Source organism: Cupressus sempervirens, chromosome 6 (assembly GCF_028749045.1).
Source record: "Cupressus sempervirens isolate cs-2001-9-10 chromosome 6, ASM2874904v1, whole genome shotgun sequence".
In the NCBI taxonomy this organism is placed as follows: domain Eukaryota; kingdom Viridiplantae; phylum Streptophyta; class Pinopsida; order Cupressales; family Cupressaceae; genus Cupressus; species Cupressus sempervirens.
The window spans coordinates 384,321,517-384,465,695 of NC_143123.1; the positions used below are offsets into that span (position 1 = coordinate 384,321,517).

Below are 144,179 nucleotides of genomic sequence, written 5' to 3' on the forward strand. Positions count from 1 at the left end.
GAATAGTAGGGGCCTTACTCTCTTTAAACCTACCACCTTCACCTTACCTATCGAAAAAAAACTCCATCCATCTAATTCATTCTCTTGGGAGATAAGATGTCTACACAATTGAATCCTAATACCAATATCATAATTTGATTTGTGAAAATATTTCTTACTTGCAAATTGATAATATAAAGTAGCTCTATAATGCATGGTGCATAATACACAACCTTTTTAGAGGTTTTGGAAATGGGTAGCAAGTTAAGTGGAATTAACCTTGGCAGAGACTCTATGATTAAGAACATTTGAATTATAATGTTGGGATGGGTGACCTCTCCATTAGGCCTAGCCTTTCACCTTTGTGAACATCACCTAGAAGAAATGAGTCCCAAGTATACCATTCATTCTTATGAAAGAAAGATAGATTCTTATAAGCTACTAATAAATTATTGAACAATGGGCTGAGCTCAAATTTAAATGGTAAAGTTCCAAGAAAAATATCACAAAGATGCTACGAGAAATGAAAAATGAGAAGAAAAGAGCATACTACTCATCTCTACACCCACACCAATAGCAAGTTCAATAGCTTGAAATAATTGCATGTTGATGGACAAACTTAGAAGTATACCCAATCGCTATGAACTCAGGTGCACAATCAATTCTCACATAAATAGAAGCTAAATGTATTGTCATTGTAAAATTATGGTGTACTACAAAGTTATAAGCACACTTTCATTCTTGGGTATTGCATAAAATGAAGTGCCAATTAAAAAGTGTGCATGAAAAAAGTTCAATATAACCATAAATTATGAATTGTTGCTAGTGCATAGCAATTCGACATAACCAAACTTAAAAGTTGCAGCTACGTTCCATTGAGCCTAACAAGTAAAGGAGTATCTCAACTAGAATGCTTAAATTAAACCTTGCATACTATGAACTCCAAATATTTTCACTCCAAAGAGAAAATATCGAACAGTAATCCACTATCAAAGGGTGCATTTCTATAAACAAGAGCTCTAAAAAGAGCGCTAGTCCCTACCTTATGAAAAAAGAGAAAATTGATTTTTATTTGTCTAGTTAAAACATAGTGATTGAATATTGTCAATAGATTGTTTAATAAATATATAACATTTTATTATAAACATTGACTTATTGTAAATATTATTTAATTATTTTTTAATATTGTAAAAAAATTAAATCCAACATCTACTTATATGCTTACAACATGGACATCTACTTATATGTTTACAACATGGACTTTGTCTTGAACCCAAATTCACTTCCCAATATTATATGGTCGAGAATTGCTAGAATGAAGGAGATAGTTTCATTAAAAGGATTAAAACAAATTAATTTGATACCTAGTATGACTAAAGGAAACTTTTATGATGACATAAATAATAGTGTGACAGGTAAAATATGGGATCCCAAAAACAATATCAATATCAACCTTTTGCAAATGTCTTTGAAACCGAAAGAACAAAAGTCACAAAAACTTCATCAATGTGTTGCTTCGCTTTTGTTGTGACACTATCGATGAATTTCATAGTGATACATTGAGATGTACAAAATAGAGAAGAGAATGGTCTCCTTTGCATGTTAAATAAGGAGTTTGTACTTGTGATCAAAAAGGGAGAAATTAATTGGGAAATCTAAAGAAAATTAATAGTTCTGCCAATTGCAACTATAATTTGGCTAGTTTCAGTAGTAAATGTATCAACAGAAAGTCGAATCTACATTTATTGTTTCTATGATGCCCTCACTTGATGCTTAAATTTACCAGAACATAATTTAGATTTGGGGTGTCAAGCAAATATCCATTTTCCAATGGATGCTGCTAAATTGTAAGATATGCAAGGTGTCACTACCCACTGCTTATACAGGATTTGGCAGAATAGCCAGGCACCACCAAGTCTAATCAAGATCACCACCATGGGTTGCCGACAAAAAGAATGAAAATATTGGAGTTTCTTCTGGAGAACTTTCCAGAACTTCTTTTTTCTAATTTTTTGTGATAAAATATTATTTTTACCCCTAGCAAAATAGGCACCAGCCAATCAGAAAATAGCAATTTCTGATTCAAAATTAATGAAAAAATAAACAGATTTTTCAACATTAGAAAGTTACTAATTGTAGTTATAAAAAGTAATTGTGACCACAACTGAAAACATTAGTTTCCTGCAAGGACTAATAATAATTACTAGCAGTTAAAAATTCACCTCTTGATACCTTACATTTTCAGTGACGTTGGCCCAAGTTAGTAATTGATTAAACAACATGGATGAGGTGAGGCAAAAAAATGAGCAATTAAATAAATGGGACATTGACATGCAAATATGTCTCTGACACCAACATCCTAACACCTATGAAGAGATAAAAAGGCTTGTGTTGTAAATATTCAAGAGTGCCATATGGGCAAGCAAATGGTTAGGAAAAAGAACATATTATGTGAAAGAGTTTAATCCCACTATTTAGAGGTACATACAACCAAATATAAAACTAGATTGCTAGTGGCAGAATTGAGAATTGGGTGCCATCTGTGTCGTGAGACGGGTAGATGGACAGTTTCCAAGGAGATTTGGGAAGAAAGAACATGCATTTTCTGTTGTAAAAGGTGTGTTGAAACATATTGGCACTTTATTTTTAAGTGTGATAGATTGTGTTGTGAGGTTTTCACACCATCGCCCCAAAAAAAAAATTGGGGACCCCCTTTACGGTTAGGCCTTGGCAAATTTCACTGTTTTAAATTTTTCATTTGCCTTAGCAAAATTTTGGAGTTGTCCTAAGGTTATTGAATTGGTAATTTTACACTTTGCACATCTTGGTCTCTAGAAGGGATTCAATTTATTTTCATATGGTGCTAAACTTGATTTTTTGGAATGTGTAATTTTGTCCTTAAGCCTAACAGAATTCAAAAACAATATTTTTTCGATAGTTAAAATAATATCTGGCAGGATAAATTTGCAAATTTTGGACTTGGATGGATTTTTGAAAATTTGATATAATTGTTTGAGCTTGAGCATTTCCAAAATGAATTTGTGGACTTCGTTGTTTTGGAAATCTTAAAAATTTTCGATGAAAAAGAAATTTTGATAGTGAAATTGAATTTAGAGTTTGAGTTTTGATGGCCAAGAAAAGGATTTGTTTTGTTAAAAAATTGAAAGTGTCTTGCAAAACTAAAATTGGATTAAATTGCAAAATCTCATTAACTTGGTTGAAATTTTGCCTATAGGATTTTAGAAATGTTAAAGGAAATCGGTAATTTAGAATTAAAAATTGATTTTGGCTTGCTAGATTCGGTTTTAATGATATTTTAATTGTCAAAATGTTGTTAAATGAAAATTTTGACATCTCCTAGGCTTACCTTATCTCTATTTTGCAATTTTGGACCAAACTGGCAATAATTTTGCTATAGGGCTTAGTTATTTTTATGTTTCACTTAAATCTAGGCCATCTTTGGTGGGTTAACTTAAATTTTGTTTCCCTCTAGGTAGGTCGGCCCACTCTAGAGATCAACAAGAGGATATAAGAAGGGGCTACCTCCCTCTTATTTCCTCATTCTTTCCCACCTCCTCTTCCTTGGCTAAGTGATTTTTTCCTCTAGCTGGGTGAATTTTTCCTTGGCAATGATTTATGGATATCTAATTTTTTCTCCTTACCAGTGATTTTCTCCTCCTTGGTTGGGTGATTTTTGCCCTAGGGCGAATTGGTCTGGAGAGGATCTGATTTTTGCATGATTGGCAGTGATTTTGGGGTCTGATTTTTTCCTCCAAGGGCTACGATTTTATTCCTCCAACTATGGCGATTTTATATGGAGAAGGGGCAAGCTGATTTGAGATTTGATTTTTGGCAATTGTGGGTGAATTTGGAAGGTCAAAATTCTTTTGGAGCAGACAATTCTACCCTAGGGCTGAGATTTTCCTTCAAGTTGGGCGATTTTAGCAAGAAGGTCAAAATTTGAAGAAAAGGGCAAATTTTTGCAAGCTAGGGCATCAGATTTTGAAAGAGGATTGAAATTTTTGAGATCAGATCTGAACTTGAAGAGGCCTGATTGTTGGTAGAAGACATATTTAAGGTAAGATTCTCATTTATTTTTTAGAGGTGAAGATTGGTTTTAAAGACAAATTTTATTCCTTGCTCTTGCTTGGTTTGTTTCCTTTATCTTCTCATTGTACTTCTCATCTGCCACTTCATCATTTCCACTGATAGGCTGAAGTTAGGAGATATAAGTGTAGATTTTATGATAGGGCATTTAGAGAGGTAGAAATAAGCTAGCCCACCTTAGGATTGAAGTTGAAAGATATAAGCGTAATCCATCCTAAGGTGATGAAGAGACAGAAATAAGTGGTAGTCTCACCCCTAGGATTGAAGTTTGGAGATTGATAAGTGTAGAGATAGGATTTGGAGAGATAGAAATAAGCTAAATTCCATTGATAAAAAGAAGTTTGGAGATTGATAAGTGTAGTCCATATCATTTAGAATGAATGGGGCAAAAATAAGTATTTAGGATGGTAAATGTTAGTACAAGCAAAAACCCAAAGGGAACAAATACCAAAAAAAACAAGGAAGACATGATGCCTAAGGCCACCTTCTTCTCGAAAGTGAGGCAAATAAGTGATAACAATATCAACATAGAGAACATGGTACAGTTGAAGAATGGATTGAAGGAAGGACAATCTTCCATGGCAAAGAAGATCTACAAGAGTGGAATTGTACACGTGGTGGCTTTTCTTCCTACCTTGCCTTGTCTAGAATTGGTAATGGAGTGTGCCTCTCGATTTGATATTGTTACCAAGTCCATTTTTATGAAAGGAAGAGAATGTTGGCTAACATCAGCCGACAAGTGGTCAAAGTAAGTATTTAATATTCCCCAATACAAAGGCATGACAGTGGTAGTGATGGATCAATCGGCCAAGTTATTTCAAGATAATCAAGATGCCTACTTCATTCATTTAAAGAAAAATTGGTTACACGAAGGCGAGAAGGGAGTTACCAAGTCATCAAAGCTCACTAAGTCAGATTTTAAATCAAAGTATGGCAACCTTGTTGTGCTCCTCACTCGAATCATGGGTATGGCTCAAAGTATGCAATTCAAAAACTGGATGTACTATTTTATGAATGAAATTGAAAATGGAAAGAGAAAATTTGATTAGGCTAGAATTAAAAGTGAAATTTTAGAGTTGCAACTTAGGACAGTGCAAAATCAAAAGCGATTCTGCATGGGGTCCTACCTTTTCTATCTAATTGTGAGACTATATAAAAATCTTGGACTTAAGGCCTTAGTAGTGATTGGCAATGGGTCGGGGTAATGTTTGGTACATGAGTGAATGTTATCCACAGCTTCATTAAAACAACACCAAAGATTATAAGATGTTTTATGACGCCTTTGCCATGAAGACAGTAAGGATATTACAAGGGACACCTGCTAAGAGGCTCTCATTGGAAGCGGAAGCAAAAGTTAATAAGTATGGGAGATGGTTCATCCAATTTTCACAATTTACATATATCAGAGTAGCAGGAAGTATAGTTTATCCCAAGAGACTTCCAAAGTACCCACCCGACAAGATAGTTTTGATAGAGTTGGCTAGGCAACTTGAGCATTATGACAAGATGATGAGAATTAAAGGTGAGGCAAGGATTACCTTCTCATTTGAAATAAGCAATGATACTTGCCCCAATCCTATCACCTTTACAGCTACGGTGGAGTTAGAGTTATATCATCTAGGATGGTATAGAGCAAGACAGGGATTCGATCCTAGTGGAAACACATTCAAACATATTCCTACTATAGACGGTTTTTGGGCCAATGCACAAGATGACTTTCATGTGAGGAAGCTAGCCTTCTCAAGATTGTCAGTGGGCATGATGAGGACAATCGAATGTAGAGGCCTTGATATTCCTGATCAACTAGAAGATGATGAGAATGTGCCAAGAGAAGATTATGATACAGTGGATGGAACAGAATTGGGTCCAATGGATTGTAGTGATCATCAGGATCCTTCCCTAGAGGCAGTTACAAGGATAGTTGATCTACACACTGAGTCATAGTAAAATGAGAAGTTAAGGCAATTACAAAGTTGGAAGGTATGCCTTACTTATGAGAAGATGAAACCGGAGAAAGAAGGTCCAACGGAGTTAGTCAGACAGAAAGGTGGGGGCATTAGCCAGCAACAAAGAGCAATTAAGAGCAAGAAGAGAAATTTGGAGGTTGAGAAAAGTAAAGAACATCAGGAGCCTCCAACAAAGAGACAGAATGCAGGATCGTCAAAGGAGAGCATAATTGAGGCTAGGAGCCAAGAGATTAATATAAGTGGACAAAGGGCCGCAGTAGAGGTGAGCTCTGATTCGGAATCAAGTGGTTACACTGACAGTATGGAATACTCTTCTCTCTCGGAGAACCAACACGGAGATGGTGTGACAAACACTAGTGAAGAAGAGGATAGCCCAATTGATATTGTGGAAAATAAGCCAGGCGCCTAATGCCATTAGCGATGCTTTGCTAGTCAAACCAAATTCAAATTTGGGGAGATGCACTACATCACTATGATTAAGGCAAATTATTATGCCGAGAGGCGAGGTGGTGATTGTCCGAACAGTTGAAGATATTCAAGGGTTAGTGGAAAAGGAAGATAATGAGAAACATAAACAAATTGCAAAAATGGTGGCAAAGGTAATCAGGAGCAATGATGAGGGTCACCGAAAAAATCAGATTGTTATACCAAAGGTTAGCAAGGCAATGGATGAGATTGTAGCCCAGGAGTATGAGATAGTAAAGCATAACTTGGAAAGAATCACGAACGACATGGAATGTGAGGAGATCCAAGAAGGCAGGGTTTCAATTAGAGAAAGGTTGAGGAAAGCAAACGAGAGGATTGTAAAATTGGAGGCTAAAAACAAGTGTTGGAGAGATCCCTAGCCTATCCAACTGTTGCATCAAGTGGCCCTTTCGCCCGACAGTGGGAGCAACATAGAAGAGATATCGGCTCAACTGCACGAAATCAAAGATTGGATCAGTGATATAATTCAAAATGAGCGAAACTTCTTGTCTTCTTTTATCTTGACAATCAGGTCATTGGTGGCTATTAGAGACCAATTCAAAACATTTGAAGGGGAGTGGAAGGATTTCCTTCCAGTCAAGGACTTAGCCATTCCTAGGCTACGAGCATTTATGAGCTACCGGAGAGATATTTGGAGAGAACCAAGTTGGTGGATGGAGGAGGAATGAGTACAGTGGAGTCTTGGTATGTTTTCTTGACCATCAGATTGAAGATACTTGAAGAGATACAAAATGAGATTGCACAACACAACCTAGGCGTTGATACTTTCATTTCAGCTATGATTAGCAATGTTGAGGTTGCACTTGATTTTGAAGATATCAAAGAGGAGAAAATCAGTGAGATAGAGTTTGGGTTGAGATTGGATTAGTTGGGGAAGGTTGTCATCAAGAAGAAGCATTTGGGCACCCTTGCCTCCCTCAATGCCTTTATCGGATATGCAAAAGAATATGAAAAGAATCATGAGAAAACACTGCAAGCAGCAAGCAATATGATGAATTCAACTGAGCTCAAGATGAAGCACACGTCTTTCCCTCCCATGAAGAAAGCCAACGAAAAGCTAGCCAAGTTCATTGTCTTGGCTAAGAAGATGAAAGAAAAGGGTAGAATTATATTAGAGAATCATTTGATGTAAGCCCAAGTGGCGAATTCTCCTTTCTTCTTGAGTAGGATAGGTGTCTGATTCTGATTGGCTACCATTTTGGTGCCTTCTCATTATTTGCCATTTTTCCTTTTTTTTCATTGATCCATTGATGAGGTGGCATCTTTTCATTTGTTGATGGGGTGGCAACCCTAATTAGAGTTTTTGGAATTTGATCTAAATCATTGATTTTGCCTTTTAATCTCTACCGTTGGTTGTATTTTTGGCCCCGATAAGGGCATTTGCTTTGCCTCTTAATCTCTACCGTTGATTGTATTTTTGGTCCCTATAAGGCCATTTACTCTCATTTGTAAAAAGTTGAAGAAAATTGTTACTTAGATAATACCAAAATTGCTTCTCTATGATTGTTGTGTCTTGCATGGTTATTAAGAACACTTGGTATTATTGCATGGTTGCTACTTCCAAGGGTTGAAGAAAATTGTTGCTTAAGATAATACCAAAATTGTTTCTGTATCATTATTGTGTCTTGCATGGTGATTAAGAGCACTTGGTGTTATTGCATGGTTTTCCATTGAAGTTGTTAAAGTGGATTTTATTTCAAAAAAGTGTTGAGTACGAATAGATGGATAGTTGTATGGTGATGTTAGTGGATGTTTGATAGAGATCTATAAACTAGGCCACTAGCATCCTAGCGGCTTGTTAAAAAGCCTTACATGGTAATATAATCTGTTGTCCCTTGAATCATTGCATCTATGGAGGTAAAGCCACTGGTAAGCATTCATCAAATTTTATCCCCATCCATTTGCTAATTTTTCCATTCATAGGAGAAGTAAAACAATGAATAGTGTAGTAGTTGGAATTCATTCTTGGAGAAAGTTAAAAAATTAGGAGCGTTATTGGTGGATGTACTCTCCATTATCACCATCAACATCATTTGGCGTTAGCATACATTGCAACACTAGATTTCATCACCATCATAGCAAAAATCCAACAACCTTGAAAAAACAATGTAAGCCCGACTATGTGATTAAATAGCAAATCACATTAATATAACTGAGTTAGTATCCACGTGTAAAGAACCTTAGATTTTTTCTCATGTTCTCTATGACTATTTACTTTTCAAAAGAGGGATTGAGTGTTTTATATTCCATATCAAGTATTCAATTACTATGTATTATGTAGTGGTTCAAAACTGACATCAACATATTGGCACTTTATTTTCAAATGTGATCAATTGCACGTAGCATTCCATAATCAGCAGCTCACTCATCTTATGTGGTGCATTGACAGATGTCATTAAGATACAACTATGGTACACATTGTATGACGTGCATGTTAATGCAACTCGTACTTTCTGTCCATATAGCAACATTTGGTTGTCTAATTTTACCTTGGAGAGACGATGTATTTTTCATTGCAAATAAAAGTTCACAACATGAATTGTAATTTGTCAACAAAGAAAGCATCTGTATATCAAATGCAGTAACCATGCTTAAGGCTTTGTGACGCATTCAGAGCAAATGTTTAAAATAAGGGGGCAGTTGACTGAAGTCTTAAAAGTTCAAAATTAGAAAAGGATCTAACCAAATATTGAAGAGTGGCTAGCAAATAATACTAGAAAGCTCATCGTGTGTAACATACATACAACATCCAGATGGATTTAGCAATGACCTTGGAGATGATCTATATTTAGCCTCAAGGTCTTCACATGGAACTGACTAGGTATAAATCTGTTTAGCCAGAGAATAAGTGACATCAAGACATCACGTAAGCTTTCACAAGCACATCTAAAAGATGGATCTTTGGACAACATGACATATGGCATTGATCTCAGATGGCCTATCTGCTTTATAAAGCATTAACCATTTATATTTCAACTAAATTACAAGAACAAACATAAAAGATTGATTTCTGCCAAAAGATTGAATAAATTTACATCCAAAACTTCGACATTGAACACCTGCATGTCAATTCAAGTATACGTTTCTTTTCTTTTTTCTAGTGGCAATGAAACACCCAAACAGGGATTCACATCTGTACCCTCTAAATTTGACCTATCTGGGCAAACTTGTTTATCCACCAATTTCAATTTAGTTTTCACAATACCCCTTCCAAGACGCAAGTCCAGGTTGATGTCCTCCAATTCCTTCACAATATTTTTTGTTACCCCAAGATTCTCCTCCTCAAGCGGAAAAAGTTTAAGGCATTCCACAGGTTCTTGATCAACTTCGCTTGGACTTGAGGCAGCATACCAGTTGCCATGGCTTAATAAGGGCTTCTGATCCAATGCAAATTGAGTCATATGTTCAGTCCTTGAGTTTACTTTTCCCGGTAAATCAGCTTCCAAAAGTCGAGGACCAATCTCCTCAGCATAAATCTGTCCAGGAGATTCTAGACTACTTGCAGCATTTGAAATCTCAGAAACCGTGTTGTTTTCCACTGTTTCATCAGTTCCAGTGCGCAATGGAGTGAATGACTGCTCATCTTTGAGCACTTGGTACTGATCTGCGGCTTCTTCTAGTTCAGTAACACTACAATCCATTTTGACAGAGCTAAAATTATCAACCATATAAACTTTGTCCTTGTCCACACAATTTTTGACTTGATTTTGATGGTTGTTTGAGGACCATCTATGGTTGGACGTTTTTTCATGTGAGGAGCTTGAGAAGTCTTTGTGCACTGATGTTTCTTCAAGCATGTCACCTTTATTGGAACAGGAATCGGAGGAGTTGACTGTATGACAAGAAAACAAACATCAGAATGAGTAAGAGAGAGAACTGGAATTTAAATAAGAACAGAAATTGAGAATCACCTCTATTATTTATAACAGGACTTCTCCTGTTTTCCATTTGTTTGTGTCGTCTTCCATCTTCTGTTCGCTGATGCTCAAGGATTATCTCTTTGCAACCTCTATGATTTTCTGCTAGTGCATGTGTTCTTACATCCATAGGTTGCCAATGCCTGTGGCTTCTCTCTCTGTATCCTTCCACTACCACTTTGGTATCCTCCTTGCATCTGTCATCTCCATTACAACTCTGAGTTTGAGTGCCAATGTGATCTCTAAAACTATGACTCCTACTAAATCTATTTATATCCTCATGCTTGTAAATTTTCCTCTGAGAAGTAGGTTGAGAGAGGGAGCGACCTTTGTTTCCATTAGAACAGTCACTATCACCAGCTGATAAAGATAATTGATGAGAATTATGATGCCCATCTCTTGGATCATTTTGTTTTTTAGCACCAGCATTTGCATTAGATTGTACCTGTCCATCAAAAACACCAACATTTTATACTCTGTAGAAATGTCTATTTCATTTAGATATACATTCTGCAAATTACTGAGAATTTCAATTCCTAGAATTTAAGTTTCAAAGAAATATGAATTATAATTACCTGAGAGTGCATGAATCCTTGCTTTTCATGTAGATTATTGGACGAGGATGGCTGAGACTTATGATCTGTTGGACATGCAGTAGGGACAAACCCAGGTTTTATATTTGTGGACTGCGGCTGTAATGTAAGTAGTTCATTTTCATCCTTTTCTTCCAGAATATGGATTCTATTTGATGCTCCAATTCTAGGGGTTGATTCTCCAATATTCGATTCTTCGTGGCTTTTATGATCATCATTTCTCGCATGCATGGACTCTGGCGACTTTCCAGGATGATGCCCAGGTAAAATATGGTGATCCAATAAATTAAACTCAGATTGACCATCTATCTTTTCAATGCCACTACAATGATACCACTGGTGAGACTGATGAATAAGTTTCCCAGAATATCTTCTAGATGCCTCTTCACTAAAATTTTCTGAATTCACTTTGGATCTTATCCTTGGTAATGACAGATCTTGCCCATATAATGCACACCCACTAGTCTTAGCATCATATCCTTTTATCCCTGAAGCCTGAAAATGGTCTGAACCTAATGGCAAAGACAGTGGAGAGATGCACACAGACGGAAATCCTGCAGACTGAGAATCCATACTTCTTAATGGCCTCTCACAAACAGCAGCATCTTTTCCACCTTCCATATCAAAATCCATTTCCTCTTTCACACCATTTTTGTGCACATTTTGAAAACCTTCCACACAAATAACTGAATCACTGTTGTTGCTTCTTGAAAGAGCAACTAAATCGGCCATACCACCCCTGACATGATCATGTTGTATAGATGCCTCACATAGTTTATGACCTGTTGTGGATTTCTCAGCACGACGAAACACCCCCCAGAGATAAAACTTGCCAAATATTCCTAGAGACACAAATGACAATTTATTAGAGATCATAATTCATTCATCAAATAAGATGATTTTTTTCAAAGATAGCAAAATTTTATCTTCAAGAGAAATACCATGTACGGTAACCATGCAGAAATATTTTGTTCTTATGATGAAAGAGTAATAAATATGAAGTTCATAACATATCAGAAAATGAGATCAAGAAAATAGCCATTTTCGTTTTCAAATACATTCAAAATACATGCTTTTAAAAGCGGACAAATTTCTATTCTGGCATCCAACAGAAGGGTTCTCCAAATCCATAAATGGCTGCTAGAGCTGAATTTCATATATAAAATTAGCGGAAATTTTCTAGAGTCAAAAACAACAATTTATAGTTTGCCAATTTGAAAGACCATAATTAATTCATGGAATAAGACAAATCATTTTTTCACATGTGACCAAACTACAACTTAAAGAGCACAACATAGGGGAACCATGCAACCAAGCCCAAAGCATTCAAACAAAACCATTTTGGGTTTATCATGAAATAAGTAATGCGATATCAAATAAACAATTTTCTAGAAGATGCGGGAATCAAGAAACTGCCTTTCTTTATTTTGTTTAAAATGCGTACTTAAAAAGAAAACAGATTTCCAGTCTTCCAATCCAACAAAAGAATCTTCGAAGTCCATGAATGCAAATCCAAGTATTGGAAGAATTTCACATCACTCTACATGATCATATTTCATAAATGCCCTCTGTGCTCTACAATCAATGCTAGATTTTCTAGCTTCGAAAAACAGCCCACTACAATTTGACAAACTGAAAAATTATAATTACAAAAGAGATATATGATTAAATTTATGTACATATATGTATATATGTACGTACAAATAGAGGTGTCACAAATACCATGTTGTCAATACATTTTTAAAATCTTTTGGAGGGAGAACCTTTATTATTATCTTTAATATTTGCTCCTTAATTTTCTGAGCAATTTCCCATCTTTAACGGGCTTTTATTTTTTTTTCCAAATATTTCAATCGAGGGAGTTACTATTTTGAATCGATTGGAATATAATTTCTTTTTGAACCGATATCTTGGCCCTGCATATGCCATCTTGGCCTTTTCTTGTAACTGAGTGTGTGCTTGCAGGATTGTTTATTTATATTCTCACCAAGACTATGCGAGCATTCTTTTTACCAAGCATTCCTTTATGCTCTGCGATTTTATTATATCTCACAGCAATAAGCCAGGACTGTGGCAACAACATAATTCACTGGGAGCAAGCTCTGTATCTCTTCAAGAGCCTAGTGTATAGTCTAAGACCTGTCAAAACTTCCTGCCATCATTATTACACCATTTTCATTTCCGCCTACCAGACGAGAACAGCGTTCTCAAATCTGCACAAGGCAGCACATCTCTTATAGCTGGTTATGCATTCATTATTCCTTGTTATGTTGCAAGGATTGTATGCAGATAATATTGTTGTGAAAGTCATAAGTTGTCACTGTGATCACTGCAAGAAATCCATATTCATATTCCATTTTCAGCTTTTGTGTATGATATGTTTTATGCAAGCACCAAAATACTTCTTGTGCATATTATTATTCATGATGGCTTATAGAGAGGTGTTAGCAATATGTATCTGAGATAAGATCAGCATGTGGTGCCATGAAAGGAATTTTGTGCAATGACACTGAATATAGAATACACAAATTGATACCAGCATTGAATATGATCTCTAGATCTCCTAGGAAGCAACCATAAAGACCGGAATGGTCAAGCCAAAAGGGTGAGAGGAGTTAATATCCCTGCAAGAACAAATGAGATAAGAAATCAAAGTCTCTAATTATAAAATTACATAAAGAAAAATGAGTCAGCTCATTGTTGTCCAATATATAACTCTTGTTGTCAAGTAGAGCGATGGGTGGTCGGGCATAATTAGTAGCCCGCTGAAATCCTTGGCCAAGGTAGGTAAGTGGTATGCTTGTCACAGCGATCACTAGAGGTTAGAGTGCTAGCTGACAAAGGGGAGGTTGATGGAGGATATCCACAACCTTGCCTGCTGCTTAGCTGACACTCTAACATCAAGATGCTCAAGTGGCAGGACTATGGTGCTCCAAGCCTAACCCCAAGGTGGGGAGGGCCTTTCTCGAAAGAGATTGTGTGAAAATAAGTAAAGGTCCGTGGTTAGGAGGTTATGCCCATGGCAATGCTTCTTCTCTCCACCAATTGTTGAGGCTTGCTCGACACAATAACAGTCATATGCTACATGTATGGTGCTTGATTCTTTTATACATTTCATTTATCATTGTCACAAATATATAGCTTGTTATTTAATTTGATATTTCACTATGTTATCTCTGAAAGTTTATAATAGAAGTGGAAAGCTAATAGGTTGGAAATCATAACTGTATTTCATGTGAACTGGATTAATTCGTTATTAGCTTTCTTAATGAAGAATTTTAAAATCTCAACAACTTCATTAAAATTCTCTTTCATGTGAAACAACTGTTATAACTGTCACTTTGTCATCCTGTTATGAATATGGTTTACTTTTAAATATAATTCTTAATTGGCTACAGGAAAATAGCATGTTACAGCATGCCTCTTGACCTTTCATTAAAATTAATTAAATTGTGATTATATCATCTAATATTTAATTACTTATTTATCATTATTATTTTTTATTTTTAGAATTATTATTTATGTTACTAGGTTTGCACCCTGAGCTCTCAAACAGGGCTTGGGTACGAACCCGATACGGGTTCACTTGTAGGTTCATGTTGTGTGCGCAAATGGTGTGCGCTCTGTTGGAAAAATGTTCAGCACTCCCCTCAAGATTCGTAACAAAGGCTTAACCACCCCCCTGTGTACTATAAGTTGAGTTGAGTGGTTGTATTGGGCACTAACAGATCAGTCTTTTGGTGCAATGGCAACCCTACTTTAACAAGTGGTATTAGAACTTGGTCATGTTGATGTTTGGTAGCTTCAGTTGGATAAGCCTGACTACATATAATTATATATGAGATATAATTACATATGAAAATATAAGTTTATTATATGAAAGAAAGCAGTATAATAGTGATATGTGTGTGTGTGTGTGTGTGTGTGTGTGTAATTATGACTATATTTATTATTATATTAATTGTCAAATTAATGAATAGCCATGTCCCTTATAGACATGTCCCGCAAAGGGACATGTCTCTTCTTATCCTTCTCTCATTATAAATAAGAGGTCGCTGTCATTTGGAAAATACAGACCAAATATCATGACAGTGCTTAGTACATTTTCAGCGATCCCAGAAAATCAACATGATATCAGGGCAAGCTGCAAATGCATCAATAAACCATGGAGAAAACCAGAGAATATACCACTGTAAAACATATGAGAAAGACAATATATTATGCTAATCTGATGTTACTTTGACATCTACAGGTCTGTCGTAATAAGTGCACCACAGAAGCCAATTTTAACAGCATTCAGCAATGCAGCACTCTCAAGTTTCAAACAATAATACTGTGCGCAGTTGGAAATTTTGAGTCTCTCTGATTGCATTCAATCGATTATTTTGTCTCTGTGGCAGTCAGACGCACTAATTATACACACCCTTTCTATGCTCCCATATTCTGCATATGAAATTTTATCACTCACAGATATGCTATGAACAAAAATATAACTCCAGTAGAAGAAAAACATCTGAATTTATACATAACATAAACACAGATGTCTAATAGCCAATGTGCAAACCTATATTCACCTCAAGAACTAATAAATCATGGATCATTTCTTATTACCTATTTATCCTAGTTGGAATGTCTAAAGGATGGAATATTTTTTATCAGATGTCACAAATGTCTTAGTTGATGAATATGGATGCATACACAAAGCTCAGATGGTTTTTGAAAAAGTAGCAAAATCATCTGACAGAGGAAGCAAAGAAGTATGGCCATGTCAAACAAAACAATGACCTTAACCAGCGGACATGGAGAACAAAAAAATTAATTAATTATCTACCAATGACTAATGATGTTGATAAATATTGATATCTGCTAAAGCCCGCTACAATTTATCAAGCATCCAGTGTTGTATTCTCCAAAGCTCAATAGTAATGTCCAGTGCGACAATCCCCACATGTGAGTCTGATTTTAATGATGTATTGATGCAATGACTGCAATCTTGCACTCATCTTGCACTCAATACTGAATGGATATGCTCAACAATGTAGTTGTGATAAGTAATGTTGTGTTGTGATGCTGTGAACAAGTTATGACGCCACCAATTTGCAGCATGCACAGCAATGAAGAGCACAAGTAGTGGGAATGCTTTTGCCTAGATATGCTCAAGTGACATCTCATTCCACTATTTCGCAGCTAAAGAATGACTATATCCTTTGCCTGAATATTGCGTGGAAAATGTTCCGAGTTCGACTTAGATATTGAAGGTTCTTGACGTGATCGGTGGAACATTAATATCATTGTGATGATAGATAATAATATTTGTCAATACTAACACGAAGAGCATTGCCAATGTTACTGGAGAATAACCACATTATTTTATTTGTGTGATGATGTTTATTCCTTCTTCATCATAATCATGAAGATGTAGTTTCCGTAAACAAACATATGTTGAAGGGGGAAATAATAGTCGAGTTCTTAAGAAGTATTGGGGTGAGAAACAAATTCAACCATCAATACAACTATTGAGGTTTGTGTGTGATGATTCACGAAGTCTTGAATTCCTCCAGCTGTTGTGGAATTAAAGGAGTCAAGACATCATTAATATTGAGGTACCTAGCATCTATTAATGCCATGGGGACAGTGCAAAGAAATCGCATGGGAATATTAGAAAGGAACATTCATTTAAGGAGTCATAACACTCCTGCATAAATTAAGGTAAATAAAATATGGTGAAGAAGGGGAAGTCAATAAAGTATTAAGGGCAGGATAAAACGGACCTATACACATCAATAAAGGTAAGAGATAAGGTATGTTTTAATGCCAATGCTTATTTTATATTCTTTTGTATGTTGGAATAAACATTATATGAGTTTAAAGAGTTGAGAATATATGTGGCAATAAAATGTATTTATGTATAATTGTATTTGAATTATATATCTTCATTCAAAATGACATTTAATAATGTAATATAATGATTGTGAGATTCATTATGGGAGTATGAGGGGTAAAAGATATTGTGTTATCTTACCTCTATTATTGAAAATATAAAATAAATGTTAAAATCATTTATGTTATTGTTAGTAATAGGCATGAGTTAAATTACTAACAACCTAATTGACATTCTTACTTGCATTTCACATGTACAATAGAAAATTATTTGCCTAGATCTTTTCTGAGAATGTTCTTGCAAGGAAAAGAGGATTGATATCATATCCAAAGGGAGTATGACACTTCTTCAGAGGTAAAGGAGGTTCGAAGATTGATGTTCAGAGGAAGCTTGCATTTCATTAGTGGCAACCTTGAACGAGAGGGAGCAAATAGTGGATATGATTCAATCAACCTTCTGTGATCTCGATCATACTAATGCAGATGGAGTAAACAATGTTGACATGGATTCTCCAATGATCAATAAATTGTAGCAGTCAAAAGGATTGTGATCGTGAATATACCTTGTGACTATGTGATTTTAATGGGCCTAACCGTTGTGTACATGAGGAAGTGGCGACTGTCACTTTTATTTGCAGAAGTTATTGAAAGGTAACGATCTTACAATAACTTGTTCTTCTATTATGATGGATATCTTACGATGTCTATTCAGATCATGATAAATTATACTTTGCATGGTGGATGTTTATAGGTAAGCAACATTATTTTGAGTACATGGTGAATGTTATGCTCATTGATATTTTGGAACACCATTAAAAAGAGTACTTGAATATCATGTGTCTTGATGTTTTTGAAGGCCATTCCTCACAGAGTACTTGGTGAATATCATGTGTCTTGATGCTTTCAAAGGGTATTCCTCACAGAGTACTTGGTGAATATCACGTGTCTTGAAGTTTTGGAAGGCCATTCCTCACAAAGTACTTGGTGATGTTATGGAAGGCCATTACTCATAGTGTTTGGTGAATATCTTGCATCTCAACATTTTGGAAAGCCATTACTCAAAGTATTTGGTGAATATCATTGATATTCTAGGAGGCCAGTACTCATGATATCAAATGTAATATCATAACTTTTGAGTGCTTGGTTGATATCAAATGTCGATATTCTGGGAGACCAAGACTCATGATATAAGATGTGATATCAAACCGTTCAAGTACTTGGTGAATATCATGTGTTGATATTCTGGGAGACCAGTACTCTTGATACCAAATGTGATATCAAAATGATGGATATCTTCTGATCAACGATATCCTCAATCTCGCTAACTTGATATTACTTTGAGGTAATACATGTGTTTATCCTCCCTAGCTAAGAGGGAGTGTTAATGTTTGGTAGCTTCCGATGGATAAACCTATGACTATATATAATTATATATGAGATATAATTACATATGATAGATAAGTTTATTATATGAGAGAATTCAGTATATATATATATATATATATATATATATATATATATATATATATATATATATATATATATATATATATATATATATATATATATATATATATATATATATATATATATATATATAATTGTTGTCAAATTAACCAAGCACGAGACATGTCTCTTCTTACCCTTCTCTCATTATAAATAAGAGGTCGCTACCATTTGGAAAATACAAACCAAATATCATGGCAGTGCTTAGTACGTTTGTAGGGATCCCAAAAAATCAACAGGTTGTAGGTTTGAATCCTCAGACCCTTGGGTAATGCTTAGGGGGAGATTGTTGGCACAATGTTCAACGCTCCCCTTGGGATTCATGACAAGGGCTTAACCACATCTTGTTTACTATAAGTTGAGTGGTTGTACTAGGCACAATAAGTATTTAAATTTTTAAGGTATATCTTTGGCATTTGTCATTGATCAATTATCAAGCATCACACTATGAAATGATTTACTTATACAATTTTGTATATTTCTTATTTTTGTATATATATAATGATTTTATATATATATATATATATATATATATATATATATATATATATATATATATATATATATATATATATATATATATATACACGTGCCCATATATACATAATTGCAAAAAACAAAATTCACATACCCATGTACCAGGTTCTCATATCTGAACATGTCCCCGAACCTGAACTAGTAACTTAGTATTTATTACGAACTTGTAATACCTCCTCTAACAATGAAATTCAATATTAGATCATAATAGTTTAAAAATAAAACACACGGCAATCTAGTCATGAATATATTGCATAATAGAATTTATAATATATAAGATTTATTATAATAAGTATTTTTAATAAATAAATCGAGTATGAATGATATTATATATTTAAATAATATATTAGATAAGTACTATAACTACATAACCAAAATGTTATTCATGGAAAGTATATGTCGACTAAATAAACTAAAATCTATTTACCAAAACTAATCAATAAAACAAATAATTTAAATAATAATAAATAATAGCTTTGGCATGATACGAATCCACAAGCCATGACCCTTAAGAAAGAAGGGCAAATAAAACAAGCATCAAATTATATTACATGGCATTGAATAGGAAATGAGTAATATAAAAGATAGTAACAAACTATAGCGAGATTTTTATAAACACATTTTTTGTCTAAGCTTTGTATTAGCACCAGACTTCCTCTGATAAGTTTTAAAGTCCTTGATATATTTTCATTCTTGTACTTGAAATGTGATCACTTACCCTCTATATTTATTGCATGCCATTATGTGTAGACCAATGACACCAAATCATAGGTATCTTCAACACATTGTGGATGATCCCACACACCAACAAGAATGGGTTAAGTTCCTTAACAAGAAAATCTCAAGCATGTGAAAATACAAAGATCATTTGATCACCCTCTCAATGCAATCTACTAAGATAGAGAAAGGCAGTTTGTCGACAATCTTTTAGACTACATAAAAGAACGGGAGATAAAAAGACGGTTGACCACTACATATACATCTCAACTGAGTGACATTGCACAAAGGAACAAGTTTACCATCGTGGAAATTGTGGGATGACAAAGAAGTAAGAAGGGAGGAAGGATCCCCAATCGTGTCCAAAGCCATGAAAATGGATGCAAAGAAATCACAATCAAGGAACAAACAAAAATGTAGAACCGAAAATTGCATACTCCCATTTAGAATTCAGGCCACACTTTTGTAATCACTTTAGTGTCCATTCCCTTAGCATTTGTGTAGGTCCATTTCATCTTTTGCATTAGCAATTTTCCTCCCAAGATGCTCAAGGTCCTTGTCAGCAACCATACTCCAGCATCAACTTTGCATTTATCTTAAATGTTTCCTCTTCCACATCTTGTTTATAGCATGGTTCGCTTGGACACTAGCGCAGTGCTCTAACATCTAAGCACTACACACTCATTCATCGGCATTCCCAATGTTCAAATATCAATCCATTGCATGTTTTTTCTCTTGTCAATTGCTTTTACCGATGGAACAATTGGCAATTTTCTTGAACAATCCAAAAGCCTTTTTCCCTCCTATTCTCAAATTAAATTGAGATATTTTCTTTATTTAGACTCTCAAAAAAATTATTTATATCGCAACTCTCTTGCTCTCTCACTTGTTAGGGGGTTTCATCCACTACCAAGATTTAATTTTATTTGCACATCTCATGTGATAGGGATTTTCATCCATCAAGCGAGGTTTGTTTTTATTACGTTATTAATTGCTTTACATTTTTCTCTATCTATCTATCAAGTGGTTGTGGAGCTAGAAACACCAAAGCAAGGACTCAACTAAGGCAAGTCTCCAAACTAACCCAATCAATTTTCCCTTTCTTGCATGTGTGCAAGTTTATTGGAAACATCCAACCGCAAGGATTTTATCGAAAGGGTGGACTTGAGTTCTTGCCATATTTTAAGGATTTTTTGCTTCAATTCATATAGGACTACAGTGTGTCGTGCACACGTTTGTGCACTGTACCAGCATATGTGGTCGAGACACAAATTGGTGCAAAGGCTCCCTATTTTGTGCACTGCACCAGCATCTATTGTTGAGATACAGATTGGTGCAAAGGCTCCCTATTTCTTAGTCTTCACATTTCTACAAATAAATATATTCCTTCTCTTTATCTATAAAAAGATATTTCCACATTGTGATCTTGGCTCTCAAGGGAAGATAATATTCCTTTGGCGGGGTCAAATTTACATCATTAAAGGAACAAGCAATGTGCACAACACAAGGAGACCCTAGGGGTGTGAAAGGAAACTTGATGGCAAGCAGTGGAGGAAAACGCAGAGGAAGCCCCACGCATGAGCAACAACAGCAAGAAGCCCATAGAGAGACACACACAAGCAACAAAACACCTTGGCAATGAAACACATGAAGAAGAAAGGAGGAATGTCCAAGTAATAAAGAAATCAAATCAATTCCATAATTAGTTCATTTAATTTTTCTTTTCACAATGTCCACAATTATTGAAGAAGTAGAGAAGTTAATCACAACAAATAGGAAAACCATCACAAACTTGTAATATCTAGAGAAACTCTAGGTTACAAACCTATGATAAAGTAATAATAGTAAAGCAACAACCCTTGTTGTTGCATCACAAGAAGATCTATGGGACCCAATTTTGAATTGTAAAGTGGTGAGAGTGTGACATGCGGGACTCAGATGCAAGGTAGAAGAAAAATATGGAACTTTTTACTGCATCACCGCAAGGTTAACCATTGTGTAAGTTTGAATATGCAGACTTGTGAGATTCAAGATAGGCATTAGTGATCATTGACCTCGCATCCTTGTAGGCCTAAACTATATTTAGAAAAGTGAATTTTGAGATTTTTATGGAGTAAATATGTAACTACATATGGTTTTTTGCAGCTCCAAAACCCTTTATAAAGGCAACTCAAAAGGATAGTTGTGCGAGAAGGTGATACACAGCCATGTAAAATTCGTAAGGAATGTTGAGAAGACTTGCAACTAGATAGTAACATTGGTACAAGAACACCAAGCACCAAGAAGCTATAGGAGGTCAAAGATCATGAAATGAATCATTTGTGTCATATTTGAGTTTGTATGATGACTTTGAGTCCAATTAAATCATAATGTAATGTCTATGTGAAGCCAATTATAAAAGTTGGACTTGTTGGAAGTCTTACTGTAAAACTAAAATAGATCTAACTATGAATCACATCCATCAACATGAAAATAAATGTTAACACATAACACAAAATATTTTGGTTTCCCAAAAACCCTCCAAGGTGAAGGTAAAACAGGGTGGGGAAGACACCCACAAATTTTCACTACTACAGCAATAAAGTGTGTCTGTTAAGGCTACAATGTTTGATCACTTCTAGTGATCTACCTTGTGAAAGGTCTACCCTATTAGGAGCTTACAAGACTAATTCAATCTACCTTGATTAAAGGATTTAAACTTACAGCTAACTAAGCACTTTGTTAGGAGTTTTAAATAGGTCTATTAAAACCACTATGTCAAGAGATTTACCCTGATCCACTTGTTAGAATATCTCAGTACCTGATCCTTCGGTTGGCACGTTATGCTAAATTATTGATATTCTCTATCCTAGACTGATTTGATCTCCTTATCTAATATACTATGTTCTTTCCTTCACTGCTAGGTTGCTATATCTGATCTCTTCTTCTAATCATCAAACATAGCCTTTCTTTGCTCTCTCCTTGACCTTCTCACACATACATGATCATCCTTTCAATTTAGGGCTTGAACCCTTCTTAAACAAATAACTTGAGAAGGTTTTAGATCATATGATCAACGATCCAAAGTTCGCCCTTTTTCCGCTTAGTCCTTCTAATTTTTTGATTGGTTACTCTACTTCCTAGGGATTGATGTCCTCTAACAAAATGCGTAATTGCCTCCTTAGCTATCTCCACAATCTAAAAATCTCGCATAGAAGTTGGCCAAAAATGATTTACATAAGTGTTTGTGCCATCACAAACACATGTCAAAACTGGTTTACTCAGCCCTTGAATATCCTAATGCTCAGTTATAAATAATATTCATGTTGTCCCTCGGCTTCTACATGCTCGACAGTAATTGACTCACTCAACATATAATGTCTTTGCTTTATTGGCATTCACTATCTTTACTCAATATATGATATGGCTCGGTCCATACTAGGGTGTTCAGAAACCTTAGACTTGCTTGGCTTGTACTGAATATAATCAAGTCCATAAATACCCAGCCTTCATTGGGTGGCTCGGTCACAGTGATGACTGAACAACTTTGCCTAAAAAATGACCAAGTGTTGGACACTAATAGGCAACATGGCTTGGAGATCAACAATCTCCCCCTTTGACATTAGTGGCAAAAAGACTTTGTCATCACTTAGCATTCCATTCAAAATTACAAAAATAACACTCTCCATTAGACTATGATTTAGTCTCCAAAAAGAGATTCACTATATACATCATATGTACATGTCTCTCCAAAAATAAATAATCTTACCATTGATCTTTCATCGGTGCCACTGTTTGATCTGTCATCATATTTTCCTTTGCATAGCTCATATTCCCCCCTTGTGTGTGCTCTGTTTAGACTTTGTACATCATGATTATTATTTCCCCCTTGTGTGTGCTCTGTTTAGACTTTGTATGTCACGATTATTATTTCCCCCTTGTTTTTGACACTCATGACTTTGGGATTGTAGGGGTCAAATTGTACTTATCCAAAAATGCTTTATGATAAGGAACCATGCTTAAGGATGCAAACCTGGTTCCTGTGTTTTGGGCAGCAATAGTTTGTATAATAGTGTCATTGTTGAAGAGGGCACTAACAAAGGTATTTGGGTGTCTAGCTTTCATGCACATTCCAAAGATACAAAAGAAAAAGTTGACTGATAAGTCCTTGAAATGTATCCTCCTTAGATAGAGTTGAAGCAACAGGTTCTCCTACACCCAACTACAAGGAAGTTGCACTTCAAGAGAGGTGTCTTAACCCAAGAGAGTATTTGCAGTGCACTACCTAAAGATATTTGAGAGTAGAGATGATTAAAATGAAGATGTCAAACACGAAGAAGGTGGTGCTGCCCATTTGTTTTCAAATTAAAAGATCCATTGTCATCATTATCTGTTGTGCAAAAAACTCTTGTTTCACACCACCATGAAGGATGTGAAATCAGATGCAATTTCTAATCTTTCCACTTTAGGGCAATGTCATTGCAATGTCCCCAAAAGAGGTGATGCTTTTGAAGGCAACAAATTGTGAGGGAAAATTGAAGTATTGTAACCTTCATTGCCTGATTCTTATGCAATCCATTCAGATGGACCTTATCCAAGTCATAACAAACAACACTAAAAATTGCTGGGCAACTACTTCAGTAATGGAGGATATGAACACCATGTGCCATCCACATAACTTGATATTGCAAAATATTAACAAAAAAATCAATGAGTCAAAGAAATCTACATGGTCGAGGAAATTCAAATGTTTGTGACAAATCATAATATGTACAAGTCATCTTCGAGACCTTTTTCAACATGCAGCAGTTGAAGTTAATTTTATTTTTAAATATATTTTTAGAAATATAAAGTTTTAGTTTTTCTGGCATCTATATGTTTTTTCACCATGTTAAGTTGCTAATCTGTATCACAAAATCATCTTCAAAAGATGTGAAGATGCAAGAGGCATTGTGATTCATGGTCATCAACACTCTTTCAAATGTAGGGAAGCAATCAAACACTTAAAAAACACACACAAAAAATAAAGCATTGACCTTATAGATGATGTAGAATGGGCACATATTGAATACGCTGAGATTTACTTAGCCCACCCTAAGAATGATTAGATATACTCATAAAAATAGACTATATTAGGGTGAGATATGCTTCTAAAATAAGACCATCTTTGGGTGAGAAATGCTAATAAAACTAGACCATGTTTGGGAGAAATTTATGATGGCAGGGACTCAATGATTGAAAAAATAAGAAGCATAATAGAAGCGAAGGTGCACAACAACATAGAATTTTTCAAGAAGAGTGCAAAAATAGATTGTCGATTATTGTAACAAAATGACCACCTCTTGCTCCCTCTAACAATTTGCTCTACCCGAAAAATATTATAAATAAAAAATGCTTTACTTGCAAAAGTCACACCATATAAAGATACAAAGGTTGCTACCAGAGACAAGACTTGTGAAGGTGAAAGAGGCAAGCTCATCAAAACTCTTTGAGTTCAGTACCTGCAGGAGATATCTGCCTACCTACGATGGTTGTTTCAGTATAAAGATTGTGATCTCTGCTATGCATATAAAATATCTTTATCTCTGTGGTTGTCTACATTAATCTTTTACTGAGATGTGGCAACTTAAGGACTGGAAGAGTCTCCTAATTTATCAGGTCATATATATGAAGAGTCTTCAATATTTGCATACAAAAGGTCATATGCGTATGTGGCAGATGTGTATCAAAGAGTTCATTCTTGTTTAGGTGTTGGTAATCAAAGAGTTTCACTGTTACATGTCTTCTATTCATCTAAGAGTCACTGAATTGGAGCGACATGGCTGTTGAAGGCTATGTAATGGTTTCTGGTCTTACAACACTTGGCTTGGATTGTCTTCACTTTGTATTCTATTGCTATGTTGGAGGAGGTCTGTGGAAAACAGTAGACAATGAAGAGTCTACTCATTCATATCCAAAAGATTGATTCTGTTCCCAGGGCATTCTACATATTTTTCTGTAATAACATCTTGTGTGCTGGATGAATCATATGAAATAGAAGTCTGAATCTTCAGAAAGTATGCAGACCCGCTACACATGAAGTTGTACGCTTGACATAGGAGGGTATATATACCATTATAATCATTTTTCTGGGGTGTTGTAATTTTGTAATTTGAGAATTATTTATCAATGATTACTGCTTTATATTATCATGCCAAGAGCATTCATTAATATTTTGGCTTTAGAAGCTTTGTAAAATATTCAGCTTAGATACCGATGCATGCAGGAACGTGGTGGATGCAGAAGCTGACGCTGGGAGAGGCGGAGGCAGGCACGGAAGCCCTGTGGATCCCTCCCGGATGCAATGCATCCAAAGCTATCAAAAAATATATAGAACCTTGCAAATTCTTTCAACTTTTCTATGCAGACGTGCAGTACCAGAATCAATTAATGGTCGGTCGATAAGAGGAGGCAAGCATTACAGAAGATAGAGAGAGAGAGGGGCAAGCATGCCATCTGCATTTATTGCAAACGATTCCTATTACCTTTATTATAAAAAGTCGCATGTTTTAAGGTTCTTTGTGCATTTTTTTACACATTTTTTTCCTTCTTTTTTGAGATCTTTTGGCTATTTATTTATACAATGTATTGGATGCAGAAGGATCACAATATATTGTGCACATTCCTGATTTTTAATGAAGTTTATTGTATTTCTTATTTAATTATATTGAAATTTAATATATTTATTGTATTCCTTTTTTTTTTTATCGGTAAACGGCCGAAGCCTAGATTAATTATTATTTGTTGGAATTAATTATTATTATATGTTAAGCGAATGTAGATTCAAACCCAAGACCTCCCACATGAGAGGCTCGCAAGTTACCATTGCGCTGTAGGCTTTTGCCTATTGTATTCCTTATTTAATTGTATTGATATTTAATATATATATTAAATGTATAATTAGAAATAAAATTTATATGGTAATTTATTTATTTATTATTATTTACTAAGCTGTATATTAAACTATAAATATTTATAACTGATTTATCAAATCAATTGTAATAATTAGATTTTATTATTATACTTTATCATTCATTTATTGATTATCTTGTACTTTTTTAGTGTATTATTATCAACTTTATTGGAGGAAAGGGGTCAACACATGAACATAGATGTATATGATATGGTTTATTAGTTATTTCAATTTGAATATTTGTGAACTATTGCATACCTTAGGCTTAATCAATGGTAAAGTATCATACTATCAAATGATTTAATTTTGTATATTTCTTGCATTTCTAAGTTTCTTTGCATATATTCCAAAATATACACACACATGCATCCATACGAATTGGCATCCACCAGAAAAAAATCGTGCATCCCATACCCACTTCCTGCATCCGAATCAGTAGCTAAGATATTCACACATTCAGTAAAGTGACTCTTTTCTGGTGTGGCTGTGTTTTTCCCTCAAGAAGGGTTTTCAGAGGATAAATTTATTGTCTTATTGTTTCTTTTCTGATGTTTGCTGCTAATTTCCAAGCCTGGTCTAAAACATTAAAATGGCATCAAATCCAGGTTATGCAATGGCAATAAGCAGTGTTAGTTGTAAGTATTGAAAATGGCTAGGAAATGTCAAAGAGTTTCTTGCTCATATGTGATGGTCAACGTCCAGACATTGTGTGTATCGGAAGAGTCATTTTGTGATTGTTTGAGTCAGTTTTGACAATGAAACATCTCCACCTAGTAACTGGCGGAGTTTTCTGGTGGCATCATGCACTTTTGTTTCTTAACAGCATCGAAGAATGTTTATCACCAGCTCACATTTTTTCAGTATCTGCTGTAATTCATTTCCAATCGCATATCTTTTTTGTATATGTAATGTTACATTTCTTTTTTGTCTGCTGTCAACTCGTGAAGAGTTTCATTTATGGTGGAGATGTTGGAATTCTATGTCTCACCGTTTTGCGTAATTGCCATAGTTATTATGTCTCTTGGTTCGTGTCTGCTGAGTTTTAAAAAGAAAGACACAAGTAGTTTAATGTCAATGTGTGGAAAATATTTTGACATTCTGTAGCATCGATTGAAGGTATCTTAGTGGTCAGCATTTGGTGATGGTATTTTTCAAGTAGCAGGTTCAAACGTATTTTTGAGAGCTCTTGTTGATGAATGTTATGGAGATTACTTATTAAATATGAGTACTGAGACGGTCAGCACGTCACAAATGGAAGGTGTTCCTGGAGAATTTATTCATATCTAGGATTGGCCTTTCTAATTTCAATGAGGCAAATTGATCTTACAAATTGAGCAACGGTGATTGGAGGGTCACATTTTGGGCTTGAGCTTCTTTGGTTGCTAATTCTCTCCTATGTAGTTTCAATTTTATGTCAATACCTTGCAGCACACTTGGGTTACCTTAGATTTTGAGAGAGAGTTGAGCAATCGATCAGCAGATGGTACATATGCATATCTGTTGACCTATCATTCTGACGAAGTTTAAGCATTATATGTCCATACCTTTTACTAATTCTCTCCTATGTAGTTTCAATTTTATGTCAATACCTTGCAGCACACTTGGGCTATCTTAGATTTTGAGAGAAAGTTGGGCAATTGATCTGCAGATGGTACATATGCATATCTGTTGACCGATCATTGTGAAGAAGTTTAAGCAATAATGATAAGAATTTTATGTTCATACCTTTGACTAATGTTCATGAATAATTCATGCAATAATATTGAATCGTGTATGCTTTTGGCATTGGTCCTATATTTCTCTTCAGGTTAGTTTGATTCTATGAACTGCTATTAATCTCTCTAAAATGCTTGTAGAATGGACCGAGAAGCAACAGGACAATGACAAATAACATAAGGAATTCAAGAAAATAATATCCAGAGGGAGCTTGTGTGGCAGAGGGAGAGTAGCAAGTTCTTTGCAAGAGGATCAGCAAGCGATTCGGTGGGAGCTTGTGTGGCAGAGAGAGAGTGTCAAATCGTTTGCAGAGGATCAGCAAGCTTGAGAAGCAGTGTGGCCCCAAAAGCTCATTGTTTGGTCAAACATTGGAGCTGAATGTAATTATTGTGATAATCAAAGTTGTAAGAAAGTTTCCCTTAATGAGAGGGTTATCTCTGCTGAGAATGAGTCTCAGCATTGAGTTGTTCTTATTATAGCCTAATGCATTTTTCTCTAAATCGGAGAAGTTTTAGGTGAAAGCTCTTGTAATGAACTTTTCTCTGAAACAAAGAAGGTTGAGGTTCAAGCCCTTGTAATGCATTTTTCTCTAAGACAGATTTGAGGTGAAAACCCATGCACTTTCCTTTGAGATGGAGAAATTTGAGGTGAAAGACCCTATTGCTCTTTTCACTCATGGGAGTAGTAACCATAGTAGACGTCATGTTGAAAGACTCCATGATGACATCACATTGAGTGAATCCGTGATGAGAATTAGTGTTTCCACACATAGGAGTAGCCATGGTGAACATCATGTCAAGTGACTCCATGATGCTATCACATTGAGATAACCTCTAACAAACTTTGTTTTCCTCTCAAATCGGTAAAGCCATTGTGAGTGTCATGCTGAGAGATTCCATGACTGGAGTAATTGGTAACATATCTCCTTTGCTAAGAGGGAGTGTTAATGTATGGTAGCTGCAGGATATATCTGCCTACCTGCACTGGTTGTTTTAGTGCAAAGATTGTGATCTTTGCTATATATACGATGTCTTTATCTCTGCTATTGTCTACTTTAATATTTTACAATGATGTAGCAACTGAAGGACAGGACGAGTCTCCTTATTGATCAGGTCATATATATGAAGAGTCTTCAGAATTTGCATACAAAAGGTCATATGCGTATGTGGCAAATGGGTATCAAAGAGTTCATTCTTGTTTAGGTGTTTGGTAATCAAAGAGTCTCACTGTTTAGTAGTTTGCATGTCTGCTCTTCATCTAAGAATCACTGACTTGCAACGACATGGCTGTTGAAGGCTATGTAACAGTTCCTTCTCGGACAACAATTGGCTTGGATCATCCTCACTTTCTATTGTATCATTAGGTTGGAGGAGTATCGTGGAAAACAGTAGACAATGAAGAGTCCACCCATTCATATTTGAAAACTTAATTCTGTTCCTAGGGCATTCAATATGATTTCTGTAATTATGTCTTCTGTGCTGGATGAATCGTATGATATAGAAGTCTGAATCTTAAAAAAGTGTGAAGAGCTGCTATGCATGAAGTTGCACACTTGAGATAGAAGGGTTTATATACCATTATTATTATTGTGCTGTGCTGCTGTACTCAGTTTGTAAAATTAAGCATCACTTATCGATTACTGCTCTACAGTATTATGCTTACAGAGCATTCATAGATATTTTGGCTTAGAAAAGATTTGTAAAATATTCGAACACATTCAATAAAGTGGTTATTTTCTAGTGCGGGTAGGTTTTTCCCTCGAGGAGGAGGGTTTTCCAAGGATAAAATTGTGTCCTATTGTTTCTTTTCTGATGTTTTGCTGCTTATTTCCATTCCTGGTCTAATACATTAACATTTGAAGTGTATGGAAGCAATTGAATACAACAAAAAGCATTGATTCTATAGAGCTTGCATGGAATATGTTGAGCTTCACTTAGCCCATCATAAGTATGATTAGATATGCTAATACAAGTATTTTGGTGATATTAATGATGTTAGGGACTCCATGATGGAAAAAATAAGGACCCTAATGAAAAGGTGCATAACAACTTGAAAGCATTTTTCAGAAGAGTGCAAAAACAACATCGTTGATTATTGTAAAAAGATTACCACCCCCTTGTATTGCTCTCAGCATTTCCTCTAACCCCAAAATAGTATATTATAAAAAAGAATTTCCTTGCCAAAGATAGTAACACCATATAATGATGCAAAGGTTGCTACCAGATACAAGACAACCATCATACATCCATTATTTCTACAAAGGACTTCCAAGAACTTGAGCACTTGCAGGATCTAATAATAAGAGCTCTAAAAATATAATTTGCATGAAAAGGTAACTACAGTTGTGCATGAATATGCATGAAATCTCTTCTATAGTTAGCAGTTATTCAATGTGTCTAAGACCTCTCTATTCATTGAGGCAAATGTAATGCATTACTTATCGCTGACCTTCAAACAGCTGATCCTTGATCATGAGATCAAGAAGTTTCTTGTAATCAGTCTGAACTATTTTTCTGTGTTTTTACAATTTCTTCTTTCGGTATCAGTTGTTGGAATAGTAATTTCTCCCACTTCACATGGGAAGAACATTAGTCATGTAGACGCTACAGTTGCACATGAATATGCATGAGATCACTTACATTTTAGCTGTCTTTCAATGCATCCAAGGCCTCTATTTATTACGGCAATTATAATACAATTCCTTATCTCTGATCTTTTGATCAATAGAAGAATATTTAATTGTTTATTGCTGCTGCAATTTGTCTATGTTTGTGCTTCTACAATCACTTAGGTGAAAACTTTAAAAACCAGAAGCAAACAATCAAAATGTTTCCACTGTAGAAGACTCCAAACGTTTATATTTGTACGTGTTTGTGTTAATACAAGCATAGAGATACCTAAACTAGTTTGGCTTAAAAGATAAAACATTCTAACATAAAAGGCTTAACAAAAACTCTTAAGACTTGTGGGAACTCACTCTGAACATATTTGGGTAGTTGAATAGATGAGAAGATGAGCAAATCTGCACCATCCAAGTGCATTCTCATGGCCAGATCATGTTTGTTTATGTACTCCACAAGTGTTGCAAATGACCGTTCACTATGAAAAAAAATTGCAAATAAATATTAACTTTCTACAGATTCCAACAAACTTTCAAGGAAACAACTTTGAAGACAAAAAAATAATTAACCCATGATATTAAATACTTTCTCTAAAGGCATACCTTTTGCCATCTTCTGGAAAGAAGTAAAGACCCACATTGTCATCGGTGGGTGGAGACTGCTCAAAGCGTTTTGGCCATGCCTCAGCACGATGAACTTGCTCCAGGTACAGTTGCAAGCCAAATTGTTTTGACATTTCATATACTTTAAGAGATGCAGTAGTAGATGGATGTGCTTGTATCCCATCATAAATGACATGTCCAATACCAATATCAACATTGAAAGTACCCCTTCAATACATAGATCAATAACAACAATCTTTTTAGAGATCGCACAATTCATGCAGAAACAACTAAAAGTCTATATCTTAATAGAAAATTAGAACAGAATGAAAAACCATTAAGGATAACCTATTATCATGCATCGTAACATATAAACCATACTGTTGCCTACAGATTCAAGTACCCCGTAAGTGAAAAAATCTAAAGAAGAGGTGTGTGCAGATTCATACTTCCATAATATGAGAGATTGAGGCACTGCAAGTTGTAGTTGCCGTGGAGGCGAAGTTACACTAGAGAAGTGTGTACAGGATGGCGTGCTTTGTGCAATAAAATCTCTTCCACATGTATTTAAAGATCGATTCTCCAATTCTGATGAAGATGGTACATTTATTTCAGAGAAATGTATCATGGAGTGACCCATCTTTTCTTTATCATACTCATTATGGGATCTCAGGGAATGATTGTTCCAAGAATCTACATTTACATCTAGCTTCCCTTTGTCTGTGTCTTGGGATATAGAATTCTTTCCACTGCCTCTATTATCGATCTCATAATCTCTTTCATTTACAGTCATCATATCTTCAACTGTTGACTTGCCAATTAAGCTTTGATCTATTTCTTTATGATTATTAGTTACCCCAGCAGAAATGACATCATAACCTGCATATCAACAAGAATTGATGGTACCATCACAAAAAACACATTGCTCCTTTAAATAACCACCAGCACCAAATCTGAAAATCCCTACCATAATTTAACTAACAAGTTTTTGCACAACAAAAAATGAAACTTAAAATAAATTAGTTTGTAATAATATCGCTTTACATTTATTTGGTTATAAAATATTATTATCTTCTGTATTCATTTTATTTAAAGAGGTGACAACATTATCAGAAAGATAACTGAGGACTTTATCATAAGTTTCTACTGAGTGTGTATATTACTTTGTCCTGTCAAAACTGGGAAATCATTAACTAACTAACTTATCATCATATCATTATCATGTTATCGGCATTCAGTTCTATCCAATTTAAAAATCTGTAATTTGACAAACCTGAAGAATCCCCTTTTGCTATCAAGCCACTGCTAAACTCTGATAAATCCACTTCCATAGGTGATAAAGATTCTGGCATTTTTGAATCATTATGCTTATCAGACACTTTATTTGTCAATTTTAAGCCATCTTTGTTCAATTCTGATACTCTGATGCTATCAGCTGGCACGAATTTCTTAAGTTCCATTCCACATTCCACTGCAACTTTTGATTTAGACAACTTCCTGTTTAAAGATGACTGCTCGTTATTACTGCCAATCTCTTTACTACTTCTTAAGGATGTTTTTGCTGAATCCAAAGTATTTGGGCAGGATGAATCAAATGATTTGTCTACAGTAGCACTCTTTGATCCAGATGACACAAGAGCTGGAATCACCTGTGCCTCCAAGACAGGTGATTGTCTCAAACTTGGTCTATTCTCAGAGCTCTCTTTCGAACAATCAGTATCATTAAGACTTTTAGTTGCTTGCTTCTTCCTGCCTGGAAGAGAGTCCACACCACTACAACTCCTAAGCGACTGTTTCTTGCTAGCAGGAAGGGAATCAGTACCTTTGGAATTCTCAAGTACTCCCTTCTTTCCAACTGAAAGAGAATCAGTACAATTAACACTACCAAGTGGTTGCATTTTGCTAGCCGGAAGAGACCTGGTATCTTTTGAACTCTCAGGCGATTGCTTCTCAATAGCTGGAGGAGAGTCAGCACCATAAGAACTCTTAACCACTTCCTTCTTGTTAATAAGAAGTGAGTCAGTACGACTGAAACACTTAGGTGATTGCTTCTTGCTACCCTGAAGAGAATCGATACAGTTAGGATTCTGAAGTTCTTGCTTCTTACTGACTGGAAAAGAATCAGTGACCTGAGAAATCTCAATTTCTTGTTTCTTATCACTTGGAAGAGAATAACTACCATCAGACTTCTCAACTACTTGTTTTTTTCTGATTAGTGAAAAATCAGGGAAATAAGGGCCATCAGAATTCTTAAGAACTTGCTTTTTTGTACTTCGGAAAAAATCAGTACAATTAGAACTATTCAGAGCTTGCTTACTGTTATTTGAAGAATCAATACCATTACAACTCTCAGAGTTTTGTTTCTTGTTAATAAAAAGAATTTCAATGCCACTAGAATTCCTAAGCATTTTCTCTTTGTGTTTTGGAAGAGAATCAGTTTCATTTGAACTCTCAATTGCTTTCTTCTTGCTAGCTGGAAGAGACTTGGTACCATCAAACTTGTCAGGTTCTCGCTTTTTGTTAGGAGAATCAGTGGCATCGGAGCATTCAGAGGCTTGCTTCTTGATGGTTGGATGAGAATCTTGGCATTCCCCTAGAAACTCACTCAATTGTTCTTGTGATGGCTCAAGTTCAGAATACAACGATGATGCAACTGTCCCTCCTTGTGTGGTTTTTTGCTTCAACATGCATATCTCACAAGTCCAACAAGCTTCCCCATCAGAATCAGGCTGCACCGGCATGCAATATCTGGAAAAAAAGACAAAATATATGAACCATCAAAAAAGCAACAATCCAAATTTGATTATCCAGTCATAAAAGCAGTCATGGTTAAAGACAGAAGTTACCATATAGAAAATAATCAACTATAAAAACCGCAAAAGAGAAAAATTCTTATAATAATATGAACAAACAATAGAATCCATGGTATGAAAAGAAATAACATACAGAAGAGCAAACACCCCAAACAAAATGAGCTTCAAGCAAAAGTTAATATGCCAAGCTAAATACCAATAGGGTGCATGGAAGATGTCAGATATGGTAGAACCTTGAGTGTAATGTCCACATTTTTGGCGAGCTCCTGTAGTTGATGGAGTCAAATCATTATTGCGACCCTCATGAGCTGACAGTGTGATTTGGGGTCTCAGTTGTGGACTAACCATTTTTGGTGAGTATGACTCAGGCAATTGTCATATTTGGCAGTGCAGATGGTGGTGCGTGCTGGAAGGTTGCCATAACTGCATCGGATCACGCTATTTATTGTGTGAGCCCATATTTATTACTTAATAATTAAAATTTCATTATTATAATAGCACTTATGTTTTACTGGTGAAGCTTCTTAAGTGAAGTTGCATTTGGGAAACTTTGTGCCAATTGGGGTTATAAATATAAGCTCATTTTGATGGAAAAGTATCTGATGATCCGATTATCGAATTGACTATTTTGCTTTTGTTGTCTTTGTGTGGAATTCTAAGGTTGGTGAATTTTATGCCCTTGCTGTTGTGTATGAGTTCGGGAATTGGTATTTCTAAGAATTGGTTCATCATCTTTCATTACTGTCATCACTGTTGCTTGAAAGATTTATTTGGGTGAGAGTCAACTGCAAATCTGTTGCAATTAGGGTGTTTCAATTCTGCCTGCAATTAGAGTCACATGACTCACAGCCCTGCGTGGAGTATAGTCTTTACTGGCAACGCTACTTCTAGCAGCCACGGGTGAGAAATGGGACATGACTGTGATTGCTAGGGAGAACGACCATCCTGGGTCAAATTGATTAAATTCTGGGTGGTAATTATTGGGCATAGGGCAGCATAGAGTCTGCTGCAATAAGGTCACAGCACCACATAAACAGGTTCCATATTTGTCTGTAAACAATCTTTCTGGAAAATATTGAATATAGCCAATAAATCCTGTTGCAGCATTATCTGATAATCAGTAAATTGCAAAACTTGTAGTGAATGGTGTGAATTGTCAATTGCATATTTTAGGATTTCATACCAATATATACATTTATGAATTCAAATTCAAAAAGCACAAAAAACCACAACAAAACATCTTGCACTTTCATCTGCACAGCCAGTTGAGCCAGCTCAGGCTCTCTACAGAGGTATCAGAGCATGCTTGCCAAATGTTTGACGAAATGCCAAACACTATTTAGTTAAGAAATAATTGGTGTTTGTTGAAGTTATATCTGGCTGGGAATAATACATTGAGGTTTCCGAATAAATCAGAGAGGGGGAAACAAATACAATGTGAGGCATTTTGGATGTACTTCCAATGACTGTTGAAAATTGGAATTTTAGGGCCTTCAATTTCAAGTGTATCCATGTAAAAAATTGGTGGACGGATCAGCTGATCTCCTGGCTAAAGCTGCTTCAGACCTCACACAAAGTGGGAATTAAAAACAGGTCAGAGGTGTTCTGAGAAGGTGAATGAAACCTAACCAAAGCTGCAAGACTTGCATGCACATAGACAACAATAATAAACCCTAATGACTCTGGCATGTTGAATACAAGTTATAATTTTATTTCATTACATCTTTCTAAAGTTTTGAACCGAGATTTGACTTATCCTGGATATCTACAAATGTACATTATGGAGCAGCATGTTTCTTCCATTGTGATCATATCTTGGTAAACAGGCTCATAGACTAGACATACAGGAAAAGGCTAGCATAGATGGGTCAAAAAATAGACCAGTACAAGCATGACAAGCTTTAACCTGGTAAGCAGCACTTCCATATTAATGTAATTCCCTAGTTATATTTTTTCTAATTGTCTTTAATTCTTGTGAACTGTTGGGTTTCATTTGCCATCCGGTTTCTGCCTTAGAATTAGAGGATTATATCTTAATGGAAAACACTTTCACATTAATAGCAACAAAGGCTAAAGAAAAAGAGTTTGCAGGAGGGTTGCAAATGCTGGTAGGGATAATAGTCATTATATTAGAGAGAGGTATGGCTGTCATTTAACCTGTCAAATAGACAAGAATATGAGCAAGGGGGAGAGGTAGCTGCTTGATTATGTACCAAAAGAACCAGGATGACTGGTAAGCCAGAGGAAAAGTACTCAAGATAGAGAATGCAGCCAACGGCAGGAAAAAGGATACCATTAAACCTTATGTCATCCTGGAAATGACAAAAGAGACAAACCTTTAAAAAGTGACAATTGGACATACAATCCCAACATAAGACACCCAAAGCAGTTTAAATGTAAACCTGATAGGGAAGTGACTAGAATATCACAACTAACTTATGCAAGCAGTTTACAAGAAAAACCCATTAACCCTGCCACAAAATGCACCATGCACTCAAAACTGTAAGTACAAAATTCCAGCTAGGACAGGTATCGACAGAATAAGATTATCACAAACTATGTCTGGCAAGGTAGGGCACTAAAAAAAGTTGAGCACTTCCAGTTTATCTCAAGTATCACAATCTACCATAGTATCTATGTGATACCACCTAAACAAATATGTGCCAGTAATATTCTATTTTTTCTTATGCCAATTGGATAAAGAGTTTAACAGAGAACATACAGATGTTCAGCACCCTTGCACTGTTTGCAAATATATAGACAATCTGCAAAGCCTGCATCGCCACAAATATCACAAACCTGAAACTGCACAAATAAACATCTAATATAAAACACTGTATGAATATTAACTCATTTATACCTCAACAAATCAACCTAAATTCTGTTGAGTCCATACAGAATATTGGAGATAATAATATTGTCTTTTACATATAAACCTTAGGAACAAAGCCATTGAGACAAAATAAAAATTAAAACGTAACCATAAGCCCCAAAATTCATTAAACTTACCAGTAATCTAATCATAATGTACAACCACTCAAAGTTTACATGTGATAAGGCAAGAAAAGAATAAAAAAGCACTGCCATGTAAGTGGGACCATCCTTTGGCATGAATATCATAATCCACAAACTCTTTAAGAATATTTTTTTCTGTCAATCCCTTGTAAATAAAAAGTGTAACACTGGTACTGGAGTACATCGAGACAAGTTTCCGGGACAGGGGCACAAATGGCCTCAATTTTGCGACGGCAGTAGGTGGTGGGGATCGTTGAAGTTTGTAGCTGCAATAGAGATCTTTATCTCTGATTTTATGAGATAGAAATATGTTTGTTACAACTGTTATGGTCATCTTCAGCTGAAAGAGATACTTGTGATTATATTTAACTAGATATTACGCAAAAGACATGTGGCGTACGTCATGCGAAGAGACATGCATATGAAAATGTAAAGTGTTGAATATATGCAAATATGAAGGTTCTTATTTTTGGGACTCAAAGAGACCTTTGTGAAAGATGAAGTCTTATGCAATCTATTTATATATATTGTAAATCAAAGATGTGGATAGCATTGTACTCAAACATTTTATATCAATAAAAGTCATATTTTGCTGGTGTGGCTGCATTTTTTCCTTCAAGTGGAAGAGTTTTCCTAGGATAATTTATTGCGTCTTTTGTACCCGTTTTTATTTTGTTCTTTGCTGCTGGTTATCTCTAATGTTTGGGCAAAAACATTAACATGATATCAGAGCCTACTTCAGATAACAGCATTAAAAGAAGTCTCTCGTGTCCATTAGTCTGGGTTTATATTTCATTTGCAATTTGAGAGGCTTGTGTTTTGGAGATCTTTACTAAAATATCAAGAGCCTATTCTCAGAGTTTTGTATGTTTGAGAGATCTGTATTATTAGTTGACAGGAAGTTCAACACCTTTCTTGCCTTGAATATTCAAAAAGAGATTAAGCATCATTCTTGTCTGTATCTGATTTCGTGACCAAGCTTCTTGTCAGCATTATTTCTTTGCTATCTCATAAGCTGAGAACGATATGGAAATGGAGGCAATCCTGAATCTGTTTACGATGAAATTCACACTACATCTTGAGATGGAGGTCCAACAATCGAGTTACAGAAGCAACATGCATCAAGCGTCTGAAACTTCACAAGAGCATGTTGATTTGAAGCTAACGATGAAGCTAACATCCTCATTTTTTGAAATCATACTCATCGATTTTCTTTTACTGTCGTCTTGTCAACTGTGGATATCTACATGGAGTGTTGAATTTTTAGCTCATGAAATTGCATTCCATCTAAACTAAATTGCTGTTATACAATATTATGAATGCTAACGAAGGAATTTAAGCTCCTCATATTTTCTATATTCAATGGCCAGGTAATTGTTGTCCATCTTTGAAGAATGAATATTCTCTGCCATTATACTCTCTCTGCTGGCATGAAAGGTTACATGCGAGTAGGTTTTCTTCTCAATGGATTTCCAAATGTCTCAAATGGCAACGTGTCTATATTCTCTGCCATTATACTCTCTCTGCTGGCATGAAAGGTTAAATGCGCGTAGGTTTTTTTCTCAATGGATTTCCAAATGTCTCAAATGGCAACGTGTCTACTTAGAAATTAAATGGCTAAGCTCACCATCCGTTTCACTCTCATTCAAACGGCTCCCTTGTGGCGGTGACTTTTTGGGTCTATCGTTGTTACTTGTTTATCATTGTCATAACCATGCAATATGTAAGGCCTGTTTGATGTGTGCATGATTTATTGTTTTGGCGAGACAACAAGCATTCCGCTATTTTCATGCATTGTGGATTCTTTCTCCCATTACCTCTTCATTGATGACTAGCGGATTCAGTCCCAATGGCTTCAGCTGTCATATTTATTCCAATCTTATTGTCGCCTTCGTAACTATCATCATGGTCTCTTTGTATTGCTTCGACAGTTAAGGTTGAATGATGAGTGGATGCTCTTAGATCTTGGAAATCATTTTGCTAACTGAAAAACACCCTTTGCGATGTTTGTGGATGCACTAGAACGTCTACTGAAGGAGATGGGTTCTTTTATTGTCAAGCATGTAGAAATCAATCTCAAAATCTTATGCAGCAGGCAGTAGGGGATGATGAGATGAGAGTTAATAGGAATTACAGACAGCCGACTAGTGCAAGTGACTCGGATGATGATGCTATAAAGGATTTTGTATCCCACACTGTTTGTGCTATCATTGATCCTGAAACTTTAGCTTGTAATACAAGAGAAAAAATACTGTTGGAAGACCTGCTCAATTCCTTTGACTATTAAGAGTCTCTATGGAAAAAGGAATCTCTTCCCTAAGAGAGGAAGAAAATGATATTATATCAAAGCTAGCTGGTTATTGGGCAGTAGCTTGAACATATTTTTGATATAAGAAGTCAGTGTTGCAATTGTAAGAAAGAACCTTCACCTCTTTCGCATTAATGGAACTTTGATGCGGAGCTATGATTGTAATCAACTACCTTGAAAAAGGAGGACAGCCTAGGATTCAAATTGAAATCTAGTGCTGCTGACAGATGAGTATTGTTTATTATGTTTTTACTTTCTCATCAATTTTTAATCTCTGGAACTATTATACTTATCATTTTTGTGGTTTGATCATTATTTGATGATGACAGCATTCGATGAATTTGGTGTGCGAGCAATATCAGAAGTATTGGCTATCAACACTGCTGAAGGGAGTTGCTGCTCGTCTCACAGCTTTTATGATTCCTTGGCATTATGAGGAAATACTGTTTCCTGACTTCAATTGTTTTAAATCTCATAAGCCTCTGTTGGGCAAGTGTTTCTGTAACATAATATGAATTTGCACTAGACTTTCAATAGTTTGCAGAGGCCAGATCTGAGAGGTGAAAATAGGACTGGTTTCCAAATTGCATAGACACTTCAAATAGTTATTTTAATTTGTTCAAAACTGTTTTGATGTTCGTAGCATTCTTACTACAACAATTTCTCTCTGTCCAAATGGGGCCTATAATGGTTTTTCTCTTTCTCAAATTAGCTTATAAATGTTTTGTGTAGTGCCTGCCCCTAGTTCGCATTTTGCTATTGTTGCCGAACTCTTTTAGGACAGTTTTATGTTGATGATTATTAGTGATATTATTTTGAGATTATTAGATATTGTCTCAGATTCAGCTTATTATATGATGAGATTACTTAGACTCTACATCTCATGTATGCATGATGATTGTTACATTACTTTCAATTATTGATGATGATTAGTTAGATGGTTTATTATCACATGTGTTTTCTTATGGATACTTACCCCATACTTGCATGTGTATGGTGTGCGTGTTTGTTCTTCTATTTGTATGGCATTTTTGATGTGGTTAAAGAAGAGAGTCGTAGTCACCTGCTAGTCGGGATCTACACGATGCACCACTTCCTGCCATTGCCTGTTTAGCTTAGCATATATATATATATATGTACATGCATGGTTTTTATGCAGGTTGCAGGTACCAGGTATCGACTTCCCTGAATTGCCAAGATGAGCGTACCCTATCGCATTATCTCAATGGTAAGAGAGGGGAGATAAAATTCTCAAGTCCAAATCTCAAGCCTTTAAGCCATTTGTCCTAATTGAAAATTAGGACAAGTATCTGAGTTGAGTACCCTCTGAATACGTCGGATGACATAATTCGTGATATTAACCCTTTTGGTTTGATTTTGTATGTGTTTTGCTATAATGGGTTTTCGTATTTTATGAGTCTTTGGTGTATTTTCTATTAATTAAGCCTAATTAAAAGATTTAATTAATGGTTTAATTTAATGAAAACTTAATATGATATTTATTTTATTTAATTAATTGAGAAATTAATTAAATAAAATAATTAAATTTAAAGATAAAAGTCATAAGTTTAGATTTGGAACGTGATAATATTTATTTAATTTAATACTAATATATTTAGAGTTCATTTTTAAATAAATGCTAAATAATATTATTATTTAAGTTAATAAATATTTTATCAAGTTTCAAAAATAAATTTAAAAAGTGGAAAAGATATTAAAATTATTAAAAGATTATAAATTGCATGATGTGTGCATGTGATTAAAAAATATATATATATTAAGATAAAACAAGTCAATTTATTAAAGTGAGTGCATGAGATTTAAGAATTAATAAATTAATTTGAAAAGAGAAAAGTGAATATTAAATAAATTAATGTGCATTATTTTGATATTTATTCACATAGGAGTATGCGAACTCTCGGGAGTTGTCATGTAGACAACACAGGAGTTTGCACTCTAATTATGCACATGTTGTCTACACTTAGGAGTTAGCACATTATTTGAGCACATGGTGTCTACAACATTCTAGAGACCTCATCATGTTTATCTTCTTATCATGGAAGTTATGTGCTTAGTTGTCACGCTTATCTCCTAGTTCTTTCTAGACACATTCTAAATGCTTCTTAGAGGCCTTTATATAGACGCTCTCCTAGTGTGTATGGACAAGCTTAGATGCATTCGAGAAGCTCTTATGCTTCTACATGCTCATATGCTTCCACAAGCACTTTTAGTCACTTGGGGGTTTCGGTTGGTTTGATTCTTGGACGAATGGCGAATGTTGGAGAAGGAAGGGATTTTTCTATGGCCTTCTAAGGCATAGCAAATTAGCATCAGTATCCAAGTGCACTCGTGATTTTCGCATATTCCATTTGCACTCTTTCTCTTCCTATATTCATTGTGTCTGTTATATGTGTTTGAATATATTCCATGAACGAATCTTCAATCTTGAAATTGGATTCTAGATATGTATGTTAATTTTTATTTGGTTGCGAAGAAAACATTAGGAAACCGTAGTTTTATTTATGAAGGAAATTCATCACAAACTACCCTGTCGCTGTCCCCACTAGATTTCCTGTCGCAATGCAATTCTAGATTTATAGTTCTATATGCTATCTTCCTGTCGCCACAAGATTTCCTGTCACAATGCAATTCTGGATTTATAGTTTTGTATGCTATCTTCATGTCGCATAAGTTTTCTATTCTGCCACTGCAGCAGGTTTGGGTTTGAATTAAAACAGAATCTTATTTTTATGCATTAGTTTTATACTATGTTACCCCGAGTTTCCGGGACGGGGGGACGAGGAAACGGGTTTCCGGGACGGCTTCTTTTTTGGCTGAAATAAGGGACGGCAGGGGACGGCTATATATATATATATATATTGTTGACAGACATTTTTAGCTAGCGGATTTTATAGCTGACCTGAGCAACTTAATTTGGTGCTGCGTTTCAGCACCTTTGTAATTAATTGCACTAGGATTGGAAACCTTCATTTTGGGCCATTATAACTTGGCCATCATTTCAAGGACAACTTTGCATGTTTGATATGTGTAAACCCTATATTTATGTTTTTTGGACAGCTGACTTCTAGGCAAGTCGAGTATCAAAATCTGCATATCCATCTCTATTTTATCTCAAAAATAGTAAGGAAGGTTGTATTTCAAGACTGAAATTTCCAAGGCAGATATTAAGATTATTGTATGTTTCTAAACTCAAAATATAATCTAAAAAACTGTCTTTAGTTGATAAACTCAAATCTAATTCTGACATAATATCTGAGCTGTAATTGACGTATTTGAATGCAAATAAATATTCAGAATGTTTGTGCCCTAGTTTACAATATTTGTTATCTTTTCCTAGCATCCCTATTTGAAGATATTACACTATAACAGCTTCAAAAGATGAAACTTTAGCATAAAATATTTAGCTAATCATGAATAACAGCTACGTAAAGTAGAGTGTGAAATGTTTTCTCTATTGTACCCCTGGGAAAACAATAAAAGTCTTGTATATTAATAGTGAAATTTTCTGGGCAGATACTAAGATTATTGTTTGTTTCTAAACTCGGATTACTGTTATGTTTCTAAATATTTAACTAATCATGAACAACAGCTAGGTAGAGTGTGATCTAATATTTTCTCTATTACACCCCAAGGGAAAACAATAAAAAATTGCATATCACTAGTAATTATTTTTTTAAGTTGAATTTTATTTTAAAATTGGAAACTTCAAGCAGTCCCCAGGACGGATAGGAAACAGCTACGGAGTCCTGGGGACGGTCAACACCATCAGGAAACGCGTTGACTGTTTCCGAATTTTCGGGGACAGGTTTTCGATTTTTTTGCTTGGGTGGGGACGGCTTGGAAACATTTCCGGCCGTCCCCAAGTCCCCGAAACGGGGACGGTTTTTGAAACTCAAGGCTTAAGGCAGGAAACGCGTTTCCGAGTAACATAGGTTTTATATGATATATTAACTAATCTAATTAAGTTAAATTTAATTAAGACTAGTTAATTGTAGAAGTGTAATTAATTATTAGTCAATTTAAGTAAATGGAGTTTTTCGATTTTAAGGACATGGTAAATTATTATGATTTGAATAATGGGAGATGCTCTTGGAATTAAGGGAGTTTCATTTAATTATTAGTAACATTGATTTTAGTAAATAATGCAACGATTTTATTAAAAGTCAATGGGAACTAGCTTAATGATTAAAATAAGTAAGTAATTATCTTCTGATTATTCTAGAAAATTGTTTTAAAATAATAATTCTATGCTTGATTTAAAGAGATAAATGGGTTGAGTTGTAAATTAAATGAAGAATCTTATACACTTGAAATGTACTTGAAAACGAAAACTGAAACCTAATATTTGGCTTAACCATGTGATTGTGAAAGCAAACTAAAATATGTGTTTGTATCTTGTTCTTTATGCTATCCATGTTTGGGGTTTGGGTGGTCCTAGAGTGTTGACTAGTTAGGACGTCTACCAAAGGCTTGGGAGTTATGCGAATGTGATGGCATGTTGATATCATTTGGTCTCGATCTTTTTAAAACCCAACCATGGTAATGTGATCGTATGCTCTGTGAGATGTTGTATTTACTGATTGTTATTGCTCATCAGTCTTCTTGAGTGAAGCTGAGTTATATGTATCTGAGACACTTGACTTAACCATTTTGAGTCATCAATCAATTATCCTTGGATTACTTTCCAGTCACCATGATGGGACTAAAGTGTTGATTTATTTCTTGATGTTGTCATGTTGTGAAATGTTTTGACTCAACCATTTTGGAGTCTTCGATCAGTGTTACTTTGAGAAACTTTTTGGTTACTTGTTGAGAACCAATGGATATGGTGATTTATCAGTGATAGCTTCAATTGCCAAGAGAGAACTGTTGTGTTCATGATTATCTATGGATGCTTTTTAGTTGCTAATGGAGATTTTGATACTCTTATTGTGGATTATCTTTTGGTATTTTTGTAGTCGCTTGTATAAGACTATGGTGATTTTGTGATTTATGGTTCCATGAGCCTAGGGTAGGTTATCTACTTGTAGTGTCGGGAAGTGGCTTGCAATGGGGGCCGAGGCCCTAAGTGGCTGCTAGGGTAACTCATTGTAAGTTGTTTTAACAAGTGAAAACATTTAAACTAAATAAGGATTAAATGAACCTAATAAGATAATTGTTTGTTCTCGCCCATGCCTCGAGTGCTAGTACAGACTAGGATGGGAGTAGAGAGAATACTTGGTTGCGACCTTGCATTCCGTAGTATGCCTCGTCAGTATAAGAGGATACTAGTGGCCGCATAGGGATCACTAGAGGGCCGAGGTCTATTGAGAGACTACCAGGGTAACTCTAGCGTGATCCGTCCGATGACACTTTCCCACTTGCATAGTAGGTTTCCTACATGTCTTTGTTGTGCCTCTGGGATTAGATGTCGATTTTGATTAGAACCTTTGAGTTAGTATACTTTTAGGATTTCCTGGACTTAGAGAGTACTTGTGTTATGTGATTTGTTATCTTGTGTTATGTGATTTGATATCTTGTTTGGGACTCGAGACTATCTCCTCAGCACGGTGGGAGTGGGCCATTTAGGTTTCACGCGATCGGGTGGTAGTGCTTTTTCACTCTTACCATTTGAGATCCGTCTAAGACATTGTGGCTGATGCATTCCTTGTTGGCATCTATCTTTGTTCTGTTCTAGGATTATGATGATGGACATGTATCCTTATATTGATGATTAGCATATGATAGATGATGTTGTTTACTTATCTTATGCTTTATTTTGCATGATTAGATTTCTGATGCATATGTTGTAGCATGTTAGATTGCTTTCTACATATGATATAGTATGTTTTAGGAGTGACATTTCTACTATGATAATACCGATGATCTCTTCGGTGATTTGGGATGTTACACACGGAGGGATGGCTAAGACCCACGATGGTCTAATGATGCTATTTACGGTTGGGAGGAACCATGCACTTAGATAATTATGTGTTATGTTTTATGGTTATCTTTTACGATGGATGTTTATATCTTCTATGATGATGTATCATGTATGACATGTGGTTTCATTTACCTTATTGCACTTGCATCATGGAATAGTATAGGATGATGATGTATCATGTATGACATGTGGTTTCATTTACCTTATTGCACTTGCATCGTGGAATAGTAGAGGATGATGATGTACTTTATTTTCACACATGTATATTCTTTTAAGCTTTTCGTACCCTGTGTCATGTACAGTGGATGATTGAGCATTCTGAATTTAATTGTCAAGAGGCATTCGGAACACGTGTAATATGGACATTGGACTTTCTATTTATTCTTTTATGTAGATGTGGTAGTGGTTAGACTTAGTATTAATTAGATTAAATGTGACTCAACGTCTTGGGATCCTTAAAGAATGTAACCTGTTATGTATGCTTACAGTTGATTGTACGTTATTGTTTCCGCTACTATGTGTTTGATATGAATGGTTTATCTTTCATGTTTTAAAAAAAAAAATTGTTTGGCAAACTTAGTAAAAATTTAGGTTAATTCTTTTGGATCCTTTGGCGGCGCGTTACATTTTGATGCTTGGAGACGGCTGTTATTTTTGGTGTCACTGTAAAAAGCAAAACTGAAAGGAGGAACAAGTCAAGATGCAGCCCATGCAAGCTCTTGGTGTGACTGCTGTGATGTATGTTGTCTGTTTTGATTCAAATAACCCTTCCATAGCAATGATGAACTTATCAAGCAGCAAGTTCTTCGTTTTGGTAATCTTGCCTGGCTGTGAACGGAGTGGGTAAATCTTTACTTTGTCAAGTAGTGAAAAAAAAGTGTTTATTGCATATGCAAAATGATCCTTAAAAAAAAAAAGTATGTCAGCTGTAAGTTTCTCGATGTCATAATTATCTTCTTTTTGAGCCTACATGGAAGTCTATGGGAAAGAGACAAGTATTCTCTGATATTGATTTTTTTTGTTATTTAAGAAGTGAACTTCATATATGAGATATTAATTACCCTTCTTGATTGCAGCCTGCAACAAGAAGAAATGTAATAAGGAGAGATCATGAACATTAAGATGTTTACTTTAAACAACATTTAGAGGGAGATGTTTCGGCCTCACAGGAAGGCTACATCAGAGACCTTATCGTGATGAACAAAGCATCATTTAGGATGCAATGGGATAGCGAGAGATTATGCAACATTGTTTGTAGTCTTGCTTCTAAATTGATGACACATTACATTCATTAAAAAAGGAAGATCGTATCTAATGAGAGACTATTCAACTTCTGAGGGAGGTTACATGACAAAGGAAGATGTCCAACCCTTTGCAAGTTTATGCAAGAGTTAGCTATCTTATTGTGGTGATTTTAGCTGTCCCTGCTGTCCCTGCTGAGAGGGAGTCTCTGTTAAGAGAAAAACTAAGTTATTAATGCATTCTTCTCTAGGAGAACTTTGAGGTGAAAGCCCTCATACCACCCTCTGCAAGTAGGCATGGTGGAAATGCATTCTTCTCTGGACGAAGTCTGAGGTGAAAGCCCTCATGCCACCCTCTGCAAGTAGGTATGGTGGATCACCCTCTATGAGTAGGCATGGTAGACATGTATTCTTCTATCGAAGAAGTCTGAAGTGAAAGCCCTCATTCCACCCTCTACAAGTAGGTATTGTGGACCTGTTGGTTCCCAAAACCGCAAATTGGAAATCCAAGAGCCTACCACTTCTCCAATAGGATTCCACAATCAATTCTGGCCAACGAACAAGAACCATCTAGATTCCCCTGCATTTCAAGCTCCACTACACGTAGGCGAGTAGACCTTCTCCTCAAACCTAATTACTTGGTTCAAAGCTTTTCCAAAGCAAAATTAAGCTTTGGAGTTCTCTGGCTAGTAAGGTCTTTGAACTCGATTAAAATGAAACTAAATGCTAAGTGTTTGAATTAAATGAATTGTATAAGGTTTTAACAATGGATTTGATGGTCGTAAGAAGGAAGTTATAGATTTTCTACCTTAAATAATAAAAAGACTAGTGTCTCTGCTCATTCAAGCAATAGAGTCAACTTCAGTGAAGATTTTCATGTACAACTTTATAAAATTCTATGCACTTATATTGTCAACAATTAAATAATCAAGATGCAATAGATCAAATATATATATGCAATCTTAAATTAGTCCAAATTGAATTTTAACTCCTCTAGTAGGGAGACAAACTGGACACAGATACATAAACAATTTGATATTTCACTATATCTATGATGATCATATTCAAGATGCTAAATGACCATGTCCACTTATTTGATATTTAAATTGTATACAAAATTTTAGAATGATTATAAAGGACAAATCATCTACAGTTTAATTCTCCATGGCTTTAATAATAAACAACGGCTTTTTATTTTATTATTGAAATAAAATAATTGAAATCATATTACAAAGTTATATTCAGACTCGCTTTCCTTCTTTACAAATAAATATATTACACCTTCTTATAATTGCTTGTTCTAATGTCTTCTTGTTATTTTTCCTTTTGACCTATATAGCATCTCTTATTCATAGACATGACTTTTCATTTTAAAACTTGTACCCTTTCACATATTAATCACACCTTTTGACTATCCTTCTATCGGTGATCAAAACTAATATGTGAATAATTAAAATATCCTCTCTCCATGGATATTAAAGGCAGCATACATACCCCACCCGATAAATAAAATCCACGATGCCATTCCTTCAAGTATTTTCTTTACTTTGTCACTGAGTAGAAACTCTTGATGGCATCCCAATTGATGGTAATACATTAGTGGAAGAGAGAAGATGATATTGTTCGAAAATAAATACTAGAACCCTGTGCGAATGTGAGATAACACTCGGGCATGTAATGACGAGGAAAGAATGTAATGGACTTCTTCGTATTGCTTCCTTACCATTACCATTTCTATCTTGTTTCTAGTTAAAGCTTCAAAAAACTTTGCTTTGTCCATTTGTGTGGCTCCTTATGTTTGTGCAATGTAAGAAATATTTCTGCAGATATAGAGACTTGAAGGGGCATCATCTAATTGATCAATATCCATGCCCGCAAATATGTTGGTTGTTTCCAATATGGTAGACTTATTGTTGCAAACATGTTGATTTGTGATACATATTGCAATTTCTTCCTCAACGTGATTTGAATTGTAGGTGCAATTGCCTCCAACATTTCTTGTCCAAGCGAATTAGATCCAAGCTAGCATTTATTCCCTATTCCATGCATTGGCGGTAACATATGCTTCCATTGTTTATCTTTGGTGTGTCTATTGAGTCCAACAGGAATCATGATTATGGTACCAAGACTTGTTTTGTCTTCATCATCCTGATCCTTCAAATAACAAGTCAAGATATCAAAGTTTGCCATTAATGAATACTTCACTAGGGTAGACATACTTATTTGCGTTGTCAATAAGGTTGAAGTGAACATTTCTCCTAAAGGCCTCAATTTTGAATCAAAGGCATATTTCCTGAACATTGTGATAGAAGAGATTCAAACAAGTTGTGTACTTCGTTATCTGAATGGGCCTTGTCTTTTGCCTTGACTCTAATCTTTCTCATTCTATTTGCATTGATGTTGGGGCAAGAAACTCAATGGATCAATATGACAACAAAGGGTAGATATTGACTTTTGACTATAGTTAGACATGTCTTCCATTTCACCACCTCCATTGACATTACCCAGTTCTCCTGCTTTTGATGATGAAGGCATTATCACATGATTGGCCATAATCAAATATGGAAGTTGTGTACCCGAACAAGATGCCCAATATGAATCAAGCTTCTTTTTCTACATATTCTTCTTACTATGACCTTTTATTGTTTCGAAGCATATTGTTTGAATCTAAGTGGTGGGTCAGATCTGAAAATTCTCCCTTCGGCATAGTATTTAGGACACTAGAATTTGCCAAAATTTATCTAGAATTTGCCAAAATTTAGAGTTCCATCAAGACCATCCTCCGCAAGTAGGCATGGTGGAAATGTATTCTTCTCTAAGAGAAATTTTGAGATAAAAGTCTTTGTTCTACTCTCTGCGAGCAGGCATGGTAAGAGTCACGTGTGTGACTCCATTCTATGTGCTTATAAAGTAACTATAGTGGATTATGTTATGCTGACATAACATATGTTATGTGAATTTATCAACTTTGGTTGTAGCTATGTGTGCAAGTGTGACTAAAGATCTCTCTTGCTAAGAGGGAGTGTTGAAGTTTGTTGATGCGATAGGGATCTTTATCTCTAATTAAGTCGAAAGGCTTTCTATAGTGACATCAATTGTGGTTGTAAACATTTTAGTATTTTAAAAAAATTGGACACTTGTCAATAAAGCAACAAAAGAATTGATAATAATAAATAATATATTTAATAGAAATAACAGCTCACATCTGACATCTGCATACAATTAGAATCAATTATTAGTACTTGCCATAAGGCAATACTATTGTATTGAGTTGAGGTTATTATTTTTAATAGAAATAACGGCTGACATCTGACATCTGCATACAATTAGAATCAGTTATTAGTACTTGCCATAAGGCAATACTATTGTATTGAGGTCTATTAGATGATTAATTTTAACCAATCAAAATCATTTATTATGCAACTTTTAAAAAGAAACATAGTTCTATAACAGTTCAAATATATAATTCTTTTTCCTTCTATTTTTAAATACCGATTTATCTAATTATGTGAGTGCAATAGACTGAGAGATATTCTTATCGAATTATGCGAGTGCAATAGACATCTGAGAAGGATATCTCTCAACTTATTTTATATATCTAAAATATAGATAAGTTAGCTTTATGAGATAAGAATATGTTCATTATGACTGTTATGGTCATCTGCAGCTGAAAGAGGTATTTGTGATTATATTTAAGTAAATATTATGCAAAAAGACATGTAATATGTCATGCGAAGAGGCATGCATATGGAAATGTGAAGTGTTGAATATGTGGAAATATGAAGGGTTTTATTTTTGGGACTCAAAGACACCTTTGTGAAAGATTAAGTCTTATGCAATCTATTTATATGATTGCTTGGTATATTGTAAATAAATGAGGTGGAAAGCATTGTACTCAAACATTTAATATCAACAAAAGTCATATTTTGCTGGTCTGGCTGGGTTTCCCCTCTAGTGGAAGATTATTCCTAGGATGCTTTATTGTGTCTTTTGTACCTGTTTTTTATGTTCTTCTTTGTTGTTGGTTATCTCTAATATTTGGGCAAAAAGATTAATGGGGGGGGTGGCGGAGACGCGCTGTGTATACTATAAATGTAGAACTTGAAATGCTTGAACGTAGCAAAAATTGAAATACTTGAATGCAAAATAGCAACACTAACTAGAACCATAGAGCATTTAACATAATAACATAGTTCATACCCAATAGTAACATTCAAAATACAAAATTCAAATACAAATTCAAGTATCTGTCCTGACAGCAGTGTGGTTGTAGAATGGCGGAGGTGGGGGTACTCAGGTACACAATTACTGGGGCAGGGTACCTCAAGGTTTTAAGGGAGGGTGCGAGCCCCCATGTTTCAATGGAAATAAATAACCTAATATGACATCAAATACTTCTTGTTGCTAGGAGACTCATACCCCAATCCTTGGTACACGTATCCTATGCCAAAATCACAATGTTGTCTCAAAGACCCATATGGGAACATCTCCAGACATGGGAATTCAAATGAATATACATCTCCTAGAAGCATTGCTTAAAATTTGGGAGATTTCCTTTGAAATAAGTAAAAAAAAACAATAATAGTCTCATAATTTCCAATATTTAGCATAAAATAGAGATGTAACAATACGAACAAAAACAAAAATGAGGCTTAAGATGGTTATATTCATTGATGTTTTATCAACGGATAAAGTACATAGTCATCTCAAAGGAACCATGTGCCATGTTTTCCAAAATTATAGTATGGTCACTCCCAACCTCTATCTAACATCTCTTGGTCACCATGATTTTAATATATACAACATATAATAATTATCAAACATCCTAAGTTATCATATTCGTCCCTGCAACCCCAAATTCGCAAGTTAGCTTGGTACAAATTCGAATTTGGTTCGAATTTGTTTCAAATTCGCCTGCAGACTAGTTAATTCACTCATCATTCGCTGGGAAGGACCCTAGACAACTACGGGATGATTTTGCAACGAATGACAACAAAACACATCGAGCCAATATGGAACCCAGAGCAAATGAACAACAAATTTGATCATGGTTGACTTTTCAAATGCTTTTTTTAAAACATTTTTTAATTAAAACCCTGAAACGACACTGATTTTTTTGGTTGCTTTTGCATTTTATCGAACATTTTACACATTCCACTTTTGTATCATGAGTCCAAGATTTATTTTGTTGTCTTTTTTTCTTGTGCATCCAAAATGCAAAAACATTATAGACTATAGTTTGCATCCCGAAATATTATCGTGCATCCAAAAGGCAAAAACATTATACTTTGCATCCAAAAGACAGACAGATAACTTGAACAACAATTTTTTCTACCGTTTTTACTTTTTTTCTGCTAAGCAGAGGTTACAAATTACAAGCTACAATTTTTTCTCATATTTTTCTTGTAAACAAAGGTTACAATTGTTACCATTACAACTTACAGAACAGAGTCAACAAACCATTCACAATAGAGAAACATTTACGGGAATATAAATTTTTTTTTTAAAAACTTGTACATACGAACCCAAAACGAACCCGAATCCAATTGAAAAAATAAGTGAGCGAATTTTGAATGTCAAACCCACATACGAACTGGAATCCAAACAGGCAACTTAGGCAAAATCAATATAATTAGTGTTGGCTTTCATTTACATGCATTTCAATACTTTCAAATGTTAATTTTTCTTAGTTTATTAGTTTTAGTGTGTTACGATCTTTAAGTCTCAATTACTGAGTTGGCCCTCCCACTACCCAAATTAAGCAATATGTACCTAGGCTTGGTCCAATGCATGTCTAGCCAAGGACTACAAAACAAACCCAAATTCCACCAAGTTCACTCTACAACGAACCCAAGCAAAGTTACCCACGAAGAATATGATTTTTCTTTTTATTTCCTTTTTGACCTCCTAAATTTACAATTCAGCCTAAAACATGAGCCCTAGCCCTGAAATTCACCTCTACAGACCAAAAAACACAGTAAAATAAATCAAAATTATAGCTCAAGATAATATATTCACTCAACTCAACAATAAAATTGCAGAACAAAAAGCAATGAAAAAAAACTTTAAGTCCAACATTGAGGTTTGCAGCAACATGCATGCAATATGCATCCCTAGATTTTGTCAAGTTGTGTAGATTCTATTGTAATTGCATCACCCAAGCCACTAGCAAATCAAGACATATTGCAAAATCAAAAAAGAGGTTCATGACATTATAACACTCTAGCTGCCACAATTGCAGCCATGGTTAAAGCATTCAAGAAAAAAGCTTCCCACCTTGTCAAACAATCCATTGACCATGCAAGCATCATTGATGGAAAGAAGGCAATTGTAGAGGTACACATAAGCCAAAGATACATCAGCACAAGTTGTAGCACCCAACTAACATTACTCCAACAAAAGGTTTCAAGCACTTTCAGTCACTTTGACTAGTTCGTGCAGCAAGGCCTACATCATTTGCATTAGCCATATTCAATAATTAGCCTCCAACTCCACCTAAGGAGAAATTCTATGTGGTGACGCAATTATTGGGGCAGGGAAGTCTCGGGGACAGGTACCTCGAGGTTTTAAGGAAGGGTGCGAGCCCCCATGTTTCACTGGAAATAAATAACCTAATATGACATCAAATACTTGTTGTTGCTAGGAGACTCATACCCCAATCCTTGGTACACGTATCCTATGCCAAAATCACAATCTTGTCTCAAAGACCCATATGGGAACATCTCCAGACATGGGAATTCAAATGAATATACATCTCCTAGAAGCATTGCTTAAAATTTGGGAGATTTCCTTTGAAATAAGTGAAAAAAAAACAATAATAGTCACATAATTTCCAATATTTAGCATAAAATAGAGATGTAACAATACGAACAGAAACAAAAATGAGGCTTAAGATGGTTATATTCATTGATGTTTTATCAATGGATAGAATACATAGTCATCTCAAAGGAACCATGTGCCATGTTTTCCAAAATTATAGTATGGTCACTCCCAACCTCTATCTATCATCTCTTGGTCACCATGATTTTAATATATACAACATATGATAATTATCAAACATCCTAAGTTATCATATTCATCCCTGCAACCCCAAATTCGCAAGTTAGTTTGGTACAAATTCGAATTTGGTTCGAATTTGTTTCAAATTCGCCTGCAGATTGGTTAATTCACTCATCATTCGCTGGGAAGGACCCTGGACGACTACGAGATGATTTTGCAGAGAATGACAACAAAACACATTGAGCCAATATGGAACCCAGAGCGAATGAACAACAAATTTGATCATGGTTGACTTTTCAAATGCTTTTTTTAAAACATTTTTTAATTAAAACCCTAAAACGACACTGATTTTTTTGGTTGCTTTTGCATTTTATAAAACATTTTACACATTCTAGTTTTGTATCGTGAGTCCAAGACTTATTTTGTTGTCTTTTTTCTTGTGCATCCAAAATGCAAAAACATTATAGACTATAGTTTGCATCCCGAAATATTATCATGCATCCAAAAGGCAAAAACATTATACTTTGCATCCAAAAGACAAACAAGTAACTTGAACAACAATTTTTTCTACCGTTTTTACTTTTTTCTGCTAAGCAGAGGTTACAAATTACAAGCTACAATTTTTTTCTCATATTTTTCTTGTAAACAAAGGTTACAGTTGTTACCATTACAAGTTACAGAACAGAGTCAACAAACCATTCACAATAGAGAAACATTCACGGGAATATAAATATTTTTTTTTAAAAACTTGTACATACGAACCCAAAACGAACCCAAATCCAATCCAAAAAATAAGTGAGCGAATTTTGAATGTCAAACCCACATACAAACCGGAATCCAAACCGGCAACTTAGCAAAAATCAATATAATTAGTGTTGGCTTTCATTTACATGCATTTCAATACTTTCAAATGATAATTTTTCTTAGTTTATTAGTTTTAGTGTGTTACGATCTTTAAGTCTCAATTACTGAGTTGGCCCTCCCACTACCCAAATTAAGCAATATGTACCTAGGCTTGGTCCAATGCATGTCTAGCCAAGGACTACAAAACAAACCCAAATTCCACCAAGTTCACTCTACAACGAACCCAAGCAAAGTTACCCACAAAGAATATGTTTTTTCTTTTTATTTCCTTTTTGACCTCCTAAATTTACAATTCAGCCTAAAACATGAGCCCTAGCCCTGAAATTCACCTCTAGAGACCAAAAAACACAGTAAAATAAATCAAAATTATAGCTCAAGATAATACATTCACTCAACTCAACAATAAAATTGCAGAACAAAAAGCAATGAAAAAAAACTTTAAGTCCAACATCGAGGTTTGCAGCAATAGGCATGCAATATGCATCCCTAGATTTTGTCAAGTTGCGTAGATTCTATTGTAATTGCATCACCCAAGCCACTAGCAAATCAAGACATATTGTAAAATCTAAAAAGAGGTTGATGACATTATAACACTCTAGCCGCCACAATTGCAGCCATGGTTAAAGCATTCAAGAAAAAGCTTCCCACCTTGTCAACCAATCCATTGACCATGTAAGCATCATTGATAGAAAGAAGGCAATTGTAGAGGTACACATAAGCCAAAGATACATCAGCACAAAGTTGTAGAACCCAAATAACATTACTCCAACAAAAGGTTTCAAGCACTTTCAGTCGCTTTGACTAGTTCGTGCAGCAAGGCCTACGTCATTTGCATTAGCCATATTCAATAATTAGCCTCCAACTCCACCTAAGGAGAAATTCTATGTGGTGACTGCATAATTTAATAACAAAGATACAAGGCTTCTCTTACGAGGAGTTAATTAAGTTGTATATTATCATTATTCAATATGCTTGAAATTTTGCTTCAGGAATTTGATGCAAGGTGACTCTATGCCCAATGATTTGTTTGATTTATTCAATTTGGTCCCCCAAAAAGCCCTCCACAAATCACCGCAATTATTTTGTGTTCTCATTATAAGTTACATTTTAAAAATTTGACAACAGTTTTGAATGGACTGCCTTATTATTTCTATTCTAAGATAGCACAAGCGAAGAGACCCATTGTTGAGGTCATAGCACTTGTGAGTCATTAATCTCATTCTTCTAACAAACCACAAAGACTACAAATGTGTATTTGCTTTTAAATCAAGAAGGTTCCTCTAGCAATCCATCTCAATGATCTAATGATCTATGGGAATTTATAACATGATAGACCTTTGTGAGTTTTGACGTCCACTATTGAATTAGCCCCACCCAATGTCAGAACCCTCATCCTTGATGCATAATGACGAAGGCACAAGTGGTAATGCAATAGGTCTACTGGTTAATGGGGAGCAAAGGAAAATGAAGGCATGTTTTTTCAAGTGCTCAACTTGTTATATTTTTGGAATGCTGCAAATGTATTTGCACTACCTGTAAGCTATATGTATTCCAAGGGTGGTGATCTCTCTCTTATTTATATTGTGGATGAGACATGAAGAGACATGTCCCATTATGGGACATGTCTATTCATTATTATTTAATTACATGTATATATATATCTTCAATTTAGTCTAATAAGTTTATCCAACAGAAGCTATCAAATATCAACACTCCCTCTTAGCTAGGGAGGATAAACACAAGATATTACCTCAATGTAAAATCAAGAATGACAAGTTTTAAGAATATCTTTGATTAGAAGATATCCACTATTTAGATATCATCTCATGATGTTAAAAGTAATGTCTTTCTTAATGTCAAGTCACGTGACCTTCACGTAGTACTCTGAAAAATGATATTAAGAGTAATGGCCTCCTGAAATGTCAAGTCACATGACATTCACCAAGTACTCTTGGAATAATGGCCTCTTGAATGTCAAGTTGCAAGATTTTCACCAAGTACTCTTGAGTAATGGCCTCCTACACATTAAGTCGCATGTTATTCACCAAGTACTCTTGAGCATTGACCTCGTAAACATCAAGTTGCATGACATTCACCAAGTACTCTTGAGCATTGGCCTCCTGAACATCAAGTTGCATGACATTCACCAAGTACTCTTGAGCATTGGCCTCCTGAACATCAAGTTGCATGACATTCACTAAGTACTCAAAAAATGTTCATAAGGTACGTGCACACATATCCTCAATGATACGTACCATAGGAACATTCATGGTATGTTTAAGGAACTTAATCCACCATGCAAGATATGATCAATTATGATTTGTTTCAGACATCATAAAATGTCTATCACAATAGAAGGCCATGGTCTGTTTAAAGAAATTAATCCACCATACAAGTTATAATCTATTATGAATTTATGATTTATTTCACACATTGGAGAAATACAAGTGATAATCATTTGGAAGTCATCACTTCCTCCTAATGTACACAAGTGGTAGGCCTATTAAAATCATGCAGTCACACACATGGATTTTCAGACTCGCTCTAACGATCAATCTTCCTTTTCCTGCAAAAACATACTCGGAGGAAAAGATCAAGGCAAATAAGCTCTTATAGTACGTACAAAAATACAAATAAGAGAGAGATTAATATAATACTCAAAGATAATTCTGCGTAATAATATAAGATGATTCTCATATAATATATATATATAGGTGTCGGTACCCCCTGGCTCCAGCATTGGCCTTTTTTATAGCACTTTACCAGCCCTTTTAGGGCTTCTCAATATGCTATCTGTAGGCCAATGTTCTATAGCAGCGTAGACAGAGACTTCAAGCGGTTCCAGTTTCAGTTGAATCAGCGCCGGCGAAGGCATAGGTAAATCCAACATGGAGTTCATAAGCATCATAAGCAGCAAGGTATAATATAGTGGTGAATTTTCGTATTTTGGCGAATTTGACATTTTGCCAATGTTATTTTTGGCGATTTTTGAGCCCTTCCATGGTTTCCTGGTCGCTAAGCTTTGTTGGGTTTACCTGGTTGCCTAGCATTGTAATCGCCAAGGCAAATGTTACGTTTGAGTTTTTCCCTGGCGGTATCGCCTTTCACGCAGCCGACCAGGTAATGCTTATCGTGGAATGTTCGCCGGGTTTCAAGTTTTCGTTTCATGCAGTATGGAAGAATTCGCCATCCCAGTTTCATTTTACCGTGGAGGAGTCGGCTCGTTTCACGTTATGGGAAGTGGAGGAGTCGGCTCGTTTTGCCAACACTCTTTCATTTTGTCGTGGAGGAGTCGGCTCGTTTGGCATGGTAAATTGGTAATTGTATTGATTTGTAATCTGTATAAATCCAAATTCGCCCAAGCAATGAGACATTCACTAAATACCACTAGCACTCCATCAAATTTCTGGCAACGCAGGACACATCGCAGGCACGACTCAGACTCCAGAGATAGCTTCCACAAGTGGTGGTACACTGGTATGTGCAGCTGTGTTGTAAAATACTCTCCTTGAGCTTATGTAGTTTAATTTAATCAGAAGCTTATCTACAGTTTCCTTTCTTATCTCATTTTCATTAGAAATTTTTCAAAAAGTGGACGCAATGCTGAAAGTTGCTGGCGACGTTAATGGTTTTTAAAGCTTGCATGCATGGATTCGTGAAAATGTGAAGTCTATTTCCTACCAACTTTCAAGTGAGATTCGTGAAAGATTCCCTCAAAGTCTTTTCCCTTTAACCTCTGCGAACATGCGAAATCCTTGCCATCACGGTCTCGCGGCTGCTGGAAGTCTTTTCCCTTTAACCGCTGCGAACATGTGAAATCCTTGCCATCGCGGTCTCGCAGCTGCTGGAAGTCTTTCCTTTAAACCGCTACGAACATGCGAAATCCTTGCCATCACGGTCTCGCGGCTGCTAGAAGTCTTTCCCTTTAACCGCTGCGAACATGCGAAATCTTTGCCATCGCGGTCTCGCGGCTGCTAGAAGTCTTTTCCCTTTAACCGCTGCGAGGTGCGAACATCCAATGGTGTGATCTCCCTTTTTTGTGACTTCGCGACATAAAAGTTCACCATCATTTAAACTGGCGATGATGCGATCTCTACCCTCCTCGCAGTTTCGCAACACAATCTCCTTTATCTTTTCAACCGGCGATGATTGGATCTCTGCCCTCCTCGCGGTTTCGTAACACACAAACTATTAACTTTCACTTTGACGGCGACATTGCGATAGACCTGTTAAAGCCTTTCTCACGGTTTCGCAACTGCTAAGTTGCCAACTTCAAACTGATAAAACTATCATACCACTCCTTTGTACCAATTCCCTAGCCCTTCCATGGTATGTTTTTTTTAACCTTGAATACAATGAAATGATTCGCCCAAAAAATTAAAATTTTACTATGATTATTATTTTTTGTTCGCCAATGTATAAATATTTTGTGGTTTTAAACGGATACTGAAAGTAATACTGCTTATTCTCAGGGAAGTAAAGTTTAAACGGATTATCAGTGGATTGAGATGTCAGGGGAGGGTGAGTTTGTAACTAATATTGCTCAGTCTCAGGGAAGTGACAAGGGAAAGACCCCCAAGGGTAGTGAAGGGATTAATCTTACATCAAAATACCAAAAACTTAGAGATACTACCATAAAGGCTTTCTTTGGAATTGACAATGTTTCTGGCCTACCAACTTTGGCAAGTACAAGTGCAGAAGGAAATCACAATACCTCACCACCACTAGAAGAGCAGGTTGTTATTCAATTAAATCAAAATGCATCAAACGAGGATAACAATGTTCGAACAACAGAAGATGTTGTAACAGAAGATAATATTGATGTTGATAGGAAGAAAAGAAAAAGGAATGTAAAAATGGGGTGGGAGTGGGAAATGAAAAGGACTTTCCAAGTTGATTGGGTAGCAAAGTACTGGTTTATTGAACCAGTCACAAACAATGATGAACCACCAACAGAATGCAAGTGTATGATTTGTACCTAGAAAACTAAAAGAGAGAAAAAGTTGCAATTAAAGCTCGACACTATAGAAAAACATATTGGTAAGGTTTATGAAAAACAAATCATAGATGGAAAGGAAGTAGCGGCAGTGAGATGGAAATCAAAGGAAGAATGCCTTCATGTTAAGTATGCCATAGAATATGAAGAGCATTTCAAGAAAATAGCGGTAATTGGTAGTGGCAGTAGTGGCAATCCAATCAAGGATGGGCTTCAACATGCAGCCAATGATGCAAACTTGGCAAAGACCGTTCAGATGAGTGTTATTTTTCATATTCTATCCAGAGGGTGTCCTATGAGAGACTTTTCAAAATATGGTAATTTATTATCTTTTTTGAGAGTTCCTCACTATCCTATGTCACATTGGTCAATATACGTTGGATGGGAAATGGCAAGCTGTCTTGCTGAGGTGGAAAAGCAAAATGTACAGGAGAGAGTAAAAGAATCCAAGTTCATTTCATTATCCTTAGATGAAGTCACTGCGGTAGATAACACTGCTTGGGTTTGTATGCATGTATATACTGTAAAAGATCATGTCCGTCAAGCTAATCTACTTTGTGTTCGTAAAATGAGGGCCAATTCAACTGCAAAAAATTTATATTTAGAAGTTAAGAAAGCTTTGAATGAAATTGCTGGTATGGATGACTTGACAATTGCAAAGAAGTTAGTGTGTGTCGGAGCTGATGGAGCTGCAGTAATGCAAGGGCAAAGGACTGGTCTTTGTGCAAGATTACAAACTAGTATTGCACCTTATATGCTTGGCATACACTGCATGGCCCACCGAATGAATTTAGCATATAAGATTGTAAGTACTTTTCCTACAGTGTCAAAAGTTGAAGATCTAATCCGTGAGCTCCACTCGTACTTTTGCAGAAGTCCTAAACGCTTTACAGAATTTAAGATTTTTTCTGAGGAAGTAACAGCAGGAAATAAGATTCTCAAGGATGTTGAGACCAGATGGATATCTTTGCATGGACCAGCAGAACGAGTTCTAGCAGAATATCAATCCTTCATTGGAGTTCTATATGAGCAACGCCTTACAGTGGATAGAGCTCCTGATTTGTTAAATAAGTTAAGTGATATAGAGAACCTATTAACTTTAGCCAATCTTCTCCCCATGCTGGACTTAATGAACAAAATTGTTAAGAAAGCCCAAGACAGAACTATGTATATTCATGAGTATTCTGATTTACGTAAAATGACATGCATGGCCCTGGATTCTTTGTATTCAGATCTCTCAGGTCATAGCCCAATTTTTTCAAGGTGGGAGATAATTACAGATTTGAATCATGCTGAGAATTTTTTACAATTCAATGGGAAAAATGAGCTATGTGTGTTTGTGAAAGGATTTCAAATACCAATGCACCAATCTAAAACAACCAAGAGAGGCAGAGTACTACCAGTTAGAAAGGATGATTTTGACAAGATTGTTAAATCTGTTAGTGAAAATGTGAAGTCTATTTCCTACCAACTTTCAAGTGAGATTCGTGAAAGATTCCCTCGAGAAGAAATTCTTGAAGCCATGAGTTGTGTGTTTCCTCAATTTTGGAAACACTTTGGACATAATCCAACTGATGCAAAGTTGTTTCATAATAAATTTGACGAATTGATAACACAGTTTTCAAAGCATACAGATTGCAATGGACAACTAATACAAGGAATCTTAGATTCAAATAATCTTAAAAATCAATATAAACTTTTTGCATTGTGTATGAAAAACCAAATGGAAAACTTTGAGAATCCATTCGATCCTGGTGCAATAACAAGGCTCTGGAAAAGGATAAGTCGGAGTGAAGTATTACGTACTTCAATATCAGAATATTTCAAACTTGCTTATTTATGTCAAACAATGATATTAGGGTCGGTGGAAGATGAGAGAGCTTTCAGTGCATTGGGGTTTTTGAAATCAAATGTCAGAAACAAACTAGACAAAAATTTGGAAACTTGTTTGAGGTTGTTTGTTACTCAATAAAATGTTAGAGATTTTCCTTATGATAGGTCATTGGCCATTTGGAATTCCACATGTGAAAGACGAGGCCTTTGCAACACTTTAAAAGATGGTGGTTCTACTTCTACTGCTGACTCCAACATAAATGATGAATTTAGGTCTCAAAGTCAAAATGAAGATGAAGATTTTATGGATTTTGAATACCCAATTTAGAATGAAGAGGAACCTATTAGTACTAGTCAGACTTCAGTTTCATATTTAAGACTGAGTCAATGAAGTGAATTGTGATTTAGTAATGTAGCATTTAGTTCTAAGGAATTTATAGGTCTACTTCAGTTCTTCCATATTCATTATTCAGTCATATTGCAATTACAATTTACAAAAATTGAGTTCAAGATTTTTGTTACTCTATTGTTGACATAATGTTATTTTTGTACCTTTCTCTTGATTTGAGTTCAAGATTTTTGTTACTTGTTACTCTATTCATATTGTTGACACAATGTTATTTTTGTATCTTTCTCTTGATTTAGTTGTTTGATAATAAAAAAAGAGACAATAGAGATGTGTGCAAAGCCCATAACATCACAGAGAACTACTGACTACAAAGCATAATGGAAAATTGAAATACATAGAGTTGGAACAATATCTACTCTTAAAGCAAATTATACTTAAGTCTTAATTTGAAAAATAACAAAAGATCGGACCATTTCTAAGCCTTGGGAACTCATATTTATATCACTTGAGTTGCAACAAGCTTCAGGCTTACAAAGGTTACATAATGATTCATTACAAAAGACAAAAGATAACAACAATTAAGATAATCATTACAATTTGTTGAAACCTTTTGTGACATATTTTAACAGAAAAAGGGGAAACAATTACAAAATGTGACAAGTGGCAAGTGATCATTAAGCCTGTCTTCCAGTTCTAACTGCAGCATTACCCACAGCGGATGTACCGCAAAGGTAAGGTAATCTGTTATGATGAACAGCTTCTCTTTGATATTCTACTGCAACACTTGTCCTCCAATTGATTCCCCGAGGCCACCATCTTTTGTGCTAATCATCTTCTACTGAAGGGATTGCTTTGATATCTGCTATAATGTTGAAACCTTTTGTGACATATTTTAACAGAAAAAGGGGAAACAATTGCAAAATGTGACAAGTGGCAAGTGATCATTAAGCCTGTCTTCCTGTTCTAACTGCAGCAATACCCACAGCGGATGTACCGCAAAGGTAAGGTAATCTGTTATGATGAACAGCTTCTCTTTGATATTCTTCTGCAACACTTGTCCTCCAATTGATTCCCCGGGGCCACCATCTTTTGTGCTAATCATCTTCTACTGAAGGGATTGCTTTGATATCTGCTATAAACTCCCAGATGGCAATATCTGTATCCACAACAAGCCATGTTGTATTTCTAACTGCCTCTAATTCACTAATGTTTTTAGTCCATTTTGCATCTGTGATGGCTTTACCCTCTCCAGTAATTTTGTTCATATCTGCTTCAATTTTGTATGTCATATCAATCATATCATATACAACTTGATCACTTGATTCACCTCTTGAAAATGCTATAAATCTTGGATGGTCTAATATTAGATCAAAAGATTCAGACCACTCTTGCCAAGATTTGACATACCCTTCATTGTTCAAAATTGTTGGAATGAAATCTGGGGTACCCAATGCTATGCTTTTCAATTTTCCCCTTACTGCTTCGATCTTACCAATGAAGAATGAATTCAATTCTTTAACTTGATGTATCATTTTCCTTATAGGAACAATGATCTCCTTAGGTAGTTCCTTTTTCTGTGTGAGTAAAGGAACTAACCTATCAAAGAATTGAATGTATGGCCCCCACTGGGCAAACAATGGAGATAATAGTGATAAAGCCTCAGAGCATTGGCATTCATTACTCTGCAGAGTAATGTACATACTATGTACATTTACAGAGGCTCTCTTTAAAGCAGTGATTCTATGAATCAAAAACTGTTTCATTGTCCTGATCTTTGCATCATTGCTAATCTCAAACTCATCCACATCCATATGTGTTACTGGATGTGGTTCTTCTGCTATTTGGGCAGTTTGAATATTCTGGTCTTGTACCTCCCTTACTCTTAGTGACCTTTCTTCTCTTTTCAAATCTTCATTCTCCTTTTTTGATTCCTCCAAAGCGTGTTGCAGAACATATGTTTTTCTCATTTCCTCTTCATACTTCTTCCTAGCGTCAAGGTACTTTTCATATGTCTGCACCAGTTGTTCTTGAAGAATATCAATCTTGTTCTTGCCTAGCATAGCAGCAGTGTTTTGGAGGTTGTAAATTTGATCTTAAGAAGTTGAATGTGCATTCCAGAAAATTGCATTACCTGCCGGTGTCTCTTTAATTTCCATCAGGGTAGGCTTCTGTGATTCTGGAGCTACACTCCAAATAGCCATTGTCTTAGTATCTATATTAAATCCTGCCCCCTACAATTCACCAAATGGATTAATCTCCTCATAAGAGATTGATTTTTCTTGTCTCCTCATTTGATCAAGCAGGAATGATGAACTAATATCCCATCCTGGGAAAACTATCATACCACTCCTTTGTACCAATTCCCTAGCCTCCTCTACAGTGAGGCTTTCACTGTTAGGATCATAAGCTTGGAGCTTCTGCACCATTTCAGTCACTTTTTCATCTGTGTCTCCAGGTTTTACATGCAAAGAAAGTTCATTCTGTTTGAGTTTATACAAAAAACTTTTGAATTCTTCACTCTTGATAAAATCATCATCCTTCATGAATTCTTGAGCCTGTATAATTCTGTCATCCAGCCTCATGGACTGCAGTTCTAAACTACTGGGTCGCCTCTACTCTTCAATAGCTTGATCAATTAAGAACTTTTTTCTAGCATCATCAAAATACCTAGTTCCTTTTGGAAGCACTTGTAAGGCTTTCTCTCTAGCCTTTTCCGGAACCTCAATCATTTTTTGTTTCTTCTTGCCCCCTTTATCCTAGTCTGAAGGGCCAGGCTGATCTTCTTCGTTACTAATTTCCAATACAACATCTGCCTCTGGAGAAGAAGGGTTTACCCTATCTCTAGCATTTTGAGGAACTTGAGCCATAATGTTATCAAACTCCTCAATACACTTATCAATTTGTTTAAAATAGGGTAAATCAGAATAGAAGCCCTGGAAATTAGGATCTACTTTCTTCATTTCTTCCTCTACTGAGAGGATTTCTCTCCACTTCCGCATCCTATCAGCACAGACATCTTCATACAATACATCCCTAATGACATCCTCTTCCCAAATTTTCCTTCCAATGACAACATTATAACCCCTCATTTGTTTAAGAGCACTTGTAACAATGTTATATGGGTCATAAACCCTAGTGGGGGCAGTGGGGAAATTTAACTCTCTTAGGAAGGCATCAACTTCCTCAATGGCCTCTTTACCAATTTCAAAATCCCCTACTTTGAAATTTCTACACACAAAAGACCCCTTATTAATGGTTGGCCCTAGATATTCTCTATTCATGGATAACAACTGCCAGAAAATTCCCACTACACCCACCCTCTCTGGTACATATCTTGGCAAGAAATGAGGGGGTTGGGAACAACCAAAAATTCTAATCACTGTACAGTTTGCTAACAAAAAGGCACTGCCCCAATCATGATCAATTGGTCCCTCATCATCAAAACACAAAGTTGGTCTAACAATCTTCCTGATTAACCTAAGTAATCTTTCCAATTTTGAACCTAACATCCTATGAATAGTTGCAACAAAATCATTATAAAAAGAGAGGGAATTAGAAAAAGAGTAGAACCTCTGCCATAATCTTGTCCATCTTTGAACAGGCAATGCCTCTCCGAAATTGTCCAAACCTTCAATGAAATTGGAATCCACATGGCCCACGTTGTAGAAGAGGATGAGATGCATAAGCACCGAGTAATGTAGAAATTTGAAATTGTCAAGATCACCTTGCTGAGCTGTCACCATCTGCTGATGAATACTATCAGCAATGAATGTTCCAAAATCATAACCCACATTAGTATGTGGGTCCTGAATGTCTAGAGCTATCACATACAATGCTGGGGAGGCATCCATGGATCCATCTACTCCCAATAGTTTGTTCAATCCGAAAACTGTTTTCTGAAAGTATGCACACAAATATGACAAGGGTATAAAATCAGTAACCATTTTCGGGAATTCTCCTTTCATCTTGTTTTGATTTTCCCTCGGGATATGTCGCAACATTGCATGTGTTGTATAGAAATCTCTCTGTTTCTCAAATGCTGCTGCAAATTTTTCTAGGTTAGTAGGAACTGACATGGGACCCTGCAAATCAAATGCTTCAACAAAAGCATCCTTACTTAACGTACAGAGAACGCTCATATCCTTTCTATGAAAGGACCGAGTGGTTGGATTATATGCATTTACCAGTGCCTTGATAAGGTCAACATCCACGTATACCTCCAGCATTATCAACTTTCCCAGGTTCCTCGTCCATGGATTTGAGACGGGAACCTTCTGCACCCTATTCTTGTAAAAGTACAAGAACAATTCAGTTCCATTGGTGTACGGTACTTGAGCATCTCTACAGAAGCTGTAAGCGTCTCTAAACGCGTGGACACTAGCACTTTGAGCATTGGAAGATTTAGGGAGAATCTTCAACCATTCTTCTGCAAATTTGGCAGACAATGAAACCTTGCTGCCCTCTCCAGTGCTCTTCTTTACTGATGATTCTACTTCTGCCATTCTGATCTTACTGCAAATTCTTGAATCTTTTTGCTCTGTTAGCTGTAGATACCTGAGAATTCTAGTTTTCTGCAACTTTCTGATGTGCCACGGCGTTAAATTGTTAAATTTTAATGGCTTTAAAGTTTAAAAGCTTGCACGTGCATGGATATCTATTATCGATCACTACCAGTAGTAACTACTGCCTTTATTTCATTTGCCTTAGAATGTCAACTCATTAGCTGTCCGGAATCAGATAATAGATTTGAAAACCTGTTCTTTTGTACTTTCGAAGTTTCAAGCTTCAAAAATACATTATCATTGCACAATCTTATGAGTTGCAAAACCCTTCGTTCTACGCTCTGTCGCAATCGGTTCAACTTAACCTTGAAATCTTTTCACGAAACTACGAAACCCTTCTTTTTCTTTTCTCGGGCTATCACAACAGTTAAATCAAATATTCGCTTTATCCTTGCGACCCTGCGATAAGCCTTATATCCTCTTCTAATGAGATTCCCCTTCTGTCGTAGCTTCAGAACTTAAACATTTCAAATCGCGTTGTCGCAGTTGTGAAAACCCATTTCCTTCTAACGGGTGCGAAGTGGCGAACACTGCTTCATCTTAACCTTTCTCGACTTTGCAGGGTGACATATCTTTCCCCTTTCACCACTGCGAACATGCGAAAACTACCTGAATTAACATTTCGCGGTCTCGCAACCAACAGACTAACTGCCTGCATAAAACCTCTGATGATGCGATCTCCCTTTTCGCGACTGCCAGAAGTCCTTTGCCTTTAACCGCTGCGAACATGCGAAAACTGCTTGAATTAACATTTCGCGGTCTCGCAACCAACAGACTAACTGCCTGCATAAAACCTCCAATGATGCGATCTCCCTTTTCGCGACTGCAGGAAGTCCTCCCTTTAACTGCTGCAAACATGCGAAAACTGCTTGAATTAACATTTCGCGGTCTCGCAACCAACAGACTAACTGGCTGACTAAAACCTCCGATCATGCGATCTCCTTTTCGCGACTTCGTAACATAAAAGTTCAAACTGATGAAACCCTTTGCGAACCTCCGATGCCATCGACTTTGCATATGTTTTTTTTAACCTTGAATACAATGAAATGATTCGCCCAAAAAATTCAAATTTTAATGTGATTATTATTTTTTGTTCGCCAATGTATAATTTTTTTGTGGTTTTAAAATAACACAATTCGCCCAAATTTTACGCATTGTTTGAGAGACTATGAATGATTCGCCAATGGAGATTATTATTTTTTCTTTGTAAACTATTTTTTTTTCGCAACAAAAAATAAATTTTTTTGTCAGGTGTTTTACACCTTTCGCCAATTTTTTACACTTTTTCTAAAGGAGGGGTTCCTTAAAGTATACCCTGATAAGAAGCAGAGTTTCACCCCTACTATTTGAATGGGCAACCAACCATAGCTTTAGATGCAGCTCTGCAGGCAGAGATGGAGAACCCATTGTTCACCCAACAGCACTCCAACTTTCGATATGAATCTATATAGATAGTGGTGTCTACACATGAATATCTAAATGAAGCGTAGAGTAGGGTTTTGCCCATAGAATTGTAGGGACCCTACTATTCTAAGGGCCCTTCTATATTATTGTAGTGTAGTAAAGATCGTTCATTAATGAGTGATAAGTGGCTAATTTCATAGTGGATTGAATGAGGCAGTGCTATATATATATATATATATATATATATATATATATATACACACACACACACACACATATATATATATATATCATAAAATAATGAAAACAAATAGAACTCAATATGCCTTTTATACTCACTAAAATGTGAACCATATGTTTAGTGTATGAATTACCTTTAACCCGCCTTGGATTTCACTCCCACCAAGTCTTTGTTCAAACTCTTTCCTTCTTCTCATGCATTTTGAATTTAGCATGATACACATATGGTGTTTGCTACACATCACCACATCGGTCATTATTTTATTTTATTACCACTACTAACTATCTCTAACTCTATGCAATTTATGTCTTCAATCACCCACCCTTAATGGGTGTCTAGGGTCCACAGATACATATTCCTTTTTGACCTTTCGGCAAATTCAAACTTATCACTGTCGGATTACTCAATCTTTCATCAAAGTGTCGATTGCATGTGCATGTCGACCTACACATCTTGTTGCATGTGCAAGTTGACCTACACATCTTGACTGATCCACTGCGATGTATGTTGTTTGCGTGCTGATTAGAATTACTTTGGAACCCTGTTACATTGCTTGGCCTCATTTTAATTTGATGTGCACTTTTCCTTCATTATTGCGTAGGATTATGCCTGTATCTTATGCCTAAATGGATGTCTTACATCCTTCAACCTCTTAATGTCCAATGTGCTTTTAATCTCTCAATGTCTATTCCGTTTTGCCATTGGTAGTCTTTCCTTTATTTGAAACTCATATTTCTTCCCCCGTTATGCTTTCAAATCCACATGGGATGTGGGTGGTTCGATTTTCTCATTTAGGGTGCACATGGAGGGTAAACACTTCTCCTTTTAGAACTTTTTTTCTCTTTTATCTCCCTACGTCATCCACAGTCTCGTTTTAATATGAATGAGGTCTCTTCTTATTCCCCTTACCGTTCTTTAGCGTAGGAACCCTCTAATCACTAACATTCAACCATCCTCTGCCAAGCTTCTAACGTGTCAATAACAATATTTAATTGATTATGATTGCACCATCCTGTCAGCTACCTTTGTGCATAGCCCCTATCTGAGTCACATTCCAAATGTGTGCGACTTGCAATCACTTCATTTCAACTTGTCATGCATTTGCTTGGAGAATCTAATGCTCTTGTATTATCATTTTATGATTATGCCTCATCTCATTTTATGCACTCCATTAATGATTACCTGTGGATCACTAAAGACTCGATAACATGTACACTTTTTGTTATTATACTTTGTCATAAAGGGCTCGCAGTCTAAGTCACAAGATTCGAGTTTGAGTTTAAGTTCGACAACTATGAAGTTCGGATGAAATTCCACAATTCAAATAAATCAAAAAGAAATTGAAATTAAGTTCACCAATGTGATTTCAAAAAAAAATTAAATATATACTATTACTTATTATATGTTTATTAGTTTATCTATTATTATTATATATTTATGAGTCTATTTATTATTATCATGTATATGCATTTATTTATTATTATTATGTTATTTATTATTAATGTTTTCTTTGATTAAAAAATAATAAAAATAACATTTAATATGTATTATTCTAATCTTACCAAATATTAAAATCTGATAATACATCATATTTTATTATTGTAATAATGTTATCAAAAACTTCAAACTGTATGTTGTAATTGGACTTGGACTTTGCATTTATAGTAAAATATTCAAACCAATTCCACATGCAAACTGTAAATATTAAAGTCCAAACCTAAAAAAGATTACAAGGCCATTTACATTTTGTATGTCATTGATAGTCGACCATGCTGGAGCAAAATGTTGGTTGTCTACGCAGCAAAATGAAGAAGTGTTAGCATGGAGACAGTCGAAAATGAAGCATGGAGGTCTGACCTTCAGTTGATGAAATTTGAGCAGCAAATGCCAGGAAATAATGCATAATCGTTTTTCCCTAGCTGAGCTTTAGAGGGTTGATTTTTAGGTGACGAAGGGCATGAATTATTTTTGTATGAATTTATGACAAATTTGAGCCAAATTTTGCATTTTTTATGGGTTCACCGAATCTCGAAGCTGGAGCTGAAAATTCAGTCAACCCTATGACTTAGCTTGCAATTACCATAATGCTTCAGATTATTAGTAAGATACAATAGCTTTATTTGCAAGGAGATAAGAAATATATAGAGTCTGATTGCCAAAGTCATACAATCAACCAGCATGTGGTAAGTATATCTAATAGCCAGATTTTCTTGCATCTGAATTTGCGATCAATATGGGAAGCCACGATATTACAAGAAATGGTTTCCAGAATAACATCTTGTCAAATACAAACCCTCAATAGACTAGTACGCCAAAAAGTAAAAGAAAGTCTATCCTATGTGGGCTATGTATAGGGCTCTAGTTTGAATAATTTTAGGCATGGACCAAGATAATTCATGGAGAAATAAAATTCATTTGGATCTATCCATCTTGAATAACATGACACTCATCATATTCTTCTTTCCATTTACATTTGCAACCTAGCTCTAATACCATGTTAGATTTTCCGATCACTACAAATGCATTTGCATTGCATGTAAGGCATGCGTATTCCAAGAGAATCAATTTCTCTTATTTATATTGTGAATGAAACATGTAGAGACATGTCCCTTCATGGGACATGTGTATTCATTAGTATTTAATTAATATAAAAATTAATTATTTTACTAGATATATATATCTTCAGTTTAGTCGCATGGGTTTATCCAGCTGAAGCTACCAAACATCAACACAACTAGCTCTTGTATTGTCATAACAACAGCTAGCAAGAGCTAAAAGGCGATAAAGGGAAAAGGTTATGTCAGTGCCCACTAACCACAAAATTAACCTTGAGGGCTTGGGATCTTTTGAAGCCAAATACAGTTGCAAATAAAGACAACTTGGTGGCCAATATTTTCTCAACACAACAACTTACATTTCCTTTTAGAGTGCACGCCAGTTTAAAACTGAATTCAAATTTGGAATTGCAATTAGCTTTTGGAAATCAAGCTATAGGCAATGCATTTAAACCTCACTCACTTCTCTAGATATATAGAGCGTGTAATCATTACTTTGATTGACTCCAATGGCAATGTGCATAAGAGATATGTTGCAAAGCCGAATCTCCAAATGAAAACTCTCAAGCTTTGTTGAGCAGTAACCCAATGCAACTAATAGGGCATCAATTAGGATGCAACTAATAGGGCATCAATTAGGTCAATTGCTTTGCTTTCTTTGCCATCCCTTGTATAAACAAAAGTTTCACTATTTGTTAAGGATAGAGGTCTGCAAGCCAATTCTCAACAGTGAGTCTTGTTTGTAAAATTCCTTTCACATGTTCCCTATTTGTCAAGTCTAGAACACAATCCAAGGCATTAAGCCTTTACTAAGTCGCGGAAGCATAAAGTTGTGGCTCTTAAATCTGTTCCTATCGTGGATGAAGGCTTACCTCTTATACTATTGGGGTTGTGCTTATTTGGTTGCTTGTAGACTATTACTCCATATGTCTTACTTCATTGCAATGATAGATAAACACCTTTATTATATTAGGATTTCATTTTTGACTTTTCCTCATAAACTTTGTGGTGTATTGGGGAGCTCCATTCTTCCTAGATTGCTCTAGGATATATAGTCATTACTTCAGTTTATGGAAATGACCTCAATCAGTAGGGTAGAGCTTACTGACAATTTTAGAAGTGTTTTTCAACGTTTGCGGTGTTATTTGAACTTTTCGGAGAGATCATAAATTATTTTATACTCCGAATTAGCTCTACTCATTGTATTGCATCTCTATATCATCCTAATGTAATGACTTCCAAGTCCTTTCAATACTTTCCACAACTACAGTAAATTATGGAATGTTTACTTACGTTTCGAAAGTTATATTAATAAATTGACAACTTCAATGAAAAAAAAATTAAAAGGGTGATTAATTGTAGCAAAAGTGGGGAGGAATGTTTTTTTTTCTTAAACATCTTCTATGTTGGAAAGAATTATTATAGTTTTTATTGTGAATTACCCTCAAAAAAATGCTGGAATGAAACTAGAGCTCTTCCAAATCTTCCAAGGTCCAAAACCATCTCAGGATTTCTACTTTTGTGATTTCATTCAAGAATCACCATTGCTACAAACTAATATTTCAGTTATGGGGCATTGCAATCATGGATGTCTTTGAATTTTGTTATGTAGTTCGTTGTTTAAGGTAAAACCATGAAGTAGCTGAAGAGTTTTTGCCAAGTTCAAGAGGTGATTGAAGAGCTTTCCTCATTGTTAAGCCCATACTTTTCAAACTCCGTGAGTGCTCTCAAAGTTCCCAAATACTCTAATTTTTTGCTGGGCAAGTTTTTATAAGTTTAACTATCCCAATTTTGATGCAGAAAAACAAAGGGTAAAAATATCAAGACTAGCAACATATTAGTTAAAACACGTTCCTCACATGCTTTTACAATAAAACCATGTAATTTCTCTTTTTCGTTGCCAATTTTGAATTTAATACATTTTGTAATTGAATTTTACAAATAATGTGTTTCTTTAAGAGATTTTAGTTTTTTGCTCTTTCTCAATTGCCAAGTTTTTGTCGAGTATTTATCAAGTGTTTACCCACTTGAAAATTGTGGGCCTGTGAAGTGCTCTCTAAGTCTGAATATGCAAACTAAGGTTAAGCTGTAGCATTTAATTTACCATATTGTACTTGTTATCATGTCTACTTGTACATATTTACGCTATTCATTTTGGCATTTTGTGGAACTACTGTTAGTGTTTATTTTTCATTTTGATCTATCCTACTTTGTAGGTCATGTCAAAGAAAGAAATTAGATTGCACATTGAGGGGAGTACATCACTTGCTGGTGTTGCTCTATGTGGAGGGTGTGCGCATTCCATAACCCACACACTAAACTTTGAAAGTGTTTACATTGCTGGCTGGAGCCACTTTGACCCCTAGAGACCAGCTATACCTATTTTTAATTGCACATCTGATGTCTGAATGCCTAGAAGGGGGTTGTACAGTCCATTGCACTTGTTGTACAAATGTAATTCAAATCTCCATTTGTCTAACATACATTTGCAAATTGATATTTCATACAGGTGAAATATGGTGTGGATTGGTATTGTTTTCACGTGCAAATGTAACTGGTATTCTTGTTTGGTGTGATTGGTTGGATTTGGTGTCATGACCCTGACCAGCTTCTGATCAAAAATTGTCTCACGACAGTGCGACTACACAATTTCTGCCATGTAGGACATGCCTTCAATCCATGTCAAGTGTCAACAATCTGAAGGCAATTGAACTAACATTGAAATGCAGCATTTATCATACAAACATAATAAGGTTTTTAGTGATCTGCATATAAGACTTTCCCCAAAGAGAGATTTTGAACACTATTGAACTTAAAGAGGGAGCAAAACCGATAATCACTGCCATAAAATAATTATTAATGATGAGGTATATCTAACTAACTTCTAGTCTCTTTACCTTATCCATTGTACATTAAAAAAGAAAGATGGCACAATGAGTATGTGCATCAATTATAGGACATCAATAAAAAAATAAAAATAAAAATAAAAAAGGTCCCACCGTCAAGTTGATGAGATTATTCACGAACTACATGTAACAATCTACTTTTTTAAAATCATCCTAATATTGGGTTATCACCAAATCAGAGTAAGGGAGAAGGATGTCCAAAAATAGCCTTTAGGGTGCCACTATGGTCATTTTGAATTTCTTGTCTTACAAGCTAACCAATGCACCAAACACTTTCCAATCTTGCATGAACCATAACTTAAGAGGCAACTAAGGAAATTCTTATTGGTATTTTTTAATGGGATTCTAATCTATAGTAAAACTTAGAAGGAACACCTAAAACATGTGGATGGAGTACCAGAGATGCTTGAGCAACATTCCTTAAATGCTAAATTATCTAAATGCAAGTTTGGTATGGAAGAGATCTTGTACTTAGGGCACAAAATTAGTGCCCGTGAAGTAAGAGTGGACAAAGAAAAGATTGAGGTGACTCAAAGTTGGCCAAAGCCCAAGACCTGAACATAACTGTGAGGGTTCTCAGAACTATGCAGCTATTACCATAAAAGGATTCTCCAAGCTAACCCCACCACTCATAGAATTAACTACGAAAGGAGCATTTACATGGAATGGCGGATCACAAATAAATTTTGAAAAACTTAAAGAGACGATGAGTTCCTACCCCATGTTGGCAATACCAGATTTCCCTTCACCCTTTGAGTTATATTGTGATGCTTAAGGGGAAGGCATCGGAGCATTATTAATGCAAAGGAAACACTCCATAGCCTTTGAGAGTAGAAAACACAAGGACATAGGAAGAACACGATCAACGGTAAGATGTTACTAGTTATGTGTTCCCTTGCAAAGTTTAGACAATAATTGATTGCAAGCAATTCATAGTAAAGACTGACCACAATAGTCGATATTCTTCCGAAGACAAAAAAGACTTAAACAGTAGACAGCAAAATTTGGTGAATAACTTGCAAGCATTCGAATTCAATATTGAATACATGAAAGGCTAAAACGACATTATAACCAATACCTCGTCAAAAAGAACCCTTCTTGGCTCCATGATAACAATATTCACAGAATGGAGAAAATCTGTACTCACAAAATGTGCTAAGGACTCCTTCTCCAGTGATATAATAGACAGGAAGATACAAGATGAGAAAAAACAAATTATAGATGATCTCATTCTCTGTAAGGACCAGATATACATCAAAATTCATCAACTGGACATCAAGGGTAATACAAGACTTAAAAACAAATTATGGTGAAGTTCTCATGGAAAAGCCTTAAAGAAGACACGTTGAAGCATGTTAGAAAATGTTTGGTGTGTCAAAGAAACAAGGAGGAACATACATACCCAACAAGGATACTCCACCACTTGCTCATACCATAGAAGTAGAAATCAGGAAAAAGTCTTGATTATACCCAAGTATTCAGGAATTGGGAATTCCCGCAATTCCTACCCCCCCTAAAAATTGGATAAATCATAAAGTCTGTCAACAACATGTCTATAATTTTATCATTAAAAAATCATGATTAAATCGGGAAAAAAATCTCCTAAAGGAGGACTATTGAAAGGGAAAAAAATGGATGAGAGAACCCTTAAACACGTGACTCCTAATAAAGGCGACAGGCAATTGTTTCTTATAAATGCAGACTTGCAGAGCAAAAAGTTCACAGACACAAGCAGGCATAAAAAGTGGAAAATCTGAGTCGATTATCCAGGTTTTTTTAATATTTCACCTCGATTCTTCTGTATATTTTTGTTTTGTGACTTCGCCATCGCTTTTCAATAAGTTGGATACTGAGGGATCACAAAATATTGTGCATATACTATGATTCTTGTGCATCCAGCATCCTCCATATATTTCATTTGAACTTCATCTATTGCTATATTGTATGTTCTGTTTTTAAGTTTTCTGTATATACATTGCACATATATCATAATAAAATGCTACATTTAGCATAGTTAATTCCATATACAAGTTTCTTGTTTGATCGGTATGTTCTTTATCTATATATTTCATTCGAATATTATAAGTTTGTTTGTACATTTTCTTCATATACTTATATTATATATAAAATTCTACATTTTGCATAATTCATTCCATATAAATGTTTTTTGTTGGACTAGTAATTCCATATACATACTTATAGAACAGGAACTAATTATGTCAGAGATTTTTTATGAATTTTCTGTCTGCTCCCCTTCTAAATAACCAAGTCTTTTAAATCAAGATAATGTGGATCACACCTGAATAATGGATTTGATAAATATTGTTAACTGAAACCAACCCACTATCCTGAGAAAATTCAACTGTTCAACTTCACACAAACATTTTTCAAGAGTAGCCAGGTATTGTTTGAGTATACTTTTAAGAAACTAGCATTAGTTATTAATCTGTGCCATGATGATATCCCACTCCAATTGCATCTTGGTTGCTTCCCATTCATTGTGAGTCTGCTCAATTGACTAACAATTCTGAGAACGGCTGTCTTTTCTTTACTCACTTGACTGTTTCAACTTCAATGAAGAACTTTTCTAGGTTTCTGTGCTGGCTGCTCCAGGGTCATTGATTTGCTCCTTGAATGTGCTCATAAAAATTTTAAGCATCCAACTGATTTGGTATTGTTCAGCAATTATATTGGTGACCAATAATGCCCTTAGAATCATTTCATTATCTGCCTGATTGCCACTGCCATCATCAATTCTTAAAGTTTTCAGAGCACTGCACTTATGTACTGGCTACAAAACAGATATTTTAGTAGCTTGAGATTATATAAGACAAACTGGTTTTCAAAAATCAGGGGAAATGCCACCTATCAGTCTATTAAGGCTTTTGGAGTTATAGTTGTACAGCAATCAGATAATATAAAAGTATCTATTTATGTATCCTTTGCACTCTGTGTTTTAAGTATTTAAAATGCTTTTGCAGATTCTTGGTCACAATTCTGCGTGGGAGAGGCTTTGTATGGACATGATCACATATCACAAAATCCACAATGTTTATCACGAATCTCACCTTAAAAAAGTGTTGGGGTAACATACCATCACATGCCCACAATTGCCATCAATTCATAATTAAGGTAAATTGATCTTCGAGCCTGAGGATGTTCTTAATGAATGAGAAAAGAGACTGAGGAACAAGAATACTGAGGAGTACCTCGTCAAGTGGAAAGGTTTGGCAACTGAAGATGCAACTTGGCAATAAAATTGAACAATTCAGAAGGTTTATGAAATAAATAAATAAAAACCATACATAGGTTTCAAAAAGTAGAGTCTCCTGCACCAAATTATCTTAACATTATAACATTAATAACCACACCACCAAGATAATGAATAATCAACAAAAGTGAAATAAAATATTGCACCTCCCAATAACACAATAACTTTACATTAATGGTTTAAATTGCAAACCTAATAAATGATAGTTGATTACATATGCTATAAACTCAATACTATTAAACCATACTATAAGAAAACAATAAGCACTCTACCATAGATATATGAAGTTATTAGCACCAGAAAAAAGCAAAGGTATAAGCTATATAATAACTTTTTAGAAAACATCATATACCATTGGCACGACAATGGTAGTGATTAATATTTTCCCTTTCCATGTTCAGGGATATTTGAATTCTATCTTCAGTGATAAAAATATCCAAAACTAGAATAGATCCAAAATTTGTATGGAAAAGAACTAAATCTTATTCTATCAATTTAAATGATGTTATATCATAATATTGTTCTCGCAAAATCATATGGGTTCTTTCCTTACCATGGCTGCCTTTGCTAAAAGAAAAAGCCAGTTACAACATTTGTAGGTTTTTCATCTGTTTTCAGATCAGCAAAATTAGAGTATAACTAACGTTCTTGGTTGCTTGAACTGCTACTGAAACAACCTAACAAACAAACAAGAAAACAATTTAGACTGACATAAAAAATGTAATTGAAATCAACCTCAACATCAAAACAAAAAAGTCAATTACGAATAAGCTGTGTTAAACTTTACATCAAGAGTGAATCATGTAAATCATTTCCTCCACTAGTATGTTTTTAAGATAGCCAGTAATACATAAATACCAAATTAAAATTTAAGACCCCATACATCACTTGATCTAGCATTATAGCTATAATACAGGAAACATATATTAACTGTTAAGTACACTAGTCAGTCAAATGATAAGATAAAATGAGCATGGAGTGACAGGACAAAATATTAGACATCTACCACAGCATTTCATAGTTCTGTAATACAACATAATGGTTTTTTTAATGATACAAAACATTGATCCTTTCCCTTGTTGAGTGTACAGAATAGTAGGAGAAATCCCCATACAATAATAAGGCTGGCTCATCTAAGCAACGTACTAGAAGACAGCATATGGTCTTGCAGTCATATCAGAAAGAAGGTACATGTAACTGATCACTACTAATAACAGACTGAAAGAGTGACTATATCCTGAGAATACTAGAAACGATGAAAGAGTGACTATATCCTAAGAATACTAGAAACGATGAACTTGGAACTTACAATAGAAAATTTAAAGCTAAAGCTTGCATCTGGAACCTGTTAGATTATTTTTAGTATACTAGGTTTTTGCTAAATTTAGCTCATTCTTCTAGAATCTTATTTAATGGTCATTTAGCCTTTCTTTTTAGTTTTTTTGTTTAGTTTAATCTCTTTTTAGACTGCTATACTGTAAATTCTATTTAAGAGTTTATTGTTAATGCAATATTCATTCCGTTTTTTTCTTGTTCATTCATTTTAAGATTTTTAACAATTTAATGGTATCAGAGCAAATTTTCTGGGAGATTATTGTTTCCATAATTCATGTTAACACAACACGAAGAAAATAATTTTAATTTTCTCTATAGTTGGTGAAATTCGAAATTATTATTTTATCTGCAGTCTATTTATAAACCGGCTAGGGTTTTTCTGCACATCCGGTCAAAACCCCAGTCTGTTTTTTGGCATTTTCTGCAACTAATATCACCGCTGGAGACCAGGAATTTTGCCTATTTTAAGGATTTTCCTGGGCAATGTTTTCACAGATTTGTGTTCACCCACATTTTTTGACTTTTCCATTCTACATACAAACCCTAATCCGAAATTTTTTGGGGTTTCAGTTCTGGGTTTGCTATTGTTTATTGAAAATACAGTTTTGTGATATCTAGAAAAAGAGGATTTGTTTTTTGATAACTTTAAAATAATAAATTGGAATTACTAAATAATTCAACATTGCATCGAATATTGACCATGGAACATTGCACAATAAGATTTTAAATAGTCGAACCAGAAAATGGACGAGTACAAACTACAAGAGATGGGGCCCAAATTCCCCTGGGGCAGGAATAGAACTCATTAAACCAATTAAAGATGTTTTTTTAGAATGCACTTATATCTATTTGTCATGGTAGGGAGACCTTGGAAGTCCCCCTATTCCCTCCATGGATGCTAGTACGCCCTTGCATTTCAACAAAATGGCGATGATTTGGTGGCACTGCAATGACGCCAAAACGTTGTCCCCAAGTCCTTGGTGCATCCCCATTTCAGAGGCACTGGGGATTTGTTGGTGTCGGGGGGAACCCCTCCCCAAGTTACATTGATTGAAAGGGAATTAGTGATTTAATGGCCGCAACTACAACACTTGGAAGTAGCACATAATGATTACATTTGAATATTTTGGCCTTGATAAGATCATCTTGGGTATGGAGACATGTCCTACTTAAGTGGGGACAAATCATCAAGGATAAATGGAATGAATGCAATCCGAAAGCTATTATGCTGCTCAATATTTCAGTTACAAGTGACCAGCTCACTCAAGTGTCTTCCTAATGAAGGGTGCTCCCCTTAATACCACAAACACATTACAGAAACAAAGAAATGACAACAATTGACGAGAACAAAATATGGGCTTCTTATTATCACCACAAATGCGGAATTACAGAATTGTGAAATACAATATGCAAACCCCCATGAGCACCTTCCTTACAATAATTTGCAACACAGATCTGCGAACTCTCACCCACAGCTGTCCTAGACAATGTACAGGCATTCCTTATATAGGCATTTTTACACTGCCCAAGATGTTTCTAGACATCAGACCTTAACCCTTGAGACCGACTAACCCTAAAATTACATATAGAATCAGCCCGATACACATTTGACACTTACTTTGAAAATTTAGGTCAGCCCAACTTCAAAAGGCCATAATTTTTGAACCGTTGCTCTGATTGGCTATTATAACCACTTTCGGAATCCTCAACTTTTGATCTACAGAGCCCAATTCGCACTAGCTCCAATCAACCCCATTTTGGAGCCCATCCAAGGCTTTTAAGGCCTTCAACGCTGAGTCTCAAGTTTTTATACCAAAATTGCACACCAAAAATTGGCAATAACTTCATGAATACTCATGATATGGCACTGAGCCTCGACTGGTAGGTTGATATTTCCAAGATGAACATCCACCTCTAAAATTAGGACATTTTGAACTTGTATGACTAACTGACTTAGTAGCAAGCCTTCACAAACAACTCTGCACTCAGACAACCCTTATTCAAGAAACAAAATGGAAATATTTTTGTCTGATACAAGATTGCTCTTACTCCCAGCATGCTTCTTCATTAGACACTCAAAGTAATTTGAGAAGTGACCCTGTCACATCTCAAGTATGGAGAGGAAAACCAAGATGGTTAACCTCATCCCTTGCTAGCCATGATGAATCTTCTACTGGTCTCCCTTTCTATTTGACCAAATACTCTTCATTAAGTTTTGTTCCTTGTACTTTTGCCAACATGACTGTTCAATATCTCCTCAATCTCCTTTATAGCCGAACTAGCTATTGGAATACTCCACTACGCTTTTGCAACTTCATATCCATGACCTCCTTCATGACACTCTATCAGATCTGAAATGTTAAATACTAGTGAAATATTCAATTCGGCGGGCAACTCTACTTTATAGGCATCTCCAGAATCATGCTTTTTCACTATCTTGCATGGTCCAAACTTCTTCATTTTCAGCTTATTATATGTACCCTCTAGAAAATGCTCTTTTTTCAAATGAACCATGACTTCATTTCCAATCTGAAATTCCTTATACCTCCTTTTCACATTTGCCTTAACCTTATACTATGTATTCATTTTAATAATGTGCTTCCTCACCTCCTCATGGATGTTCTTCAAATGTTCAACAAAATCTTCCACTTCAACACTACTTATCTCTCATTTATATAGCTCTCTCAATTCAGGAGCATTTTAGGGACTGCTCCCATATACAATCTAGAATGGTGATTTACTAGTACTCATGTTGACAAAATTATTGTATGCAAATTCTACCTCTAATCAAATCCCAACCTTTTGGCTTATCTCCAACCAAACATCTCAACAAGTTTCCAAAACTCCTATTCACCACCTTTGTTTGTCCGTCAGTTTGTGGATGATGTGATGCACTGAACTTCAAATCTGTCTTCAACTTCTTCCACAATGTACACCAGGAATTCCCAACAAACTTGGTGTCTCAATCTAAAACTATGCTCTTTGGAAGACCATGTAGTCTCACCACTTCTCTAAAAAACAACTCCGCCACATGAATAGCAACACTAGTTTTCTTGCAAGGAATGAAATCTGCCATCTTTGAAAATCTGTCAACCACCGCAAATATGAAATCATGCCCTCGTTCTGTCCTTGGTAAACTAAGAACAAAATCCATGCCGCCATCCTCCCATGGCTTCCCTAGTACAAGTAATGGTTGATACAACCCAGTATTCTACTTCACTCCTTTTGCCACCTGACATACTCTGCAACTCCGCACTAACTTCTTCACATCTCGCTGCAACTATGGCCAGTAATAATTCTCAGCAACCAAAGCAATTGTCTTATCTCTACTAAAGTGTCCAGCCAACCGTCCACTATGTTTCTCTTTGATGAGATTCTCTCTCATAGAACTCCTGGGAATGTACAACAGCATACCATCTTGGATTATGAAATCCAACCACTTCATCATGTCAAGTGTAACAAGTTTTGCACAAGCTTACCAAGCTTCGCCAAAATCACGATCCTCTCGATACAAATTCTTGAGTTCCTTGAACCCAACTACCTAAAGCTGCATTCTTGTCAGCAAAAGTTGTCTTCCACTAAAAGCATCTGCAACTCTATTAGACTTCCCAATCCTGTGTTTCAAAACAAATGTCTAACTTTGCATAAATTGAACCCATTTCAAATGCCTTTGGTTTAATTTGCCTTGACTATTCAAATATTGCAAAGCTTGATGATCAATATACAAAACAAACTCCTTAGGAAGAAGATAGTATCTCCACTTCTTCAATGCTTGAACTATAGCGTAAAACTCCTGATCATAAACAGAATATTTTCTTTTGGCATCATTCAACTTCTCATTGAAATAAGCAATAGGTCTACCTTCTTCACTCAAAACAGCTCCTAATGCAATACCACTAGCATCACAGTCTACTTGAAACACCTTATTAAAATATGGAAGTGCTAATAAAATGTTGCTCTGTCACTTTTTGTTTCAACAAATTAAAAATCGTATCTGCTCCTATAGTCCACTTAAACTCTTTCATATCCCTTCTCATTGTTTCAATCAAGGGTCCACAAATCCTAGTAAAACCTCTTATAAACTTTCTATAAAAACTAGCGAGTCTAGCATCACAATCTACTTGAAACACCTTATTAAAATATGGAAGTGCTAATAAAATGTTGCTCTATGACTTTCTGTTTCAACAGATTAAAACTCATATCTGCTCCTACAATCCACTTAAACTCTTTCCTATCCCTTCCATTGTTTCAGTTAAGGGTCCACAAATATTAGTAAAACCTCTTATAAACTTTCTATAAAAACTAGTCAGTCTATGAAATGATCTTACCTCAGTCGTACTCCTTGGAGTAGGTCATTCAAGGATAGCCTTCACTTTCTCAAGGTCCATTTTCAGACCTTCCACTAAAGCTACAAATCCCAGATCCAACTCCTTCACAAAACTACACTTATTTAGATTTATCAATAGCTTTTCTTCCCTTAACTTATCAAACACCTTACGAATGTGCATCAAATGCTCCTCCAATGTATTACTAAAGTTCAAAATATCAATCTAGGTAAACAATGACAAACTTACCCTGAAACTCCTTCAAAACCTCATTCATGAGCCTCATGAAAGTGCTCGGTGCATTGGTTAGCCCAAAAGGCATGACTAACCACTCATATGATCCTTCCCTTGTCTTGAAGGTAGTTTTCCATTCATCTCCTCCTTTGATGCGAATCTGATGGTACCCACTCTTCAAATCTATCTTTGTGAAAAATACAACTCTACTCAAACAATCCATAATATCATCCATCCGCAGTAATGAAAACTTGTACTTGAGTGTGATCTTGTTGATAGCCTATGAATCTACGCACATCCTCCATTCTCCATTCTTCTTTGGTGTTAATACTATTGGTACAGCATAAGGACTCAAGCTCTCTCAAATCAACCCCTTATACAATAACTCATGCACTTGTCTGTTCAACTCCTCACTTTCTACTAGTGGCATTCTCTGTGTTCCCTTGTTTGGCAAACTAGCTCCTGGAATCAAGTCCATCTCGTGATTGATCTTCCTTACCGGTGATAATCCATCAAGGACATTATCTGAGACAATGTCTAGAAACTCTTTCAACAAATCTGCAATTTCTGCAGGCACCTCCTCTACTTCTTTTTTACCATCTTTTGGAATTACAACAAAACACATGCTCACACCTCGTACCCTTAAGAAATTGTTATCCATCAACAAAACATACTCTAGCAGCACTACATACCTTTTCATATGTATCCTTGAATGGATTCAGCGTATGTTTCACCCCATCCTTTGTCAGTGTGTAGGTATTTGCATGCCCATCATGTACAGCATGCCTATTAAACTGCCAAGGTCTACCCAGCAACATATGACATATGTCCATAGGCATGATATCACAAAGCACCTCATCCTAGTAGCTTCCAATCTTGATCTTCACTAGGCACCGCTCATTGACCATGACCTTGTGGTCATCTTGCACCCAAGCAATACAGTATGGACACGAGTGTTTTTGCCTCTTGAGATTTAATTTCGTGACCATCTTTTCTGGCACCAAATTGTGAGTGCTCCCACCATCAATGATCACATCATAGTAGTTATCATCACATTTGCTCCTTGTGCAAAACAAACTCCTTTGATCAAATTCATTTTCACCACTCAGCAAGATTCTTCTATTAACTAGGACTTCTCCTCTTTCAGCATCTTCAAAATGGGATGACTTGGCATCTTCATCAACATGCGCAACTCTGGTCTGGCCATCTGTTCTCCAATCTATCCTTCCTTGGTGCAAGGAACATTCAAATGCTCTATACCCTTCACCTCCGCAGTTAAAACATTTTCCATGAAAACATCCTCTTCCAGATCCTTGCCCTCTTCCTATTCCTCTCTAATCTCTATTATTTTGATCATGGAAACGACTAAAATTGTTACCCCTCTGGTTCTGATGGCTCTTGCTCGCCTCATCCTTGTTCTTTTGATTGTCATTTTGGCCTCCATAAGATCGACTGCCAGATCTTCCATCACAACCTCTACCACTATGTTTGTTATCAAACTTTTTTCTTGGCTTCTCAACTGTTAGGGCAACCTAGTACACCTCCTCAATACTGGTCATTCGAACTAGACTCAGCTCCTCCTCAATGCTTGGTCTTAACTCATTAAGATAACAAGCAACCTTCTTCTTATCAGCGTCCGCATGGTCGGTTCTAATGAGAACTTGATAGAACTCCTCAATATACTCCTAAAAAGATCTTCCCGCTTGCTTCAACCTTACATTTTCTTTAAGTGACCAAGCTCATAATCCACGGAAATGAATTGTCGCTTTAATCTAGCTATCATCTAATCCCATTTGATGATTTTATCCTTTCCTCTTCTATTTTGCTCCAATTGAATCTTCTACCACCAGAACTTCGCGTGACCCTTCAGTTTGACCTTTACAAATTGACCCTATCAGGATCCTCAATATCTTTATACCCGAAGTATTCCTCTAATTCATTGATCCAATCGATCAACTCCTCTTGGTTAAAATTTCCCAAAAATGTGGGAACCTTAAACTTAGGTTTTTTTCCAATCGTGGAGATGGCCCTAAAAAGTTTTCCTTCCTCGAGGTTTAGAACAGTCTCTTCTTCAACATTTTCTTCTTCTTTGCCTTCATCCTCGATCTCTTACGGCAAGATTTATCCCTTTGCGCATTTGTTCTGCCAATGCTTGCATTTGTCTATGGAGGACTCTAAATGTCATGCCCAAATTATCTTGAACAAGACACACACATATGCACAATGGTTAGAAATGGAAAAAAATGTTATTCAATTGAGAAATGCCTTATGTTTTGATTCAATTATGAATATAGAATTGATTGAGGATTTATATATCCATATGTTTTATTTATCTTGGACTACTGATATGTGGTTTGAGTGTGCAGGAAATATCCATGGTAAAACGGAGAACCAAGACTATACCTTTGTATTGATTGAGATTGCCAAGGTTAGATCTAATGAAGAGATCTTAACCTCGTTGTTAAGTATTTTACTTTGTGATCGTAATGTAAATGGATGTTTTAGATTAGATTCCTTTATGTGAAAATTGATTTGCCACTCATAATATTAAATGTATATTTATAGTGTCACTTGACACTTGCGTCGTTATGTGTTTAGTAGCAAGTCAGGTTGAGTCATTGGCAAAAGACACCCAACCTTACTCCTAACCAGTTAGAAATGTTTAAGTTTTCATCCCCTTGCATAAAATATCTTATAAAGGTTTTAATTAAATTAAATTTCGGATTTCAAGTTTAGGGTGACTTTAGAGGGCTTTGTTTGAGTCTTAGAGTGTTCTTTTAGTGAAATTAAGTTACCTACATTTTGGTACTATATGTTAGGGCTTTAATTTTCGCTTTACTAGAGTTAAAATCTCTTTTCTAACACTTGTAAAATCTCATTTCTTAAGTATTGCGAAAATGGAAGAAGTCTTACCCAAAATTCCTACCTTATCTCCAATGAGTTGATAATTCCAACCAAATAGGGAAACTTAAGTGGAGTTGAAGTGTTTGTTCTCTTTTATGATGGAGAAAAATTAGGAAAGTTCTTCTTTTAGAGGGAAATTGGAAAATAGGTTGAGCATTCACCCACTCTCTAGTTTTTAGAGATTTTCGGTTTTGGAGATTAGATTAAGGAAGAATAGAGGGCCCTTCTCAAATCGGGTCATTTACCATAGCTTGGAGAAAGGTTGGAGCTTTTGCCATGCTTTGGAAATTGTGTTGGATTATTTTTCTGAATATAAAATGTGTAAATTTTTCTACAAAGGCATGTGTGTTGTTTATTGTCCCTGTTGTATTGCTGGGTGTGGATGAATTTCTATTGCCTTATTTTTATTTGATTTTTGAGAGTATGATGTTATGGGTGTGGAAGGACATCACTCACCCTTGGGAGGGAAGAAGTGGCCTTCGGGTGAAGGGATTAGTTGGGCCTATCCCCTAAGTGCAAAGTCTCTTCCCTAGAAGGAAGAGGGATAAGCATGTAGTATGGGCTGCATGTGCTAGTACTTTGTTATGCACTTTGGGGGTGATAAGGGGAGAAAGTTTGTCAGAGTTGGTATTTATTTTTTATGCCTTGTAAGGCAAATTTGGTTTTCTGCATTTGGCTTCTCCTCGGGATTTTAAGCACACCTTCACCCATTCTATTGGTTCCTCTAGTAACCTATTGTGTAAGCTCAAAAAGGGTGTTAAATGTTGTATCCTATATTGTTGATTTATATGAGTATACTTGATTGTTACCCGGTTGGTCGGGATTTTAAGCACACCTTCACCCATTCTATTGGTTCCTCTAGTAACCTATTGTGTAAGCTCAAAAAGGGTGTTAAATGTTGTATCCTATATTGTTAATTTATATGCGTATACTTGATTGTTACCCGGTTGGTCTTGGTTCTCCAAGCTTGATGGGTGGTCTCTTAGAGACCTACACTGGGAGGTGAGCTCTCCATGGTTTACAGGGTTGTTTTGTACAAGTATTCTAAATGGATGTGTAGAAGAAAAGCCTGGAAGATTTTCACTTTCTGTTGAAGTTTTGAAGATGAATTATTATGAACATTTGTAAAAGTTATGTATTGTAAAAGATCAGGAGTAGATCTTCATGTAATTTGTAAATTGGTGTAAAGATCCAAATATGATTGCAATATTTGAAAGGACTTCTTAATACTATGAATATATTTTGTTTTAAATATTTCTTAAATTGTTTCCAAGAAATAAAATTGAATATTATTATTGTATGTGTGTATGTGTGTGTAAATGTGTGTCTTGTTCAAGAAAATTTGGGCATAACACTAAAAGCCTCAAGCATAACACATGTAGCTCTTCCACCGCGCTCTCTTTGTGGAGGCATTTTCGTGTTTCTGATAAAACCCTAGTGCAAACTGCCTCACATTTGGCAACCTTTCTACACCCTCAACCCAAACCACGGTCCTAGTGCAACTATCTCACAGTCGGCAATTTGTTTACATAGTCAGGAACTCTTGCTCTGATACCACTTGATGGAGGGTGCTCCCCTCAATGCCACAAACACATAACAAAAAGAAAGAAATAACAGCAACTGGCAAGAACAAAATATGGGCTTCTTATTATCGCCGCAAATGTAAAATTACAAAATTTTGAATTACAATATGCAAATCTACATGGACGCACCTTCCTTACAATAATTTGCAACACAAAGCTACAAAATCTAACCCACAGTTGTCCTAGACAATGTGCAGGCATTCCTTATATAAGCATTTTTACACCGCCCGATAAGTTTCTAGACATCAAACCCTAACCTTTTAGACCAACCCACCCTAAAATTACACATAGAGTTGACCTAATACACCTTTGACACTTATTTTGGAAATTTTGGTTGGCCAAACTTTGAAAGGCCATAACTTTCAAATTGTTGCTCTAATTGGCTATTATAACCACTTTTCTAAATCCTCAGCTTTTGAATAGGAACGGCCCGCCTCGCGCAAGCTCCAATAGACCCCATTTTGGAGCCGATCTAGGGCCTCTAAGGCCTTAAACGCTGAGCCTAAAGTTTTTATACCAAAATTGCACACCAAAAATCTGCAATTAATTCACAAATACTCATGATATGGCACTGAGCCTCAACTAGCAGGCTGATATATCCAAGATGAACATCCACCTCTAAAATTAGGACATTTTGAGCTCGTAAGACTAACTTACTCAGTAGCAAACCTTCACAGACAACTCCTCTGCACTGAGACAACCTTTATTCAATAAACGAAAAAGAAATATTTTTGGGTGATGCAAGATTGCTCTTACACCCAAGATGATCCTGCATCACTTTTGGTAAAACAACTAATGAAATCTGGGACATCTTGAAGGATCTTTGAGACATTCAACAAGAGTCACACTTTCTGAAGAATTGGTTGTTTTCTATCATGATGGATGAGAATACATCTCTCCAAGCACATATGCTAAAAATTAAGGATCTATGTAACCTGTCAAAGGCTATTGGCCACAAGATAAAGGGAGAAGAAATAGTCATGAGCATGTTGAAAAGCCTACCCTAATCCTACGAGCACTTTATAATGACACTCAATATCAATTCTACTAGTGCTGCCCCAATATTCTTTGATCTCTACAACAATTTTTTAAATCAAGATAGAAGCAATAGTTTGGTAGTCATGCCAACTTCTCTTCTAAACAGGCAGCTTTTCCAGTGCAAGTCTCAAATAAGAACACATGTACCTCTCAGTTCTCACAACAAAAATGATCAAATGAACCTCCAACATCTTTATATAGGAATAGTGTTCAATGCAATTATGGTCAAAAGTTTGGACACATGAAGAAAGATTAAAAGGTGGGCAGTCGTGCAGATTTCACAAGAACGGTATTGGCAGAACACCCCAACTTCTCCGTATTCAGATGAGGTTGCCTCTTATGCATTCTAATCAGCTCATGTTAAAGGAGGATTTTAATAAATTTTCCTCCAAACTTATTTGGTGGGTTTTCATAATGTTTTCCTTTAAAATTCAGTTGGGTTCTACCAATTTTCCTCAAAAGCAAAGTTTTGTATTCTTTGATCTATATCTCTGCTTCTATTTGGTTTAGACTGATTTTTCACCTCAAAATCATGTTTAGTTTTAATTGTTTTTCACCTCAAAAATATGTCTAGTTTTAATTAATTTTTCATCTCAAAAATCATGTTTAGTTTTCGTTAATTTTCAGCCCCAAAAATTTTTTTTGGTTTTTATAATTTGCAAATTTGTGTGGAACTACTTCAGGATTTTATTTTATTTTTGTAAAAATGATGTTTTGTCCTCTTCAAATCATATGGTAGTTTGCAGCGAGTTTTGTTACATCTGCTCATCTGCAATTGTTTGGAGAGTTTGGCGGTTGTTCTTAGTGTGTCTATGTCCACAAAAAAGGGGAGCTCAATCACCCAAATCAGCTTGAATGTTATTTGTGCTGATTTTTGGTTAGCAATTTTACAAATTCCAAGAGGATCAATGGAAGAGTTCGTGATAGGCAATATTCTCTTGTTCGAAACCATTTTAAAGAAGGGGACCACCTTTTCTATTTTCTTGACTACTCTTGATCATTGACATTTTGCAGATCCTAGAAGGGTCTCAATAGCAGCAAAATGTTCCAAAATATTTGTGCTACAAGACATGCATTATCTTTTGCAAGGTAGTTAATAGAATGACCATTAGCGGAGGGCATTTGATTATTTTTAGTGTCCTAGGTTCTTGCTAAATTTAGCTCATGATGGCCATTATGAGGCTGTATGAGAGCATTGTGGGCAGATTCAAGACTCTACAAGACTTTTCAGACCCCATACAAAGCACCATCAGGGTGAAGTAGGGTTGGCCCCTCTCCCCTACTTTATTTGACATATGCATTGACTAGTTAGAGACTTCCCTTCACAACAGTTGCTCTATAATGGTTGCCTCTTTCATCGGACCTTGATCTCCATTCCACTCTTTGCGGATGATGTGACTCTCTTAACCTCCTCTTCAAAGGGTCCCCAACAGCTTCTAAATGGCTTGTCTTTGTTTTGTGACTTGCAACAACTAGCGGTTAACTTGGGTAAGACTCAGGTGATGGCTCACCTCCACTTCTTTTTCTAGGGCGTAGAGGTCAAGATGTCTTCTTCCTACACATATCTAGGAGTCAAGTTTTCTCGTCCTTGTTTCAACATGAGACTTGCCATGCAACCTCTCATTGACTAGGGAAGGGTATGCTTCCTTTGCTTTGGTTGAGAGACAGTGCTTTCGCCATCACTTCCAAGACACCAAAACCAAGATGGCCATCTTGGACACCTTGATCAAACCAAAAATGCTTTACGATTGTGTGATCTAGGGGCCTTCTCTATTGGAGTCAGATCGGGCATCCGACCCTTCTTCTTAGGCATATCATCAGATGTCACACATTTACCCCTCAAAATATCATTTTGGCCTCTTTTGGAGTCGGATTGGGCTTTAGACCCTTCTTCTTAGGCATATCATCATATGTCACCAGTCTAACCCTCAAAATATCATTTTGGTTGAGTTTGGGGCACATTCTCTCAAACTTGGGGCCATTTTCGACCTAGTTTGGTTCCTTTATCGTCTTTGATGCTTTGAGGATTTGACTAAGGGGAAGCTCGGGTGCTCTTAATTGGCCTATCTCCTCAAAAGAAATTACAGGTGCCAACTCCACTCGTCAAGCCCAATGTTGGTATGCCTAGGTGTCTTATTTACTAAGGTCTATGGGGATCAAGATAGATCACCTTATTCATTTCTAGTGTTCCTTAGATTCCCACGCTCATCTCCTCTCGTCCCATCAATAATTGAATGGGCACGTCAAGATGGACATTAACAGGCAATATATGTATACGACTAAAATCAACCCCTTTGGTGGGCTTCAGCCAAGGATGGTCTTTTACAGTTGCGAAGGATGGCCTTGTATCAATAAGTATGACCTTCTTCTAGCAAAGGAGGGGTTTTTACTGGTAAGTATTTTGCACAGCAAGAGGTTTTTTTTTGGTTAAGGAGGCATATCTTTCATGGCTTTCTCTTAACAACTACATACAGTTTTTGGGCAAACAACGAAATGGGTTTTCTCCAAACTTGGTAGAGAGTATATGCCAATAGTGTAACTTTGCCATTAGAGCCATTTGGAGGGGTTGTTTAGCTAGGTTTTTAGCACCAGTTTGGTCTTTTTTCCAGGAGGGTTTTCTCCTCATTTTGAGAGATATTTTCTCAAGTTTGTTGCAGCCAAATGATGAGATCTTGATTCTTGAGTTGGGAGAAAGAATGAGGAGGTTTTCTTGCTACAAGTGGAGGAGAAATCATGAGGACATTTGGCACCATCAAATCAACTCTGGGATTTCTTCTTCTCTTCTTATTCTTCTTTCTCCGCTTTGTACAGTATTGGTTCCAATTGTTGGAAAAGCTCCATAGCTTGTGTTTCCACCATTTTTCAGCTGCAATGAATTCTTTCGAGTTTTCTATTGCCGCTAATATATTTTTTGGTGGCAAGAATGAAATTTTCAAAGTTTTTTGGTGCTGCGAATCAAATTTTCTGGTACCGCAATTAAAATTTTTTGCAACCACAAATGAAACTCAAGGATCCCATGTATGAAAATGTTTGCTCCCACGAATGGAATTTTGTGCAGTCACGAATGAAATTCATTAATCTCGAGTATGTAAATCTTTGCTCCTGTGAATGGAATTTTTTGCTCTCGCGATGACCAGCTAATGAACATGCAAATGATGAGAAAAAAGTTTGCTGAAATCTTTGCTCCCATGGTGAAAAGCTTTTCTACACTTGTGTTTAAAGCTTTCTCTACTCAAACCTCAAGCAATGAATCTTCTTCTCCCGAGATGATTTGTCTCCTATGACAAAATTCCCTGCAACATGATTTCACTAACAACGTTTTTCGTGCACACGATTATGGATTTGTCTTAGGTTTTCCTTGCACATGATTTTCCTCAAACTTTCTAAGCGATTTTCCTGCATATGATTTGCATGAGACTTACGCCATCTCTGGCTGCCATTAAGGTTTCAAACGGACAGACATTTGACTTCTTTTTCCAACACACTTGATGATCGTTGTTTTCCTCCAGTTTTCCTATGCATTGGTTCTTTCTTGCAAGTTATTCCTAAGCGTTGTTCCTCAAAAGAATGGGTGCGTGTTTGTGATTTGCAATGGCTGAACCACATTGGTTGCTCCCTACAATTGCTGAAAAACATTGCTTTCTCCCTACAACTACTTCTTCCATACTCTTTTTTCAGATCTATGGTAGAAGCTCTACTTCACCCAGCATGTCATTGTCTGTTAAGGCTCCCCCTTCTCAACCTCCTCTTTCCTTGACTTATCAGATGTTGGTTGAATGTTTGATTAAGCTTGAATTTGAAAACTAGGTGTCGGACACTTTTGACAACTCTCACAAAGATGATCTCAACACTCAAATTGCAGACAAATACAAATCAAGCTCTTCTTTGTAGCTTCTCTACCACATTTACCACTAAAACTACGGGTTTCAAGTTTGACTTAAGCTCAATCATCGAGCAGCTGGGAGAATTAGACACCATTAAGGATAACCAAAATGAAATTTTGGCTCATCATTCCTCCTTGTTGACCGAAACTGAGGAAAAAGTTAAACCTGGGCCTCTTTATGCAACAATATTGGGGTTGCGCCTCTCCTGGGTGTCAAGAAGTTGAATCAAGGAAAGATTAATGATGAACGGGTGAGGCTTGCTCATGAACTCAATTTGCGAGTCAGGGGCCTTCCCACCTCCTCGGTTAACCCCTCAGCCGATTAATCCTTCCTTTGTGACCAATTTGGTATCCCCAATATTACATTGGATAAATGTTGGCTTGGTCCAAATAATTATCTCTACCTTAGATTCTTCTCTCTATCTAGCAGGCTACGAGCTCTTAGGGTGAAGAGGATGCTATTTACTCTTCCAACTAGGATTTTCCTTGATAAGGATCTCACGAGATCATAAGTGACAAAGTGGAAACGAGCCAAGGGCCTAGTTGTGCAGGCTTGGCACAGCAGCAAGTGGGCAGCGATTTGTAACTCCCCCCAAAGGTTGGGAACCAAGGTCAGCCCCCATGGCCAAATGACGGACGGTCTTGGCTGCAATTACGCAAGGGTGAGCCCTCCTCTTGCTCTCTTCTTGTTAACTGTTGGAATGGGAAGGACTCTTTTTGGTACCTTCCTCGCCTTCTTCAAGATGCAATGGGGTTTGTAGACATTCTCGTAGTTATTGAGACTCATGAGAGCCTTGCCCGTCCTCTTCCTGGATATGTCGGCTACCAATGCTTATTTATTTGTAGGGATGAGGTCTGCACTTCTGAGGGATTTCGCAATTCTGGTGGCATTGCTTGCGTAGCCAGAGACGATCTTTTCAATTCTATCTTGGTTGTTCACTCTAACATCTATGCTAGATTCATGTGGGTTAGCATTGGTCATACAAGTCGCCATCACAATGATATCTATGCGGTTGACTGTTACTTTCCAGCGATCTCTTCATTGTATGCCATTCACAGCACTAAAGATAGGGACCCCTTTACGGATATGCACAAGTGCATCTCCAAGTTTGCAACCATGGAGCGTATCATTATCTTTGGGACTTTAATGTGTGTACTATGGACCTTCAGACCCCTCTTTATGATTGTGGAACCAACCTTACCTTTATTTTAGAGATTGATCCTACCAGTATGGGTCGACAACATACCTCGAAGGATTGTCGGGAGCCTCTCTCTAGTTGTGGTTGCCACCTACTTTAGCTTTGTGACTCTTCTAGGCTCGTGATTCTGAGAGGCATCTGGTGCTTCTCTAGCTCTGAGTTCTTTACTTGTTGGCCTCACTATGGTGTTGCTAGCATGGTGGGCTATACGCGACTACCTGTGCCTCCTTTCCCTTTGTCCGCAGTTTCACTACCTCTTGCCTCCTGTTGACCTATCATGCCCTCCTCAGCCTCATGATTCATTCCCCCCCACTCTCCATACCCTTTTGTCTACCCCCTGCCCGTTGTGCGCCACCCCAATCCCACCAACACCCTCTCTCTTCCTCGAGAGTAACCAGGACCTCTTCACCCTCCATCTCAGGCGTCTCCTTCCCCCTGCCCGCTTCACGAACTGTAGCCATGTTTCTTCCATGTTCGTCTTATCAACCACAACAATCTGAGTCAACACTCCTCTCGATCTTGCACCACATTGCTCCTTCCTCCCGCAACCCCAAACGTCGTACTACCTACCCTATGAACAAGTGGTATGATGATGATTGTAAGAACTTTCACCGTTCTTTACACTCGGCCTTCGTTGCTTGCTCCCCCTCCTACATTTGTTTGTCTCTCTTACCACCGCTTTCTTTTCCATAAGAAACAGTTGTTCATTGTTTCCTAGTGGGAATCCTTTGCAACTCGCTTATTTGCAATCCCAAGCTTTTCAAGCACACTTTGTTCTCCTGCCATCCCTTCCAGACCTCCACCCTTGGCCTTCACTTCTTCACCTCCCATACCTCTGCACTTTACGATATTCCTAGCCAACCATCTATTCACTTCACCCCCGTTTCTCATTGCCACATTTTCACCACCTCCATCATTTGTGAAGTCATGAGATGCAGTAGGGCACTGAATGAGGAAGGTTTCCAGGCAGAGAGCTCTTCACGCTAGGCATCCTAGTATTGAGCTTTTTCCTTTCCACGCTCTTTAACAGAGTGGTGTGCACTGGTTTCCTCAAGTCTTGGTTAAGGCACATGATTGATCCAATACATAAGTTCAGAATGACTTCTGACCCTTGCAACTAAAGGATCATCATGATTGGATACACCTTTCCCAAACTTCAAGCCACAACATTAAACTCTATCTTATTAGAAGTACTTGACAAGAAACTTTGTCAAGCCAAGAGCCAAGTTGGGTTTTACACAAATTATCAGACCGTAGACCATATTTTGATCCTGTGTGCTATTATTGAGGAGGCTGGGCACCATTCGACAAAAGTCTACTACTATTTTGTGGGACTTTCGTAAGACCTTCAATTTCATCCCGCAGGTAGCACTCTTCCAAAGACTTAGAGATCTTGGGATTTCTAAGATGTTATTGATAGCTATTATGAGGCTCTATGAGACTATTGAGGGCAGATTCAAGTCTCCAGAGGATTTCTCTAATCCTAGTCAAAGCACCATTGGTGTGAAGCGAGGTTGCCCTCTGTCGCCCACCTTATATGGCATCTATATCAATAAGCTCGAGGGTTTTCTCTGAGACTCTTTGCTCCTTGGTGATGTATGCTACTAACATCAAGTCATCATCTCCATCCTTTTTGCTAATGATGTGGATTCTTATGGCCTCTTTTTTGGAGGGTCTTCAAAGGCTTCTAGATGGTCTTGACTTCTTCTACGACTTACGCTAACTTGTGAATCTGAGCAAGACTTGGGTCATGGTCTCAACTGCTTCAAGACTTTGCATATGCATTTTTACTTTTAAGGTCAAGAGGTTGATATTGCTTCCTCTTATACTTACCTCAGGGTTAAGTACTCTGGACCTCACTTCAGCTTGAGACCAACCATTTAGCCTAGAATCGGTAAAGGGATGTGGTCCCTTGCCATGTTGGAGAGACGTTGCTTCAGACATCATTTTCAAGACACTAGGTCTAAGTTGTCCCTTCTGGACTCCTTAGTCAGACCGTCTGTTCTCTATGGCTATGTGGAGTGGGGCACTCCCATCCTCAATTCAGATTGGACCTCGATTGAGCAGGTTCAGACGCTTTTCCTCCGGTGGATTATCAGATGGCATCAATCCACTCCACACAACATTATTCGTGTTGAGTTTGGGGCCCACCCATTTAGGCTAGGGGCTATCTTTGATTTGGTTTGGTTTCTTCACTGTCTCCAAGGTTTTGCAAACTCCACGGCTAGTCGGCACTATTATTCTTATCTGGCCTATTCCTTTTTTATCGCCATAGGCAACACTGACTCTGCCACTAGCAGCCACTACTTTGTTGGGCTCAATTGGGATTGAGATTAACAACTTCCCCCCTTCCAATTCTCACTTGACAGATCCATATTACTACATTAATAGGGAGGACCAAATTTGTTGACAATGTCCCTTGGTGAAAGTTGAGACAGAGACCCACTTCATTTTCCAATGCCCCACCTACTATCAGATTAGAGGGAGATATTACTATTTATTTAGAGATTGTCCGTCTCTCTCCACCTTCTTCTATTATATGGACCAGAGATGTCTCGCGCTTTACCTTCGAGAGACTATGCAACTCCATGACCATACTCTGCAGGAGCCAATCTTCATATCAGCTTATCACTGTCGTCTTCTCGCCCTACCTCTTACTCAAGGTGTGAAGTGTATGATTGACACTTCTACCATCGGTCATTCCAAATCCGTGAGACCTTGCAACAATCTTACACAATGGTGTCACCACTCCAAGAGTACTCAGGGATGCACTAGGATTCTTGGTTGTCTTAGGCCTTACCCTTCTATTATGGACTTCAAGCACCGTTTGGTGATCTTGTTGTTGTTATCTTCCTTGATTGTACGCTTTCAATCCCTTAGAGCCTTTTCGTGGTCTCTTGTTGGACATTAATACATTTATCTTATCTTTATCTTATCTACGGAAAGTAGTTTATTGATGTACGTGATGGGGCTTTTTTATGCATCATTCATACTTCACTTGCCTTTGGACGCACACACTCCACATCTCCTTGGGCTTTTTTCGAGTGGGCCCTCATCAATTTCATATTGAGACAAATCATCAAATTGATAGAGGACTAGATTTGCCAACTTTGTGACAAGGGGGAGGCTAAGGCTAACTTTATTTTCTATTGCCTCATTTACTACGAGATCAAAGAGAGGTTCTACCATCTATTCAAAGAGTGTTGATCTCTTTCAACCTTCTTCAGGTTCATCGATCAATAGTGACTGGCCCTTTATCTTCAGGTGACCACAAGGCTTTTGGACCACACCTTACACATTTAGTCCCTCTTGAGACAAAACACGGATCAACTTATCACCTTCTCCTTGTTGGTCTCTTCAGCTCAGGGTACCAAGCAGTCGCTTGGTCACCCTACTTCAAGGCACGATAGGTCTATAAGACCTCGCAAAAGCTACATGTGGCAGCAAGTCTCTGCTTCCAGTGACTCTCAGAGATGATAGAGAGCTCCCACTCATCTAGATCATATCCTTCAGTTCAGGATTACTTCTCTATGGTAGGGCGTGACTAGCTTTGTTGGTTTCCACTCCCATCTCTTGTTTGTGTTTTGCTTTACTTTTCCCCGGGCACTATTATTGTTCCCTTTGTTGGTTAGCTCCTCTTGTTGTATTCTAGCAATCCCTTTGACCCTCTTTATGGTCTTTTGTTAAACAGTAACTAAAATGATCATATCAATCTTATATGGAATCTTATTTAATGGTCATTTAGGCTTTCTTTTAAGTTTTTACAATTTTTGTCCACTTTTAGACTATGCTATACTTAGCATCCATAAACTCTATTTAAGTGTTCTTTGTTAATGCAATATTCATCCCAGATTCTTTTTCTATTCATTCGGTATTTAACAATTTCAAAACCAAAAAGTATGCAAATATCTCATTAATGTATGCTTATATAACTTATAAAAGAAAATATAAAGGTGAAAATTGGGAAACAACAATTTGGAAATAGCAAATTTGCAGAACATATTTGCAAGTCTAAATATAACACATCCTATTAATAAAACATGCAGAAAACAAGTAAGTAAACTTCCTAGAACTCATGCATCTTAATGATCAAACATACTGCATACAAATCACTAGACTTGGTATATGGCTATGAAGGTTTCGCTTCCTATTTAGATCTCCAAAAAAGGAATGGACTTTGCATCTGGGAACGAGCAGTCTTCTAGAATGCCAATGAAAAATGATTGTATAAATAATAAGAAAATATAAAAAGATTGGATTTACTTTTTGACCAAATCTAGATGGACCTAAATTTCATGGACTAGCCAAATTTGTTCAAATCAATACAAACTTATCAATGGCTAGATAAATTTTACAGATTCGGGCTACCAGTCTATAGACCCTATGAGTAAGGGTCACAAGTTTTGCGTGAATAGCTCGGACATAGAATTCAAATTTGAATTTGCAATCGAGCAGGATTCTTGTCATGGGTAACTATGCCCTCACATTGGAGAGTGCATAAAGGCACTCAAACTTCACTTTGTGAAATTGTTGTAGCTGATATAGTTGTTGAAATCGAGAGATTACCAAGGAAGAACTGAGAGTTGTTCAAAGTAGAAGCTCATGAAGAACACAGTTGCAAAAGGAAGTGTTGCAACGAATAGGTTGTTCCGAACAACCAAAGACAAAACTGAGATTGAGGAACTCATGGAAGAAGCAGAGGAAACAAGAAGATCGGAGCATCTTCGAGGATACACAATAGAGGTCTACAAGGCAAGACAATGCTATCTTTAGAACATACATTAGATTGTTTTCTCACCATTGCATTTAATTGTAGCTCTTAACAAGGCAAGCTTCATTAGTAAGCTTTTGTAAATCCTCTAACAAGGTATCTCTCAAAAAAGATTTGTAAATCCTCTAACCAGGTAAGCTTTCATAGGCTCTTGTAACCTAGCAAGTTATATACATTCCTAACAAGATGTGTTTCTAAAAAAAACAGTTGTAGCTCTTGATCAAGCAACCCTTCACATGCATTATAAGCGCTAGTGGGTAAAATACTCCCACCTTAAGTTTTCATCCTTTCATCGAGGGTTTCCACATATAAATATGTGTCACTTGATGAATGCTTTTGTGTGTAAGTTTACATGCTTTTATCTTACTGCATTTAGTGTTGTTATGTGGTTATTGTATAGTTTTGTTAAAACGGTACTTCAACAAACCGATTGGAGTGTCCGTACTAATTCACCCCCCCCTCTTAGTATCGGTTGGGACCAACACATCCATCTCTAGAGCTTGTGGACATTGATCGTGAGGAGAAAGCTGAAACAGACCTCAGACTTCATCAAACACCACATCTCAACTAAATATGAGACAATTTGTATCAACATCAATCAATAGATTAGCCTTATGTAATCAATGTATTCTGTGAACATCAATCTCTGAGTTTAGGAATCCAATTTGGTGTGCTTGGCATCTAGAATCCAAACATGTGTTGTAGATCCAAAAACCTTCAAATAACCAATTTTAGGCATCAACCCAAATCAAGCTTCCTTTGGAATGATCTTCTTAGTGACTTGTGTAGGAGACTCATTCAAAAGATAAATAGCAATAAAGATTACTTCTACCCAAAACTTCTTTGGAACACTGCGATGCTCCAACATCGATCGTGCCATCTCAGTGATCATAAAATTCTTGCACTCAACAACATCATTCTAATGTGGGGTGTAAGGTGTGATAAGTTGATGTTTAATCCCGTGTGACGCGCGAAAGTCGAAGAGTTCGGACAAACAAAATTGGTCACCATTGTTGGACCTAAGAGTGATAATCTAACTCCCAAACTTTTTTTCCCCTAAGGCCTTTAACTTTTGAAATAAATTGAAGCACTCAAATTTATGCCAAAGAAAATACACCCAAATCTTCCTATTGGAATCATCAACAAGGAGAAGAAAATACCTACAACTTATTACCGATGGCATACTCATTGGCCTACAAACATTTGTGTGTACCAACTGCAAGGGCTAGGATGCCCTCCAAGCATCAACATCTGAAAACAAAGTCTGATGTTGCTTCCTAGTGACTGTCAAACTCTTGAACTCAACAACATCGTTCCAACGTAGGGTGTGTAAGGTGTAGTAAGTTAATGTTTAATCCCATGTGACGCAAAAAAGTTGGAGATCTTAAACAAACCAAACTGTCCACCATTGTTGAACCTAAGAGTGATAATTGACCCCCAAACTCATTTTCCACTAAGGCCTTGAACTTCTGAAATATACTGAAGACCTCAAATTTATGCTAAAGAAAATACACCCACATCTTCCTACTACAATCGTCAACAAGGGGAAGAAAATACCTACAACTTATGACTGATGTGGTATTCATAGGCTTGCAAACATTTGCATTGACCAATTGCAAGTGCTTGGATGCCCTCCAAGTATCAGCATCAGAAAAAAAGGTTTGATGTTGCTTCCCAACCTAACATGGTCCACACACTCCATGATCCTATGTCTAAATCACAAGTAAGCCATCAACAAGACTATCAATCTGAGAGAGATAATAGATATTCATATGCCTATGTTGATGCCAAAGATTGCTAATAAAAGAATTTTCAGCTATCATGGCCTACTTGAGAGAATCACCTATATTATTGAGTCTATATAGACCATGATCCTAAAGACCAATTACAATTGTAGTATGAAACTCATTGTCAACAATAATACAGTTGAATGCACTGAAAACAACATCCGAGGAGTATTATGTATAATCTTATTTACTAACAAGAGATTTAGCTTCATGCCAGGTATAGAGAAATGTCAAAACCCTCCCACAAAGTGAGACCTATACATTTCCTTTACCGACAAATGTATACTCCTCTCCTCCTCTAAAAACAATCGAATCAGAGAAAGGTGTGAACTATGTAAACCAATCTCGACAATGTGTGAAATGTCAAGAGGCGCCAAAGTCAATGTAGACAATTGTTGATCACACTCAACTTCCTTATTTTGTTTTGAGGTGCTATTGTTTTACGACATTGACTTTCACGGATGCACAAAGAGGTCATGGTCTACAGAAAATCACGAAAAACAAGATATGAATTTTTTCCCACTGATTTTACAATAAAATCCTAATTAAAAATTTTATACGGGCTGCAAATATGATAAAAAGTTAAATTTTATTTTCACCGCATAGAGAAATTTTGCCCAAAAACCCTTACTACTATGATTCCATGAAATAATTAAAAATGGGATGATAATTATATTAGCAATGAGCTCTTAAATAGAGTTTACAGATGTTAATAATAGCATAAACAAAAAAGCAAAGCTGTCTTAAAAAAGATAACCTCTAAAAATAGAATTTAATGATAAAATAAAAAAGAAAGTGTAAACCATTAACTAGAACTAGCTAGATATAGCGAGAGACTAAAAATATTTAAATTACTCTAATACCTTCTACCATACAATTGATGCGCACTACATTTCTTAATTTTCTTGATGCTCTTCTCCTCCTTCGACTCCATCATGCATACATTATATCCTATCTGAGGGCTTAACTATCTTTAACTCAGTATCACTGCTATAATGTCTTGTACTTTCATCACCATTTGATTTCTTCTTTCCTCACATGTTGCTTACACTTTAAAAATTCATTACAAATGATTGTAGACATTGATGTACGGGGGGCAAGGGTACTATTTTCATTTTCTTTCTCGACAAGGGAATAAAAATGTTGAGGAACTAACACTTCTTGCCCAATAGTTCCTTGGGCCTAATATTACAAGCAAGAACCTTTTCCTATTTCCCTTGCTTGGTGTTATATATTACTACCACAATTTCATTATCGTTTATCAAAAGATCAAATTCATTTTGGTCCCAAGATTTTTTGTGTTCATCTTCTAGTTCCAAGTACCAATTGATGGCTATTTCTCAATGACCTTAGCTAATAATCCTTATCAATTTGATTACTTGTCAACCATAGAGTTTCACATATATGACAATGTCATGCCAAACTCTTTAATCCATTCCTCGTGAAATTTTGGAGCTTTTGCCTATCATTATCAAGACTCGGAGGGTCACCATTGCTCTAGACATGCATGTATGGCATATACAAGACCTGGTTGGATTGCTTCACTCTCACCTACATTTCAGTGCTTCCCTTACACTCTCGATCATGTATGAGCATTCTACATATCCACAATTAGCATCCCTTGTACCTTATTACCTTGATTACATAATGTCTGAACTCCCTCCTTTCTAGGGTCTTTGGCATAGGCCCACTCAATTCCTTTGCAAAAATCTCTCATTGAGGTGTAGATTGTTTGCAAAATCAAAACAACCTCATTCTCGAGGTTCCTTCACTTTCTTCATTAAGTTCCAACAATATTGACTAGCTATGTTTTGTGAACTCTGTTTGAGAGTCTTCTTCATCTAACACTAATTGGAGGGAGGAATTGTTCTCTTGGTCGACAAGATCTTCCTCTACTTCATTTGAAAGTGGTAGGTTTTTGGTAATAACTCCCCACTCACTCCACTTACGCGATGTTGTGTCCACTTCCCCAAATAGTCTTCATCTTTCCCAACTATAGCTTTGACTACCACTTCCACTTTTACTTTTGTTGAACTCCAAGATTCCTTGGCAATTCTCCATAACCACCATCATCTTTCATTTTACTCTTTGATCCAAAAAGATCTTCTCATTGATCCCTCTCCCTCTTCTAAAGTGCATACAGTACGGTTTTTTTCCTTGATTCTTTAAATCTCTTTTAAGATTGGGGAAGCTTGCCTTCAACAAAAGTAGGAACAAATAGCAAACAAGGCAAAACAAAACATAAAACAAAGTTAAATGGCTAAATAAAAAATATATTGATCTAACTCTCATCATATTCAATCCAATGCAATGAACAGACTTCTTACTCTCTTGTTATTTTATTCAAAAAAATTGTACTATTCTTTCTAGGATGGCTTTGTGTAAGACACTAATATTATGAAAGAATCTAGAGAACCTTGACTTTCCCTTGGATAATCTTACATTTCCTTAACACTAAGTGCCCTTTGAATAATCATCCATTGTCATTGATAATCAACAACACGAGAAACTACTCACATGAAATGCACCCCGCCTATAACTTATCTCCGGATCCATGTGTCATGTTATCACATGACCTGTAGCAGTACCAACATGCCTACACCAACTTCCAATATGCTTGTCTCACTCTCAAACACCTACAGCAATTTCCTGTATGCTTGTCACACTTTCCAACACCTACAGCAATTTCCTATATGCTTGTCACAGTCTCCAACACCTACAGCAATTTACATTATGCTTGTCGCACTCTCCATCACCTACAGCAGCCTCCAATAAATCTGTAGTGCACTGTAGAAGACCTGCAGTAATCTAAATAATGCCTAAAGCAGCTCATTGATGGCCTAAAGCCCGTAGCAACCCATAAAAGCCCACTACATGATTGTACAAACCTTCTGTAAGCTTGTTGCAGCCTTCTCAATCTGTGTATTGGACAAAACAACCTAGACCAAATAAAGTTGATTATTTACGGAACACATAATGTATTCTGGCTTTTGGTAACATATGATCACCCATGAATCCTAATGCACCCACACCAGCAACCCATAATTTAATATTAACTAGAGACTAACCTGAGCACATAACATAAGATATAAACATTAGGTTATACATAGCACTTAATGTTCTATCACAACAAAAACTATTGTCTTCATGCTTTGGATCACACTGACCACAAAAGCAAATGTGTCTCCACTAAACTATTCTACTAATATTGGCATAATCACAAAATGATAGCAAAATTTTGGCACTTTCTGGTTTAACCATGTCGTGTACTAGTGGCACAAAAATGCTTTTTAGGCAGGGATCACAATGAGGAGGGCTTCCTAAAAAAATTCTGTGGGTGCTACTGAAATCTTTCAGGATTATTATAATATGGGTAGTCTCATTAGTTTTGCAGTGCAATTTATGCTTAAAAGTTTAAGCTCTAAAATTTACAAAAACTAATGGTCTTGTGATTTTTATTGTTTAGAATATTCAATTCAACAAAATAAATGAATATTAAATAGCAAACTAAAAAAATTAGTGAAATTTGGAAAACTTCATGTGATTGACAAATCGCAAATCAAATCCTAAACCAGTAAAGTGATTTCTAACCCCCAACTTTACCACCCAGTCAAATCTACAATCCCAAAAAAATAAGGGTTATTATTATTTAGGAAAAGATTCCAAGTAATCCTTTGCATTTTTCATTTTCCTTCATATTACCCCTGCTACTTTAAAATTGATAAGTGGCGAAACAAATCTTAAACAACTAAAGTGAATTCTAACCCCCACCTTTACAACCTAGTCCAATCTACAATCCCAAAAAATAAGGGCTGTTATTATTTAGGAAAAGATTCCACGTAATCCTTAACATTTTTTTTCATTTTCCTTCATATTACACCTGCCCTTGAAAATAGATCCTTGAGGATACCCCATGGGACCCCATTATAAGCCACACATTAAATTTAAAAGTTAATCTTACTATGACAACATGTGGGAGTGCATTTGGTAAATGGATGCCCTTCAAACCTAGCAAACTTACCGGAAGAAAACGTTAGTGATTCAGTGAAGCATTTGCCATAAATATTTCAAGAGGGGTTTCTAAAAATTCAAATACAATGAACTCACTTCACACAAATATGCAAACAAGCTCCGTGACTAGAGATGGGGAATGCCCCATAAAGTCAATTACTACAAGTTTGTAAAGAAACATCATTAAACTCTATGTTTCAAATGCACTGATATCATGCTCAGTACCATAAGCACCTGATTTTGCTTGGCTTGCAAGTTAGTTTATAGCATATGAGACCACCTCACACCTCGTTGTGCTTGGAAGTGCGCAGGTACATAGGAATGGTACTTGTACGCCCTCCATAAAAGCAACATCTTAACCGCCATGCCCGCTGAAGAGAAAGCATTTGACGAAACCCTAACATCAAGTGTGTGCAAATGACAATCGCTTTATGAGTCAGGGGTGTTGTCGTATAGAAGTAATGGTGGGTGTATGACCGTCAGCCCAAATTCAATCCTCTGGGAAACCTAGATCGTTCGGTTGGTAATCTCCACTGCGACAAACATTTCTGGACTTCAAGTCTCTCTAGCCAACAAAAAGGGGTCCTATTCAAAACGAGCAACGCTCGATTCTGTGACCACCATCAATCTTTTTAATATAAGAAGACAATGTGAAAAATATTACTGAAATTCTAGTCTCACCAGCCAATAAGAAAGGGGTTCGCCTATACCCAACACTAAAAGACCATTTTCAGATATGTCTCCAATGTACTCTGACAAGTAAAGGCAAAGCGTCCAAGAAAGACATCAATTGGGTGCATGAGCCTCCTCCATCCAAACATTCCAGGAAGCATATTTTTCACAAATTACACAGGCTACACTTGAATTTTAACATAGCAACAGTTAGCATTGAAGCCATTATGGATTATCTACCGTGCAGAATCTTCTCTGCCTGGGCTTTGATTTGCCCTACCTAGGCTGCACTAGCTAGCATTGCGTTCCTGGCAACTCCGCAGACACGAAAGGCCGTAATCGAACAGAAATGCCCGTAACGGACGCACAATGCATCCCTTACTGCTAACCATGCAAGGCAAGTTCAAAAGGAAACCAAGAATAGAAAAGAAAGCTGAAACAGCCATTCAGTCATTAAAATTATAGCATCAACTTTGAGTTAAAAAATGATTGGTAGTTATACAAGAAAAATATAGAAACTTACCGACTGCAGAAAACCCCGATCGAGCAGATTTTCCGCGAAATGCAGGCAGAGAGATGCGGAAGAAGAAATTATACCGTTGATATTACAGTAATAATCCAATTGCTAACGCCCCTCTCCGTTCCATGAATTTAGTTTCCCGCTTGAGCTTCCGAATTTCCTGGAAATGCAAAGTTCTCCAATTTCGGCGTCCATTAAAAGATACATTAACATTTAATAATAAAAATAAAGATCCTCCACAAATCTCAGATGGGACCCATCACGAGTGTGGCGGCCACGTACTGATGGTCTGGGGTTTTGGCCTTTTTCTTCCTTCTTAAGAGGGCTAGAAAGGGTTGGGATCCAAGGTAGGGGAGGAGTTTTAGAGGAACTCTTCTTCTTTGCTTATTTGGATTATTATTGTGTTTTAGCACAATTCATTGGCTTTAGCCCTCCCACATATATGACTTCTTTGACCTCTATGCATTCTCCAACAAAGATGGTTTAATCAGAGCACCTACCTCGTTTTTAGACGAGGCTCTTGAAGTTTTGAATTGGCTATGTAGCCGACAGAATGGTTAAATATTGTAATTTATTAATTTGTACAAATTTATAAATTACTAAATTGATAATTTTAAATTAATATTAAATAATAATTTAATAGCTAATATCTAAGATAAATAAAGGATTTGTATATCTTTTTAATTTATGGTTTTATTTTATTCATTATGTTTAGTTTTGTGGATATTTAAATTGAACTCTTGTTCTATTTTAAAATGATGTAGTTAGAGATGGAGTTATGTAGTTGATGAATCTTAATCATAAGAAAAGGATTTTTTTAATGAGAGGAGAGACCTATTATTAGTTCCTTCTTTGGCATGAAACTAATGGAATCATGAGGTTCCATATTAATTACATAATTTAAAAATTTCAAGATATATTAATGTTTGCAAAAGCTATATAAATTTGCATTTTTTTGGAATTGAAAAAATATTGTATTGGTTCATGATGGAAAAAACAAGGAAAAAATTCAATTTTATTCAACTAAAATACAAATATTTTTTCAAACACCTCTAAATGCATTAATTGCAACTTTGTCTTTTCCACATTTGTGACAAGTGGAAAAAAAAATTTTTTAAATAATCATTATTCTAACACCTCTATTAATGAATGCATTAAATCTTTTCCACATGCATTAATTGCAACTTTATTTTTTCCACATTTGTGACAAGTAGCTAAACTTTAAAAAAAAACAATCATTATTCTAACACCTCTATTAATGAATGCATTAATTGCAACTTTATCTTTTCCACATTTGTGACAACTGCATAAACTTTATAAAAAAACAATCATTTTTATCTTCCACTTCACAAATATGTCTAAATCAATATTAATTATTCCTATCTATTTTTTTTACCAAGTTCAAATATAGACTTTAATGTTATATATTTCTTATTTTAAATATATTTATTACTAGTTTTACATAGATGTTTATTTTGTAATTTGTAAAATGTTATTCAAATATAGATATTTTAATCAAATATAGAGTTAAATATATTTTTTATTTTAAACATATTTATTATCTTCTACTACTTTACAATTTTGCTCAATTTTTTTTAATGTCGTTAATACTACCTTTCAAACTTATTACATATTTTGGTACTTTGATTTAAATAATCAACAATTTATTTATTTTTAAATTAAATATTTCAACTTATAATTAAATTGGTAGAAATGAGTAGTTCATTCGCATAATATAATTTTTATTGTTATTTATATATTTCCTAAAATAATAAAATTATTAATATTTTTCAAATTCTTTTCAACTCTCTCTATTATTCTACTTTTACTAACATGTCATTCTCTCTTTTTAGCTCTCTCTCCATATAACATTATATCCCATGGGCCATAGGCATCCTTGATATCAATACTAGATTAGTTGTATATATACAGAAAAATGTTATGAACGTTTTCATTTTAAAAGACACTTCAACATTTTCCATTAGTTCCTCACTAAACACAAAAAACTGATCTTAATCCATAAGTTTCCATCAGTAAAACACAAAGGCGCTGACAAGATAGAGATCATTGCAAAAGCTACTTCAGTCAACCATAAAAACATGAAGGCAGAAACTTTGGCGCATGCGCCCCTTGTTTATAAAGTTTCCATCTAGATGATCAATGGTCTAATTTCATTATTGGTAGATGGTTAAGGTTAATTGAATATTAAGATTTGATTCGAATATGTCAAGGTTATGTAGGAAGTCTCACATATTGGCCATTTTTAGCACATTTAGACCATATAAGACATTTAAAGAGATTAAATTTCCACAATCCATAGCAAATAAACTGATATATTTTTGGATTCAATTGTGTAAAGATTTTTAGAAATATATCAGTTTATCATATAAGACATGCTAAAAGTTTGTTTGAGTTATGAATTAATAGCTAATTTCTAGAAAATAGTAAGTATTACATTTAAATTATTTACTAAAATGTACATATTAATTATAGGCAACTCAAGATTTTACTTTAAAATATACAAAATGTAATTTTATAATATGTATAATAATATATGTATCATAAATCTATCTTATTTTGTGTTCACACTATATGTTTATATAAAATAAAATTGTTCCTATGTTTCTATTTTGATTATTATACACATATAATAATTTAAATTCTTGTTAAAATATGATAGAATGAAAAAAAATTTAGTCATTTACAATATTAGTATGTAATATTTTTATTTTTATATTTATATTAATTTGAAGTTTTAAATTAGACTTTTTAAATATGACTAATTTAAAACCATAAGTTCATAAAGACTTTATATAAGTTACTAATTCATATTTATTATTTTCTGATTTATAAAATATTTAAATTTTAAAAGATTTGTTAAACTATTTTTAAACTAAAAATAATTGACAATCATTTCTTTTCTTAAAAGGTAAAATGAAAGGTACTCAAACAAGGACACAAAGCGTCTAGTTCTTCCAAATAGATGAAAATAATATGAAGTTTATGCAATAGTAAAATGTATATAAGTTTCTAAAATAATTTGTTGCATTTTGTGTATAAATAATTAAAAGCCCTACAAAATAACAAGTCAATTTGTCAATAAATATATTTTTATGAATTATTTCAAATATAATATAGATTAAAACTTTATAGTTTCAAAAAGTAATTGAATAAATTATTTTGATTGGACAAACAAATAAAGGAAAAAGTTGCACTCCCTACTGTAGTACAAAACAACCACTCAAATTGTCAATAAATATATTGTGTTAATTTAATATAATAAATATGAGAACTTTATAGTTCAAAAAGTAATGAGAACTTTATAGTTCAAAAAGTAATCCAATAATAAAGTGTTCTAATTGGACAAACAAATTAAAAAGTAGAAATGTATTGAATGTTATAGTTTCTTTCCTAAGCAGGAACTAATAAATTACCCGTCATTAATAAAAACATATGACACCTAGGGGTGACCGTCAAATTTGAGGCTACTTGTAGTTAAGGAATATCAATATCAAACCTAAATATTCAATAACTAAAAGTTGAACTCCACTTTTAATTCTTGGTTTTTTTCCTCTATTTTTTAAGGTTAATTAGTTGTTTCACTATTTATTTAGCTTAATTAGTTGTTATGGTTGCTCTCACTCCACTTTTCACTCTCTCTCTTTTTTCCCTATTTATTTTGATTATTTTTATAAATAATTTTATTAATTTTTTCTCTAATTTTTTCAATTCTATTTTTGTTTTAATTTTTTATAATAGATTTTTGTGTGGAGATTTTTTTACATGATCATTTTTTCTATAGGTAATGGGTTGAAGCTTAGATTTATTATTATTATTTGTTGAGATTAATTTTTATTATATGTTAACTCGAGTGTATTCAAATCCAAGACCTCCCCGATGAGAGGCTCACAAGTTATTGTCTTATAGGCTCTTGCCTAACGAATAAGATTTTACATGATTATTTTATTCGTATAGATAAATTAAATATATATTTTAATCTATTTAAAATATATTTTTTAATTTTATTTTACTTAAATTTAAAAATTAATTATAATTTAACTTATTCATATTAAATTATATTTAAAAAATAAGTTTATTATTAAACACATATTAGTTCATTGCTGCAAGCACAAAATTGTGCAAATGCTAACAATAAAATTATTTTTTAAATTTATAATAAAATATAGTTTAATAATAAAATTATTTTTAAATATAATCTACTATGAGTATATTAAATTATAATTAATTTTGATAGCAATCATATATTAAAAGTATCGGAACATACAAAAATAAAAAGGGTACGACTCTACTTTGCGAAATGAATCAGAAACGCTCTGCTTAATGCTCTGAGCTGCGAATTTGGATAGCTTAATGCTCTGCGAATTTAGATAGCTTAACGCTCTGTGGATCTAGCAATGCAAATTTGATCAGACATTGCGAATTCGGTGGTAATGAGCAGAATTTGAACAACGAATTTGATTTAGTCAGGTAGCAATGAGCGAAATTTGATCAGTGAATGCATATTAATCCGACAGTGAATGCGAATTATTCAGTTAGCAACAATAAGCAATTTTTGAATCCTTGGCAGTGATTGAAAACTAGGGTTTTTATTTTGTGCGAAGCTTTCTAATCGGATCTACTCCTTTCGATCCGCATTTGATTTTTGTTCTATTTTTCTAAATAATTTTAATAATTTTTTCAATTCTATTTTTGTATTAATTTTTTATAATAGATTTTTGTATGGAGATTTTTTTACATGATCATTTTTTCTATAGGTAATGGGTTGAAGCTTAGATTAATTATTATTATTTGTTGAGATTAATTATTATTATTATTATATGTTAACTCAAGTGTATTCAAATCCAAGACCTCCCCGATGAGAGGCTCACAAGTTACCATTGTCTTATAGGCTCTTGGCTAGCGAATAAGATTTTACATGATTATTTTATTCATATAGATAAATTAAATATATTTTAAAAATATATTTTTTAATCTATTTAAAATATATTTTTTAATTTTATTTTACTTAAATTTAAAAATTATTTATAATTTAACTTATTCATATTAAATTATATTTAAAAAATAATTTTATTATTAAACACATATTAGTTCATTGTTGCAAACACAAAATTGTGTAGATGCTAACAATAAAATTATTTTTTAAATTTATAATAAAATATAGTTTAATAATAAAATTATTTTTAAATATAATCTACTATGAGTATATTAAATTATAATTAATTTTGACAGCAATCATATATTAAAAGTATCGAAACATCCAAAAATGAAAAGGGTACGGCTCTGCTCTACAAAATGAATCAGAAACGCTCTGCTTAACGCTCTGAGCTGTGAATTTGGACAGCTTAACGCTTTGCAAATTTGGACGGCTTAACACTCTGCAGATCTAGCAATGCGAATTTGATCAGACATTGCGAATTCGGTGGTAATGAGCAGAATTTGAGTTCAATGAATTTGATTTAGTCAGGTAGCAGTGAGTGGAATTTGATCAGTGAATGCATATTAATCAGACAGTGAATGCAAATTATTCAGCCAGCAACAATGAGCGATTTTTGAATCCTTGGCAGTGATTGAAAACTAGGGTTTTTATTTTGTGTGAAGCTTTATGATCGGATTTGCTCCTTTCGATCCGCATTTGATTTTTATTTGGATCTGCGCCTAGGGCTTTGTCAAGGTGTCGACCTTTGGCAATGCCAATACTGATGGCGGGGGACAGTGCAGCTCTCCCATGCAACTCCTTGATCCAGGTGTATCCCTTTCTACATACAGCATTAAAGACTTTAAGATGTTTGAGGTGAGTAATGGAAAGACTGCCAAGCAAGTACCAAGTAATACTTTTTCGACAACGGCTAAATCTGCTCCAGGTAATGGCATTAGTAACCTAGTCTCCCATAGCAGCGATCAACCTAAGTCTTTTTCTGAGGCTGTGGGTCGATCATCAGTCATTAACGATAGAGCAAGGTTTGAATTTGCAAGCGTAGGTAACAATGATGTCTCTGAATCCAGTAAGACCCCTTCGGCTTCTCTGAGTCCTTTTGCCATTGTTCCTAATCCTGAAATGTTGGAAGAAATTGTTAAGGAAAAAGATAGATTAAGAGATACTGCAATTTTTTTCTCAGCTGTTGAAATTGATAAATGTCTGCCAAGGAAATTTATGGATGACTGGTTCCATTATTACTAGAATAACAAACTTGGGTTGCATATTTCATTCTGTAGGCAAATACAAAAGGGTTTATATGTGATTTTCTTTGTGAATCATGATGCTCAAACAGAGGTTCTTTAAAAAAAATATTGGAATGTGGGTTCAACATCGTTTAGAGTTATTGCTTGGTCACTAGAGGTCGTCCATGAGGAGGTTCTCACACTTTCAGCTCCAAGATGGATACTGGTCAAAAACATTCCCCCTTTTTTGTGGCATTTTTTGCCACATTTGCTTGAGCCTATTGGTAAAATTATTCGAATGGATGAAACTGTGAGACTCATCCCACATATGGATGTTAGACTTCTTATCTCTCTCTTGCTTGGTAAGGACCTTCCTACCGATATTTCAATTAACATCCTTAATGATGCTTTTATCTGTCCTATAGAGGTTTTAGGGGGGTTGAACGCTTGTTTTCTCTACCGCAAAGAAGGCCACCTCCGTAAGGATTGTCCAGTCATTAGGAAAAAACCTAATCCCTCCAATGATCCAACTAAAAATATGGTTAATCTTCCCATCACCAATAATCCTCCGCTTGAGAATGCTCTTTGTCGTTCAACCCCTGCTTCTTCTTCATCCCCGTCATCTCCCACCAAAACCCCTAACCCCACTAATGTTTCGACTAATGTTGTTCCTAACATTGTTTGGCCTGAGAATGTTTCAACTAAAATTGTACCTAACCCTCTCTCTACTATTACAGTTCAGCCTAATAACATTTTGTGTGATACCACTCCTACATCTGGAGGTCTTCAGATGCTCCCCAATCTTGATTTAGCTATTGATCTTAATACAAATGATTGTTTTTCCAGTTGTTTGGGATAAGAAAAAAAGAAGAAGGGGAAATAGTTCCTTCGTGCCTAAAACTTTTTGCCCCAACAATAGTAATAATCATCATGTTAAATTGTTAACTGGTCCTGCTTTGACTAATGCGAATATTATCAGTCAAAATGTTGATATCAATTGTAAGCCCCAAGCTAGTGAGTCCTCTCGAAAATTCCCCGAAAAAATCTTCCAAGAGATTTGGGAGGATTATGAATTTGAAATTATTTTGGCTACCCCCATTCCCCCGAAGTCTAATCATGGGCAGTGCATGGATGTGGATTCTTTAGCAGATATCGAAGACGATGTTAACACCTACTCTCCTGCTGCCAAGCGAAGAGAAAGACCACCTGGCTCAAAAAATAAGCTATCTGTGCCTAAACCAGGGGATTCCTCAAATAATTTTTTGGCCCTAGCTGATCAAGAGGGTGTTGCGTGCTCCACCTCTAACATTTTATCTCAATGAATTGCCTATCTTGGAATGTGAGGGGTTTAGAGGCCCCTAATAGAAAATTTGTTATCAAGCGATTGTTAAAGTCTTTGCATTCTATATACTTCTTTATGATGCAGGAAGTTAAGTCTGTGGGATTCACTTTGGATTCCAATCTCAATTTTATTTGGAAAGATGCTATTAAGTTTTGCACTAACCATGAGAGAGGTAGAGGAGGAATTTCCCTGCTTATTAGTAATAAATGGGAAAAACGTATTACTAATAATGGATGTTCTCCTTGTCAAAGAGCAATGTGGGTTACTTTGCAATATGATGACAGGACCTTCGGGGTCTGTGCTATTTATGCTTCAAATGACCCTAAGGAAAGAATTAAGCTCTGGAAATGGCTTATAGACCTCCCAGATATGTCTTGGCTCTTCGGTGGAGATTTCAACATGATTGAATCTCAAGATGACAAGTCAAGGGGCATTCCCTTTTATTGGAAGGATAATGAAAAAATTTATTGGAATAGATTTTTAAATTCTAACTATCTTTCTTATCCTATTGCTGGTAACATGAAAATCAACCCTAGATTATGGCACACCTGGTGCAACTTTCAGTAGGGCAATGCTAGGATTTATTCCAGGCTTGACAAATTTTATGCGAATAATTATTTTTTCTCTTTTCCTCCTGACATCTTTGGATTTATTGTTCAGTTTATTCCACCACTCTATCTGACCATCACCCTATTTTGACTAAGGTTAATTTTAACAGTAGTCCCCTTTCAGCACAAGTCTAGGAGCAGTAAATTCATCCTTAACACCAACCTCCTCATGGATGAGGATGTTCTTGCTGATGTGCAGATTATTAGAGGTATCAATAAAATTAACCTTCAGCACCAGTCCCATCTTGATAGATGGAAAACTAACCTTTCTTCATGGAAGATTTTTCTTCAAACCATTGGTGAAAAAAAGGCTAAGGATTACAGGTTTGTTTGAAAAACAATTATCTTTTGAATTGCAAATAGCAGAGAACAACATCCAAAGATATTCCTCCAATATGGATCTTCTCTCCCGGGTCATGGCTGCCAAAAATGTTCTTAGGAAGCATCAGCAAGTTAGGATTCGTGGAGCCAAGATCAGATCTAGAGCCCACTGGCTCCAACATGGGGATAGGGGCTAGAAATTTTTCTTCAATCTTCTTAAACATAAACATATTAAAGAGTCCATTGATAGACTCTCGATTGATAATCAAGACATTTTAGACCCTCGGGTTATTATTCAGGCTTTTGTTGATTATTACAAGACTCTTTTTACTTCAAAGGACTCCTCTAAGGCTGAGTCTTTAAGAAATAAATGCAAAATGTGTATTCCTAAAAAGTTGGACTTGAATGATATTGTTGTGCTTGCTAAAGATATCTCTATTGAGGAGATTGAGGGAGCTATCAAGGCTCTCAATAATGATAAAGCCCTGAGTCCTGATGGTTTTCTTGTTGAGTTCTATAAATCCAATATCAGTTGGATATGTAAGGACCTCCATGGCTTATACTTTGAAGCTTTATCTATTGGCTCCTTGGGATAGGATGTTAATAGGCGGATCATTAAGCTCCTCCCTAAGGACGGAGATAAAACCCTCATTAGGAATTGGAGGTCGATTACCCTTCTTAATGTGTCATATAAGATTTTGGCTAAAATTATGGCTCTTAGGTTAGTCAATATTCTTCCTAAATTTGTTAACTCTACCCAAATTGGTTTCATCAAGGGTAGATATATTCTCGAGAATCTCATAACTAGTTGGGAAGCCATAGAGTGGTCTAAATGCTCACACCAAAACTCTGCCATGCTTCTTTTGGATTTTGAGAAGGCTTATGACAGGGTTGAATGGAGGTTTATTCTTATGATGTTAGAGGCCTTCAATTTCCCTCCCTTCTTTTGTAATACTGTGCAGGTGCTTCTTAGCGATGCCTCTGCTCAGGTTGAAGTTAACGGTGTTCTCTCTGCTCCTTTTTCTCGAGGGAGATCCATTAGACAAGGGTGCCCTCTGGCACCTTCTCTTTTTGTGATTACTTCAGAGGCTCTTTTTTATATTCTCAGAGATAATTCTTTATCTCCTGAGGTCAGAGGTATCTATTTTCCTAATGATGAAGAGCTCATCAATTGCCAGTTTGCAAATGATACCGTGTTGTTCTTTGAGCTTTTAGAAAGTAATTTTAAGGCTTTACAATATAAACTCAAGTTTTCTTGTTCTATATCTAGGGCTAAGATATCTCAAGCCAAATTAGTTTGTTTGGGGTGGGATGTGTAGCCCTCGGATTGGTTTTCTCAATACAATTTTCAATGGATAGGCCCCAATAAGATCACTAGATATATTGGTATCCCTTTCTCGGTGGAACCTATACTCAAAGACATGCGGTCATGGGTTAAAGAGAAGATTGATAAGAAGCTTAACAAATGGTATAATAGGAAGTTATCTCTGATAGGCAAAATTCAAGTTTGCTAGAAGATGTTATCCTCTTACACCATTTACTACTCCTCTGCCTGATTTTTTAACAATTATCAAATTGCTAAAATTCAAAATTCCATGAGAAAATTTCTTTGGTTTGATGGCAAGAGTAATAATAAAATTCATTCTATTAAGTGGGCTTGGTGCCACACTGACAAGGCCCTTGGGGGACTTGGGCTAAAGGATTTAAGAATTCAGGTTATTGCCATGTCTACCAAAGGGATTTTTCAATCCATGGAGGGTGACTATCCTTGGAAAGTGTTTGTTAGAAAAAAAATTGAGAGGGGTGTGCCTAAGAAAGCCAAATCTTGGACTAATCTCCCCTTTTGTGACCTCATTATTGGTAATTATCCTGTCATGGTCCAAGGTTCCGTGGTTTTTAGATCTATTTGAAAGGCTTGGGACCATGTTAGGAAATTCATTACTAACAAGGATTTTCATTGTAATAATCAACTCCATGGTGAAAGATCCATTTGGTGGAATTTTCACCTAAATGGTAAACCTTTGGCCCTTGCCCAATGCTATATTGTGGGCTTAAAAAGGTATTAAACAGTTCATAGATCTCTTTGAGCATAAACAAATTCCTTCCTGTTGATTACCAAGTTAGCTTGTTGAGGCAAATGTAAAATTTGAAACAAAAGGACATGATTGTGAAAGAATATACCGAGGAATTATATAGATTGGACATCAGATCTGGACATGTGGATGATGATGTTGAGAAAATTGCAAGGTACATTAATGGGTTGAGATCTGAAATTCAGGATGAAATAAGTTTTGTGAAGTTGGAAAGTGTAGAAGAAGCATATCAATATGCCTTGAAAGTTGAGAAGATCTTGACAAAGAAGCATGAATAAAGACAAAGAGGTAGAGGTGGTAGATTCCAGAGAGGCAGAGGTAGATCTTATGGAGAAAGTGGTAGATCTAATAGTTCTATGCAGGACAAAGGCAAATCTAAATGGAAGAATGATGACAAAGGCAAGACCGAATGGAAAAGTGGTAATTCTTATTGAGGAAGAGGTAATTCCTATTATAGAGGTGGATTTCGTGGTAATTGTTTTAGATGTTCACCAAGTGGACCTGAGGCTTGAGAAAATCTAATGGTGAGAAGAACCTTATGTAATAAGGGAAGTGATGAGGAACCTATTTTAAGGAGAAGTCTTTTCAAGACAAGATGTAAGATGGTTGGAAAATGCTGCAATGTGATCGTTGACAGTGAAAGTTCTACAAATCTGGCATCAGAAGAGCTAGTTACAAAGTTACAGTTGCAGAGACTAAAACATCCCAAACCTTATCATGTTTCATGGATCAAAGATGAGCATAATATATTGGTAAGTGAGTAATGCCTTGTGAAGTTCAAAATTGGACATTACTTTGATGAAGTTTTGTGTGATATTATGCCCATGGATTGTTGTCATATTTTGTTGGGTAGACCTTGGAAATATGATAGATATGATATATATGATGGAAGATTGAATCAATATACTCTTTGGGTAAATGGGAAAAAAATAAACATTGCTGCCTTTGATTGAAAGTCCAGATGAGGTTAATTGTACTGCTGTAAAAAATTGCATGGTTAGTGGAAAACAATTTGAAAAGGAAATGAAAAGGAATCAAGTCTATTTTGCCATAGTTCCTAGAGGACCGAGTGTTGGTAGTAATGGTCGAGTAGCAGAAGCTAGTAATGACCGAGTGGCAATAGATAGTGATAGCTGAGTGCCAGGAGAAATTACCAAATTGTTGAATGAGTATAAAGAAATTATTGCTGATGATAATCTTGATGGTTTACCTCTAGTAAGAAGTATAAGTCACTGTATGGATCTGATTCCTGGAGCTAGTTTGCCAAACAAAGCACCATATAGATTGACACCTGTAGAGAATGAGGAACTTAATAGACAAGTGCATGAGTTGTTGCAAAAAGGTTTGATCAGAGAAAGTTTGAGTCCATGTGTTGTACCTATTGTATTAGCACCCAAAAAGAATGGAGAATGGAGAATGTGTATTGATTCCAAAGCCATTAACAAGATAACAATGAAATATAGGTTTCCTATGTTGAGGATGGATGACATAATGGATTGTTTCAGTGGAGCAAAGTAGTTTACCAAGATTGATTTGAAGAGTGGCTATCATCAAATCAGAATCAAAGAAGATGATGAATGGAAGACTACTTTCAAGACAAAAGATGGTTTGTATGAATGGTTGGTTACGCCTTTTGGTTTGACTAATGCACCTAGTACTTTCATGAGGTTAATGAATGAAGTTCTGAAAAGATTCTTGGGTAAGTTTGTGATTGTTTATTTGGATGATATTCTGATATTTAGCAAGACTAAGGAAGAATATCTTGAGCATATTAGACAAGTATTGCAGAGGTTGAAAGAGGAAAAGTTGTTGATTAATTTGAAGAAGTGTTCTTTTATGCAAGAGGAGATTGTGTATTTGGAATTTGTGATTTCAGCTGATGGATTGAAGTTGGATCCTGAGAAGGTTAAAGCAATTTTGGAATGGCCTACACCTAAGAATGTAGGTGAGGTAAGATTATTTCATGGTTTGGCTAGTTTTTACAAAAAGTGTATAAAGAATTTTAGTGTTGTTTGTAATGCTATGACTGAAACAATGAGGGGAGATAAAAAGGAATTCAAGTGGACACATGGAGCTGATAAGAGTTTTGAGACTTTGAAACAAAAGGTTGTTGAATTACCTATATTGGCTTTACCTGATTTCAACAAAGTATTTCAAGTTGAATGTGATGCAAGTGGTAATGCAATAGGAGTTGTATTTGTAATCACCTAAAAATGGTCATCTAGACTATTAGCCCCCTTCTTAGCATTTTGGCTGAATTAATTTAATCATTTATCTAGACCAAATTGCTAATAATCAATTTATTTATTTATAACCTATAGTCTGACTATGCTATCCTAAGTTCATTATTTGATTAAAAGAACATGTCCCCTTTTAATTAAATAAAACACCCCATTCTTCTAACCCACTTAAAGTGCACACATAAAGTCCTTTTTCTATTTTACAATTAAAATAAAAGGCTTGTGAGACTTTTGTCTTATATGAAAAGTCAACTTATATTCTATTGGTTGACTTGTGTGTGCACATGGATCACACCTATTTTTGAATTTCACCGTTGATCATCCACCATCTTCATCTTGATCTCCACCGTCCGTACATCTTTAAAAGGGAGAGATTTTTCCCCCTCAAAAGATCCATCATCATTTGAATATTGTCATGCTGTAGGTTTTCTAACAGGTTTCTTGGGAGCTTTGTGGAGAACTTCTCATTTCTTGTCTCATTCTCTCATTCCATCATATTAGCATAAGATCATATGGCATTCTTAGCATAGTTGCATTTTAGTTTAACTTTGATTTCTTGTAATAATCTCACATAGTTTAAATATTTGGTTTTGTAACAATCTCATACATGCTTAGCATAGCTGCATTTTGCATTATCATCTTAGCTTAGTTTCCATACTTGCATTGCATTCTTGAGGGATTCCTTGAAGATATTTGCACTCTTGCTCTTGTCTCAAAGAACCTCTCATTGCATGGTTTACTAGCAAGAAGTACATTTCTAAGGCTTGGCTGAGAGCCTTCATGCTGAAATACTAACTCCTTGCACTCCGTGGATAGGGAGCTCTAAGCCGGCATCTAAGCATTCCAACTTATGGAATCGTTTAGATAGAATGGTTTAGAGTGTGACACAAATCAAGTGTACATTTTTGGCGCCCACCGTGGGGCAGGACTGTACATTTTGCCCTACATTTTCTTATTTTCGCTTGCATTTCCCTTGCTGCTCTGCATTTTTTCTTTTTTTTACAGTCGCAGTGTTGGGCGACATTTTTCCAGTATCGCGCGATAGTTCACAGTACTGTCATGTGACACTTTTTTTGGAAATAGTGTCACACTTGTAGCCTGCATATTGTTGCCCTCTGTGCTAAAATCTGTTGCACGGCTGAAGAAAAATTGTCGCCTTTGTGTACTGTGAAGTATCGCGCGACATTTGTTCAGCAAAAAGTATCGCCTGATATTTTTTTGCTTGTTCCTTGAGGGATTTGATCAAATTTCTTCTTAGCTAGCTGACTGTCATTTTTAAGAAGATTTCTAGGTTGTTTTACAAAGGTTTAATTCACGATTTTTTTGATTATTTCATGCTAACTTGTGGGCTAACGAGTTGTGATTGCAGGTTACCCTCTTTGTGAAGAAAAAAATTGAAACCTTGCATACAAAAGAACGCATGTCAAAGCTTCAAATGCGCAAGGGCTACTAACATTGTTTGCAGGGCTGCCCAAAGCATAAAAACCCAAACTTGCTTGATTTTTTGTTTCCATGTGCGGCATTGAATAATTGTTCATTTTTTATAGGCACATAAAACTTGTGATTGGAGTCTTTTGGTAATAGGAGAGTATGCTCTTCACCCTTGTGGTGAATCAGAAATCTTGACTTGCCATTTGGTTTCAAAAGTAAGGGGTAATTGAATCTTCTTGGCGTGTTTGGGAGAAAACGATTGGAATAGGAGAGTATGCTCTTCACCCTTGTGGTGAACCAGAAATCTTGACTTCCAAAAGTTGATCCACTTTGTGTAGTTAGAATCCTTTAGAGGGCCTGCTCTCGGACAACCTAAGAGGAACGACCCAAGTGGGGACAAGCAAATTACCTGGCTCTTCCAACCCACTATAAACTCAAGGCTACCAAGGACACAAAACTTTGGTAGACGTAGTGTTTGTCTTCGCCTAGTGTGATCGCTTATGGGATTTCGACCATAGGGAGATCACTAGGCAAGAATGTTTAAGGTACTCTTGTGATCGCGAGATCGGTTACTCATCGCAAGGTGAGGTGTCCCATAATTGGAAGTAAGAGGAACACTATGAATGGAAGCCCGATCTAAAAACTTTAAGTTAGTAACTACCCTTTTTAGCTGCTCAACTTCTTGGTGCAAGGATCGATCCTAGTGGACTACTCGGATCACCCCAAGATTTACACTCACCATATGTGTTCCCTTGGTTGTGCTTATGGCACTTCTATGACAAAGCCAATATCTCTTGTGGGAAACCACTTAGTGTGAGGCGAAGGAGCATCAAGCGTGGGCCAAGTTGTTGAGTAATGAACCTTGACTCTAAGGTAGATTGCTTGGCTATTGTTTTCGATGTTTTGACCAGTGTTAACGTTCTTGCAACATAAACATTCCGATAAAAAGTTGTTAGGAAGGCCGTTCTGATATCCCAAATGCTTATTGACAAGGTTGTTTTTACCCTTGATCAATTGTTTTGAGACATGTTACAACACTTACTATTTGCAAACCTTGATGTTTACTGATACAAACTGGAATGAAATGCTGTCTGATTAAAATGACTGTCTGATTGACAAATTGAAACGAACTTCAAACCAAAAAATTGACTTTTTTTGCACAAAACTGACACTCTGTCACACGCTTTCAGAAGAAATATCGCGCGACATATTTTTTTTTAAAATTATGTCGCATGTCTTGGTAAATTCTGTCGCACTGTGTGCAAGATTATATCGCACTCGGCTCAAATATCTGTCGCTTAAGAAAATTGTGTCACATTGTTCCTGAAATTCTATCGCGCGACACTGTTTGTTGAACTTATGTCGCCCTCCTTTTGAGAAAGTATCGCCTAGAGTCATTTTGGGTTAAAAACAAAGTTTGTCATTGGATTTGTTTGGTCTAAGGAGCGTCACGCTGGTTACCCTTGATCCTGGCTACATATCAGTGTGTGAAGAATTCGTCCTAGGTTGAAAAGATGGGTTTAGTCCGTTGAATGTAAGTCTTGAAACGTCTTGATGAATCGCTTGTCAAAATTCAGCTATTATTTTATTCTAGCTATCCGCTATTGAGCTTCTCGCTCGTCCACTCGGCTCAAGTCACCTGTGCTGTAAGATCTTGAGCACTGTTTGACAAGCCATCTATCACATTTTGACAAGTGACTAGTCCTGATCGTAAAAGCTTCAAATTTGGCTCATTTTCTTGTCCTACTAAACAAAGAAAACTCTTTACATGTCGGTCACAACTAGATATCAAGTTGGTAACGGTAGCCACACGCCTTTCATTTTCAAGCAATTGGAAACATCGCCCAAACATCCTCGCAAACAACCTTGTGATAAGAATCTCGAATTTGCTCAAACACAAACAGCTAACGTTCGGCACAACCCACTTTATAGTTTTGAAAATCCATTTGGTACACCCTTTGAGACACCCGAGGATACGAGTGGTATAGTCACTATGGTGCACCCTGATGAAATTAAACGTCAATTAGAAGAACAAGCACATGAAACCCAAAAAACTTTGGAGGCTATATACACTATGGAGAGAGAAAATCAACAAGCTGAAACTGACAATCAGGCACGCTATGAAGGATATAAAGGAACTTGTCCTCGAAATCCTTTTGAGAACAATGATGGTAATCACACGCCTCCAAGGACTCCTAGAGCTGCCACTGGCGCATGTCCTTCACCTAAACCATCTCATCATGATAGTGATGAAGAAGTAACTAGCGAAGACGTGATCAAATTTCAACAAGATGGCTTTGCCCAAAAACTAATGCTCAGAGCTTTAGAGGAAAATGGAGACCAATACTTCCAATACATGATAGCTAGGGGATGGAGACTCCCTCGAGGTTTTAAAGTCGAACATATTATTCCAAAACGAGAGCCCACTGAGGCTAAAATCTTAAGGGAAGAAATACAGGAACTAAGGAAACAATTTGCACAACTACAAACTTCAAAAGAGCCACCTAAGACATCATTTGTTGAATCAATTTGCGCTCTTCAATTTGATAGGAGTCTATACATGCTGCCATTTCCTAAGGATATAGAGGTTCCTAAGTATGACAAATACGATGGAAATGGTGACCCTCACGACCATGTGAGACATCTCTATGCTATTAGCATGGACTTTATGCATGAAGACACCTTTCTTATGCATTTGTTTCCTAGAAGTCTAAGAGGACAAGTTATGGAATGGTTCACAAAATTGAGTCCTCCTCTTAAAACATTTGACGAACTTGTGCAACGCTTCATCCAGCAATATTCATACAACATTCAACATCCTATGACTGTGCTAGACTTATGCAACATCAAACAAAACTAGGAGAATCTTTTGCAATATACCTCCAACGATGGAGATCTTTATACTCTCGGTATCCTCAGCAAGTGCCTGAGGCTGAAAAAATTGACATTTTTGTCAATACGCTTGTACTCGAATTATAATTTGATCTAAGAAAACAGTTATTTACATCCTTCAACGCCATGGTAGAAAGTGCATATCGCATTGAGGATGTTGCTATCAAAAGAGGTGATATTGCCATAAACAAGGATAGAGTTAACAATGGAAACAGTAAAGACAAAGGCAAACCTTGGAACAAAAACAAGTATGTTGTCAATGACGGAGTAGTGGACACTCCTAAGACTAAGGAACCTGCATTTAACCTTTCCAATGCCATCTATGCAGCAAAGCAACAAGAAGGTTCAAAACCACAAACCTTTGACAAAGGCTCTAAATTTGCAAAGAAGCGACGTGTTTACACACCTATGGTCGAACCTTATGAAGTGGTTTTAAAAACCTTAATTGCAAACAAATTGGTTACCTTGCCAGACAACTCATGTCCTTACGATCCACCCGTTAGACCTACATGGTGGAGAGAAGATCATACTTGCAGCTATCACCGAAGTAAGGGACATAACACAGAGAATTACTTCAAACTCAAAGATGTAATTCAAGACCTCATCGAAGCTGGCAAAGTTGTTACATATGGCCTTGTTAAGAATACTGATCATAAGGCTTTCCAAAAACCATTACCTGAATATGAAAAGGGTGAGACCTCAAGGGTAGCTGCCAAAAAGAATCATGACGCCAAGATCAGTTATGCTTACGCTAACACTGATAATGTTATAAGCATGCTTGAGCCCGTTGAATACATATGTATGGCAAGCTCCAACAATGACAACTGGACAAATTATGATGCTGAAGATGAATGACCAAGAGTGGTCTTAAGGACACGATCCACTCCTCAAGATTATACTGATACTAGACCCAAGGTGGTACTCCGAGTGACTGAGTCTTCATCTTCTTAGGGTGAACCACTTAACGCTGTCACTAGGGGGCAATCTAAGGTTGTCCTAAAATTTGCTAATGATCCTAAAAATGCTTCATCGTTTAAGCAACCAATTACTCCCAAGATCTCCAAATATGATCTTGTTAGCCAACTACAACGCACACAAGCACAAATCTCCATTTTCAAATTGCTAGAGTTATCTCCTTTGCATAGGGATATCTGTGAGAAAGCTTTATGTTCTGCCAATGTTCCCACCGATATTGATGTGAAACAATTCCAAGCTATGGTGAACCACATCTCCTCACCTCACTATCTCACCTTTTCTGAAGAAGATGATCGAGCTCTCAATCATTCCCATAATCTTGCTCTTCATGTCGAAGTTCAAATCTTTCGTACCCGCGTCCGTCGAGTCCTGATAGAAAATGGTGCAGGGTTAAATATCATTTTGTTTAATGTAATCCAACAATTGGGCATGTCCGAATTTGCCATCGATCCTAAGCACAACATCACTATAAAGGCCTATGATGAGGTTGAAAGGCCTTCTAAAGGTCTAATTGTACTTCCAATCAAAGTTGGTCTAGTTGAGAAGAATGTCATTTTCCAAGTTTTAGACATACCACTTGCATACAACTTGTTGTTGGGACGGCCATGGATTCACGATATGCAAGAAGTACCCTCTACATGCCATCAGTGCATTAAGTTCCCTTTTAATGGTACTGAAGTAGTTGTCCTCAGCGACAACTCTATGTCTATCAACACATTATCTGTTGCTGAAACGCTAGTCCCGCATAATCGCTCTTCTCATGAGCTAGCACCATCTTTCACAGAATGTGAACAAAAACTGAAAATGATGAGCCTTGGTATGGGCGAGTACACTTTGGACTCTATTGTTGCCTTACCAATTTTCCCTCGGTCCTATGGGAAACCAACTATTGCAAAGAAGTCTTCTGCTTCTGCTATGACACTTTTTGGCGCTTTTATGCAATCTTCCATACCACTAGAAGCAGAGAAGGAAGAACAAGCCATTAGGGATTGGATCTATAGAGAAGAGGAAGACGAGGAGGTTACAATGACTACCCCTATTTCTCCCAAAAAATATGGAAAGGGCTATAAATTTTTGACAAAAATGGGCTACCAAGGCCACGGGTCCTTAACTGGTTGTAAGAACACTCTAGTTGAACCTTTAAGTCACACTCAAGGTCATGATGCTCGAGACACTGCTGGTCTAGGCTTTGGGCTAAACAATAATATACCAACCTATGATCGAAGATTGCTCATGTCTAGTGAATCAGAGGATGATGACTCTCCCTTAATTGCTACTACTGCACAAGACGAAGACTTTGTTCCCCTCACTTCCCTCCTTTGGGGAGAAGAAATAGTGACTGCTAATGATGAAGAAACTTCTACCTCCCAACAACAGGAACAAGAAGGGTCTACTTCTGAGGACATAAATAGAGGACGAATTAGGCAGAATATTGCTCATCTCATAGCTAGGGGTCAAAGTACAGATTCTCATGAATATGAGTGGGAAAGTCTCTCTGATGCATCTTATGAGCTAGGGGTGGATTTCATTCATGCCTATGCAACCCAACCCGATGTAGTCGAACGGTCTAGTATGGGGTCAAAGTTTGACTCACAACATGTCTCAATGGACCACGCTAGTTCCTCCAGGACTATTCCTGAGCTGGACTCCTTTGCGACATTTTCTATAGGCTCAACTTCATAGGTCACCAGAGATGACTCCTTCCATATTAATCACATTGAAACTTCTCCCTCACTCTCGTTAATTCACCGAGATCTCATAGATTGGTCTATCCAAAATCAAAGACCTGAAATACAATCTTTCCAAAATGACTATGAGATCGCTTGTTATCTGAACGCAATTGAACTTGTCATTTCTTCCACCAGTGAACCCACAGTTAACATGACGGAATCAGATATCAAGTACCTCAGTCAAAAAATTAAAAGGAAAAATAAGCGATTAGATGGTGAAAACCACATTGTGGCGGTGTCTGATCCTCCAAAAAGTAAAAATAAAGGCGTATCTAATGGTGAAAACCTCTCTGAGGCACCTGTGGATGAGGTACTTGGTAGTCTGCCAAGCTATTTCCAGGATAGATCTTCGGTTCTCGTTGGACCTACACAACCTATCAACTTGGGAACAGAAGAATGTCCTCAAATTATTCATGTAGCTCAATCTTCGATAGACAAAGAAAAGACACAGTTTGCTCAATTCTTTCGAGACAAGAAGGTCAACTTCGCATGGACATAATCTGATATGCCGAGGCTTGATACAAATCTCATCATGCATCACTTATCAATCTCACCAGATGTCAAGCCTGTCAAACAAAAGTTGAGAAAAATGCATCCACATGTGGCCCTACTGGTCAAGACAGAGTTAGAAAAACTACTGAATGCAAACTTCAGTAGGGCCATTGATTATGCCGAGTGGATTTCCAACATTGTACTTGTCTCCAAGCATGAAAAATCCATACGAGTTTGTACTGATTTTAGAGATCTCAATAAAGCATGCCCCAAGGATGACTTTCCACTACCAAACATCGATATGATAGTGGACATGACTGTAGGTTATGAGATGTACTCGCTCATGGATGTATTTTCTGGGTATAACCAAATAAAGATAGCTCCAGCAGACCAAGAAAAGACAGCTTTTACATGTGCATGGGGTACCTTTTGCTGGAATGTCATGCCTTTTGGGCTCAAAAATGCTGGCGCCACATATCAAAGAGCAATGACAACCCTCTTTCATGATATGATGCATAAAAATATGGAAGACTATGTTGATGACACATTGGCAAAATCAAAGAAATGAGACACACATCTCCAAGACCTTAGTTTGATATTGGATCGTATGGAACAATTCCAACTTAGGCTAAATCCAAAAAAATGTGCCTTTGGTGTCACTTCTGGAAAATTGCTAGGTTATATCATTTTAGCAAAAGGCATTGAGGTTGACCTTGAAAAGGTCCAAGCTATCATGGATATGCCTCCACCAAAGACTATCAGTCAACTTAGAGGTCTGCAAGGATGGCTACAATCCATAAGAAGATTTATCTCTCAATTAGCTGATAAGGCTCAACCTTTCAATAAAAATCTACATAAAGGATCTACCCATATTTGGAACAGTGACTGTCAACAAAGCTTAGATCAAATCAAAGGCTACTTGGCAAAACCGCCAATTTTGATGCCACCCATTCTAGGAAAACCTTTGATTCTGTATGTTTCAGCTACAGATTCTTCTCTAGGAGCACTCTTAGCCCAAAGTGATGAGACGGGTAAAGAAAGAGCCATATACTATATCAGTCGAACTTTGGTGGCTTATGAACTAAATTATACAAGTGTAGAGAAGGCATGCCTTGCTGTAGTTTTTGCCTCCCAAAAACTTCAGCATTATATGTTGGCCCATACAGTTCACTTGATTGCCAAGATAGACCCTTTGAAATATTTATTAAGTAAAGTTGCACTTACTGGTCGCCTTGCTAAATGGATGATGATTCTTTCAGAATTTGACATTCAGTATGTTGAACGCAAGGCAATCAAAGGACAAGCCATAACTGACCAGTTGGCTGACTTCCCACTTGAAGATGTAGCACCTATGCAAATTGAGTTTCCAGATGCCTTGATCATGAACATTACTGACAAAACATGGAAGATGTTTTTTGATGGATCCCATACACAGAATGGAGTAGAGCAGGGGTGTTGTTTGTTTCCCCTCATGGTTATACGATCCCAAAGTCCTACAAATTATTGTTCCCATGTACAAACAATATTGCAGAGTATGAAGCATTAACAAATGGGATCAAAATGGCCCTTGAATGGCGAATAACTGAGCTACACATCTATGGGGATTCTCAACTGGTTGTGAACCAAGTGAATAAAGAATATCAAACAAAGGATGACAAGTTGATCCCTTATAAAAAGTTGATAGATGCTCTAAGGAATTATTTTACCTTTGTAACATTCCAACATATTCTTAGAGCAAAAAACAAGGCTATTGATGCTATGGCCACCTTAGCATCTATCCTCCAATTACAAGAACATGAATCGCGATTTGAGTTCCTGGTGGAAGAATCGCGTCATCCAGCCTATGATTCCTCAGATAACCAGGTGATCTACACTATTGTGGGTCACGATTCCTCCCGCTATGCGGCTATTTTCTCCTACCTACATGATCAGGTTATTCCTGAAATTCTCACGCACAACCAAAAATGCCAGCTCCTTCGTAATGCCTCACACTACACTTTGGTCTCTGGTGACTTGTATAGGAAGGGTCTAGACGGAACGTTGCTTAGGTGTTTAGAGCTAGAAGAGTCTGAGAAGGCACTTGCTGAAGTCCACGATGGCATTTGTGTGGCACATTCTAATGGCCTTGCACTTGCCCAAAAACTGCTTAGGACGGGTTATTACTAGCCCACCATGCAAGCCGACATTGTGCGCTATGCAAAGTCCTGTTAGAAATGTCAGCTCCATGGCAACTTGATACATGCTCCCGGGCGAGAGTTAATCCCTTCTGTGACATATTGGCCATTTCAACAATGGGCCTTTGACTTGGTAGGAAAGATTCATCCAAGCTCATCCAGCGATCATAAATTCATCATCACAACAACAGAGTATTTCGCTAAATGGGTTGAAGCTGTGCCATTATCTGCTGCTATAGGCAAACATGTTGCCCTGTTTATACTGAATCACATCATTTGCCAATATGGTATCCCATCCTCTATTATTACGAATAATGGAGAGCAGTTCAAGAATAAGGACTTAAAACAGCTGTGCAAAAAGTTTTGAATTAAGCAACACTGGTCCTCCATTTACTATCCCCAAGGGAATGGCCAAGCTGAGGCCTCTAATAAAACACTACTGAAAATCCTACACCGCACAGTTCACAAGTCTGGGAAAGATTGGCACTTGCAAATAAATCTGACACTTTAGGCCTATAGAACCTCTATTCGTACTCCTACAGGGGCTACACCCTTTTCTCTAGTCTATGGCTCTGAGGCTATTCTCCCATTAGAAGTCGAGATACCTTCTTTACGCGTCTCCTTACATGGGTTAATAACCGATGAAGATCATAGAGCTATGCGAGTACAGGAATTAGAGACTCTGGATGAACATCGCAAGGCTGCTTTTGATCACATGAGAGCTTATTAGAAGCGCATGTCTACACAATATAACAAGAAGGTTCACCCTCGTGAGTTCCAGGTTGGCGAACTCGTGCTTAGGGAGAATCCAAAAAATTAGCAACATGGAGAACAGAAAGGGAAATTTGAACCTAACTGGTTGGGTCCTTACATTATCATAGTAGCATTTGGGTCTGGTGCTTACCAGTTGTCTACATCAGAGGGTGAAGAACTTGCAGAGCCTATCAACATCCTACACTTGAAGAAGTTCTATACTTAGAGGCTTGTTGCTCAGCTATCTTGTATATATCTATGATCCTAAAAAAATTCCTAAAAATTAGAAAATGTCCTAAAAAAATGATCATCTTAGTGAAAACCTAGCAATAGGTGCTTTGATGTATCACCAAAAAAAATAAAAAAAATAAATTTTAAAAAAATAAAAAAAATAAAAAATCTGTCAAGTGGTGAAAACTTGGAAACAGGTGCTACTTGAAACCCTTGCACCTATGTCTATCAAACTCAATCATCTACTTCACTACACATTTCCTAGCTTGGAATTGTTTCTTGTCCTTGTCTTAGGGGCATAGCTACATAGCCTATTGAGGTATTCTTGTGCATTAGGGTTTCTTTGACAACTCACAAAATAGTGTTTCTCAACACTACCCCCACCCACTTTGACATCAAGTGTTTTTCAACACTTTACAGATAGTTTACCTGTGGTCTCCGATGTCGCGATATTTCTCACTATCAGAATCAAGTCTGGAAGAAATGGCCAAGTGACTTACACACACGCACTTTAACACTTAAACGACTGAGCTATGCTGATCTTTATCTACTTTGTGTGCTATCTGTGATGATTTCTTTGTCATGTGTTCCCTCCCTAATAGTCTTTCGAGGATGTCATTGACTAGAAGACTGGAGGCATGGGGCATGTCTTCTTGATTTCTGCTTGTGGGTATACTTTGTTTGTCTATAGTGTTGTAAGCATTCGTGCTTGTCCTATTCAACACTTTGACTTATAAATTTATCATCCTTGACTATTTTGCAAGACTGCACTCAGGGTTTATCCTGGCGCTTATGCCTTAATACAGGTGTAATCTTGCTAAATTAAACTTAGGGAATCTAGTCGCGTAGTTATCTTGACTTACATGTCTATGATGCTTAGATTGGATTTCCACATACCTATCTAATATTGATCATATTCATATCCTCATAGTTATACTAGTGATGGTTGTGTGATCTCATGATGTCCCTAATAAATGCTCAATGATGAAATTAAGAGTCTAAATGTTATGAGTTTCTTACTGGTAAACCACTTTGCGTAGTAGCTTGCATTTTAGGTTCATGTCATTTTTTCTAGTTTCACATTCCTACATGTGGGAAGAGCTCTCTCTCTTCTTTTTTTTCATGGACATATCAGTTAGCTGCTTTTATCTTTCACTTCTACTTGTCTTTTCACCTTCTTAATCTTTCGCTACATTTCTTTGCCAACCTATCATCACAAGGGTTTAATCCAAAAATCATCACATACGATCTATCCAAGTGTCACATTTTCACAAAAACATTTAAATCTATACCACCCATATGAGAGACCAAAAACAATACACATAAGCATATACACATACACGAGCTGAAAACAAAAATTGAAACATCACATGAAAGCTGAAACATACATTTTGAGACAAGTACACAAGAATATCGATAAACCCAGTATCTCATATATATATCAAATGTGTCATGGTACATATACAAATGTGAGATCCAAAATCTGGATATATGTCTCAAAAATACATAAGGTGCAAATCAAAACACAATGTCATGTCCGACTGCCACCCTCTGCGGCTGGTGTTGACCCTAGTGGAGGAGCTTGTCTCCTATCTGGTGCCTGCACTACATGCCCGCTCGCTCCAAATAATCAGAAAGACCCTGTCCTGGTGGTACCACACTCCTATAGGTAGCATAATAGTATGCAGCTCGGGCACCATGATGCGTTGCCTCTCGCCTCATAGTATCCTGCTCTCAGTGCAGCTCATCTGCTCGTGCTCGCTCATCCATCAGCTGCTGATCCTGTACTGCAATGGTCACCCAAGCTGCCTGAAGCTCTACCTCCAAGGCACGGATCCTCGCACCCTGCTCCTCTCCTCCTATTGGATGCTCTGCAAGTGCCTCTACCCTCATCGCTCGCCGTCTCCTCAAGGACACCTCCTCCTCTCCACCATCATCACCATCAGACTTTGAGGACTCCTCTGCCACCTGCATCACCTGCGCTCGCATCCTCCTCTGTCCTGCTTAGGAACTCTCCCCCTCCATCTGCCTACCCCCTCTCCCTCTCCCTCTGCCTCCTCCTCCTCTGCCACCTCCACCTCCCACTCCTGTAGGTGCTGCATTTGGATGTGTGAACCGGGGGAATGGGTGTCTCTGCATCTCATAAAGATACCCCGGATCAGCCCCTGCATCTGCCACATCTAGGCGATAATCCTAGGGAGTCGCCACTAGTGCTGCGGTATCCCAAACTGCTGTCTGATAGTCCAACATCGGCAGCCATCCTAATCCCTCATCTATGCACATCCGAGCATAGGTAGTGGTCTCCACTGACACCACCTGTCACTCTGCAAACTGCCACCATACGTGACTGATCACAAACCGCTCCACAATGTCTGTCCTCCGACCCACCAGCGGTCTGCTATACCGCATGTAGTCTAACTCCCATGAATCTGACCACCGCTGACACTCCCGGTATGGTCGCCATGTGAATGTTGTCAGCTCATCAAATAGGCATCGGTAATAGGTCACATCTCCACTATGCCTCTGTGGGATGAAACCTCTATAGCAAAAAATGTACGGTTGGTTGCGCTCTCGTGATTGCACCCGTGGTCGGATCACAACAATGTGCTCCCAAGCCTAGATCTGTGCTAACACTACTCCGCATGCCCATGACCCACCCTCATGGTATACTATCTCATGAAGCTCGTGGTACATCTCTGCCAGTATCACAGGCCCCCATGCCATCCTACGTGGTTGGGAGATTAGATCATATACCAGTCGACCCCATCCTAGTGGAAAGCCCTTTTGGCCTCGGTCTGTCACCAGGGCCTGGGCTACCAAAGAGCATAACAAGCTGGGCAAAGGATAATCATATCCATACTCAGTCATCAATCTCTCCCAACTCAGGTGATGATCCAGAATGGTCACATCCTGGAAAAGCTCCTGCACTCGCGCTCGCCCCTTTGTCGGGGTCGTATCATAGTACACCTATGCTATCACCAAAACTTAACATCATTACACCTGGCATCCAACATTGAAATGGCTAAATCAACAAACTACTAACCAAGTAACTTACTGGCTCGCTGTAGCATGGCACTCGCAGAATGCGATATACATCCTCCAAGGTAATCGACGCCTCGCCGGTCGATAAGTGAAAGGTTTTATGCTCGCTATGCCACCTCTCTGCCAACGCAGACAACAAACCGTGGTTTGCCCGAATATGGGGCATCCGTACAACCTAGCGCAAGCCCATAGCCACTAGTGCAGTCTGCTCCTCATCGCTCAAATGCTACACAACGCACAATCCAACCACCCTGGGAGCTCTAATATGTAATGTCGGGAATACCTCCTGTCTAGGTAAAACAAGCAATCATCAGTAATAGTCACATGACGAAAAAAAATGCATTTAGAAAAAAAACAAAACTAGTTGTGCGACATTTTTTTATAGAAAGAGTGCGACACATTTTTTGAAACAGTGTCACGCAACACTTTTTTAAACATGAGTGCGATGTTTTTCCTTCGTGTGACATTTCGCACCGTGTCGTGTGACATATGGGTATAGCTCACGTGACACATTTTCCTGAATGGTGCGACACTATTTTTAGGAAAAAGTGTCGCGCGACAATATTTCTTAGCCGGTGCGATACTTTAAAAGTATCGTGCAACTTTTTTTTTCAAAAAACTTTAAAACGTGCGAAAAACTCACAAAAAGCTCGAAAAAGCAACAAAAAGATAGTCACTTACCGACGCCCCATATCGCTCTGGCTGGTTGTGCAACCGGCTGCGCTCAAAATGGTGTCAATGAAGAGGAATATTTGCCTGAGCCATGATGCTATGTGGACCACACAAAATCTCTCAAATCACAAAAAGACAAATGAATAGTGAAAATGACAATTGGACCCCTTTTATAGCCTCCAACCTTATTTTGACCTAATTTTAAAAACTCCTCGAAATTGCGCAAAAATTGCACCCCTAGCTAATTTCAACGTCCTGGATCCATTTTCGAGATTGAAATCAAAATCCAAGTTCATCTTAATGGTCAAAATCACATTTTAAAATTTTACCTTCTTCTGAGCAGTTAGCTGACCATTTGAGGTCTAATCTTTGAATCATCGCTGGGGCATCTTCATTTCTTCATGACTTCATCATTTCTATGCATCATATCTCCTTCTATTTACCTTTTCACATCTAAATCATCTCTCTACTAGATTTGACCTATTTTTTTAATGCTATATCCTTCAAGGTCAACTCTAGTCAAACTGGGGCATTTTATCAATTTCTTATAGTCATTCTTGGGTTCTGAATCATTTATCTATCATATCAGACATTGCTATATCTCGATTTTCTCATGTCTAGCTACTTTCTGCTTCCTCTTACCTCATTTCAATTTTGATCCCGAGGGAGCAGAAATACTCTATTGCTGATTGTTACAGCTATCTATTTCTTAGGACCATTTGTTTGACCTTATCACTTGCTCTCGATCTATTCACTTTGCTAGGTGTTAGAATTCTTTTCAGATCCTAACATCATCTTCCTAATGCTCAGTACTACCGCTATCAGGCTGTGCATTTAGGACTTGCTATCTATTTCTGCATTTCATTCTTTGGAATCATATATCTATATCTATCATCGCCTACTTGGCTTTGATTTTCTTTGACATAATGTGTTCCCAGATCAATCACGCATTAGTCAAAGAGGGGCAAATGTAATCACCTAAAAATGGTCATCTAGACTATTAGCCCCCTTCTCAGCATTTTGGCTAAATTAATTTAATCATTTATCTAGACCAAATTGCTAATAATCAATTTATTTATTTATAACCTATAGTCTGACTATGCTATCCTAAGTTCATTATTTGATTAAAAGAACATGTCCCCTTTTAATTAAATAAAACACCCCATTCTTCTAACCCACTTAAAGTGCACACATAAAATCATTTTTCTATTTTACAATTAAAAGAAAAGGCTTGTGAGACTTTTGTCTTATATGACAAGTCAACTTATATTCTATTGGTTGACTTGTGTGTGCACATGGATCACACCTATTTTTGAATTCCACCATTGATCATCCACCATCTTCATCTTGATCTCCACTGTTCGTACATCTTTAAAAGGGAGAGAGCTTTCCCCCTCAAAGGATCCATCCTCATTTGAATATTGTCATGCTGTAGGTTTTCTAACAGGTTTCTTGGGAGCTTTGTGGAGAACTTCTCATTTCTTGTCTCATTCTCTCATTCCATCATATTAGCATAAGATCATATGGCATTCTTAGCATAGTTGCATTTTAGTTTAACTTTGATTTCTTGCAATAATCTCACATAGTTTAAATATTTGGTTTTGTAACAATCTCATACATGCTTAGCATAGCTGCATTTTGCATTACCATATTAGCTTAGTTTCCACACTTGCATTGCATTCTTGAGGGATTCCTTGAAGATATTTGCACTCTTGCTCTTGTCTCAAAGAACCTCCCATTGCATGGTTTACTAGCAAGAAGTACATTTCTAAGGCTTGGCTGAGAGCCTTCGTGCTGAAATACTAACTCCTTGCACTCCGTGGATAGGGAGCTCTAAGCCAGCATCTAAGCATTCCAACTCATGGAATCGTTTGGATAGAATGGTTTAGAGTGTGACACAAATCAAGTGTACAGTATTAAGTCAAGAAGGTAAGATTGTTGCTTTCTTTAGTGAAAAGTTGAATGATGCTAAAAGGAATTATTCTATGTATGATCAAGAATTTTATGCTATTGTTCAAACTTTGAAGAAGTGGAGACACTATTTGATTCCTAAAGAGTTTGTGTTGTATACTGATCATAAAGCTTTACAATACTTGGGAAGTCAACATAAATTGAATCAAAGATATATGAAGTGAGTTGAGTACTTGCAAATTTTTACATTTGTGATCAAGCATAAGAGTGGAGTTACTAACAGAGTTGTTGATGCATTGAGTAGAAGACATTCTTTTGACTGAAATGAAGGTTGAAGTTCTTGGTTTTGATGAAATGAAAGAATTGTATGATGTTGATCCTGATTCTTCTGAGGTGTAGAGAGAGTGCAGAGCACCAAATCTGACAGACCACATAAGTAAGTATGATGAATATTTCATTCAAGAAGGTATGTTGTTCAAAGGTATTCAGTTGTGTATTCCTAGAAGTCCTATGAGGTTGAATCTGATTAAGGAAAAGCATAGTGGTGGATTAACTGGACATTTTGGAATTGATAAGACATTGAGTTTGCTAAAAGAGAAATATTATTGGCCACAAATGTATAAGGATGCTCATAAATTTGTAAAGAGTTGTGGAGTTTGTCAAGTTGCAAAGGGAGTGAGTCAAAATACTGGTTTGTATACACTTACTAATATTCCTGAGAAACCTTGGATTGACATCAGTATGGATTTTGTTCTTGGATTGCCTATGATAGTGAAGGAGTATGATTCTATATTTGTTGTAGTGGAAAATTTTTCTAAGATGACTCATTTCATACCATGTAAGAAGACATCAGATGCTGGGCATGTTGCTGAACTTTTCTTTAAAGAGATTGTGAGATTGCATGGATTACCAAGAAGTATTATTTCAAATAGAGATAGTAAGTTTGTTTGTTATTTTTTGAATATTTTGTGGAAGAAGATGGGTACTAAGATAAATTTTAGTTCTACATTCCATCCATAGATAGAGGTTGTGAATAGAAGCTTGGGAAATTTGCTGAGATGTTTAGTTGGGAATAAGCCAAGTAATTGGGAGATGGTATTAGCACAAGCTAAATTTGCGTATAATAATTCTGTGAATAGGAGTACAGGGAAGACACCTTTTGAGATTGCTACTGCAATGCATCCTAGAGGTATATCAAATTTGAGAGATGTTGCTGGTGAAGGAAAAAAAAGTGTTGTAGGAGAAGAATTTGCTAATTTTATGGAGTCTTTGCATAAGGAAGTGAAGTTGAGGTTGGAACAAAGTAATCAGAAGTATAAGGAGGATGCTAATCAGTCTAGAAGACACCGTGATTTCCAAGTTGGTTATGAGGTGATGGTTCATCTAAAGAAAGGAAGAATTCCAGTTAGAACATACAGTAAGTTGAAGATGAAGAAATTTGGACCTTGTAAGATCTTGAAGAAGTTTGACAGTGGTAATGCTTATGAAGTTGAGTTACCTAATGACATGGATATATCTCATATATTCAATATTGCTAATTTCTATAAGTATCATGAATTAGATGATGAAGTTGTTGTATTAGAAGATTATCCTAAGAAGCCAATTGAAGAAGTTGAATAGATATTGGATCAGAGAGTTGGCAGGAGCACAAGAGGAAAAGATTACTATGAATATTTGGTAAAGTGGAAGAACAGGCCTATTGAAGATGCTTCATGGATTTCTAATCTGAGTTGGATTCTGCTCAGATTGTGATGTCTCAATGATTCAAGAGAATCATTTCTTTCAACCCCGATTGTCTGATGCAGGAGCATCCTAGGTTGCCTTGTTATTCTGCACATTTTGTTCATTTTGCATGTTGATGCCAAGTTTTTGTAGCTCCAGTGTACGCCAAGTGACTCTTCATTCACCACGTTACCCAATGTACACCAAGGGACTCTTCATTCACCAAGTTACCTAGTGTATGCCAAGTGACTCTTCATTCACCAAGTTACCTAGTGTACGCCAAGTGACTCTTCATTCACCAAGTTACCCAGTGTTTGCCAAGTGACTCTTCATTAACCAAGTTACCCAGTGCACACCAAGTGACTCTTCATTAACTCAGTTACCCAGTGTATGCTAAGTGACTCTTCATTCTCCAAGTTACCCAGTGTATGCCAAGTGATTCTTCATTCGCCAAGTTACCAAGTGTACGCCAAGTGACTCTTCATTAACCGAGTTACCCAGTGTACGCCAAGTGAATCTTCATTAACTGAGTTACCCAGTGTATGCCAAGTGACTCTTCATTAACCGAGTTACCCAGTGTATGCCAAGTAATTCTTCATTCGCCAAGTTACCTAGTGTATGCCAAGTGACTCTTCATTAACCGAATTAACCAGTGTACGCCAAGTGACTCTTCATTAACTGAGTTACCCAGTGTATGCCAAATGACTCTTCATTAACTAAGTTACCCAGTGTATGCCAAGCAACTCTTCATTCATTGAGTTATCCGGTGTATGCCAAGTGAGTCTTCATTCGTCGAGTTACCCAGTGTATGCCAAGTGACTCTTCATTCGCCAAGTTACCCAATGTATACCAAGTGTCAACATTTGGATGTGATTCCTGCGAGCCAACTTGCGAGATTTATTTTGTTTGCAACATTTATGTTAAGATATTTTCTTGGGATGCATCTAGATCGTTGTTGTGTCGGCCTTCCTAAAGATACCAATTTATTTTGGAATATATTATCATCTAACATTCTGTGGCAAATCTGGAAGTGTAGGAATGAGGAAAGGTACCAAGGTAAGCTGAGAGATCTTACTGAGTTTTTTTGAAAACTCACTTATTTTAAAATTTCTTTGTAGGTGCAGGCTACTATGTTGATCGAGCGGGACAAGATGAGAAGGTTCCTTCATGATGGGCATGCTGCTTTTTTCTACTATGAGTTGAAGCATGGATACCAATGGCGTAGAACCCTGGATGATTTGTAGGCTTTTGAGCATGCTTGCATTAAGCTAAACAAAGAAATCAATAAGAAAGTGAATGCTAGGAAAGAAGATTTATCTAGGCTGATGCATATTCAAGAACGTACAAGTGTCGTTTGGATGGAGGGTCCCTTAGGTTGGACTACTTGGGTGGTCAAATACTATGATGTTCTTAGTTAGATAGTCCTTCTTCTCCTCTTTTTATTATGTTGTTCAACTGATTTTTTTCTTCCTTAGTGAGGCTTGGCCTCCTTGTTGATTTTCGTGGTGGTACTTTGGTTGCTTTGTATTTCCTAATACTCTTATATCTAATAGAAAAAAAATTATAATTAATTTTTATTTAAATAAAATAAAATAAAAAATATATATATATATAAAATTTACCAAAAAAATTATCTATTTATACTTCATTTAATCATAAAAAGTATATTATGAAAAATTAATAAGAAAATAAAATGAAAAAAAACTACCACTGATAAAGATAATAGCAATATATATATAAACTAAAAACTAAACTAGTTAAAAGTTCTAAATACTAAATAAATTTTAGAAACAAAAAATCAAATTTTAGCTCAACAAGGAAAAAAACTACAATTTTTCGGTAAGGAAAAGTTATTTCCAAGTACAAAGTTCCCAAATAAAACCTATAAGCTTTAAAATAAATTTAAAATTGAAATGGAATAAAAAAGATATTTATTTATATTTAATTTATCATATATGAACAACTAGTCATCTAAAAAATCTTCACATAAAAATTATATTATAAAAAATTAATAAGGAAAAAAATGAAAGCAAAAAAAAAACTAAAATCATGGTTGGGATCCTTTAATATTTATGTGGAGGGAAAAAATGGTACTGCATGCGAACTTTCTCCCAAAAAAGTAGATTGCGAATTTAGATTCGATGCCCTCAAGGAAGAACGAAAAGAGCTACTTCACAAAAACCAAATATGCGACAACCCTAACAACCAAAAACAATTTTTCAATCCTTGCACATGCAATAGATTTGGATCTCAGAGAGAAATTCCCAAGGCAAATAAAACATGCATGTTCAAAAACTCAGTCGACATACAACTAGAATCACCATCACGCCCTTAAAGGTATGCATAACTTCCAGCAAAAAATACGTAGAAAGCAAAAGATGAATCATCGAATAATCACGTCTATACAAAGGAAGTTGATCTCCATAACACAAGACAATGGATTACTGTGAAAAGAAAGAAAGCAAAACAATTGGAGAAAGTGGATCTCAAAAATCCTTCTCACAAAAAATTTACAATCATCCAAAATCTGAAGCTAGAGGTTGGAATCGTCAGCAGATCACTAAACCCCACAAGATCTTTGTTGTGAACTCCATCCCAGTAGCACCAAATGCCAAAATGGGTGTGATAATGAATGCTCTAGTCACAAAATTTCCTTCATCTCGCCCAAGCCTTAGCCTACCTCTACCAACAAAAAACCATGAACGCGCCCAAAATCCAAAATCCATCAACCAAAAGCAATTTCAACACAAAACCATTATAATCAGCAACACACACTTGGAGAATCAATGGGCAAAATGTGAAAATCTTGGGGTTTTCCCACTCTAGAATGGGCCAAAAACCAAAAATATTAATCTACAAAAATGGATTGAAGAGTTTCACAGGGAACAGGTAATTATTGCTACCATCTCCAATAATTTGATCTATTTACACTACAAATCAAGTTATGTTAAGAATTGTCTATTGTTTGGTGATCTCTGCTTTTACAAAGGTTATATTGTAAAATTTTTTAGATGGAGTCCAAATGTAACCAAAAAATATTTTGATAGCATTTCAAAACCTACCTAGATCAAAATTAATGAAATTTCAATCAAGCTTTTGAATTTTTATGCTTTAAAACAAATAGGATCTGCAATTGGAGAATTTATAGGAATAGATGTCAATTACAAAAACTCCAATGAGGTGAAAAAGCTAATAAATCTAATTCCATAACAAAGTGGAAATAACCAAATTACGATTATAACAAACATATATGTTTACAATCTAAAATACTCAATATATCTAAAGAGTATCCAAGACATATTGGTATTAACACAAAATGAAAACCTAAAGGCCAACAGACCAATCCTTAGACAAAGAAGTTCAAATCTGGCCCAGGTGTTTCCCAAATTAGCAGTATGGAGAGAAATGATGGAACAATCATTAAGGATCCCCTCCTTAAAATTAGGAATTGAGTGCACCAAAAATGCCAAGTTACCAACATGGTTAGTGTAATAATGCAAAATTGGTCACATCTCTAAATGCAGAATTACATTATAAGGAATAGGTTCAAACAAATCAAACAAATCAATTAAATTGAATCTGTTCACAAATGACACATGAATATTAATTTTTGAATAAAAGGAAATGAGTCATTATCCTTGAAATCAAATTTATATTGATAAGGGCCCCTCTGTCCATAAATGAATATTCTATTCATAGTGGGATCCAGGATATCATTGTTTATTCATAGTAGGATCACCACTTTGAATTATAAAATCCCTAATGTGATCTCCACTATGACTATTTTATTCAAAGTGGGATCCCCACTTTGAATTATAAATCCCTAATGGGATCTCCACTATGCCTATTTTATTCAAAGTGGGATTCCCACTTTGAATTATAAAACTCTAATGGGCTCTCCACTGTGAATTTGATATTCTAAATAATCATAATGGGATCTCCACTATGACTTATTTATTCAAAGTGGGATCCCCACTTTGAATTATAAAATCTAATGGACTCTCCACTATGAATTTGATATTTTGAATAGTCATAATGGGATCTCCACTATGACTATTTTATTAAAAGTGGGATCCCCACTTTGAATTATAAAATCTAATGGATTCCCCACTATGAATATTCTATTCAAAGTGTGTCTAATACAAATTATTTTTAATTCATCTAAAATTCACCATGGTAAATCCTAAACTCTACCCCAAAATCTTTGAAAAAAATCTATAAATAGGAGGCATTCCAAGAGGGAAGGAAGATCTCATTTTGGCTAACATTATGTTGTAGGTTTTGAAGACCTTCTTGCTTGTGGAGAACTTATTGCTTCTTGTCTCGTTCTTACATGCACTCTTTTGCTACTGTTATGCTGCAGTATTGAAGACTTATGCTTGTGGATAACTTCTATTTCTTGTCTACATTCTCTCATCCATGGCATTTTAGCAAATAGCATTTTCGCATAGTTGCATGTTAATGTATTTTCTTTGCAATAGCTTAAATCACATAGCATAATAGTGGAATTTGTAACACTTTCATATTGCTTAGCATAGTGCATTTTTGCACTCTCATTCTAGTTTAATCTCCATTTGCATTGCATCCTTGAGGACTCCTTGTGGAAATTTGCATTCTTGCATCTTGTCTTTGGAACCTCCTATTGCATGGTTTACTAGAAAGAAGAGTATTCCTAGGCTCAATTGAGAGCCCTTGTACTTGATATACACTCTCTTGCACTTCGTGGATAGGGAGCTCTAAGACGACATCCAAGCATTCTAAACTCATGAAATTCCTTGGATAAAAAGGTTTAGAGTGGGACACTTTCTTAGTGTACATTTTTAGCGCCCACACTCTCTTGTCCAACTAAAGAACAACCATTCCTTATGCTATAAAGGGTTTTATCATATCTATTAGTATACTTTGATATACTAGCATCTATGAAAATATACCAATCTTACACTTACTTTCTTAGTCTATATTTCCCTAAATCATCCATGGAATATCCTATATATTGACTATCTTCCAATATATATCCTACTAATATATATGACCTAAAAATGTGTCATATTGACTATCCTACTAATATTGGAAGATCATTATGGCATCTTATTAATTTCCTCTAAGTGGCTCTCCATACATTAAAGCAAGTATATAATTCAAAGTCATAATGTTTAGTATATATGCCTATGTAGAGATACAAATGTACACTAATTTTGATGTGTATATTTAGTGTATATTTTCATCATACTAAAGAACAACTATTTTTGTCAATATGCTTATACTTGAGCTATATTTTGATCTTGGATTCGATGTATATTGTTAAGTCTTATTGTTACTTTCATTAGAGGTTTACATGATTCTAAAAATGTACACTAGGAAAGTGTCACACTGTAAACCCTTCTATCTAAACGATTCCATGAGTTGGGAATGCTTGGATGCTAGCTTAGAGCTCCTTATCCAAGAAGTGCAAGAGAGTATATGAGAGTATATTTCAAGCATAAGAAGGCTCTTAGCTGAGCCCTATAAATACACTTCTTACTAGTAAACCATGCAATGAGAGGTTCCAAAGACAAGATGTAAGAATGCAAATGTCCACAGGGAGTTACTCAATGATGCAATGCAAAATGGAAGCTAAGCTAGAATGAGGATGCAAAATGTAACTATGCTAAGCAATATGCAAGTGTTACAAATCCCACTATTATGCTATGTAATTTAAGCTATTGCAAAAAGACTACATTAACATGCAACTATGCTAAAATGCTATATGCTAAAATGCCATAGATGAGAGAATGTAGACAAGAAATAGAAGTTCTCCACAAGCATAAGTCTTCAATCCTGTAGCATAACAATAGCAAACGAGTGGATGTAAGAATGAAACAAGAAGCAAGAAGTTCTCCACAAGCAAGAAGGTCCTCAAATCCTGCAACATAATATTAGCCAAAATCAAATCTTTTCCCTCTTGGAATGCCTCCTATTTATAGATTTTTTTCAAAGAGTTTAGGGTAGAGTTTAGGATTTACCATGGTGAAATTTAGATGAATTAAAAATCATTTGTATGAGACACATTTTGAATAGAATATTCATAGTGGGGAATCCATTAGATTTTATAATTCAAAGTGGGGATCCCACTTTGAATAATATGGTCATAGTAGAGATCCCATTATGATTATTCAGAATATCAAATTCATAGCGGAGAGTCTATTAGATTTTATTATTCAAAGTGGGGATCCCACCTTGAATAAAAAAGTCATAGTAGAGATCCCATTATGATTATTCAAAATATCAAATTCATAGTGGAGAGCCCATTAGAGTTTTATAGTTCAAAGTGGGAATCCCACTTTGAATAAAATAGTCATAGTGGAGATCTCATTAGGGATTTTATAATTCAAAGTGGGGATCCTACTTTGAATAAAATAGTCATAGTGGAGATCTCATTAGGGATTTTATAATTCAAAGTGGGGATCCCACTTTGAATAAAATAGTCATAGTGGAGATCCCATAGGGATTTTATAATTCAAAGTGGTGATCCCACTATAAATAAACAATGATATCCTAGATCCCACTATGAATAGAATATTCATTTATGGATAGAGGGCCCCTTATCAATATAAATTTGATTTCAAGGATAATGACTCATTTCCTTTTATTCAAAAATTAATATTCATGTGTCATTTGTGAATGGGTTCAATTTAATTGATTTGTTTGATTTGTTTGAACCTATTCCTTAGAATGTAATTCTTCATTTAGAGATGTGACCAATTTTGCATTATTACATTTTCCCCTCTTTGAGTAATGCGTGATCTATTTGGGAATAGATTATGTCAAAGAAAACAAAAGCTAGGTAGGCAATAATAGATAGAGATAACTAATTCCAAAGAACGAAATGCGAAAACAGATAGCAAATCTTGAATGTATAGTTTGATAGCGGTAGTACTGAACACTTATGAAATAGATGATGTCAACACTCAATAAGAATGTTAACGCCAAGCAAAGCAAATAGATCAAGAACAAATGAAAATATCAAACATCTACTCCTAAGAAATAGATAGTTGTAGCAAGCGATGATAGAGTATTTTTTAACACTGATGCTTTTTGCCTGCCTCCACGGTGATGAAATTGGCTTTATCACTAGTCCTTGCTCCACATCTTGGGAAGGCTCCTCTATCAGCATTTTCTCCTCTGCTTGGCTATCTATGAAATTGATATGCACATCCTTAGTCTTGCTAAGTCTTTCCATACTTGGTGATCTTATTTCCTTTGTCGGTTTCTCCTACTCCGCGAGTTGCGTCACACTCTCTGCAAAAAATTAAAGCAAGATAGGGTCCCCTTCATTGTCCTCCATTGGACCCTGGACTAGTAGCTCCACTTGACTTTCTCCAGACAATTTGGATTGAATCTACAAACACTTCAATGAGAAGATGCTCCTCTTGGTTCCAATCACCTGCACTTTTATCTTCTCTATCTCCTTTGACCAAGCTATCACTTTCGTCATCAATCCATCCTCCCTTTCTAGTGTCTACCATCTCTAGTTCTTATTGTGCTTTATCTTGAGCACTGGCCATGACTGTAATAATTCACAAGCTCTATTTAGTTCACTCAAATTCTCGAGACTATTGATAATCTTGCAAACTTGTGAATTGGTTCAATCAATGTTTTTTTCACTAGAAGACTGGGGGCATGGGGCATGTTTTCTTGATTTCTGCTTGTGAATATACTTTGTTTGTCTAAAGGTATTTTTGACAATTCATGCTTGTCTTATTTGACACTTTGACTTACAAAAATATTATCCTTGACTATTTTAACAAGACCGCACTTGGGGGTTATCCTGGTGCTTATGCCTTGATATAGGTCTAATCTTGCTATACCAAACTTACGGAATCTAATCACACATACATCATGACTTATGTCTCTGATGCTTAGATTGGATTTCCACATACCTATCTGATATCGATCATATTCATATCCTCATAGTTATACTAGTGATGGTTGTATGATCTCATGATGTCCCTAATAAATTCTCAATGATGAAATTAGAGTCTAAATGTTATGCATTTCTTTTTGGTGAACCACTTTGCATTTTAGGTTCATTCTTTAGCATAATCTTGCATTCTTGCATATGGGGAGAACCCTCTTCATCTTTTCACGAACATATCGGCTAACTATTTTCATATCTTTCTTGCTTTCTTCTTGATCATGTCTTTTCATCTTCTTGATCTTCTACTTCGTCTCTTTGCTAGCCTATCATCACATCTATGTAACCTTTTGA

General features: G+C 36.2%; 1 protein-coding gene across 3 annotated transcripts; it reads right to left on the reverse strand.

Annotated features, from left to right (window-relative positions):
* Positions 1 to 9,520: 9,520 nt before the first annotated feature.
* On the reverse strand, positions 9,521 to 105,308 carry LOC149552667 (uncharacterized). 3 transcript variants are annotated; one of them, XR_016352964.1, is made up of 11 exons: positions 105,126 to 105,274; positions 77,414 to 77,537; positions 37,095 to 37,177; positions 32,833 to 34,307; positions 32,009 to 32,438; positions 31,560 to 31,787; positions 31,314 to 31,435; positions 11,032 to 11,891; positions 10,784 to 10,901; positions 10,451 to 10,653; positions 9,521 to 10,371 (listed from the first exon to the last, which is right to left on the reverse strand). XR_016352964.1 is itself a non-coding variant. In XM_089788231.1 (10 exons), the coding sequence occupies exons 2-10, from the start codon at positions 77,414 to 77,416 to the stop codon at positions 9,611 to 9,613; spliced, it is 4,413 nt and encodes a 1,470-aa protein (XP_089644357.1). In that variant the 5' UTR covers positions 77,417 to 77,537; positions 105,126 to 105,308; the 3' UTR covers positions 9,521 to 9,610. The 3 variants fall into 3 exon arrangements, 2 of the variants coding, with proteins under 2 accessions (XP_089644357.1, XP_089644358.1); XM_089788231.1 differs by having other exon boundaries at positions 10,451 to 10,901; positions 105,126 to 105,308; XM_089788232.1 differs by lacking the exon at positions 105,126 to 105,274 and adding an exon at positions 104,165 to 104,299 and having other exon boundaries at positions 10,451 to 10,901.
* Between the last annotated feature and the right edge of the window lie 38,871 nt (positions 105,309 to 144,179).

Bases quoted from the DNA above. Each gene is read 5' to 3' on its own strand.
- LOC149552667 (XM_089788231.1), bottom strand. The intron at 34,308-37,094 runs GTATGTTCTCTG...CTTTTTTTCCAG, and splicing joins TGCAAGGGTGCTGAACATCT to ATATTGCATGCCGGTGCAGC. The intron at 31,436-31,559 runs GTATGCCTTTAG...TTTTTTTCATAG, and splicing joins TTTCCAGAAGATGGCAAAAG to TGAACGGTCATTTGCAACAC.